The following is a 112,024-nucleotide window of genomic DNA, read 5'->3' on the forward strand; positions in this document are numbered from 1 at the left end:
AGATTTTGTTAATCCCAACTTCTGGCTACTTTAATCTCAAACCAAATGCACCATCGAGACAACGCAACAACAAAAAAAAGAAACCATTGTCTCAAAGAAACAGCGACAAAATCTTTCCAACACGGACGCATTTAGCGACTTATTTGAATGGCCGATCGTCACTTTTGCTTGTATGTTTCTTGAACGTCGCTGTAGGCTTCAGACTATTTGCTTCCTTCGCTTGGCTTGCTAGTCGAGGCGACAACGACATGTTTTGGCGAAGGAGAGGAGGAGGAAGCAGTAAATAAAGGAGATGCATGGCTTCGCTGCTATGGCACTGTGAGACAGCGTGTGTAAGTCTCCCGAAATGCTTGAATCGTGAGCATGCAGACAGGACATAGCCACTGTTGTGTGTTGTCTCTATGCAAGGGGTAGATTGTCACTCGTTTGCCAGCAATCAAACTGCAACATGTCATAGACTTTTGCTTCCATTTTATGTGGCATAAAATTCTGGTTGAACAGTGTTGTTTGGGAAGGCTTTTCTTGCGAGTGATGCGGCGCTATCTGCTCATGCGTTTCGCTTTCGTCGCTTCATACTTTGTGATCGAAGACTCTTTGTCTGTTTTCGCTTCAGCCGCAGCACTTTCTCTCCCTTCACGTGGCAAGCGAGACTTTGTGCTCACTGGAGATTGAGCGTCCGACGTGCTTTTTGGCACCTAACAGGCCTTTCTTTTCAACACATTCCACTGGTCATCAGCTGAAGAGAGAGAAATCACAGAGTTATATAGTTCTCTTGAGTTTTGTGAAAAGAAAATATTTCTTTCCCCATTTAAAATTCCCAATTAACATTAGGAGATCGAGATTTTCCATATTATGAAATATTTTTTTCAACTATATCAATAATAATAGATTCATCAAACATACTAATAAAAGTCGATCGTTGTTTATCGATGACTTTTTCTTCGTTCGATCTAAACATAAAAAATAATTTTATCGGAAACTCCATTCAACATTGATCTTTGTACAAATGGATATCAAATTAGAGATCTGATGCAATTGTCATGGATACATAAAAGCTATATGTGTAACCAATTGTTCGTCCATATATAATTTACGTGATCAAGAATTAAAACAGCAAATTCTTAAATCTCCACAATTCATGAAAAGACGATCATGTCAAATTGGCCCCATATTACTACGTTGAATTGGGCCGGGCTCGATTAAGATGTTGGTGTATAGATGGGCCGGTAGACCGCTAAGACCGGGCTGGGATCGGATCAACATTCAATGTTGGAAGAAGGTGGTTGGATTCTGGTACCAAAAGCTAAGAGGAGGGGAAGCACCGACCATGAAATGAATACTCTGTGCGATTGCGGAGCTTAAGCTGCAATTTTCTATGGATGTAATTGTCTTTCCCACACCAGTAAAGAATAATTATTCCCGTCTTCCCTCACTAGGTGGCTGCTTCCCCTTGCTGTGCTGGGTTGGTGCGGCGAGTGTTCGGTGGTAGCGATGTCCCCGAGAAAAGAAGGCAAACATTTCTGGGTTTGCAGGCCGTTGCGCGACCCGTATCCTTGAACGTCTCTCTCGTCGTCTCGTTTTGGTTGGGCGACAGTCTGTCGATCTGATTCCAGGTATGTCTCGCCTCTCGCGGTTGTGTTTCGCGTTTTGTTTCTTGACAGATTTGGTGGAAAAATGAGTCATTTTTTTGTCTTTCCATGTAAAAGCGTCAGCTTCTTTCACCTTTCAAAATGTGAGCTCAGTGACGAGGATCTCTTGTTTGCTGTTCAGTGGGATCGGTCTTTGTTTCTCGAAAAGATGATATTTTTCAGGTGAAAATTCGTAAAAGCTTGCTCTTCAGTGGGATCGGTCTTTGTTCCTCTAAAAGCTGAGATTTTTTGGGTGAAAATTCGTACGAGTTCGTTCTTCGGTGGATCGGTCTTTGTTTCTCTAAAAGCTGAGATTTTTTGGGTGAAAATTCGTAAAAGTTCTGTATATTCATACCCATTTCCCTTTCGCGTTCTGTTTTTTGACGGATTTGGTGCAACATGAGTCCTTTTTTTGTCTTTCCATGAGAAAGCGTCAGTTTCTTTCACCTTTTCAAATGTGAGCTCAGTGACGAGAATTTCCTGTTTGCTCTTCGGTGGGATCGTGAAATTTCTGTACATTCATGCACATTTTCCGGTTGAAGGTTCTTATGTAGCTTTAATTTCGGTGAGGAACTGAAGGAAGCTGTTCATCTTCCACGATAGGGGTTTTTCTTTTTGTGGTTGATTTAGTCATCTAAGATTCAGCTAAAAGTACATCAACAAAAGGAATTGGGGTTTAGGGTTTTGGAAAATGGAAGCTAGGGAGCTTCCAAGAGTGAGCTCGTTGCAGCCTCCAACTGTGGTGGTGGGTCCTGGCTCTTATGGAGCTGGAGGGTCGACGATTGATCCCGTGGTGGCACCGAATACAGCTGGAATGATGCAGGGCATGCGCCTTTCCTTCACTCCCATGGCTTCTTCGGCACCTAAACCAGTGGATACGACTGGTTCTTTGTACCAAGGAGATGATGTCTCGGGAATGCGGCAAACCAGTGTATTTAACATGGGTGAGCTAACGAAGAAGAAGAGAGGAAGACCAAGAAAATATGGACCTGATGGTAGCATGTCTTTGGCGCTAACACCTCCATCTTCTGCTTTGGGATTCTCAAGCAATCCAATGTCTGATCCAGCAGCTAAGCACCGAGGCCGTCCTCCAGGGTCGGGGAAAAAGCAACAACTTGATGCATTGGGTAATTGTCGCATCACTTTCTTCTAGTTGTGAAGATTACTCTACATGTGACATATAATTGCTATGTGTAGATGTCTTAACTTCTAAACCGGCGATGAAAAGGTAGGCTTCCTTAATTTCCTTGTTCATTACATAACTGCATTACCATATAAATTCTGAGCTGTTAAAGTACATTTAACATCCAGTTTGTCCAAATGTTCAAATATATTCATCTAGTATTAGTCCCATCTAATCTGCTTCTATGCTTCTCAGTTGAAGTTATATGTGCATCGAGAACTTTTAAACTTCGAATTATGGTTAACGTTTTTCGTTTTTAGCCATTATACAGCATTGTCCTATTTTTTGCTTTCAAATAGACTTAGATGATAAATTTAGTTATTGGCTGTCTATTCATATAATTTGCATAAGTTATTCCTGTATGAAGTTAATGCCTAGATGTTAAGTTTTTGGGTCTAATTTTTTAGTATAACTGTACACAAACTGCAACTCTTGAACATCTAATTGTGTTTCATACATCTTTTTGTCTACATATTCAATTTCCAAAGATTTAGATATCATTTTCTTTACAGTATTTAGTATTTCGATGCTTCATATAAGTTTCTAAAATCAGTACTCATGGTTAACCAGGTGCCCCAGGGATTGGTTTTACTCCTCATATTATCACTGTCAAAGTTGGAGAGGCAAGTACTTGAGATTTAAATTTACCCTCTCTTTTTTCTACTTCTAAAGTCTAGATAACTTTGACAATAGTCTTGGTAATTCTTCTTTCTTGTTAAATTGTTTCTTGCATTTTCACGATCTGACTGTTGTCACCCAGCAACAAAGATTATAAACTTGTTACACGCTTTCATGCTTCATATTCTTTCTTACCATTTCAATATACTTGGGAGTTCATATAAAAGAGTTGGTGTTATTAGAGTGATAAGTCAATAGAGTATAATGAGTTTAGGCAATTGTTTGCATTGGCAGGACATAGCTTCAAAAATTATGGCCTTCTCACAGCAAGGGTCTAGGACCGTCTGTGTGCTGTCAGCAAACGGTGCCATCTCTGATGTAACACTGCAGCAGCCGGCAATCTCTGGTGGAACAGTAACTTATGAGGTTTGAGTAGAAACTAGACTATCCTAATCTGTATCTTGAATAAAATTTGAAATTATGTGCACTGTTCATCATCTATGTAGGTTGCTGATGGACAAAATTGTTCTATATTGTAGATATATGTCTGTGTGTTATGCATAACCCAAATGAACACCATGATGGAAGTGCAATAGTCAAAGACAAAATAATATGGCTAGATTCGGAAACTTCTATTTGATGTTTTTGACAAGGTCACTGGATTTATGTCAGGTTTGGAATCGGTTGTGGAATCTATAACCCAGATCAGTCTGGAATCAATCAGGTTTCTATAGAAACAACCAGAAATAGACTAGGGTAAGTTGACATAAATACAATTTATCATAATCAACTTCAGTTGACTTGGTTGGTTTATGACTGGTCAAAGTATTGGGATTGGCCAGAATGGTTTGTGATCAATCTATTTTGGCCAGTCCAAATAATTCCCCTTGAGATCAAGGGTTTCAGATCAGACCAAGTTGATAGTAACTGGATGAGGGATTGATCGATCCCCAAAACCAAGTTCTCAAAGTCCAAGGATTTTACATATCCTACAAACATCTTGTGTTGTGACGTTTCTTTTTTGTTTTTAACAGCTTTCTACAAGAGAGAGATGAAAAACAATAGGAGAAGTTGCAATTTTGTACAAGGAAGATGAAAGATAGGAATTAGGCTTTAGTTATGGCCACCTCACATAAGATTGACTAACAATAATTTTACCCTAAAAGGCCATTTGCCCTTTTGCCAATTTACATCTCTACTTAATGCCAACATGCTGTATTCTGCTAGGCATAATATATATGTACACACACATATATATAGCATCCTTATCATCATTTGGGTCATGAAAGTGATGCTTTAGTTACGAGATTAAATATTTTCAATTACTACATAAAGATCCACCCTACTTGTGAGTATCATATTAAAAGGATTAAAGATCAAACTCTCTGTATCTTGTCCACATACCTTGCTCTCCATTTGTTGCCATAGCATATAAGTAACAGTTACGAGAATTTTCATGCAGGGACGCTTCGATATCATCTCTCTTTCAGGTTCCTTCCTGCTCACAGAAGAGGGTAGCACTCGTAGTAGAAGCGGTGGATTGAGTGTCGCAATTGCAGGATCTGATGGCCGAATTCTTGGTGGTGGGGTTGCCGGAATGCTTGTGGCAGCAACACCTGTGCAGGTCTAAATCAAACCTCTTTGATGCATCCAATCACTGTCCTTTTTAGATCATTTTTCTGACATAGTGGAGTTCTGTTCAAATTGCAGGTTGTGGTGGCAAGCTTCATCACCGAAAAGAAAAAGCCACAGCCTGAGCCATTGAGGTGGGAACCTTCATCAGCTCCACCGCAGATGGCCAGCTTTGGAGCAACTCTAACAGTCAGCCCACCCACTGAAGGCACGTCAAGTGAATCTTCTGACGACCGCGGTAGCCCAACAAATCAAAACGGTGGCACCTGCGACAACTCTACTCAGCATGTTCAATCTGCGTATCCATCTTTCATCAGTTGGTCACACTCTGTAAACGAGAACAGGCATAACTCCGACATGAAAGTAATGCCTCTCTAACAAGATTATGTCGCAAGCATCGCTTCATGTCTAGTTGTTTGTAGTAAGACGGTAGTACCAGCAGTCAAATCACTGTGATTCAGTAGCCACTAATTACTGTCAAAGCTTACAACTAGAGGGCTTCACATAAATGGCATTCCAGAAGCATATATCTAGGCGTATGTTCTGAGGACACTGCTGCCGTTCTGTAGTATTTTCTTTGTCTTCATCTATCAATTCAATTTCTGTTGGTAACTAAAGACACCTTATTTTCTTCAATTTCGATGGTGCTATGTCTGAGATGCAATGTGTGTGTTCATATATGTGTCCATACAAAGGATCAAGCGTGGCATTTGTTTTTGGAGAAAAGGCCACACTTACAAGAATCATTTATGCTTTTGCTGGAAGGATGCCTGGCTTGTCCTTCTTCCTTCGAGGTGGGCAGAAGGAACACAGCCTAAACCCCCCCTGCTCTCCGAGATCAAATCCGCCATGAACTGCACAGCAGCCTGCCAAAGTCCATGGCTGTTTGTGAGCCACTGGTAATTTTTCACCGCGGCAAACAGTGGATAAGATCGCTTCCACGACCAGATCCATCAATGGCGGCGTGCATGGCTGTTGGGTGCCGCTGTTCTCTGACACACCACTTTCTTTCGGTATGCCCAAATCATTTCATCATCACAGCATTACTGCGCCGACTTTATCATTGTATTTACTGACACCCAAGTCACTCTCTCACATCTCTTTCTCCAACTACGGATTGATGGACGCCGTGCTCCAGTAATCACCTCTGCTCGTCTTGAACTGAATCCGAACCTTGGTGGGTCTCCCAGAAGGCGACCAGATTCCGACAAGTAGCCCGCAGTAGAGGAAGACTCGGGAAGTGCGCAGCCACGACAGCTTCTTCCACAGCGAACACAGATGAGCAGCAAGGCGGCATGCGCCATGGTTGCTGCTCTCGGCGGCGACAAGAAGGCTGGTACCCAAGCGAGGCCGGATCAAGTCCCGAATAGCCACCTGTGCGATCCATGCTATTGCCTCGGTGCTGCGGAGGGCTACCTACTGCAGTCGCTGCGTCCTCATCCGGCGTCGCTGTTCAGAGAAAACTTGCGGGCAGTGATGAGTACTCTTTATCTTTAACCATCGAGTAGACATACCAATCTCGTAAGGTACTGCTTGGCATCCCCCATCAAAATGACTCGACAAAAGCATCAGCAAGATGCTCATTGATACTTCTCCATACTTCATAGATCGTATCAGTTTCAGGATGCCTTGTGTCTCCCACCACGAACTTGAACTTATCCATCGCCCTCGATTCAACGTAGCTCCAGCCTGCCTCTTTTCTTGATCCCTTCCTTCTCATCTCAGCTCTCACCTCTGCAGCTTCTTCCCATAGTCCAGCAGATGCATATACGTTCGACAGTGTCACTCTCCAGACACCACAATCCGGTTCCATCACAGATAGCTCCGCCGCTGCTCTTTCTGCAATCTCCACGCTCCCATGAAGCCTGCAAGCACCCAGTAAAGACCCCCAAATGGATGGACCAGGTTTGATGGGCATCGCTCTGATAAATTCCTCTGCTTCACCAAGCTTTCCGGATCTCCCCAAAAGATCCACCATTGCTGCGTAGTGCTCCATGGCCGGCTCGAAGCCGTAGTCTCTTTGCATTCTCTTGAAGCACTCGTAGCCTTCCATTGTCAGCCCAGAGTGACCACACGCTGAAATGACATTGACAAAGGATACAGCATTCGGATTACGCCTTCCTCCGGACCTCAGCTCCTCGAAAACTCGTAAGGCCGAATCACCATCACCATGGATCCCGTAGGCTGCGATCAACGAGTTCCAAGAACCCACGTCTCTTGTGTCCTCCATCTCCTGGAATAACTGTTCCGCCAAACCAACCCTTCCCGACTTCCCATACATGTCGATCAGAGCATTGCAGACAAAGGAATCGGAATCAAAGCCTGCTTTGATCACAAAACCATGCAGTATCTGTCCTCGCTCCAGCGAGGATATGGTGGAGCAGGCTTGTACGGAGCTGAGTACCGTGACGAAGTCCAGCTTTAGCTCACCTCCACTTGCGTCATGAACTTGACCGAGGTGCTGCAGGGCTTCCTCCACGCGGTCGTTCTTCGCAAAACATGAGATCATGGAGTTCCAAGAGACTATGTCTCTGTTCCCCATTCTTTTGAAGATCAAATGTGCTGAGTCGACGTACCGATGCTTTGCATACAGATCAAGGAGGGAGTTCTCGACTATGGTGCACGGAAAGAAGCCCATCTTGATCGAGCACCCATGAATCACCTTGCCATGCTCCAAAGATCCCGACAGGGCGCAACCATGGATGAGGGCCGCGATGAGATCGGGATCATGGCACTCCGGGAAATCAAATTGGAGGAAAGCCTCGATTGCCTCGTCCAAAAATCCATTTTTTGCGTACATCATCACGAGAGACTTCACGACGGGAACACAGTCATGCAGCTCCAACTTTACAAGCCAAGCATGAACACAAGCAAACAGGCTCGGTTCCCCCATTAGCGAGCAGGCCTGGGTGATGCTCAACATCGTCGCCGTGTTCGGCAGAATCCCATCTTCCAGCATTCGGGTGAACAGAATCAGTGCCTTGTCGAACATCCCATGGAGGACAGAGCCTGATATGATGGCACTCCAAGAAACCACATCCCTACAGCTCAACCTACTGACAAGCTTCTCAGCATCCACGATTGATCCTACCTTCCCACACATATCGATCAAGGAATTAGAGACGAACGCATCATGGGAAAACCCAGCGGCGACCAGGTGCCCATGCACCATCCTCCCCATCTTCTCATCCCTCAGCATCCCACATGCCCGTAAGACAGCAGAAACAGTGAACTCATTGGGAGGAGGTGCTGTTTCCTCCGTTAACATGTTCAAGAAGACAAGGATGGCAGCGGCAGCCGCTCCGGTATGGCAGTGTCCGGAGATCACGGCTGTCCAGGATACGACGTCTCTTAGAGGCATTCGGTCGAAAAGCTTTAACGCGCTGTCCATGCGGCCACATTTGGAGTATGCGTCGAGGAGGGAGTTGGCGACGAAGAGGTTGGAGTGGAAGCCGGATTTGAGGAGGCCAGAGTGTAGAGAGGCGGTGAAGCCGAGGTTCTGTTGGGCGGCGGAGAAGCTGAGGTAGCGGACGGAGGCAGCCGAGTCGAAGAAGAGGTTCTTCGAGTGTGAGAGAGGAGAAGGCGAAAGGAATGGAGAGATAGAAAGTGACGAGTACATTGGATTTTTGTCGGGAAGCCGATGTCTGCTTTCTGGGGATGAAAGCCAGCAACAAGGTGCTTGTATTAAGTCCTCCAATAGATTGGTGGAAGTATAAGCAGTTGGGCCGGCCCGTGCGCTTATTTCTTTCGTGGTTTGTCCCAAAAGAAACGACAGAACTGATTGATTACAGACATAGAAGAGATGACACGTATTCCACAGAATCAAAAGCAACATTTACTTTAAGTAAATCAACCAATTAAAAACAATCTGTGCAACATATTCGATCACAAAATATTTCTTCAGCTAGTTTAATCAATAGATAGGCATAACCGAAAACATGAAGTAGAGCAAAGAAGCCACTCAATTGTAATCACTTATCAAACTTGTAGTGCTCGAAAACATGCTCCAATGTTCAAAAAGCTATATGCACATACGATACATATATGCTGGTTTTACTATGCAGGATGTTGGGAAGAATCATACTATAATACGTCAATCGGCCCCATCAGTGTAGGCACATCTGGGCTGCTTGCAACTGTGTTCCGGTGTTAGCTGATCCGAAGCAGCTCTCTTAGGTCGGAACTGCATGTGCGCGGCATGAGAAGGAAGAACAGAGGACAGCAGCAAGAAATACTAGAAGAGAAAGAGCTTGCATACCTTCTCTTCTGACTTCTGATAGAAATGCCTCAGAAGGATATTTCTGGCTTCGGTTGATATTACTAGGACAACAAGTGAGTACCATATCAGAAAAACAACATTATCACAGGTTAATATTATGCCTCAATTAGCAGCCACAGTAATTAAAAAAAAAAACCATTTGGGTATACATGTCAAATATTACTTCATGAAAGGCTAACTAAGTGATACAAGAACTTCACAAGTCTAGTCACCACGAAAGACAACTGGATGTCAAGAAGATAATCTATAAGATCCGAGCATCATGAATTCAATACAACTTGTATCAGAAATGTATATGACCAATACATATTCTAAATAAATAATTTGAATCTGAAACGCCAGTTTCTACTAATCATTTCTTTCAGTAGCTTGCTTAGTGTAACATTAGTTCACCCTCATATGCCCTAACCCCCAAAAGATAAAGAGACAGAATAATTTCAAACCCACAACCATATCACTTTGGCTCTCTTTTCCCATCTGTGTCCCATCTCTTGACCACAGCTTTCCCTGAAGATGTAGCCTTTTGTTTTTCCAGCTGGCATTCCGTTAGAGGTATCATTGAGAGCTTGTCATAAGGATCACACCTTAAAGGAAAAAAAAAACCTAAATTTCCTCGTAGATTGAATAGCCACTTGCTCTTCTTTGACTCCCTACCCATTTTCTATTTAATAACTCAGAGAAGGTTTCTTTAGGTTTGTCTAGTACATGATTCTTCTCTTTAACATTTTGGAGCATAATGAATGTTGATTGGTTCTTTCTTTTTCAATACAAGATCGCCTTCGTTATGTGTTTGTTGGTTATTAGGTCCAAGGTTGATACTCCATTTATTTAGCATACAGAACTAACATAGGACCTCTCATGGAAAATTTTTTAGAGCTAATATAGTAACATCTTGATACTTGAATTACAAATTAAAATGGTGAAATTATAATATGACATCCAATGAGAATTGGTGTAAATGCAACCTTCAATTCACAAATTCATCTTAGTAAGAGTTCTAGATATAGACATGTTAAGGGGTCACTATAACTTATTACATGAAACATGCAGATTAGATACCCTAAAAGCAAAGAAACTCAATATAATCTTGTTTCATATTCTAAGGTGAAAGAAGCAGAATATTAAAAAAATAGTAGAACTGTGGTAGAGAAGTGAGAGAACAGTCATAAGGATGAAGAGTATCCTCAGCACATATTAGTGTCATGTGTGATCTGTTACTAGTTAAACATTTCATAATGAAATGTCCAAGAAAGAATTTTTTCTTTACGAAGATTTGTTTTGGGTGCACAGACTGACCTACTATGTTTAAAAAGGCTTATAAGCATGTACACTTCGACATTAATATGAAACTCTTCCAATGGATTATTTTGATAATTTAATTGAAAATGGCAAGCAAAAGAACTGTAATGATATTTCAGAAAGCAAAACTCTTCAACTCTCAATTTGTAGTGATTAAGCACTCAAATAAAGAAAGATGACATTCTTAGCCATGTATCATGATGAATAACCATATTCTTTTACTCTCTTAAAAAATAATAGTCATGGCATTCTTCATGTTTTAGTTACTTGTGGACATAAAACACTAAGTGATTGAGAGTTCTGCCAAATATCTTCGTCCCAGCATCCAGATAGAAAATTACAACAGAAAGTATACGAAGTATCAACACAGGTAACAACAGCCTCATAGAAATTAGCTCTGAGCAACCAAAAAAAAGATATTTATAGTTCCAGAAAGCGGCCATATATAATTTGTTCTTGGAGACCAAGTGCAGCATTGTTACCTTGATCTGGTGGTGGGAGAGACTTGTTATGAGTGGGACGATATGTGACAGGCGTAAGTTTCTGAAATTAAACATCAAAGGAAAAAATCAGAAGAATGGTAAATCTATGTATCAAATATATGAAAAGTTAAGATCATGTAATGGATGTGCAAAGATCACATTCTAAAAGCCCCTTTAGTTGAGCAGAAAAAGAAATCAATTAATAAGTTCTCCTCATTAAATCACTCCAACAGTAACCAGCCGGTACAGTCCGCACCCAAAACAAGGAAAGAACACGAAGGGGGAACACAAGCAGTGGCAAACAAGAAATGTGTGCTCAGAGCATGATTGATTCCGACGATTTGCGACTCAAACAAGACAGATTATAAGATGCTTACAATCGCCAACCTACAGCGATTATGAAATCATTGATTGAATATCAACGAGATGGCAAAGGAAGATGGATCGGAGAAGCATACAGAAGATTGGGCAGATGAATCGGCCGGGCGTAGTTGGCTGAAGTTGTGGGGGTCGTAAGAGGGCCAGTCGTCGAGTAGAGAGCCCATCTCTTCTCTTCTCTCCTCTCCTCTGTTTCTGTCCTCTTTCTCACCGCCACACCCACAAAACCTCTCTCTCTCTCTCTCTTTCTCGTACATATTTATATAAACCCAACAAAACCCCCCACTTTCTCCATATATTCTTAAAGAACATATTTAATTCCCATAAATATTAACACGGCAAAAATTAGTTGGGTAGTAGAATCGTGAACGACATGAATTGGAAAATCCAATAGAATTCGAATTGATGTGTTCGGCTTATGTACCGATTGTTAGTGAACAAATAGCTGGTGAGTCAGCACGGTTGGGTCCACGGATTGATGTTGGAAGTCTTCTGTCGGTTGAGCTAGATGTCGAGGTCGACCGAGCCCTCGCGACGGGGTGTTGATCAGCGTTCCTTGGTGTGCCGATCCAGGCGTCGTGTATGCTGAGCTACGTCTTTCCTTCTCCGGGGTGATTGGCAGCTCATCTTCGTGAGGTGGTCGCGCCCTCAGGAAGGGATACTGGTTGGCGTTGGTCGGGATCAAGGCTGATTGATGACTTCTTGGTGCCAGGCGGATCGCACTTCCATGCTGAGTCCCTCACCGTCGATAAGTGGTCGCCCTTCGGTAAAAATGGCCTATGCTGGGTGGTACTCGGTTGTGGCCCCTCCGACGAGCAAGTTAGTAACGAGAGGGATTGCTTTTTTCCTTCTTTTTTCTTACCCTACCCTGGGCCGGAGGCCAACCAGGGGTTTTATACTGTGGCGTGAGGGCTGATGGTGCATCGATTCGACATCGCTGCTGCTGACCCCCGAGAGATGGGACAACCCTTCTGACTAGCCGTCGTTTCGGGACCCGCAGAGCGACGTTAGATAGCATCGCCCCGAGCTCCTGGGATAAGACGTGTTGGCATATCTTCTTGGTACGAGCTCCCGGGATGGGATAGGTGACGTAGGGCTCCGATTTGGCGTGTGGTGACAGCGGTGACGTGTCCAGGCTGTCAAAATATACCATATCACTAATAATAATGTTTATATAATAATAATAAAATATATAAGCTACATACAATTTTCTCGGTACTTCATGTAAATCTATGCAAGGAAGCTTAGTTTGTGACTTTGATGGATAATTAACAACCTCTTGAGCTTAGGTTAAACAAATAGATTGCCACATAATATTTCTTTTTGAGGTTTTGTTGATTTGATTTTTTATTAGATAAATTTCTCAAAGAATTCCTTGTTTTTATTTGGAGATTACTATTTACATTTTTTTTGTTATTTACAACCCTAAATTTGAATATTTATTTAATTTATAACTTAATTTCAATATATTTTTTTACTATTTATCTATGTCCTTTTTTTGTCCTCTTTTATCTCTTTTTCTTCTCGTCATCTGTTTTCTCTTGATCATTAGAGGTGATGTAAAATGACATATGCTAAAAATAGATGAATTAAAGATCGAAGAGGAGATGATAATTTTTTTTAATTTATTATAATAATTTAATATTTTTAAGATTATATCCATTATATAATAGCTTAGAAGACAGCCTTTGTAAACTACGTGATAGGGTGGTCTGTGGGGTGAGTTGGTGAGTGCAAAAGCATGGGCTGTGGGGGGAAGAAAAAGAGAAAAAGAGGATGATAAAAATAGAATTAAAGGGGTTATAAATAATAAAATATTATGTATTAAATTTAAAGGGATTATGAATAGTAAAGAGTCAGGAGGGTCTCTACATAGTAAACTCCTTTTTATTTTTTTCAATTAACATACTTTTTTTCATTTATTCTCATAAAATATTTTTTATTTTCTAAAAAAAAATATCTTTTGTCGTGGTACTCTCCCCTCCCCTCATCATCGAGTCATCTTTGACAACAAGATGAGTGAGTGATATAATGCATTTAGATTCCTTAAACTTCAAAAATTTATCATCCATATAGCAGCAAAAGACATTCTAGAATTTCAGCATTTAGATTAAGGGGCTGCATGATTGTGCACCATCATTGATAAATGGGTCAATGCCAAAAGTATTCCGATACGATTGTGTATATTAATCTATTGGGTAAAATGTTACGAATATATCACACTTGGAGATCAGAGTTGCCTTTGTGACCTCTTGCAATGAACAATGATGATGATGATGAGCTTTTTGATAGCATAGTGCATAATATTATGAAGATATTGTAATAGAACATGGAGATACAATGCTCGAGTTATAAAAAGAGGGGGAGAGAAAACAAGAGCAAATAAAGAAAAGAGGGGAGGCTATAGGCACAAGGCCTTACAATGGTCGATCGTAACGATGAAGATGAGACGTGAAAGGAAGAAGAGAGAAGAGACGAGGACGATGGAGAAAGAGGGGTGAAGGCGACAACGACCATATTTCATGCCTGAGGCTAAGGATAATTTTATCTTTAAAAAATAAAAATACTATATAATAATAAATAAAAATAAAGCGCTAATCAAGAAAAAAAAACAAAAATAAGGCGTTTTTTTCTTAAAAAAAAATTCCCTGAAATATTGAGGTTTAGAATTTAGAGAAACAAATGTGTGTTCGTGGGCGAGTGGGTAGCAGAACTCCGCGAGGACGTAATGGGCCTTAAGCGAGCCTGCCGTTTCGAAACCTCCCACGGCGCATTCTCTGTTCGACTCGAGTCCTCTGTTTCTTTCCTTTAAACGTATTGAATAAACACAAACACTGTACCCAATTCTTATCCAAACTCTTTCGATCTCATTAGAATACTGGATTTTTCCAGATTCTCATTCCAAGTCCAATTAACCTGTTCTTCGAATCCAATTCAAACGAAACTAATCGCCAAGAATACCAGCCAAAAAAGGTCCGATTCCTGCCATCGCCGTGCTCGCTTCATGTCCAGGAATCGCTCCCCTCCGAAATGGACACCAACATCAAGGCTGTCCGTCACAGATGCAATCTCCACTGCAGACACCCTCGTCCTGCTCACCTGCACTACAAAACAATACCTCCGATTCGAAGCAACAACCATGTCGTTTCGTTCGATCTTAAAGCCATTAATCAATGGGGAGCAGAAGTGGCAGAAACAGTCCTCTTCGCTGCGTAAGCCCCGCTGCCGTCTGCTACTCACCAGCTGGCTCAGTGCCACAAGAATAATGCTCTGCTTTGCACATTTATGCCCTTATTTAATTCTCATCACACCACTAACTCGGATGGACGGTGCGACTTTTATGGCCAATAGTTGGAATTCTCCGTCTCTCTCTCTCTCTCTCCCGCCCGCACTTGCCAAGTCGAGGCATATGGCCGACGTGGTGCAATGCAAGTAGAGCAAGTGCGATTCATTTCCTGACGACGACGACTCCTTCGTCCGCTTTCGCTTTATCTGGAGCTCCCCGAGGAAGGATATATTGCCAAGAAACTGACTTCTCACTTTCATCACTTACGTAAAGTTAACCATATCGTGCTGATTTGGTCGGCGCCCACTTCGTGATTCAACCACTCCCGATGGCAATGCGTATAGAATAAGACGCATACGATATCGAGCATGTATGCCGTGGATTTGCGTTGTCGATGTATGGGAATATATGCATGCATGCCCACTTACGCACACCCAATGCGGACAGCAAATGCAAGTGGATGGAGGGGGCGACCACTCGTCTTCTACCTAATTGTGACACATTGGAAAAGGGAAACCCCACACACGCTGTTGTTTCATCACATCTCTACCCATACCAACCATGATACGACGTCATGGTTCGATGACAGCGACCGTGGGTGTGGAGGAGGCAATTTGATTGGGGCTTAACCTTTTGGTTTAATTGACTCGAGTTCGATTCGATTGGATCACGGAAATGGTTGGTTGATTTGAGTTTGACTCGCTCGCAGGTCAAAATTCGAGGATGACGCACGCCGTCATGAACTGTGTTGTTGCGAGATACGTGTGTATGTATGTATGTAATTGATTCGAGAAACGGTTTCGCCGGTCGCTCTCTCGTCCTTTCAAGAAAGGGAAACCCGGGCGCGGATTAATTGACTGACCGCGAGGTGGAGAGCGAGGGAGGAAAGCGCGACGTGAGTACTAATAGTGAGTGTAGTGCAGGGGCGGGGTAGAGTGGGAGGAGGAGGCAGAGGCCAGGATGGCGTCGGCAGGGAGCGACCAGCCGTGCTGCTCTGCGATGTTCTGGGTGTACCTTATGATCTGTGTCGGTCTCGTCATGTTCGCCGGCATCATGTCCGGTCTCACGCTCGGCCTGATGTCTCTCAGCCTCGTCGACCTCGAAGTCCTCGTCAAGGCTGGCAAACCCAAGGACCAGCTCAACGCCGGTCTGTTCCCGTCCCCCCGTTCCCTCTCTCTCTGTCTTTTCCCTTCTCCCCCTTTCTTGATCTCTGTTACGCCATGTGCTTCTTCTTTTTTCTTCCGCAGCCAAGATTCTTCCTGTCGTAAAGAATCAGCACCTCCTGCTTTGCACCCTGCTCATCGGCAACTCCCTCGCCATGGAGGTCTCTGCTGCTCCTCTCCTCTCTCTGTGTCCCCCTCGCATGTGTATTGAAAGTTGGTTTCTTGGTGTCGCTGATTTCTTCTCATGCCATGTCTATTTAGGCGCTGCCGATATTTCTTGATGCGCTCGTTCCGGCGTGGGGGGCCATCCTGATATCCGTAACCCTTATTCTGACCTTCGGCGAGGTAATTGCTTAGCGATCCCCAGTAAATCGGATTCCTGTAGCAAGAAATAAATTTAATAATAGATTACTGGTGAGATGCAAGTTGGGTTTGGTTTTTTGCATGTTGGTTTTCTCTTAGATAATACCACAAGCGGTATGTTCGCGATATGGGCTGAGCGTGGGAGCTAAAACCGCGGGACTGGTTCGCGTGCTCCTTTTGATTTTCTTTCCGGTGGCTTACCCCATTAGCAAGGCAATCATTTCTTGCTTTTTCGCTTGTTTATGCTGATTAATTCTTTTTTTTTAACCCCTGTTAAAGGGGAAAAAAAAAAGGAGCGCCTGTCTTCCCTTTTTTTCTTACCATATCAAAAGATTAATATAATTTGTGTAGTTGCTGGACTGGGTACTGGGCAAGGGGCATTTTGCACTTATGAGAAGAGCTGAATTGAAGACACTGGTGGATATGCATGGAAATGAGGTTGATAATTTGTTGTGCATTATCATCGCTTATGAAAGGGCTTTGAGTAAAATAATAAGATCTGAATTTTCTGACTATGAAGCTTTTAGCTTCCTGTAAACTAGAGTTTGTAAATACTACCAGATGGATGTATCAAAATTAATTGTTGTAGATGCTGAACTAACGATTCCATAAAGCAACTTGTGCAAAGACATGATAGTCTTTTCTTGGTTTTCAGGCAGGCAAGGGCGGGGAATTGACTCATGATGAAACTACTATTATCACTGGAGCTTTGGACCTGACACAGAAGACTGCAAAAGATGCAATGACAACAATATTAGAGACCTTTTCACTTGATATAAACTCTAAACTTGACATGTATGTAGTTCTACTGATTAACAAGCTATTGATGCTCCGTAATATTGTTAATCTTTATCTCTTGTCAGGCACACTCTGGGTTTGATCATGTCCAAAGGACATAGCCGTGTACCAATCTACTCTGGCAGCCCAACAAACATTATTGGCCTTATTTTGGTTAGTCAAACAATCTTGATATTCTTTCAGTGCTTGGGGTTTAAAAATATTCATGATCACTCTTGAAATTTAATGTAAAATGACTGATCATTCGACAGCAGTCATTCATGAAAAGAAATTGTACTAACCAGTACTTCTCATGTGCTTATGTACCCAAAAAAGCATAAATGTAAATAAGAAGATTATTAATTGTAGTACAACAGAAAACATTTTATCATCGTGGTGCTTTTGAATAAAACGGATCTCCTTGGGAGCACAACTTCCAAATGAAAACAATTGCTGTTAAAAGACATTCCTCTATAGGAAACTAAAATTTGAAGACTATTGTCTCTTTACTAATCCTGACTTAACAATGGCCAGTTGCTTACCATAAATAACTAGTTGGTTCCTTGGATATTGATCATGCTTATATTTTATACAGAATGTAAAAATTCAATTTTCATATACATATATGTTGGAGTCACAGTGGACGGTTGACTTTTGCATTCAGCAAGGAGATAAATGAGATGATATCTATGAAAGTAATGGAAATGATCTGATATTTTCTTCTGGGTATTACTGCAATTTCAATAGCTATTGTCAGAATCAGTAATGTGTTCTTTTGTTCCTACATTAACCTGCTCAAGATTCTTTTGTTTACTACAACTTGATTCTTCTCAGGTTAAGAATTTGATAACTTGCCGCCCTGAAGATGAAGTTCCTATTAGAAATGTTACTATAAGAAAAATTCCTAGGTATGCCCTGATCTATGTTTCAAAGATGTATATCATGGAGATATTAGTGTATCTAGATGTGGCATGTGGCTCAAGTTTTCTGAACTTTACTAATGATGAAGCTTGGACACATTAATTGGCTTCATTCCATCTGCTCATGTTTTACATCTATACAAGTCAAACAACAATCATAGTCATTGATAACATGTAAAAGGTAATTATAAAAATAAGCATGCAAGCACGGTAAGTGTTTCTTCACTTAAGCATGTGTAGATAAAATAGAAAAGGTATTTATGAACCATGGCATCTGGAGAATCATAGCCAAGCAACCATAAGTTAAGAAAATGGAAAATATTTATCTTGAGAAATTTACATGTTAGCCATGGTTAACATGTAAAAAGTAAATATAAAAATAAGCATACAAGCATGTTAGATGTTTCTTCACTTAAGCATGTGTAGATAAAATAGAAAAAGTGTTTATGAACTGTGTCATCTAGAGAATCATAGCCAAGTAACGGTAAGTTAAGAAAATGGCAAATATTTATCATGAGAAATTACATCATTCCTTTCTTTTTAGGAGGTGCTGCAATAAGCCATTTTTTATGGGTAGAAAAAGCAGGGAATAACATCCTTCCTTTGTTTCTGTAAAATACTCTGGGTTTTTTGTCTGCACGTTAACAACATTTATGTGTATTTTGCTCATACAATGCACTAAAAAAAAAAAAACATTTGTCATGATTAGATACATCATTTTTATTCTTTTGAGGATTTTCTATCGAAGTTTTTTCAATCAAGATGTCAAGTGATTACATATGACAACCGAAAGTAATTGTTGGTTGCATATTGCAGGGTGGTAAGATCTGGACCACTTCTACAAACTCATTGTGCGAAATGGTCCATGATGTAGTTTATTTTGGAATTAACAGATTTCAGTCGAGGGTCTACCTAAGTAGTTTGTGATGTCCTGTGGCACAAGTTATCTTATCTTGATGTCCTCTAGCACTGCTATAATGTATTGGATCAAAAATCTCCTTGCTGTAAGTGAGGAAACTGACTTAATTATGGAACAGTTAGGAGGTAATTACAGAACACTATGTATTAAATGAGGAAACTGAGGACTTAATTATGGAACAGTTATAACTTAATTACAGAACCCTATTTATTACTGAGCATTTAGTCTTCATATTAAGTTAATGGAGTTAGATCTAGAGGTGCTATTTTTACATTTTCTACCATTTTGGTGCTCTACATTTTACAGATAATATCTACATTCACATCCTACCTCCATACTAAAAATTTCAAACCAGTTAGACTGGTATGGTACAATTCTTGCATTCCGTAATACTGCAAAATTTCAAACCATTTTGAAGTTACGGTGATATAAATGGAGACAATCACATGGGATAGAAGATGCAAAGTAGATTATATTAATATGAATATGAATATGAATATAAGGATACATCAACAGATTGTTTTTACATGGTTCACACTAGTACCTAGATGTTTTGATGAAATATGATACCATTCTTATTGTATATCTTTTATTTTTTAAATGCATTACAAAATAATTTTCTTTCCTGATACAGTCACATTTGATATATAATTTTCGTATGGAAATAAATCTATTTTTGTGTGTATTGCTGCACTTAGTTCTTTTTCTGCTTTTGAATTCTAAGTCATACTTCTATATATTTGTGATGCTACTTTGGTTTTACCAGGGTCTATGATGACCTTCCTCTCTATGACATGCTAAATGAATTCCAGAAAGGCCACAGTCACATGTCTGTGGTTGTTAAACGCATAAAAGACAATGACACACTAATTGAAAAGAGCAAGACCAGCATGTCAGAGAACAGAATGAACCAGAGTAAGAACCACAATGAAGTCCATGGTATTCCTCGTATACACTATGGCATCATCTTATTCTGATCTTTTGTTTGATGATTAATCTTTTTCTGAAGCATTAAACATTAGATCAATACGTTAAAGAACTTGCATATATTGAAAAAAGTGCAATTTGTATAATCCAAGGTAGTGATTCATGATTTTCCAGGAGATGGATCTCAGTCTTTTATGGCTGAGCATTTGAATAGCATTGCAAATGGATCCCCTGTGAGTAGTAGTATTCAGGGATTTCACAGTCCTGTGAAGAGAAGCAACATGGAGAAACATGGAGACTCACGCTCACAGATCAAGAAGTCAGAACGAGTGCGGCACGATAATATCCTTGATGTCAATTCAGATATGCTCCCGAGCTATTCGTTAGATGAAGAAGTAGTTGGAATTATAACAATGGAAGATGTTATGGAGGAACTGCTACAGGTGGACAATCTTTTAGTGGATATATTTTCTAACAGTTAACTATCCCTTATTTATTAACAGTTAACTATCCCTCATTAGTATGTTCTTTACTTGATTGGACATATATTAATGTGCGTAGGCCTCGGATGCAATCTTTCTTCTTGACTACCTGAATAGCTGAGTGCATAAATTGCTATTCTGTTCATAATCAAATTATGCTTGGTTTGCTGAACTTCGTATTAGTATGTCAATAGCTTTTGTAATGGATAGAGATCCATCTTTTCTCATGATTACAGCATTATTTGCGGCAAATAATTTTATATACTTTTTATGTGCTTGTTAGTGCTTGAACTTATAGCGTAAGCCTTAACAAAACAAAGAAAAGTCTTGGTACACAGTTGAGGACTAAGGGATGTGTCACTTCCTCTTTTTATTATATGTCAACCTAAATTATGAAGTTATAGTTTCTAACACGTTGTAATCTGGGCCATATCTCAAGTCAGATTTACCAAATCAAAGATTCATTATATATCTGGCTTAGTTGGTGCAAATCCGTGAGTGGATAGGGTCAAGGTCTGGTTCACATTGGGGTCATACCTAATTCAAGTTCCAGTCAGGAGAGACAAGTGACAAAACAGTAGTTGATGGTTTCAAACATAAGTAGTGTCCTATCTGCACCATTAGACACTAGAGGAGGTAGAATGTCCTTTTCAAGCTTTCAGATCTGATCTGTTTCCATTCTGACCATAATGCATCTTGAGGCAAATAAGTATGATGCATGTAAATCTAGATTAGATCCTTCTTCATCTCTATGTTCTATAGAAATTGTAATCGTATATGACAGCAAATTTTTCATATATTGTACCAATTAAAGATTGTACAGTAAATAACTTTTGTTTTGATATTAATGCTGTTCTATCTGGTTTATTAGCACATTATTTTTTCAACTACACGGTAGAAGTTCAATTTTAATCTCACAGTGTTATAAATAAATTTGGTATATCCTTGTGCAATTACAATTAGCCAATGGATTGTCGAAGTCAATCAATGCTGCAAAAATGAAGTAATAGACTGCCGTAAAGGCCATTTATGTTTTCCTTGGACCTTGTTATTAATAATTCATAATTTCAGTAGGAACTTTGGAGGGACTTCGTTAAAGTCATTTCATCATTTTTCAGTCAAGTAATGGCAGATTTTGGGTATTACTGATATTTAACAGGAACCTTTTTTTTTGTGGTTTTATTTTGCATTGTGTTAAGAAACATGGAAATTTCTTGGACATGAACAACCTATAGAATTGGTTAGAATTTGTAAAATGAGAATGACCTCCATATTGCATATTAAGATTAAACTCTTAACAAATTGAAAGCAGAAAGAGGTTTATGACCATTTTATGAAGACAAAAGTTATTTCTAGTATATATACTTTAACTTTTTGTATTATTTTTTTCTACCAACTTAGACATGAATTTTTTTTAGTGCATCTACATTTCACTACAGCCAGGTAGAGTTTCCTGCATGATTGTACAACTTCATGTTGTAAATCATAGAGAGTTGGCTGTGGTCACTGTATCCAATAAACTTTTCTGAATTAGCATATAACTTTCAGCTTGTGCTAATTTTTTTTTTGGTTTTAATACATGTCTCAATTACGCATGCCACAGCTAATTAATTGCCTCTGAATTGTTTTTGTAGGAAGAAATATTGGATGAGACGGATGAGTATGTTGATGTCCACAATAAGTATGTGAAAGTTTGCTAGTTCTCTATTCTTCTACTTTTCAGGTTGTGTTAGAGAAATTAATGGGTCAAATGATCTGCAGGATTAAGATAAACATGTTACCTACACGAAGGTTATCACCACGATCCTCTGGAACTGTAACTATCTCTCAGTTTCCACGACGAACTCCATCTGCTTCTCCACTGTCTCCCTATCATGATGCTTCTGTATTACGATCACCTGTTTCTCAGTATGCTCAAGTTCCTGGTTCAACACCAACCATTTTAAATTCTCCTGGGAAGTCATTACCAAGTTCCCCTGCTCATCACATAGTTCTTGGGCAGAACTCACCTTCATATCGAGTAAGTGAAATATTATATTGTGTGGTTTGCTTTTTGAAGTATGAAGTGTGCACTATTTATGCTTTTAAACTAGGATCTCCTTGCATTCTTTACAATCTTCATCATTTCAGTGTTCATTTGGAATTCCCATAGAATTCATTTAAATGATTGGATGTGGATCTTTATGGATCTGGTCCACCAGTCTTTTTCTCCTTTTGTTTTGCTATGGTCTGTTACCTTTAGCCTTGTGGAATAGTCTGATTATGTGTTTTTAGCATCTTGAGTATCTCCTTGCCATGGATGAAATCTCATCTGAGATCTATTTATAAATTTATCTGAATTTCAATGATATTTCTTTCATCAACTAAGTAAAAAACTGTATTGGACATTAATGTTTCTAGGATCTCTCTCTCTCTCTCTCTTTCTTTCTCTCTCTCTTTCTCTCTCTCACACACACAGACCGTCTCTCTCTATATATAACATTCCGTATAGTTGATTAAAGTTAATACTTACTGTAGTTGATTGAGTGATGTTATTTTTATTTGTGGGTGAAATCTTTGTGATCATATTAAGTCTTTCAACCTGTATTTTATGATTATATATGGGCGGTGGTTAGGAAGTCGGCTTATCTTCACCAACCTTGTTGATGAGTGTGTTAATATTCAGGATCATATCTCACCTTTGGTTGATTAGGATAGACATCTTCAAGTTTAGCTATTTGGAATTTTTCATTTTGGACAATGCATGACACACGTCTTAGCAGGTATCAAGAAAATCATATGAGAAGCTTGAGAAAAATGGAGGGAGTAATGTTTGAATTTTGATTGCTTATGGAGGCAAGCGGTAGGTAATCAGCTTAACTGTTCCATTCTGAAATCTCCATCTAGTAACCCAAATTGTAGCTGCTGCTCATTGATGTGACCATATGATTCCTTGTACATGGAACGTTGTCTTGTATATTATTTGGATAAACTCTCATATATATATTTTTTCTCTTAAAGGGAATTTCTTATGTGTAGTGTAAAACTAGTCCTCCTATGGTATTTCGAACTACTAGCATCTCCATTTCAATATATATATATATGTATATATATATATATATAAAATGTTATGGCTAGTTTGTTTTGAGTAACAAAAATGAAAAGAAAGATTTGATATGTTTGGAATGTCCACAAGTACTATTGATGCCTAGTAAACAGGCATTTGATGTTGTTTTCCGCATACCTCGCAAAATACATAACTGATGATGATGTCTTGTGCTAAGTCTGTCTTCGGTGGAGCGACTTCCGGATGTTGGATTGGTTGTGAGGGGTAAACTGGTATGACCCGAGGATCTGCTGTCATTTATGTCGGTAGGTAATAGGGATTATAGGCAGAGGATGTGGAGCTGAAGCTCAAAGATTAAGCTTTACTCAAGATTCTGGAGTCCCTTTTCCGGATCTTCTCCGTCATGGATGGAGTAGGGAAGCCAAGATTTGGAGGCAGCCTTGGTAACCAAGCAACCTACCTAACCCGCTTTACCACGGAGAGAGAGAGAGAGAGAGAGAGAGAGAGAGAGAGATATCTAATCTTGGAAAGATCCAAATGCTGCAGCACCATATGGAGGTTTAATAATATGCTGCGAATCCAAGGCGCTAGCTGCTGCATCAAATTCTTATTCCAGGCGTAGAAGCACGCAGGCTATCTATCTCGAAGTAAACAAGTGAGTTGTCCTCGAGATCGTGTCTGTCAGCTTTGCTTTGTATAAGCAAGAAAAATCCCATCGTATACTCGAACATCAAGGCAGGCACAGCCTTGGAGTGAGTGGTGTTCCGTTCAGTAACTCTCGACATTCTGCAACCTTTTACTCGGAAATCAATGTCTTCAGTCTTCACTTCAGAGGTCACCTTTTCTTTATTTGGTTTTCCTTTGTGTTTCTGGAGTAAACCATGTAAAGAATCTCACATGGAGCACTCGTACCTTAGCTTTGTGCTGGTGGAAGACAGGACCGAAGAGATGAGGGGCTCCTATGTCCCGTCTTCTGGGCCCTTCCACAGAATGAGATGATGACAGAGTAGCTTTGTCTTTAAGGTTGCAGGGACGCTTGGACCGGTCTTCCCAGGTGAACAAAACCCCCCCCCACCCCCTCCACCACAAGAAAGAGCGGTCGACCGTCACAACAGCAGCACTGAACACTGTACCATCTCCCACCAAATGAATCATTGTGTTGATCATGATGCAGACATACTAGATTTTCCTCTCTCTCGATAGATCCGTCCCACATGGAATTGTGGCTGCTAGATCAGGTCCCATGGATTCGTAGTCAAATCCACCAGTGTCCGTATATTGCGCGAACCATCAATTGGTCTCCGTCCAACGGCGGCTACATAACCTATACATAAAGAGAAACACAACACACACTACCGACCGACGCTTGGTTGAAAACCATGCCCATGCCCGAGGCCTCCGATCCGATCGGCGCCGCAGCTGTCGGGTTCCCTGCTAAGAAGATGGAAGGCTTTGTGGAAGCTCCTCTGTCCGAACGAGGGCTGGAGATAGCCAAGAGTCGAGAAGAGCTTCTGCGCCTCCTGCACGATCTCCCGGAATCCGAGTTCGAGCTCTCCCTCACCGATCTTGTGGAGAAAGGAACGGGGGTTGCCAGTGATCCCGTGGCGAACAAGGCCGCGTCTTTGCTTGAAGGGCAGCTGAATCGGGCCAATGTCGTCAGTAAAGAGAGGAGGAGGAGGAAGAAGAAGAAGCGAAGCAGCAGCAGGAGTAGCTTCGGAAGCAGCAGCGACGGCGTGCTGCTCAACTTCTACGTGCCGGCCTCCTTGTCGCGAAGCCTAACCACGCCGAGGTCGAGCCGCCGGCCTGCCGCCGCCGCAGCAACGACGGACTGGCGACGACAAGAGGTGAGCGAGCGATGAGTTCTTCCCTTCGCCATGCACCCGCTGGTTCGTCGAACTTTGCTTGTGAACTGCTTTCTTCATCAGTTTCTTCGTGAGGTCTCTGGAAAACACCGATCGACTAGGAAAGGAGTTAGAGAATCTCCCACCCTTACTGCTAAACCCAAGCACGTAAAACAATTAAGAGGTCCCCATTCTCATATCTAATAGAGCAGAGTAGATGTATACGTATGTGGAGAAATAGGGAAGATGGCAAAAGATGAAGAGATGGAAGATGACGGTAAAAACAATATAAAAGAAGAATGATAAACAAAGCATAAGGGTTTCGAGAGAGAAGCAGCATAGCGAGATGGATGGGTTTATAATTTAGCATCCATCAGCCCACAGAATGAAACGAAACGATTCCTTGTTTTCTTGACTGCGATGGAGAATTAGTCGCCAAAATAATCTCAGAAAAGATACAGTTCTAATCTTCCAAAGAGCATTTGGAGGGCGACCAGTTGCATTATCTCTCGTTCTCCAGGGGGGGCATCCAGCCAAGAGAGAACAAACCATTGAAGAAAAAAGTCAGCTAAAATTCACAGATTCGATGCCCGACGCAGCTTGATAATGACACTGATCAATTGTTCTTTTGAAAAGCTAGATCACATTCTTCATGTTTCTCCCTTTCTTTTGCTTTGCAGGACAGAGAGATGAAGACTTTAGGGTGCTGGTCGGGCCTGTGGCAGAGGGGGAGGGGGAAATGAAGGGGACACTTGGGTATCGTGTGTCGTTCATCTTTTCTGAAGCAGCTAAGCCACGTCTTCTTCGTCCACCGATAGGCTTCCAAAGTTGTCATGTTTTGTCTGTAAATGATGTTTAACCCTTGTGGATCGGCGCTGTCATGTTCTCTTTGGTGCATTATAGCCTTTGATTCCTCAATCTCAGGATGGTTGGTGTTCAAGATCGAAGTCTAATTGTAACTGCAATCAACGACAAATAAGAAATGTCAGCTTTAGACACGAAAGAGATGGAACAAATACAACACCACCTTCATTAAAATAGAAGCTGAAAAGAAGTCCAGAACTGATACCTGACAAAGTGAATGGAACAACAGCGTTCACAATTTGATGCATACAGAGTAAGCAAATAGGATTAATACAATAACTCGTTCCAAGCATCTTCCCTCCAGAAAACTTGATTTGAGCCAGACTAAGCCTTCTTCTTCATTGACAGCTGCAAGGATCTCTATGTGCTCAATGTCCATGACGGACTACATGTGATAAAACAAGTAAAGAGTCTTACCCAATGGGCAAAGGCACTGTCGGGAAGATACAAAACTTGCATTAGAATATATATCAGCCTGCAACAAGTCCACTATGTCTATCTGATCTTTGCAAAACGAAAGATTCGGAAAGGACTTCAGTCCTTAGATACAGGGAGCAAGTCCTGTCTTTTTACCTGCCTGTTAGTTCTCAAATCCTTTTGATTCTTCCCACTTTGTTATTTCATGAACTAATGCTGAATCTTAGAGGTATTCCATCGTCAGAAAACAAAATTTTTATTTAGATCAACAGTAAAAATCCGATGGTAGCCCACTAAGATTTTTTAAGAAGATAGACATGTGTATCTGTATAGATATCTACAATCTTGAATAAAATTTCCAAGATGGTAAAGACACTTTGTAGCCAGAAGAAAAAAGCTGACAAATTGATGCATTATTATAAGCACAAAAAAGTAGATCACGTGAACAGAACTAAGCTAAGGCAACAAAAATGATTGTCTTTGCTTTTGATCTAATACCAAACATGACGAAATGAACTTGAGAATCAAAAGAGTTCCACTTACAAAGAAACCATACAATTTAGTGCTTTCCATCCTAGATTCCTAGGATAAAACATCTAAAGAAGATGGAAGTGGCATGTCACCCCTCTAAATCCCAAACTATTAATATTGTCAATCAACTCCTTGGACACACCAACAATTGATTTTATTCCAAGAAATCCTGTCTGTTATTCGTGTATCAGCATTGGGATTGCATATCACGAATCTTTCTTCATATATTTCTATTACTCCCATCTCAAAATGCAAACATGGTTTTCACCCATTGGTAGGGCTCCACAGCACTTATGATCAAATTAAGAAAGATAATTATGCTAATTTTCCTACCTATATTCTCCTATACCCGTCGAAATTGAGAAGTGGGCAATAACAAGGTAAGTCAATGCACGAACCGCACTTGAATGTACCAAACATGACTAAATTGATTAATTTATCAGTAAATTACAGACATACAAATAGACTAGTTTCCAATTTAAGGCCACACATATTCAACCGAAATGTTGCAGTTAATATATGGTGTAAGGGTTTACAAGTACAACTTTACCGATATAAAAGAGTTCAAATATGACCATATACGTATAAATTACTTGTCATAACAAGATCAAATGATACTTTTTTGGCATTATTACATCAAATGTTAAAAACTACAACATAAATTGTTAAAATGCAACATGATAGTCAAACTGCAGTTTTGTGAAAAGGGATCAAATGGAGTGGCCACAGGTCTGGGCATATTATTAGGCCTGGCAAAATGAATTCTGTTATTATCCATCATAATGGCAAAACTCATACATTTAATCCAATCAAACGTAGACTATGAACAAAAAGAACTCCGAAACTTAGATAAGAAATTATGACAATTTAGTTAATGAAGATTGCACTGTTGCTCATGCACAAATTGTTAAAAAGATTTAATGTCAATTGAATTTGAATCAAGAATAGTCATGATCTACTATGATTATGTTTAATTTATTGCTCTCAAACTTAGATCATCATTTTAATTACCAACTTGCTACTAAAGAATTGCACCTTGTTCTTTGCGGGGACTAACTAATGACTTGTATTTCAATTTGGCCATTGATTACTAATAATAGTCTACCATAAATAAAGATGTTTTACAATCATTAATACTAGTGTAACACCTAGGTTTAGTTCCACATTGGAAGTGGGGGCGCTAAGATTTAGAATGACATATAAGAGTCTGATGGAGATACAATTGTTATCTTCAGCTTAAGTATTTTTGTCAATTATTTGGGCTCAACGATACCAACAGACCAGGCTCGAGTAGAAAAAGACTATCTGTAGTCATGTGATTTTATGTTTATAACAGCAACGGACAGTTGTTAATCATGTGATGCTTCATAGATTTAAATGCTGAGTAACTATAAGACAACATATATAAAAAGTTTGTCATTGAGATAAGAATGTTGAGGTGCATGTATGGAATACTAAGAAGTTTGTGTTGTTGATATAAGAATGTTGAGGTGATTGTACGAAATTACTATAAAATATGAGAAAGAATTATTTTTTATTCGTGAATATTCATGAACAATTTATTATGATGAGGAAGCACCATTTAAGATGGTATGAGCATGTGCTAGAGAGACCTATAGATATTGTAGTTATAAGATGTGAAACTATTAATTTTGCGAGAAAAGATAGAGAGACCTAAATGGACTTTATTAGAATCTATAGATAAAAATTTAAATACTCTTAAACAAGGATATGATTTTTTACGGAGCTCGTGTACTAACCTCAAATAGGTGGGACTTTACAGTTTTTCTTGTTGTACAGTTCAGAGGGCATGCCCTAAAAGTTTGAAATAAATCAATCACCGCAATGAAACAAAAACTGTTACCAAACTGAGATAAAGATATTATGTGCCTTCCGGTATCTTAGTATACCTCAAAAGATTAAATGATTTGAACTTTGATCATTTGGTGCTAAATTGTATATGAGGTAGTGTTTCTACAGATTGATCTTCACATTTCAAAAGATATAAGATACCTAACGAGTAATCTATTATATTGATTAGTAATCAAGAAGTGAACAAACACACAGAAAACAGTGACAATGTTAGGATATTTAAATAACTTTGCAGAGCTTAAAATAAGAGACATGGTTAATTACAGATATAAGGCCAAACAAGAGAATTATTTGATGAAGTTTCCGAAGCACTCAACATGTTGCATATTGATGAGACCTAAAGCAACAACCTTACTGCAAAAGTTTAATTGGATTGGACCAAACTGGTTACTATTTCTACTAGCATGCTGCATTCAAGCACAAATATTTGTTAGATGCAACAAGTAGATTTTCTGCTTTCAAATACTGTCATTGAAAGACCAAAACAAGATGATTCTATTTATTCAGTGATTCTATTTATTCAGGGATCTAAAAAAAATCAGATCTTTCCACTGTATGACATTTAAGATGCTTCATGTGGCCAGTTTCGCTACTAGCAGAAGAAGAAGCAATGCAAAGACAAAAGAAAAAAAAGAGCTTGTCAAAACTTCCTGTATAAGCACAAGGCCATTTAAATCTAATACACAGCACCTAGACCATTCCTTCCCTACCAAGGTCTTCCATACAATTTACGCACTTAAAGGGACAAGTGCACTTCATCGACTTTTAAGCTTTTTATTTCCTATTGGTTGCCCTTTTATATCTTCAGTAATAAGAAGATACCCCAACATTCTCCTGGAATCTACCCTAAAGATATATGCTTTAACCTATTAAGTAAATTGCCTCAGAGCCTAAGAGATGATTCATCTGCTTCTATCCCATATAGCAAAGAGAGAAGAAAACCCCGCCATCCTCATCCTTGCACGGATCTCAAAGATTACAAACCAATCCCTGCACGAATTACCAAGCAAAAAAATTATAATTTTTCTTGGTATATATTTTCACTTGATTCCTTTTAGAGACCTAATTCCTTTCCAGCTTAGTCTAATAATTATCCTAACCATGGTATGCAATTTCGAATGGTACCACCCGGTATGAGCGGTACGTACCGATCCGATGAAATACCGGTACGTGAACAGCTACAGTGCTACAGTGCTACAGTAGAAAAAGAAATATTTAAAATTAGGTGTATCGCTCGATACACGATACCGTACAATACCGAACCAACCTCGAAACACCGGTACGATACGGTATTACATACATTAATCCTAACAATGTCACCACTGGAGAACTGCAATAATCATGCAATCATTGATTTAAAGTACAGATTAGACTGGAAAAACATACACTGGTCTAATAATTATCCTAACAATGTCACCACTGGAGAACTGCAATAATCACGCAATCATGATTTAAAGTACAGGTTAGACTGGAAAAATATCCACCGGTATTTGCTGGTCTGACCAAGAATTGATGCTCGAACATATGATACCACTATGCATATGTTCCTTTTTACAATTTTTTATTGTTATACTCGATGACAGCGAAAGGTACACAGCTTGATTTACCAATCAGTTGCTCAGTACCTTACTGGTCCAATGGGTTCTTAAAACTGGTATTAATCAATAACAACAACGACAAGAGTATTCTATAATGTTCCATCTATTTGGGGACAGTTGCAGAACTTCTATTGTCATTGAGCTCTATACAAAAAAATATCTTTTATCAAATTAATAACATCTAAAATTTTCTTTATAGTTTCCATTAAAGTATTCCTAAGTCTCCATCTACCTCTTCTCCATTAAAGTATTTATGGTCGAAGGCCGAAGACATCTGCAGCCTTTGACGTCTTCGCCGCCTTCTTCACCGAATACTGCAGACGAGGTGACAAGGAGAAGCGGAGGAAGCGACGTCGCCGAGGCTGCGTATGCCTTTTTCTTAATATTTTTTATTTTTATATATTGATTTTTATATTTTTATGTAAAATATATATATTTATATTTTATATATTAATTATATATATTTATTTATTCATATCGCTTGGTACGTCGTACCATACCATTCCGAACAAAACTCGGTACATCAGTATGGTACGAAATTTCAAACCTTATTCACACCATTCACTATCACTATCATTGGCTGAGATGCAAGCCACAAGGAACAATCATCAGTACCACTCACCAAAGGACAGTAACAGCCATAAGAATAAGCATTTGATGTGCATGGTGAGGTGCCAGGAGGAATGTTTGAAACATGAATCCTTCTAACACAAAGCATGCCATAAAGAGGCAGATCTTGGAATTATTTGTCTATGGATACGCCTCACAATTACACATCAAACAACTACGAAGAAGTAATATCATGTCACTGTGCAACGTGTAAATGAAAATTAGAGTTGACTAACCTGGAACTCATTGTAGCGTCTCACGAGAGAGTGTGGTCCGATTAAACCAGCTCATTAACTCATAATTTACCTGGATTTCTGCAACAACAAAACCCATTGTAAATGTTAACAATGTCTAAACTTCATGTTAGCCATGGCCACTGCCCCGTTTTTTCTTCTTTCATCCTCCCTTTCACAATAGTATGCAATGATAAATGAGCAATCATGTCACCATGCAATGCAAATGAAAATAAGAGTAAAATAACCTGGAACTTGTTGTTGCGCCTCACCCGAGAGTGTGATCCAAATTCACCAGCCCATCAACTCATCATTTACCCAGCTTCCTGCAACAACAAAATCAATCATAGATGTTAACAATGTCTAAACTTCATGTTAGCCATTGACAGTGCCATGATTCTACTTTCATCTACCTTTCCACACCAGTATACAATGATAAACTGACAAAGAACTATAAATGCTAGCAAAAGTCCTGGTTAAATTGTGCAATGCAAGTTAGAAATACCTTGCCTATAAAAAAGACATGTTAGAGCAGAAACTGAACTTCCAGTGCCAAATACTGGAAGTTAGTTTAAATGTTTAATGCAGAATCACTGTTCCAGACATATAGATGTCTTGGTAAGATACTAAAATTTATGATATAAAATAAAAACCAAAGTCAAGCATAAAAGAAACCACAATGCACTGAAATTTAGCCAACTGAAATAATAACTTTTACTTCGAAACTAAAAGAGGTTCAAACAGTTTCACCCCCAGCAGCTGAAGTAAAAAACAGTAGCAACTGCTAGATCATGCACTTACACAACAGTTTTGAAGCAACAGACCTGGTGATAGGTTATAAGGTCTTGAAGGATGTCCATCTTCCATAGGAGAAGAAAATGCCTAGTCAAGCAACAGAGAGTATTTGAATTAAGCAAGGAAAGAAAAAATAAGTGAAAACCAAGGGCAATATCATGATAACCAAACAGCACAGCAACTCATGTTAACAAACAGAATTATAATAAATCATGTCAACACAACGTGATTAAAATTCAGGACATTCAAAAAATGAACATGAAAAACTTTACAAACTGCATAAGTTGTTCCAAAACCACTATGATCCTAAAGAAAATGCTTTACTCTCAGCAAGCTTCTTTAAAAGAAGACAAGCTTTATAACCATAACAAGATAAATTTAAGAACTGGCATTATTTCCAAAACCAAAATTTAATGAGGCCAAATCCATAGCTAAAAATAAATTTAAAAATGATTACCCAAAAAATAAGAATATGATATAGATTCCTTCTTTTAAAAATTTTGACATATGAATAATTGAATTAAATTCACTAAAATGTTGACACCTTCATAGTACCCCAAAATGTTGTGGTGCTGACATGGATATAGAATGGTTGATATAAGACATATAACTACCATATTGTCCAACTAGGCACCATATATGTATCATGTCTGCACGACATAAATTTGGGATTCACATGAGCTATAGGTGAGCCATGTCAACACTATATAGGAGTCACGTTAGTGCTACATCAGCACCATGTAAATATAATCATATTAAGGTTTTAATGGTCCCCACATGGATGTCATGCACATATATGCATTACAACAAACCCACATCAGCACCAGATACAAGCCCAATAGTTGGAAGTGTCAAGTGTTTTACAGAGTATGGCACAGGTGGGTCAAAGCCATACACTTTACCACAGGTGGGCAAATTGAAATCGGGCCACAAACCACAGCTGTGCAAACTTTAATTTGTCGTTAAAAATATACTGGTTAAATAGAAATTTTATCCAAACTCCCCCATCAAATATTCAATTGCAGACATAGAAACTCAATTAGAAGTCATGTCAAACCTGACAAAAAAGGACCAGTTTCTAACCACAATCAGCCAGAATGTAACCTTCTACCTTTGATCACAATGAACCAGATGCCACACAAATTACAAAGGATGACAGGAAGTCTGTTCCGTGTTCATCATTAATAGCTAAGGCAAATTAATAACGAAGTCTGTGCCATGTTCAGCATTAATAGCTAAGGCAAATGAATAACGAGACATTCCATTCAGTTCCAAATTTACAGAGATCTATCATTATCTGCTTCAATTTGACAGCACAAAAGAAACATAAGATATTGACTTGTCACATGTAACCAAAAAGCATTTAATGCAACACCCATAAGAAACAGGACATGAGCTTTCTTAACAAGTAAACATGTAATTTTAGTCAAAGACTATCAAATGTCAAGAACTACTGTCAACAAATTATAGTATTGATTTTCTCTTGAATATGACCAGCTTTTGTTACATCACTTGGAAACATCACGACTTCACACTTTGATTCATAGCCATGTGCCTCTCAATCAACTTGTCCACAAAAGATCTAATCTGCAACAACACAAACCACTAAATAGTCAAGAAGTGCAATGTGGTTAAATAGGATTAATAAACTTCCTCCAGAGAGGAAAATCTATAACAAGTCAGGAAGAAAATTCAATATGTGAAACCCAAATGTATACATGGAATTATAGAAGAACAGCATAAAAATAAGGGTAGCTACATTGGTCAAAAAACCAAAAACAAATTGTTGCTAGATAGAGGTCAAAACTTTTTGCCTGATTGCAAGAATCAATTGAGATAGTCACTATATGAGAAGTTGAGCAAACCTTGTTCTTCCGTCTAAAATCAAGAAAGTCATAAATAGCCAATCTTTTTTCTTCTTCTGTACATTGTTCCACAACCTGACAATATCAAAATACAAAAAACATAAGAATACATTTCTGAATATTGAATTTCATAACTGAAACATTCAGGTCCCTTGGTTGCAAATATAAACACGAGGCTAAACAGAAATAACTTCTTCTGTTGTATGTCAAACAAAAGAGAAATCAAGATATGGTTATCATGATACAAAAATCATGACACCAGAAAATGGCATGATAGAGCTCTTCTCCTTGCGATGTTGCATTAACAATAGACGATATAAAAATTTCAATATATGCCCATCTAATATAAACAAAATGCTAAGAAAAATGAGGTACTGACCCAAGTGCTCATGGGCTAAAAGAATAAGGGTTCACCTTGGTTGCAGTTCTCTTCATTATTGATTTATAACCTTCTCTGTCAATCTTCCTAGTTCTGTACAGAGGCATCAGTAGGGAAGCTACATAATCCACAACACCTTGTTTAATATAGTTCACTCCTCTTTGCTGATGCTCTAGAGATGATTTGTTTTCTGCTACTTGTAAGGCAGCATCTGCCCCAGTCTGACATTGGTTCCTTAAAGCTGGTAAGACTAAGTTATTGGAGTCTTCTTCATCTCTTATATGAATGCTGCTATAAAAATCAGCATCTGCATCCATTGCTTGTAACTGCCACCTCTCAATGGCAAGAGAATCCTTAACACCTCCACTACCAACAGCATCTGTATCAATCCAAGCTTTGGTCAATCTACTATCCACTGCTCCACTTTCTCCAGAATGTTCCCTTAGACTTGAAGTATATGGTACTTCATTTGAATAGCTGCACTGAGTATAGTTATCACCGGACATTTTTGAATTGTCAAGACAAGCAGCACTGACATCAATAGACCAATTTCTAACCCTGCAGTTTCTTGAATCTATTTCTGATACACAATCTTGCCGTCCGAAATTGCCATCAGACCACTTCCTTCTTACATCAAATTCATCCAACTGGACACAGTGTTCACGTCTCGCAAATTTATGAAAAGATGGTATCTTGGGAAGCTCACGCAATGGCACCTCTGCTTCTGAAGTTGCATATGCCTGCACAGCAAACCGCCAGAAATTATATTCAAGTGCAACTGATCATCAAATAGGAGTATTAACACTCAGAGAAATAACAAAAGGAAAAAAGGTTAACTTAAATAAGGTTCCGTTAGAAACCTCTACAGCTTTAAGAGCAGCGGCACGTGCAGATTCTACGGCAGCAAAGGTTGCAGCTTCTTCAGATACAACTAAATTATCCTTTGTCTTTGACTTTGTGTGTACAATACTCTGTGAACGCAATGATCTGACATCAGATTTTATGCATACTGAGGATTCTAACTTGGTGGGCAGGATCTCAGGTTTCTTAATGTTTACTTTAGATGGTGAATGGCTTCCAGAAGATGAAGGAACTTGAATAGTACATTTATTTTCCGATGTTTCAGTAGTCATCCGTAGATGTGGCTTTCCTAATATGAGTTCCTTAGATCTGACTTTTGATGATTCTGAGCATGTTGCTTGCCTCAGCAGCTTCAATCCATTTACAGCCTTTTCCTTGCGGAAAACTTCTATCCACATGCCAACCAGCTGACTTGCAACAGAACGGATATCTCGACTAGTATGCACACATACCTTATCTTTAATGGTTCTTCCGATTCCTGCAACAAGAGGAAATGCCTGGTATTTAAGATCAATATTGCTGACTGAGCATCACATATAGTCCAAAATGACTCAATGCAATTCACGTAAAAATAATAGTAAAATATCTCACACTATAGTAGCACAAGTTACTAAACAGATTCACAAAAATATAAAAGGCAAGAGAATGTGATGCTTGTGAACTAAATGCATGCATTAGACTTGCTAAACCAACAAACAGAACTTCCAATCTCAGAATCAACACTACTCTTAGGACTTCTAAAGTATTATAGAATGAAAACGACAAAAAAAAAAAAGAGTCAAACAATGGTTGACCAGATCAGAAGATTTTCCGTGGGTTATAGATTGCAAATCACAAATACTTTGAATTTCATTATAAAGCACAAATACTTCATATTTCTGGTTTTATTCATACTGGACACATGTTTGATGTGATACTTCATAATTTGTGAATACTTCCACAAATTAATTCTCTTTAAAAATGATCTAAAGAATGAATTCTTCTGGGCAAGAATTTAAATTTCGATGGTACCAGTTTCAGCAACCAATCAAATCATTATGGTGTTGGTATATAGGGTGGTACACAAGTCTAGAACAAGCAGGTATAACTGAAAAGAAAAGAAATTTAATACCAACCTATATGGCCCAGGACAGGTCCTTGGTTGGACCAATAATTATTGATTGATACATACCTGTCTAGTTAGTGTTTGAAACTTTGCTACTAGGATACTTTGGAAACATTTTTGTTATATATTTTGAAAAAAAATACAGTACAGGAAACTGCCAATACCATACCAGTCCATGCAAGGGTAGGTATTGATGCCAAACAAATTCCAGTCCTTGCTGAACTGCACTCATTTTTAATCCCATTCTCAGATTGTCTCCTTTTTTTTCTTCCTTGCAACCACTATGTTGCTTGCTATTAAAGTCAGCCTCTACTTCAAAACTGTCTGGCAAATCCCACTTTCCTCTGCTGCATACAAAGTAACTCCTCCCACATTCAGTGCATACTCCATGTGTCTCATAGGTACTGGTGCATCTATCTAGGAGATTAGAGCTGGACTCAAATCCAGGTGAGGTTCATACTTGAATATGTTGAGAAGAGTATTCTTGTATCCAGCATGAAACCTAATGTCTATGCATAAAGATCTTGTCATTATTTCTTGCATATACCTAGACAATCACTTCCTACATAATTAGTGAAACATTGCACTTAATAATATATTAGTTCTTCAAAGTATCCTAGTTGGCTGAGATCCTAAGCTATGAAATAAAATTTTAAATAATTAAGGACTTGATCAAGCTGGTGGCTACTCCAGACAATGCAATATCAAGATCATGCACCACTAAATAGAAAGAACACCCTGACTACAAATGCTAAATTCCAAACTGCAACACAGAACATGGTACTACACAACATATCAACTTTATGCTAACTCCAATGTGTCATAACCAGTCAAACCTCTTGAAAAGAAAATATTCACCATGGCAAAGGAGCTAGACCATTTGAATCTGTTTCAAGAATGCAAATTACAGCTCAGTAGAAAGAGAAACAAAACTAAAGACCATTTACTATTTATCATACATCCAACTTGACAAGATATTAGGCATACAAGAAATCGTGCCACATATAAAATTTGCAATCAGCAAAGGAAAAATGATCAGCTAAGATGCATAGGTACAGCAAACTAACAAACTTCAAAAGCTGACAGGCAGAATATAGGCAGCGGTACTTTGATGTTAAAATAATGAGAAAAAAATTAATAATGTGAAGAGGTTTAAAACGAATAAAGCATGAACTAGAAAATTGAATACCAGATAAACGAACAGCAACTAAATCAGTTGATACAAGAACAAGCAGGCGAACACAATGTCGCAAGAGCTGAGTAGAATTTTTTCCCAACGAATCCTGTATTGAAAAGGAGAGGTGAAAACTATTTTTCAGAAATGATAGCTTCTCATAGCATATCATTAAAAAATTAACCTTCTAAAACAGGTAAAATTACATTAAAAAATAACCTCAGAATTATCTTACAAGGATCCAAGTGTTGAGTGTGCTGAGTCCTTCTTTGGTCCCAGTGAAAGATTTTAGAGATTCAACAGGAAGGCGCAATAATTCTTTAGCAAGATGTAGTCGTCCAGATGTAGTTTTTGCACTAAAGAACAAGTCTTGCAATAAAGATTCCTTGGTGGACAATATATGTTTGCCATCTGAAGAGCTTTTGCAAAGACCACTAGAAAGCTTGCATGCATCAAGTCGCTTTGACATGTCTCTTACTTCATTTCGTTCACTATCTGACTGTCTCAGTGTAGATTCCATTGCCTCTACTTCTGCTAGGTAATCCTTACCAGTAGTTAAGATGTCTATAATGCGTACTGCTTCTCGAAGACCACTCATCATGGCACCACCAACAGTATCAGGGTGCTCCTTGCAGGTTGCTTCACCAGCAAAAAATAAACAATTTGCAACTGTTCTTCCCAAAATATCATAGTCTTCACCAGATGCTCCAACAGCAACATAAGAGTAAGCACCCCTACTGAATGGGTCCATACCCCAATTTGTCACAACAGATGCAATAGGATCTGGTACAGAAGCTTCACCAAAAAGTTTGCGAAGAACCATCAAAGCATGGTTCACATGATCAGATTTGCTGAAGGTTTGTCTAGCTGCCTTTCCAACTACAAGTGCTATAAGAACAGGTGTCCCAACTGTCTTCTTCACATTCCAAAACATAAAACATTGGCCCCTTTTATCTGTTTCTTCTGCAGTAGCCCCAAAGTAGTCTACGTTTTCATCCCAAAAAGCTTTAGAGAACTCCAATACAACTTTATTTAGCACACCAAAGCCAAGCCTCTTGATAGAAGTCTGCTTCCAATCAGGTAAGGCAGGAGAAAACTTAATTGTCTCTGCCTTCAGACAACCAAGTGGAACAGTGATCAAGGCTGCATCCCCTACATATTCCATACCACTCGATGTAATAACTTTGACTTTGTTTTCATCTTGGCCGGCACCACTTATTTCATTGGTGTTATAGATGATCTCAGTAACATTTTTGTTTAATTGAATATCAAGTCCCAGGCCTAAACTTTCTATAACTGTGCTGTAACCCCCTTTAATCATACAGTGGGGCCCACCAAATCCTCCATAAACATCATCTTGATTCCAGTGAGGAAGTGATACTTCCTTAAGTGATGCAGCACAACCATACTCCAAATGCGCAAAGTGCCAATCCATCACTCTTCGCTCAAGGGGGCTCAAAATATTAGTTTCAATATCATGGTCAGCACCATCTGTCAATCTAGAAGCTGAGGAATTTACAGAAGCATCCACTGTTGCTGAATCATAAACCACACTTAGTTTATTGAATTCTACAGAATCTGATGTTGCCTTAGACATCCGCCGCTTCCTAATGGCATATTCCAATCCATCCTCGAGACACATTTCCATTGCACCTTCACCATTTTGTGCAACAAGAAGTACCATGTCATCAAGAAGACTATTATATTCAGCTTCCAGAGCTTCATCTAAGTCAGCTGGAACTTTAAGACCTGTGACTATATCATAAAGAGGACAATCACTGTTCAAAACAGTTAACTCAAGACCCAACTGGTTACAGATTAAGGATGATGGATCTGGTCTTCTTTCAGTTGCAACATCAGCCTCTACACCAGTGATAATGCTGGCACCAAGATCAACAGGAACTGAAAGTGATGAGCGGTCTGTGTATACACGACCACCAACTCTATCTCGAGCCTCGAGAACAGTTACGGAAAAGCCTTGGCGATGCAAATGACGTGCTGCAGTTAAGCCAGCAGGACCAGCTCCAACAATGATTATCCTCTTGTGAATGTTTAGACCAGATTCAGTACTCTTATTCACCTCTAAAGATTGTGCAAAAGAGGAATGAATCTTAGCATTTTCTTTCACCATGTTTGTCACATTGTGCATATCAGAAAAAGCCTCTATGTGCTGTGAGGAACCATCAGTCTTTGATCCACAATCAAATGGTGGATCAATCATTGAAGGAATAAATGTTTCCGCAATGTCTTCTTTCTGAGCATCATTGCACCTCACCCCTTCATCATATGGAGAAAATTTGTCATACCCACTCCTTAAGTTACAGACCAAATCTGAGCACACAGGATCCCCAGCTATGAAAGTTTTGGGTGGTTCTCTTTCACATATTAGAACCACTGGCGACAAATCTAGTTCTGTATTAGCATTTTCCTTAACTTGCACATTTACAGAAGGCTTTGGCACACATTGCTCTGAAGCAATTCCAGCATTAATGTAACCCTGCAGAAAACTAGTTAGAATCTGGATGTCTATTCTTAACGTCATGAAAAAAAAGAGCAGCATACCAAATCTTTAAAATTTAAACTTCAGAGTATCCTGAGCACAGAAGTGCTTGGCCCAAAATACAAGATCATTTATAAGAAACCTTAGTTATTGAAAAACAAAATCCCTTCAGGAAAAAAAAGGAAGTCCGACCACACATATCCTACAAAATCAGTATCAAAAACTCTCGTTTGTTACATGGAACCAAATAACTAAGACTTAATTGCAGGTATTCAACTTCAGCGATACTTGAAGAAGGATAACAATCAACATTAATAGATAATATGATATTAACTTGGAAATGAAGAAATATATATATCCTTTCCTATAAGGAAACTTACATTTTGGTCAAGAAACATATAGATCTCACGAATGAGGGATTGACGTGCTGATTCATCTTTCGAAGAAGCATCAGTTGCACCACAGTTCATAAGAGGAAGTATGTGCTTCACATCTTTACTCCAACAACCTAGAATAAAGTTCCTGACATGCAAAGCAACAAGGATGTCTAATTTAAGTTTAAAAAATAGCAATCAAAAACCAGAAATTCCGTAAGTTGAATGAAAAGTTTCAACCACCATTAAAAATAACCATGATTTAGAAAAAGATAAAACTAAAACATGTAACAAGTTTCAAAGTGCACAAATAAGAAAACACATAAGCTAAAAGCAAAAAAGGTTTTTGATCATGTCTTTAGTATCAACTTTTGAGTTAAAAATTACCTAATTAAAAAATCACAAAAATTAACTGCACATTTTCACGAAAATGTAACTTACCTGCAATCCAAATATTCTTGAAGACCACCTCTACGCTTTAAGATGTCCCTAAATTTGATCTTCTCAATTGGACTAACAGCATGAGCTTTTAGCCCAGTTGCTACTGCTACTGAACCATCATAAGAAACCTCATCTAAGGAATGTGCACATGACTTATCTCTTTGTCTAAGAGACTGGTCTTCATTAGTGGCAGACAAGTTTGCAAAAGGTCCTTGCTCATGCATTAGAACTTCCCAGTCAGCATCTCCCTCGTATGCCATGTCACCATGCCTATGTATTTTTGTATTACGGACCACACGGGAAATTGTTGATTGGTTATATACATCACACTCGGATACTGAAGATGGTTCAGTTTGATGAGTTTCTGTCTGATTGAATCTAGTCTCAGAATTCACCACATCAGGATCCTCAATGGTAAAAGGAACTCGACTCTTGGTGGAAGATGGCTCTTTGGAGGCATCATATAGTATGTGATTTACCAGTGAAACTCCCTGAATGTTTGCACTCAACGATGGGTGTATGACATCATCAGGTTGAGGATTCTCATCAGATGAGATGTTGGCAGGTAAGAGTTGTGAATTACAAGATCTCATAATATCTGTCGATTGATCTGGATGGACAACAACAGCGTCAATTTTTTCTACCTTCTCACCAAAATTTGAGAAACATAAACAAGGCAAAGTTCCACCATATTCTCCGCTGCCACTGACTCCGTGATGGAACCTACAGTCATTATGTAGCTGACACTTTTGGCAATTGATGTTTGGTAAAATCTCAGAGGAAGGCCATGATAATTCATCATGACCTTCAGGTTCTATTGCATGCAGTCTTTCTTTCGCAGATGATATCTTCTCACAATTATAATAAGGTCTTTCAAAAGCTTCCTCAGAAGTTAAGTTGAGTATTTTATCCTCATTTAGATTTTTATCGCATGAATCAATGGACACATCATTATGTAAAGCCCCTACTACTTCCTTCCTCTGCCTTTTGAGAGAATAAATTTCTTCAGAAACCCCAGTGATAACTTCGTTTAAAGCATTACAATGTTCCTTGCATTTTTCTGACATCCTAAGCACATGTTCAGAACATGAACCTTGAACTGATAACCCATGAGTACCATCAGAAAGTTTATTTCCATCCTTAGCTGGTGATTCATTTGATCTATGAGAACACTGTCTAATCCTAGTCCCATTACATATCATTGAAAAAAGATGGTCAGAAGTTGATAGACCCACAGTCGCGCTCCCATTGGTGAAATGTTTGAGACTATTCCCCTGCCTTGCTATCTTATCAGTAAACTGGTGAGGTAGCTTCTCGTCAGACGTTTCATAAGGACTTTGATTCATCTTATGGTCATTTCCCACACATTTTTCTGACTGTTGTTTTGGTAAAACAGTTATCTCGTTCGTTGCTTCAACAGAATCAGAACTCAAGACGTGAAATGAAGATGGTGCAGAACTACCAAAATTTCCCTCATGATGTAGAACAGAACCACCACAAGCATCAAATTTTGCACTTTCCATAACTTCAAGGCCAGAAATAGAAGAAGCCTCATGAGTTGAATTTCGAGGTAATTGTTTGGAAGTTCCACCTGAACTATGACTTGACAACTTGGAAGATTTTGAAGTAGGTACCCTACCTTCTTGAGGCATAGATGAGCGAGAGAGAGTTTTTCCGGAGGCAGAAGTCTGTTTTTTCACCAACATTTCATCATCAGATTTCCCACCCAAATGTCCATCTGGTGTACTATTGATCTTCATCTCTGTAACTATACCATGAGGCTTTGGACCCCTACTTTTGGTGACAAGTTCCAATTGTGCTCCATCAGGAATTGAAGGCAGACCACTGTTTAACAGAGGAGATCTCTCAAGGTTTGGAACCAAATCTTTGGAAACCATGCCAGTTCCGCACATCAATTCTTCGTCAATACTCGGAGTTCTATCTTTTGCCTTTGTTTTTTTAGTCGGATGAACCCTTTTGACAAAAGTTGATAGTGAATCTCCCAAACTCACGTCTGAAGAATCGTCTGAGCTGCTGCGAAGACCTGAAACACCTTTAGCCCCATCTTTCATGGTTAAATCATGCCTGGATCTTCTGCTTCCAGGATTCCCTAGATGCCCTAAGTGCACATTGTCACCTCCCATGTTGTCCACCTTCTCCAACAAGCCTAAACCATCCAACGGGAGGGATTTCTTTTCACCTATGGATGCGGCGTCACCAACAGCTTTACCCCTCTTTGGACCCTTCAGCTTCTTCTTGAAACTGGCTAATGTATCGTCCATCTCGCCGTACTCCGCCTTCTCGTCATGCCTAGGGTTTTCAGCCCTGGCACCAGGGGAAGCGGGCTTACCCTTGTTCGCAACCCTTGCCTTCTTGACCTTGAAAAGACAACCAATCGGCTGCTCGTCCTCATCCAATACTCCGACACCTGCCTCAGCCGAGGGTAATGATTTCCTCTTGCGCTCCTTCTTCTCCATCTTCGAAATCACCGACGTAGGTTGCGGGGATCCGGATTCTACAGGACCACTACCAGCGACGGAAACATTAGACCCCTTCTCCCGTTCCCTCAGCGCCCGCCCAGGGCCAGCCCGTGCATCATCAAGACCGCTCTTTTTCCGCTGTTTCATCGGTATCAATAATCCGAAACCGTCGAGGGCTCACGCGCCCTTCAGCAGGGGAGGGATCATCGGGGGAGGAAGGGAAGGGAGGTCCGTGATCGAGAAGAGCGCACCAATGTCCGTTTCTTGGAGGACGAAAGAGAAAAGATCGTACCGTTTCGAGGAAGGGCAGGCGCGGGAGGAGAGGAGGGGAGGAAAGCGCCTCACCTGAGGAGCTTTGCTGACGTTGCTGCTGCGTCGTCGGCGACGGGTATCGCCAGCGGGAGGAGGGCGGGGCCGGCGGTGGCTGGTGAGAGGAGAGTGCGAGAGAGAGCGAGGGCTAACGGGTATTTTGTTGGGGAACGGAGAGAAGAGGAGTAATGTGGGCGGGGTTGAGTTAACCTCTTGCAAGGCAATGATTCCCTTTCTGTGGAGGACCTGTCTCTCGCTCTCTCCCCCTCTGACTTGTGTCATGGGAGCCTTCTTTCATGCCCCTTTTATTTAATTTCTTTATTTCATAATAAATTTTTGGTAAACTTTAAAATTATTTTTTAATTAATAGTTTTTTATTCATTCTTACCGAACGTCTCTTATTTCCTATACGACGAAATTATTCCCTACTCGTGTCTCGTCCATCGTCACCTCTCGATCTTGTTACTCATCGATTGTGGCTTTTGCCCCTCACCATTGTGGTTATTTTCACTTTACTTATATAGTTTAAGTTTCTAACTTCGTTATCCACTCCCTCATGTTTCGATCACTTCTCGCTTTGTTTTACATTTATCGGACTTTATCCTCCTCATAAGAGCTGCCATCCAGTCATCACGCTTTCTGCATTTAGAGTTCTGTTTATAAAAAAAAAAAAGAAATCTCGTTATTTTCATTCAACACTTTTATTGGAAGCCAAAAATCTATCATCATCTCTCGTCTTGGATGTCTGAGCGATGAGAGCGAGGATGCGTTAGCGGGGATGATGACAATGTTTTACTGGCAAAGGTACATTGGCAAGATAAGACATAGGAAATAATCAACTAGAGAGACGTATGAAGAGGAGAGAAGATGTAAATACAAAGAAAGAGAATATGAAAGATGAGGGCAATGATACCTCCTAAAAAGATGAAAGAGATAATTGATAAATATGATGCAAAAAGAGAAGATGTAAAGCAAAGATTGAAAAAGATGGGAGGGAAGACGAACACGATAAGACCTTATGATAAAACGAAGATGGTCATGGGTAATATCATCTTTTAGGAATCAGAAGACACTATAGAAATAAATGAAAAATGATGTTAATAAGGAAAAAATAAAAATAAAAAAGTTTTTTTTAAAATTACCCTATAAATTTAATTTTTTTTATAGATATCACATGAATTAAATTTATAGATTTATAAAAACTGGGTGAGTCTCAAAGCGTAAAGGTTTTAACTTTTATTTTTTATTAGAACAATTCATCACAAATTGCTCAGTTAAAGATTATGGAATATAGAATTAAACAGTTCACCTTCCAAGTTCTATGATCAAGCATTTTAGCTGGGGCCCGTCCTTGCAATAAGATCGAATCGGGAGCCAAGCCCAAGCTCAACTATTTCTCTTCTCTTACCGGATCCGCGTGATGAGACTTAGCGGGCGGCTGGTTCCTTCCTGGAGCTGCAATTGAAATCCGAATCCGAAATCCACTAGAGATGGTGCAATCGGATATCGGGTCGGGTGGAGTCCGCGTGCTTAAGCTACCTTACCCGTTCTCTCGATAGAAGACGTGTTGGCTACCGAGTCGCCGCTCATGGTGTCATGATCCCATACTCGCAATGCATCGAACACCTCTCCAAGTACTGCACCTCCGTCGCCAAATGTAAGCAAGCCCACTCCTTCCTCCTCCGCACCGCCCTCCTCGACGACCCACGATGCGCCAGCAAGCTCATCTCCTTCCTTGCAGTCTCCCCCTCCGGCGATCTCGGCTACGCCCGCAGGGTTTTCGCCCAGCTGCGGCGCCCTCCCGACCTCTTCCTATGGAACGCAATGATCCGCGGCCATGCCCGCGGCCCCGATCCGCCCGCCGGCCTCTCCTTCTTCCGCCTTATGCTCCGCGCCGGCGTCGCGCCAGATCACCATACGTACCCCTTCGTGCTCACGGCCTGCGCCCGCTCGCGCGCGCTCGAGCACGGGATGAGGTTCCACGGGGAGACCATCAAGGCCGGGCTCGACACTGACGTCTACGTGCTCAACGCATTGCTTCAGTTGTACACCTATTGCGGCTGCTTCGGAGCCGCTCACCAGTTGTTCGACGGAAACCCTCATAGAGATGTCGTGTCATGGAACATCATTATGAGAGGTTACGTCCTCGAAGGCTTTTCCGAGCGGGCACTGCATCTGTTAGAGGGGATGAAAGACACGGGTATCAAACCAGATGATGTCACGTTGATAAGTCTGGTGTCGGCTTGCTCTGGATCTGGTGATTTGGATCGAGGGCGATCGCTCCATTCGTATGCCAGTGAGCTCGGTCTGGTGACGAAGAGCCTCAATTTGGGGAACGCCATCCTGGACATGTATTGCAAGTGCGGAGACTTGGAGTCGGCACAGAGTTTCTTCGATGAGATGGAGGAGAGAGATCTGTTGACATGGACAACCATGGTATCCGGTCTGGCAAAATGGGGCTCGTTTCAGGAGGCATTGGCGTTGTTTCGAAGCATGCAGCGCAACGAGGTAAGGCCGGACGAGGTGATACTTGTGACGATGCTGTCTGTCTGTGCTCATATGGGAGCTCTGGACCAAGGCAAATACATTCACCTCTTGATGGACCGGCAGGGAGTCAACCGTGATGTTGTGATCGAAACTGCTCTGGTGGACATGTATGCAAAATGTGGGGGTCTAGAATTTGCTCTGCAGGTCTTCGAGGAGATGAGGGACAGGAATGTCTTCACTTGGAATGCAGTCATCGGCGGACTAGCGATGCATGGACATGGTCGACGTGCACTGGAGCTTTTCGGGAGGATGAACAAGGAGAGGATCGTGCCCGACGACGTCACCTTCATAGGACTACTATCCGCATGCAGCCATGCAGGATTGGTGGACGAGGGCCTTAAATATTTCAGGATGATGGAGGAGGTATACCAGATCAGGCCACGGATGGAGCACTATGGGTGTGTGGTGGATATGCTCTGTAGGGCCAGACTGCTGCAAGACGCTTTGGCATTCATAGAGAGCATGCCCATCAGACCAAATGTGGTTATGTGGGCAGGTCTCATTGGTGCTTGTAGGGCTGCCGGGGATATCGAGCTTGCAGAGAGGCTCGGTCAACGCGTCATCGAGTTGGAGCCTGACACCTGTGATCGATACGTGATGCTATCCAATCTTTATGCGGGTGCTCGAAGGTGGGACGAGGCCTTGGAGGTCAGGCAGCTGATGAGAGCCAAAGGAATCGAGAAAGCTCCGGGAATAAGTTGGATCGAGTTGAATGGGACAGTTCAAGAATTCGTCGTCGGCGATAGATCTCACCACCAAACAGAGCAAATCTACATGATGGTGGAAGAGATGTGGCACAGGGTTAAGGCAGCAGGCCATGTCACAAGCACTACGGATGTACTCTTTAACATAGAAGAGGAAGAGAAAGAGCACTCTCTGTTCTTCCACAGTGAGAAGATGGCTGTCGCATTTGGTTTGATGAGCAGTGCTCCTGGCTCGCCGATTCGAATCACGAAGAATCTTCGTGTGTGCGGCGATTGCCATTCTTTCCTAAAGGCTGTTTCCGAGGTTTTTGGTAGAGAGATCATTGCAAGGGATCGGAGTCGATTTCACCATTTCAGAGGAGGCCTTTGCTCATGCAATGACTTCTGGTAGCTGCAACGACGATGGCCAATCTAATATACTGCAGTAACCTGTAAAACTATGAGATATCACGATTATTTCCTGTTCATGTACAGGATGTCGATCGGATTTAAGATCAATTTGTTGGTGATAGACATCTCTGTCACGGACTCCGCAGCCAATCTAGAAACATGACTCGTTTTCGAGCGACATGATCGCATATCGTTGTTCACATGCAAGCCAGCGTTGACATTGTGGCGCTTACGAAAGAAAGACTATGATCCGAATCTGCTTCGATACATGAAGGAAAAGTCAGCTCTCGATTATAAGTCAGCGGTCTCCGTTCTGTAGCAACGCGCATCTCCACAGTAAGGATCTCGCCACCCTGAATGCTGATGACTTGTTTGTTCCTAATCAAGAAGAACCGAAGAGCCGCATCGCTGTCAGAATTGATCCCAGCAGTGAATCCAGGAAACAATCAATGGATCACTGCCAGATTTTGTTTCTTGAGGTCAGAATACATGTTAGATCAGTACTGTGCTTCACACAAGCTGTGACTCACTCAGCCTCGGATAATTTAAGTAGATCACGGTAACGAAGAATCCCGGCGAAGCTTGAAGCATGGCCGCCATGGAAGAGAAGACCACGTGCTATGAGGTAGGATAGAGACCTGACCGTGGCCATGATTGGTTAGGCTGCGTTGAATACATCTTCATCGCCATTAATCTCTTCACGAGACCAATCGGATTGGATGTCATGCGTTACGCCATCGATCTACCCCATGCGTTGCATGCCGGAAGAGATCACCATTACGCTGCGTCTCGGTGATGGCTCTACACGTCGAGGGCGGAGCTGGCTTGCACAAGAAACCACTACTTTATGCATTAGACAACCAGCAGCTGACGCATCTGGATGCGTGGCGTTGAACGTGTTTAAGGGGCTGACTTCACTGTCTGTTAAAGCCAACCAAAATTATGGTTGACTTTGCTGTCAAGCGGATAGGCAAGGCTGTGAGGTACTACTGTATCAAAGCTTATGTATGAACGAGGAGTTGGGGTCGGAGCTGACCCGAGTCCCGAAGCCTTAAATTCTAATGCCGGCATGGCCGACATGCTCTCCGGATGGGGTGCTCCCATCACAAGTACAATCCTAGGACTCTAACCCAATTTGACGCTTGCAATATATGTATATTAGGAGTAAAAAGTCAAGAGTGGGATGAGCTGAGTTGATCTGAAACGACAATGAGTTGGAATTGGGACCCGGCCGCCGTGTTGGAGGACCAGTGACAAGATTCTTGTGGCTAGGCTTTACGCAGCCGTAACAAAAGAGAAGAAGAAGAAGAAGATGGCGGAATCCACAAAGGCGCAATACGCAATCTACCCACTGTGGACAAGAGTGGAGGAGGGAAAGCCGTAGCACAACCCAAATTGTTCTTTCCTTCCTGATACGATTATTTTACAGTCCTACCGCCCACTATTAGTAAGACGGAAAAGAAAAGAAATAGATGAATCAGAAAAATAGAATAAAAAATGTTGTGCTTGTATGTGTCCTAAAACTGTGAACCCAAAGGATTGAAACTAAGTGCAAAAATAATGAGCGCTTCATGCTACGAACTTGGCTGCTCAATCTTTATAATCAGGCTGCCAGTCTCATCGACGTGATCCACGGGCATGCCCTTCTGCGGCGGCGACGGCAACGCGTCGTTGACTGCACCGCTGGCCGCGCCGGTGAGCTGCTGCGCCCGCTCCGCCTGCGTGATCCAATCGGTCCTCTTGATGACTAGGAGCATTAGCAGGACGCATGTGGTCTGCGCCGCCAGCAGCCCGAGCCAGAGCCCTTTGAAGTCGAGCCCGGTGAAAAATGCGAGCCCGACGGCGACCGGCATCCCGACGGCGTAGAAGGAACCCAGGTTCACGTTGGCGCCGACCCTTGGCCGGGCGCTGCCTCGCAGCACCCCGCACCCGGTGGTCTGCGGGCAGTTCCCGAACTCGCACAGGCCGAGGATCGGCAGCACGGAGGAGGTGAGCCCGAGGATCGCTGAGTCGGTGGTGAACATTGTGGCCCACGCGTGGCGCACCGAGACGGAGAAGCAGAAGGCGAAGAGGCCGAGAGCGAAGCTGCATGACAGGCCGACGGTGGCGGCTCTTCTTGCTCGGTCGGGTCGGTTTGCACCGAGCTCGTTGCCGACACGAGTCGAGACGCCGAAGCTGAGCGAGGAAGGGAAAATGTAAATGAGAGAGGTAGTCTGGATGAGAATGCCCATGGAGGCAACGGTGGCCTGCGGGTTCAAGAGAAGGCCGCACAGGATGATCATGATCTCGTACCACCACCACTCCAAGCACACAGAGACGCAGCTGGGCACGGCCAGGTTGAGGAGGGGTCTCCAGTCTCTGAAGCACTCGGTGGAGAAGGAAAGCCCGCCGGTGCTGCGATGGAGGTCCGAGAGGTAGATATAAGCTACGAGGAAGAGTACGAGATTGACGTTGGTCCAAACAGAGGCTAGCGCCACGCCGCCGATGCCGAGGCGAAGGACGGAGACCAAGAGGTAACTGATGGGCAGGTGGAGGGCGACGGAGATCGCAGCGCATGCGGTGAGAGGGAGAGTGATGGACTGGGTGCGGAGGTAGATGCGAAGGGGATGCAGGAAGGACTGGAGGAGGAGGTCGGGGAGGGAGGCGTGGAGGTAAGCGCTGGCGGCGGCGGCCAGCGCCGGGTCTTGGCCGAGGAGGAGGAGGATGGGGCGGATGTAGAACCAGAGGAGTGCGATGGGGAGGGAGGCGAAGAGGAGCAGGAGGACGGTGCGATGGAGCGCCAGGCCGAGGAGGCGGTGGCGCTGCGCGCCGAAAGCCTGCCCGCATATGGGCTCCATGCCCATGGCGAGCCCCGAGAGGACGGAATAGCCGGTGATGTTGGCGAACCCGATGGCGAGGGCGCCTCCGGCGAGCGGCAGGTCGCCGAGGCGACCAAGAAACAGCATGGAGATCATGGACCGGGAATAGAGGAGCAGGCCGGTGAGGACCATCGGCAAGGCCAAGCTCAGAATGGACTTGGCTTCTATAAGAGCCAACGTTACGGAATTCGGGGGCTTCGGCTGTAGGACCGGCGGCACGGTGGTCAGCGGCTTTTGGACGTCGACGACAAAGGGGAATGTGAGGAAGCCATGAGGATTATGGTGGTGGTCGCATCGGTACGGCGAAGCAGAGCTGGGGTTGTCAGGCACGAACATGGTCGGCTCTTTAACTAGTTTGATGCAACCAAGTTACAAGGAGAGGAACAAAACGGACACTGTTGCGTGCAGGCTGAGAAAAGGAGAAGAAGGGAAGAGGCTAATAGACGATGTTTGTCGTCTCGTCTCCGGAGTAGAGCGACAAGGGAGACGTTGCCGGGCCTGCATACAGCAGCAGGCACAGCGAATAAGCTGTGGGAGAGGGATTTTGGCTCGGAATGCCTCTTAATTTTGGTGCAGAAGAGCCAATGGGGAAGTGAGACATGGTGTGAGGGGGTATATATAGCGGGAGACGACTTGTTTCACGTCAATCGATGGCCACTACGGGAGCAACAAGCAGCGCCCAAAAACGGGACGGTTCTTCTGCCGCTTTCTTGGTTGCGTCGGCGCACCCGCGTACGGGGCTCAAAACGGGATGCGATTCCAGGGGGGAAGAATTCCGGAGAATATGTTTTGACTTTTCTTTGGTGGGTATTCGATCGAGTTTTGAAGCGTGCGTTAAGTTCGCCGTTTTGACCTTTCTTCACACTCTGCACACCACGCGGACGAGAGATGGCAGCCGCTGTCAATGTAGACTTCCCACTCACGGCCCATACGTTGCGTAATCCCGTCCTTAGCCTTTCAACATTTTGACACCGTCAAATTCTACCTCCTCCTCCTTCTCCTCCACTCTTGGTGTGATACCACTTGCGATCGTCAAGTGTGGCACAGACCAAGCATAACACCAGAATTGAGGTACAGGTTTCAGTTGCAGGTAGGTGAAGGAAACATATCGAGCCCATTGCCAGCACATTTTGATTTCTTGCTTTCCAGTTGGCGATCACACGTGAAGCTTCTTCAGTGATGATGGGAATATACTGACTGTGCTATGATGTGGTGGTAACATGGAGGAGGAACATATCGCATGCATCGGCAAAGTCAAAACCAAATCAAGCTGTCTCGATTAATCAGAGCTCACATGCAGGTGGAGGAGAAGGAAGCGCAGAGATTTTGGCTGGTGTTCCGAAGCTTCCTCGTGCATGGAGAGTGCCCCTCTCTCTCTCTCTCTCTCTTTATATATGCGTCGAAGGTTTCCTTGTAGTAAACGGAGAAGAAGCAGGAAACTCTAAGTCCCTGTTTTCTCTCCTCCCCTGTTTTTGCTTGCTTCTCTTCTCGTGCATCTTGTGGCTAAGGGTTGATTGGTGCCATGTGAATTCCACTAAATGTGTATCTCGTGCAATAATATGTGACGGCAACGTCGGATTTGTCGCGGAGACCAGGGTGGATGCAGCACACAGAATGTTTCAGCTTCAGCGAAGGATAAATAGATTCTGTTCCACCACCACCGCCTGAACCCTACCCAGCCGAGTAAAGGCCACTCTCACCAACGCTGACAACGCCATGCGTCACTGTCCACGGAACCACCGTGAGCACAAGGATTGGTCGACAACCATGAGCAGGTGGCAGCTCATATCCGGAACTCATATGCTCTTCGACACGCTCGCGCACCGGACTGGGAGTACCCGAACACACATGCTTGGATACGTACACATGGAATATCGCTTTCCAATGGAAGGACCACGCAATGGGTTGTCCCGTGCCTCGACGCCGTGTAACGTGGCCGGCCAAACCTTGCTTGGCATCGTGTGGTGGGAGATGGTTACAGCTTGTTGCAACCTTGAAACCAGCAAGGCGAAACGATGGTTGCTCGGAGCTTGTCGACGGGACGGATAGGGATGGCTACTGGTCTTAGTATCGTCTCTCAGAGTGGCCGCCATAAATCTCCTCTTGTTCGAGCTGGAACATACGATGAGCTGCTTGTTTGCATCTGAATTATAAGGTGGTCACAAGCTGCAGGGACCAGCATTGAGTTGCCATAATAAGGGCTCCAGAAGTCCTTTACCTCCCTGTCGTTTGTGAATCGAGTGAGAGATAGCAGCAGTCTCTCTGGCGCTGCACAGATACCGCAAGGAGAGGTCAGGGCGCAAACAGGGGAGAAGGACAGAACAATCGTCCCATATGTCAGTCCCAAGTATCCATCGATATTCATGTCAGCAATCCAGAACTCGTTCATTCCATATATGTATCTTTTCCGTGAAGATCGTCATTAGCATTCGTTTCTCGATCATAGATCGACAAGCCTTGCTCAGAAGCGAGCTTGGGGCCTGTCATGGAACTGACGGCAGCATCCACAGTACTGCGGAAGCTTTCTTCGAGCTGACGCTGCTGCACTGATTGGAAAACGACAGGGTAAATGATTTATGCGTGTCCATGAAATCGAGCGGAACGCGTGAAGTATCTTAGACAGGTCATAGCTGTTCCCGTGTCATCATTAAGGTCAGTGGTTGTGGGAGGTTGACTTGCTATTAGTGATCGATAATTTTTTATCGCAGGTAGTTGTGCGAGCTTGAGCAGCTGCTTTAGGAGGATGAGTGCCGAAGAAGGTCAGAAGATCCTCTCCGGGTAACTTTGAATTGTCTCCTTGGTCAGAGAAGACGTTTACGTTGTTGCCACAAGTAGACGTCTTTAGCAATCGCAGTCTTGCCATGGTGGTATTCACGACGGTAGTCTGACTCCATCCTGTTGCTTGGCTGATGCAACGCTGTTGACGATATTGCTCGGCTGATGCACCGCTCTCGACGTCTTTATCTGCTGCCTGAATGTGGAGCTCGTGATGCACGCTCTTCACCTTTGTGATGGAGGTGGGAGTCGTCGGCTCAGACTTTATGAGTGTCTCTACCGTGTGCCGGAAATACTTCCAAATGAAACGTGACTCGCCATATGAAATTGAATCGTGATAATATATTTAACCCTATATCGATTGAGAAGTAAATAAATATCTTGGATCGATCCAAAAGGACGAAATCGTATGAACTCATTCCTCGTGGGTCCTGAAAATAATGCTGATAGTCCTGCGCACCAAACTGTTACTTTTGACAGGGAGAGACATCGGATCTAGTGGTATTTTTCTCGTAGTATTTGAATCTTACGTGTCAATCTATGGTTCAAATCTTTCTCGCTGCTCCTGCTTTTATTGTACAAGTAGGAGAAATAGATATGACAAAATCTTTCGAGAAATCTGTCTAATTACAATACTTTAGTAGCCCGAGATCCAAGTCCATGTTCCTCAAGTTTTGAGGGCCCATAGTAGCATCAAATATCTATCAATCAGTGGAAAGAACCAGCATCGATTATGCGAAGAGCTACAGTTTCTTGGCCTTTGATTGCCGTGACAAGAACAGCAGGAAATCTGATTCATGAGGAACATCCGAGTTGTTCAAATGAGGCAAAAACTGTGCGGTAAACGGAGCAGAGGAGTCGAAGAGCAATCGAACATGAGGAGTGCAGTCGTTTGTGATGTACAGATACTGCAGCACAAATGGCACAAGGGATGTCACTCGTCTGCAGATACTGCAGCCATTACTCATCTGCAGCTCTCGTGTGCATCCACTCAAGAACCAAGAACCTCGTCATCGCATACTGGGCATGCCTGAAACAAAGGTAAGAATGACAAAGAATAATACTGACCTTTTATGTTAAATCAAAATTCTAGCTATAGAGGTTGCATGAGAAACTTTGATTGACTAAAGAAATGTGCATCTACAACATATAGAAATTTGTAGAATGAGAAACCGAATTGCAGGTTTATAGGTCAGCATGGGGTTTAGAGTAATCAGGCTCCTTACACCTACTTTGAGTTCTTTTATGAGAACTATGGTGTCCCATACGTTCTCATTTCTGTACACCAAAAGAAGCTTCAACAATGGCGCAGAGCGTTCCCATTTTACAAGATCATATATCCACAATAAGTTGTGCAGGGTTTATTTTCCGAAGAATAAAACAGTATCACCACTTTAAATCCAATCTAAAGTCCTGCTTGGCAGGAAGGTACAGGAAAAAAACATGATGCCCTTCATACTCCAGATAAAGCAATGCTAATAAGAACAGAACCTAGATCAACGAGCGCAAAATAATGATCATCGAAATGGTAAGTACAAACACATACCTTATTAAATCTTAACCATCTAGTTATACAATCTTTATGGTATTGATGCTGGCAATGTAACTTAATAAACTTATCTCTTTTCTTGTAAGCCGTGCAACATATCACACATCTGCATGCAGCAACATCATCAGTGTCACTTGAGAAGGGAGTTCAAATCTAAAATTTGATCATTCCGAATTACAGTAGCAGTTTCCTGCTTTTCACTTCTACTGACTTTCGTCGATATGAAAGTTCACAATTTTTGTTTGATTTGTACTTTTGTTGGCGTTTCATTTATAAAGGTCACTGTTTTCATTATAATGTATTCAAGAACAAAAACTAGAGCAAAACATATCAGGATATGTTACCCAGAGACTCACAAACAGAATAGATCCAGACTCACAAACTGCTACCGATCGATTATAAATATGTTGAAAAGAATAAATGTCTACATTTCCATCATGAACAAGTTCATTACGGTCGATGACTTGTGTCTTGGTTGCTCTTTTGTTTAGGAAGGATATGTCTCTCACATACAAGATAGAAGAAACCAAAGTACTAGTTTGACCAACATCTTAAAACAAACTTGAAATGTCAAATGTTCAGCAAAAGCTTTACATCTTATGATATACTGTGCTGTAAGTCCTAAGGAAAAGTATACTGTTGTACACGATAAATAAACAAATTAGATTAACGCATACTGTTATGTTTGTCTTTTTTGGAAAATAACCCTGCTTTGTATGTTGAAGATTGCAATAAGGAAATCAGCTCATCTGGTAATCCTCTGCTTTCAGTACCTATGGTTTCACCCCATTGTTGCAACTCCTAAAATTGCAGAAAGGACTTTTTCAGTTTTGATTATATAACCAGTCAGCAACAGAAATTAAATACAATTTATGCAAGATTAAAGAGATGTACATAATTTAGTCTCAAGCATAATGCACATATGATTATATAACTGTATAAGAAATCTTAAATACTATATTGAAATATACAAAATAACAGTTTGTCAGACTTTAAAAAAAAGGCTGATTGAAAAAATGACATTTCCAAAAAAGTTGATCAGACACCCATTTAAACTCCCAAAGACAACTTGTGATATAAATGTTATCAGAAAGAAGCATGTTGACATCAAAATACCTTTAGGACTATTTTATGAGTACAATAGCTGCCAATGATCACTATGAATAGCTAAAGAGTGACATTTGATAAAAGCCGATCGACTGCAAAAGAGAGCCATTATATGCTGATCAATCAGATCAGAAGCATGATCTATATCTTGCAGCTTTCTCTTGTTGGAGCTAGGCTAGTCTCAAAGTAGCAGCAGTATTATTTATACCAGTATAGTATAAAAAATTATATAAGATACCAGGTATAATATAATAAGTTATATTCAATATACCAACTGATTTATCCAAACTATATGCCAGAAACAACCATAACAGAGATCAAGTTTCTTCAAAGTGCAGTTGATATTGAACCGACTAATGGATTAAAAAAAGAAGTGATAGTAAGGGCAAACAGACCTCATAACTCATATTGTCTAGTTCAATATCTTCTTCTCTTCCCACTTGTGCATCATCAATAGCAAGAATTTAATTTCAAATACACAATCAACATTCTGATAAGGAACACTAGGTATGATCCGAAGTACCTGAGAAGATGTGCTTGCAGAATTGCACTCAGCACTTGCGGTGAAAGATTGTGCAGGAGTGATACCTTGAACAAAAATTATTAAATAACAAATGTTAGCAGTGGAATTACCAAATCTTCAACAAAATACATCAGTACATTAATGACACTAAAAATAATCCACAAGGTCTTAGTTATAAGGAGTCAGCTAATGGACCTCTTCCTGTCACTGAACTCTGTTATAAAACTCAATATCCATAAAACTAAAAATTGGATTAGTAATTGCTAATGATGCCAATACTTTTTTTTAAGATATTGGCCGAAGCAGCTATCAGAGCACCTCTTTTTACCCTAAGAAATAGCCCCTTCAAGATTTTAATAGTTGTGACACCCCAAATAGTTTCACATCATTAACATGGGATTAATATGTTTTCGAGCCTATCGATTTATAATGGGCTTTTCTCTTGTGATAATTGATATTGGAACAGATCTAGTACTAGATATTATGGGGAGACATGATTAGAGAAAGAAACTTGGATGATGTTTGTGGCACATCATAACGTGAAATCATCACCACTGCACCAGACCTTAAGTGTAACCGGGCATGACTATGAGCTATGCATTGGCTTTGGGTTTTGGTGAGCATGCAAAGCCCTTAACCAAGGAATATAATGATACCCCAACGGCAACATGGTCTCAGATATATTAAATCAATGGATTAGTTTTCTCATTGGATTGGACCATTGAATAGTTCGTTCTTGAGATGCTTAACGGCGAATAACCATAACTTAATTTACATCATAGAAGTAGAAAAATAATTTAACCTAAGGCATCGGCTCTTGGTGTAGCTTTAGTTCTTGCTAAACTGATTTTGAGAGGCTGATTATTTGGCTGAATAGTACAGATAGATTCACATGAAGAAGTGAGACTGATGGATTAACTATTTGACATAAACTTGCTGTAATTATTAAAATAACACATCATATTTGAATATTATCATCCATAATCATCTAAGGTCAATCCCACAAATGAAAGGTGAGAAAATTGAAAAACTAATGTCGTAAGAATACAGGCAAAGAGGTTATGAAATTAATTCCAGTTGAAAAAATAATTTGAAAAGGGTATGATGTTGCTTGGAAAAGATATTTACTACTAGCTTCAATTCTGGTAACTTCACCAAATGAAGTATAAGCAAGCTGATTCTCTGACTCCTGCAGTTCTCTATCTAATGCCTCATCAAGAGCTAGCTGTTGCTCAACTCTAGCCATTCTTGAAGAATTTCCTTCTCCCATGTTTCTATCATGACCATTGTTCAGCCTAGAACTGCCACCATGAACATTTCCTTGGAACGATAGATATATGCTTTCCTGAAAGAAAAGTTTGCCCAAAATACAAGAAATTAAAGCTAAAATTTGTTTCCTTAACAATGAATAAATTCCTGTTTCGTAGCACAAATTATGTAAATATTTCATCGCCAAAGTGGCTGTTTCAGTTCTTCAACACAATCACACATATAAATGTATAACTTGATTGTGTGTGCGTATATACACAAAATTGTTCACAAGATAAGCCATCGCACCCTATTATAAAAGAAAGAAAACAAATATGTAGAGATTTGAGGAATAATTATTCTGATAGAGTTATCTTCTTGTGGAGTCAATAGTTGTGAAACCATTTTGACTTGCTCTTTAGCTTATGAAAAATCAATCCTTGTTCACACAAGAAGTGGTAACATCAGACAGTTACACGATAGTTGCTAGATTTATGGTCACAGACGATGCGAACAATTGTCTCTAGAAGGTCAAATTTTTTTGCAATATGAAAGAGTTATGGAAGACACTAAGTAGGAAGATTTATTTCCATTACACAATGTTAGAAACAAGGATTTCTGAGCACTGACCACCAGCGAGGCAAATTATGTAATGCAGGTTGTATGTGCCATTAGTTTGCAATCACATGCCAAACTTTTCTTCATGATTGTAGGCGAGCACATGATCATTATCTTATCAATCTTCATGGAACTGCATGGAGATATTCTCTCCACTTGTGATGGCATGGCCGCCTAAATTGATCCTCCCAAATGCCACATTTTTGGGGTGGTGAGTTCAATTATGATAATATTTAATTGTTCAATTTCTCTATAAAATTGCCATTAGAATCTTTGGAAAGTGTTTTCTGAATTATTGAATATGGATAAATATACCCGATTCAGAACTCCCCTTCTGTTTTCTTCAAACAAGAATTAGTCTGGATGATACTTTCTTTCATACAGTATGGTAAAGAATAAAGACAGTCCTGAACATTTTAGCTGACAGAAAGGCATACCGTAGCCAGTAGCCATGGCATATCGAAGAAGGAAGAGTTAGTTTGTAATGTTTATAAGTCAATTATCGGTTCAGCAGATAGTCCAATTCTACTAATTTATGGCTAAAAAGAATCTCGTAAATTCCATGTTCTCCCAAATGCATCCGCTTTTGCAGAACATTCCAACTACAACTATATCGCCCGATTATTCTTTTGAGAGAAACAAATGAAAAATGAAGAACACCTACCTGATCCTGAAGCTCCTCAACTAATGCAAGGTCATCGTGATCATGGAAATAACCTCCAAAATTTTCTTCCACCACATAAGGTGCTGGGACATTCTGTACCATGATGGCGATGTACTAGGGGAAAATTTTCCAAATTTTAGTGCAGAGTGTCATTAAAACTTGGTCTGCCTATATCTACAAGGTTGTGCCAAATACATATACCTTAATTTAAAAATTCTGAAGGCTCATCACACAATATCATAGGTAGCACTATTGTGCAACAGTAACTTAAAATTATATAAAGAAGAAGAAGAACAGAGTTTTAAGCATCATGTAAGCAACTTTTAATGTTTAAGTACTGATAACCATCTATACACAATGGAGTTTAATAATTTCAGTAAACAAAACAACTTTGAAAAGAAAAAAACTTAACAGTTTGATACTTCTCAGCAAACCTAACAAAGAACAGAAATATTCAATAAAGTAGCAAATGTTCAATTGCACACGGCAAAAGGCATCACAGTGTTGTTTGACGAGAAACATGGTGCCAATACCATGTCAAAATATTAGGTTTTGGCTTTAAGCTTTGAAGAGCACTCGGAATTTAAGTAGGTAGTTGAGATATAAAACTGGTAAATCTAAGAATAATACAAATGTAAATCTCATTTACGTTCCATAATAAGCCTCAGAAGACCAACCAAAAATAAAAATATTTTCACTATATGTTAAAATGTATTCACATGCGCAATGGACGGAAGATAGCATTTTTCTCATCCTGATCTACGGATTTTAAGGAGATACAACTATGGTTATCAGGTAAATATAGGTTAACAGAAGAAATTCAGCAAAGCAGCGTTTCACAGCACGGACATGAATATAAAATTGAAGCAAAAATAATCATAAAAAACCATAACATGACTCTAATGGTACGCCATCTACAACATCTTCTCCGACATCTGGAGGGGGGATGGGGAGGAGCAAATTTCACTCTTAACTTTCACGACAAATAGTTCAGCACCAAAAAACACACAAAAGGCCAACATCTACAGTATCTGGAACACCCAAAGATCCTTCCTTTCCTCCGAACGGATTCTGAAATACTGGTCGCAAGAGCAAAATATCCATCCGAAAGTACAAAAGAATCAAAGTTGACAAAGGTTAAAGATAGACTTGACGGCCAACAAAACGGCTCAAGAAACGATCTTTCTCGCAAATAATGAACAAATAACAAGATACTCAGCTGGATTCAAGGCTAAACACTCGAAAATTACCGAGGAAAACAGACAATTCTGACAGCTGGTGGGATCCCTCTCTAATCTGTGACGTCCGGAGTCCATGGCGTTGAAATTTGAAGGGGGAACAACGAAGATAAGACATGACAACTTCTGTTTTATGCTGCATGAAAAAATTTCAATTGTTGATGATTTCCTCATGTTTTTGTCCTGCAATATAATTCAAAACTCACCAATGGATTTGGTTGCGTTTCTCCTTGAGCTCATTGTCATGGTTAAGCTAATTTCATGAGATTGCGTTGACTTCTTCAAGCCCCCTCAAGCTGGTGAGTGGAAGTGCATGAACGCCAAACTTAATCCAAAAATACAAAAAAAAAACTTATTTGGATAATGGTTTAGTAAAAACATTGCTGATTTACAGTGAAGAGGGATTTTTTTTTTGTTTTATAAGAGCATGAATAGTAACTTTTTTAAATATAAAATGATAATTAATTTTAATATGATTAGTCGGTAAATAGAAGATTAGATTATTTAAGTATAAATTTCTTATTCAATTTATGGATGAGACTTTCAATGAGAGATATGGTCCATCAAAATTACTTCATCTACCTAAACAAGAATAAAATAATATTATTATTTCTTTGCAAATAAATAAGGATGTGTTTGCTTTATTAGAATAAAATCCAAGAGTAAATAAAAATTGAGATCTTTATGACATCAAATAATCCAATTTGATACTATGACTAAAGAAAAAATAATCCGAATGATCGTTGCTTTAATCACTTTACTGAATGTTTCTTCGTAAGGATGGAGAACTTGTGTGACTAAGCGTGTCTTATATGGCTAGATTCAACCATCTTCTTATATTTGATTCGGAAAACCCATTTTGAACCAACACCATTGGATTGGTTTGTTGAGGAGGAGGCATAAGGTTCCATGTCTTATTGTCGTGAAAAGTAATTAATTCTTCTTCTATTGCTGTTTTCTAATGTGAAAATTTTAGAGTCGTTCTTTCATCGGACATATTTTGGCATCGTTCACATGGACTCAGGTAAGCAGACACAACGATGCAGACATGGAACCTCAAGTACGATGTAGCGTGTAACACATATGTGACGGGCAGCCGCTTGTCGCCCCCTCCGTGCGAATGATATCATCATGGTACAATCGTCCCGAAAAGCTCAAGGCAATGCTGATCCGTGCAGGTTGGTCGGCGCTTGTATAGAAGCTAAAGTTGATCGTCCGAGGAGCCCGCTACAATTAATTGACCCCGTACGACTAACTCATCCTCGCATATATAAAAGCTAACCCTCCTTAATCAAGAGGGAGAGGACTTCAAGCACTCAACTCTTTTTCTCATTTACCAAAAGCTAACTTAAGCTTTGGAGGGATCGAGTCGGAAAATCTCCCTCCCGACCTTGACCCGTGTGTAGGAGTCTAACGACCAAGAAGCTGGTCACTCACCAAGAGAGAAGATCACGCTCGGGGGATAAGGCTCGAACTTGACCCGACTCGACGCTCACCCTTACCACCTGAGTATCCACATGGGTAACCTTGTACATCGAGAATTGGATCGAATCGTGCTGATATCTCAGCTGAGCGTAAAGGTTCACCAACATTCTTAAAAGTCTTTGGCTCTTGTGTAGTATAGTCTTGAATAACCGTGAGTGCTTCACTCGGAGAAAGTTTATGACTACATACATAGTCATCCAAGTGACTAGGAGTCTGTTTGGTGCTTATCGATCGAGTCACATTGGTTGATGGTACTCGTTGCACCAATATAGGTGGTGAGTCAACGCTTTTGTCTTCTAAATCTGAAGTCTTTTGGTTATTTTGAGGATAATTATCCAGTGTATCTTCGTCAACTTCTGTGGTAGTGTTTTGTTTATCCTATTGTTGATGAGCATTTTCAATATTTATATGTAAATTGGAAAGAAAAATCATTGAGAGGAGAAAGCCATATGGCTCGAAAAGTTACAGTTGTTGTTCGCAGTTGTAGGTCGTATCACAAGAACATCCATTGCTTGTTGAGTTACTTTGTATCTCGGAGTGTCGGAAAGAATGGAAGATAAAGATGTTTTATTGAACAAGCTTTGATACATTAGCATAATATTCTCCTATTTATACAGATTATGAGGGAAAATTTTTCTCAACAGAATAGAGAGATTTCCTCGTATAATTGAGAAAATCTTATTATGGGTCAATTGACACCGTTATTTGATGTGTGATTGAAACATGAAAGATATTGGTGGTTATAGTTTGGATGACAACATGGTGTGACCATTGGGTGCAAGAATGGAATTGATATGATATATTAATCTCTGTTCCAACTGATGACATACATCACACTTTCTGTGATGGTTTCTCAGTAGAAGTTACATGGGTAGGTGGGTCATGCAAAGCCACACTCCTTCATCAGCCTCCCTGTACATACATGGTGGCATTGGGAGGAGGATGGGGAAAACGATGAGCTTGATTGATGTCCATGGCGAGGGCCAAGTCTTTCCTGTCGCTTCCTTTAAAGCCGCCACCGGCAGGAGCTTGGTTGGTGCTGTTGCTCGTGGCGGTGGCTGCGAAGTCTCAAGTAGCTTGGTCGTCTCCGTCTCAGCAGACCTGCTCTGCGAATCTTGGCCAGCTCGCCGCATGCGCTCGCTTCGTTGTTCCTGGCCAAGTCACAGGGCCTCCCGGCGAACAATGCTGCGCCTCTCTCGGACGCGTCGACCATGGCTGCCTCTGCGACACCCTCAGTATCATCGCTCGCCTGTCTGCTCGCTGCAACCTCCCTCGGATCACCTGCAGTATGCTTTCAGCTCATATATGCTGATCCTTCTCATCTGTTTGTTCCTCCGGCTTGTATCCTTGATTTCTGGATGCGTACAGGTCCCTGAATGCAGACGGCATGGAGCACTGCCTTTGTCGAGTGGAATCTTGGCTGGTTTTCTGTGTTCTCCTTTGATCTTTCAGCAGTGTGAGGATAGTAGTAGAAGTAGGCATCAATAAAAAAGGCTGCTTGCTTTTATGGATACTATGGAAGCTGTTAATTGGCTGATTGATACAACTAAAACACAGTGATGCTTCACTTCATTAATAAAGATGCTAATTTTTATGCACATAATTACTGTAGAATAAATGTATGAAAACAAATAAAATACAGATTTTGATTTTTTTTTGTATTTTTTTAATAATGAAAAAATAGTGAGAAAAATGTAATATCAATTGAAGTATTTAATGTAAAAGATGGTACCATTGAAGAAGAAATTTGAAGGCCCAAAACTAATTGATAGGCCTTAAGCCCGGCCCAAAGTTAAGCTCTGAGTTGCAGGAAGTACGGTCGGCTCCCTCTAATAGCCATGAGTCCCAACCCTTCCGATTTGGCGCCGCCCGTCCGCCGATCAGGCTCGTAGCCTCTCTCTCTCTTGATCCCTCTCTCGGCTTCTTCGCGTCTGTTGAGATATCTGGGTTGCAGGCTTCCGTTGCATTCATCATGTTCGGGTCCAGGGTTTTGGGCAGAGTGCTTTGCGCCGCTGCCAGGTCGGAGTCTTCTGCAGCTTCTTCTGCTGCTGCCGCCTCTTCCGCTGCTTCAACTTCGGTTAGGAAGGCACAGAATCCGCTTGAGGAGTTCTTTGAGGTGGACAGAAGCACGGATGAAGAAAAACCCGTCATTTATGGTGCCGTCCTGATTCCTTCTTTTATCTTTAGAATCACTCTCTGCTATTGCCTTGTCTTATTTTGCTTTAAGATCTCCCTTCTATTTCTAGTAGTAATGATACATTTGGTCGTACCAAAGTCTTGATTTTGCTTTTGTTTCTGTAAATGGTTGCTTTAACTGTTCGCGTAGCACAGATATTTGTGATCTGATTCGGTTTATTGAATCCCAAATATTCTCAGAATTTTTGCTACAATCATTCGACAGATTTAACCTTCTTGATTGTCTTGCAGTGTCACATCCACAACATCACGAAGACAGCAAATAACTCTCATGGCACAGTAATTTAGTTGGCAACAAATGACTCTCCAATTGGACTTTGTTTTCACTGTTCTGCATCGAACTGACATTGATGCGTTAGTTTCAATGTTCAGGCATTGCTAGACTTTGCACTGAACACCTGGAATTACTATGTCATTAGTTTGTGGGCCAAAATGTCGATTCCCTAGTTTTCTAATTTTGTCATAACTATCTTTGTTCTCCAGAATCTGTTGTTATAGCCTGAATTTTAGTTTCATCAGCCTCTCGAATAACCCTAAGAAACTAATGGAATTGCTTTTGTAACACCTTCCATAGTCTCCAGTCTTCAACACAGTTTCAATGTCATCTTTTGCTTCTTTTTTGTTTTTAAAGTACTTCTATCTTTTTTTCTAGTCTCTAGTTTCGGACAAAGAACCTGTTATACTCCTCATAATCCTAAAAATATTTCTTTACCTTATTATGTTCAGAACATTAGCTTTTTAGTCATTACATTGACAATTTTTTTTCTTAGCTTCTAAAAATCACTCTACATGTTTCTTCTTCTTCTTCCCCTTTCAGTTCTTTTATGGTTTTGGTTGCGCTACTTTCATCTTAGAGGTTACCAGGTGCCAGGCACAATTTTCTATCTGACTGATCCATGTATTGCGGGTATATGGTTCTTTCGTGTTGGAGATGTTGGATCTAGTATTATTAAAGAATAACCATACACTGTGTGATTGCCGGTTTACAAGAATTATATAGCATATTATTGGTAACAATTATGTAGCATAACATATAATACATGTTATCATCTTAATTTTTTTGACCTTTATACAGGTCGCAGTTGGAAGGCTTCTGAATTGCGTCTTAAATCTTGGGATGATCTTCAGAAGCTGTGGTATGTCCTTTTAAAGGAAAAGAACATGTTGATGACTCAACGCCAAATGCTTCATGCTCAAAACCTTCGGTTTCCTAACCAAGAACGTATTCCAAAGGTATATGTTACCTTTACCTAACTATCATTTCAGGATTTGTATCTTTATTATTATTTTTTGTTTATCTTCAATTGTTGAACTACTAGTGATCTGACTTTTGTAAATATCAAAACAGACAAGACACTATGTAGTGCATTTAGGTGGATAATCCATTGAATCCTGAACCTGCTTTTATCTAGATTAGCTACAGCATGACATATTTTGGTTTTACAACTCAACGAGCTGATGTTTCTTTTGAGTTGGCTCAGAAATGGTTGCAACTATGATGGTGTTGTCATCCATAGATTGACTTTATTTTGTTTCGTCTGCCATGTTCTTGTTTCCTGATAAAAAATGGTGACAATAAAATTGCCAGCAAGTCTCTTTGTTCTCATGTTGATTACACTCATGGCCTCTACCATCAAAACTACAGCATCTTGTGGAATGTGGAATAACTATACTGGCCATAAGAACATGCAGCTTATCTATACACTATGGCTTTTTTTTTTTTTTTTCTTTTCTTTTTCCGTTTTTAAATAATATAAATATATTGCTGCTACTGTTCGATAGAGACTTTCTTCGATGCTTTTACAATTAAAGGACAAGATTCTAGAGCTACCTGACTGCAGTATTTAGCTCTCTTTCTGATGATAAGCATGAATGTTAATTGTAGGCAAGGAAGTCGATGTGTCGAATAAAGCATGTGTTAACCGAGAGAGCCATTGCAGAACCTGATCCAAGGAGGTCTGCAGAAATGAAGAGGATGATAAATGCCTTGTGATGCTCTTATCTATTCCTTTCAATGTGTTAAGCTTTTCAATAAGAACATATTGGGGATTAAGCTCCTTTTTTGTCCTAGAAAGGTGCCGTCGGTGTACGATTTCTGCTTAGATCCTTGATTCGCCTAAAACTTGAGGTTGAACTTGGCATGCACAGATGTTGTAATTTATTTTTCTTGTCGAAATGCCTTTAATAGGATGACATTCCTTTTCCCTTAAAATGAATCCATGTTTAGATTTTGATAATGTTATTAATAACTATAAATTTTTATTTATAAATTTATCTTTTAGATCAATAGCAATTAATTTGACATATAAGTCAGTCCTTCCCCACAGTACCAAACACCTCTTCATACTTAAATGTGCTTTTAGGTGAAGAGTAGAGACCAAAGTAAGCAGCAAGTTAGGTTTTAATTGGCATATATTATATGTGTTGGTTAATGTCTGAGTTGAGAACAGAGATCAGTAAAGGAATGTCTTGGCTCCACCAACCATGTCTACTTAGCTTTGTGTAATATATGCGAACTTATCAGGCCAATATTTTCCTTTAACAGTGCAAGGCATGTTAGGTGAGAAATGGATTGGGTTTCAGGCAGGCTGAAGTGGTAGTGGGGAAGAAGAAGGTGACAGAAGATGGAGAGTGAGGTCAACTTCTGTTGAAACAAGCTCTCCCTACTTGGAATAAATATTTGCTTGATAAGCTTTGCACTCTTCAAGAATGTTATATACGCTATATATGTAATGTTAATTAACCTTTTGAATCGTAGGCGACACTTCCATTCTTCACTGTCTCACACATGCATGCACCATGCAAAAAGGTTTCAGTAGCGCTTGGAAAGCAGTCTCCTTTGCTGATGCATGCATGTGCTGATTCCTAATCCTGTGACAGGGACCATTGAGGAAGCCATTAGAGCAGCTCGCTCGAGAGAGAGAGAGAGAGAGAGAGAGGTGCATACTCGTATCATCCTTACCAATGATATGCCGGCCATGGAGCTTGGAAAGACGTCTAAATCTGCTTCACTCGAGGCCATGACAGCGTCGATCGATCTCCAACGCCATTCAAATTCGAAGGTAGTAAACAAAGCTTCCTCTGCACACGTTAATGTCTTCCCCGCTTTCCTCCACACCCTTCAATCTGCGTTCAAAGTCGCCAGCAAATACCTTTGGAAGATTCCAATGCAGTACCAGGAATTAATGTACAGTCAAACAAACGGGTCTTTTTGCTCCTCAGATGAGATGTAAAAGGAATTTGATGAAACACCTAAAGCTATTCCCCATCGCTATCCATCTATGCTCCCCTCCACAATGGCGATCGAAGGCGAAGCCTTCGTCCGCCACCTTGGATCTCTTCTCTTCATGCGCGCACAAAGTGGGGCTCGACCAGCTTGTCTTCCATTACGGCGTCGCACGCGTCCACTCTCCCTCGAATCCACGATCCGGTCGCCCTTCTCCACACGTGTGACGCTCCTGATTCGTCCTTCCTTTGCTTCACGTGTACACATTCCCTTGCGCGATGGTTGACTCGCACTGTATGCGCGTCCAGGCAGCAATGGACAAAATGGCTAGTTTAATGTGTCACAGAAGAATCACCCACCACCATTTCTCTCTTTTGAGCACCAGCAGCCACGTCCCAGTCCTCGTGTTAGGTCTTCTTCCTCCTCTCCTCCCTGTTGTTCTTTGGTGTCTTGGATCATCTGTGGAGCTTTGCATGGATACTACCCAGTGGCCTCAGGTAAAGATTGCCCAAACTTTGATGAAACTTATTTTGGATCCATGTACCTACCGATCGTAAATTTCTCCGGTGGATCGGTGTGGATCTGCTGTGCTTTTTTAGGGTCGAGGCTCGAGATTGTTGCACAGCTTCTTTTTCTTACGTTGATTCCCTTGAAGAGATCTCTTCTTTCATTCTCTCACATCCTTTCCTTGGTCCTTAAGCTTGTAATTCTGTCACCTCGCCCCTTTTACTCTTGAAAGCAGCAAACCACTTTGCTTTTCTGCCTTTTTTCTTCTTCTTTTATCTCTGTTTTCTTGCTTTTCTTTTATCGTATGCAGTAAAGCAGTGATATGTTCTTGTCCAGAATGTGTGATTTCTCTTCCTTCTTTTCCTCCCTCCAACCATTTCCCTTCCGATCTGATATATGTGAGTGTTTAAGTCCGTTTTCTCCTACTCCCTCTCTGATTCAGTTTGTACAAATGGGGATTTGGTGGTGTTGGTGCTCTACAGGGCGTAGGGATGATGATGATGATGCCCATGGTGGATTTTGCTCCCTCCGCCACAACCGCCACTGCTGCAAGCAACACATGCACGGGAACCAGAGCACAGCTGACGGAGAGTACGAGGCCAAGGTCGCACAAGGAGCAGGCCCTCAACTGCCCCCGGTGCAACTCCACCAACACCAAGTTCTGCTACTACAACAACTACAGCCTCACCCAGCCCAGGTACTTCTGCAAGACCTGTAGGAGGTATTGGACTGAGGGTGGATCCCTAAGGAATGTCCCTGTGGGTGGTGGCTCGAGAAAGAACAAGCGGTCCTCCCACTCCTCCGCCACCGCCTCGACCACCACCACCACAAAGTCCACCTCCTCCATCGCATCAGCATTAACAACCGCCTCAACTTCCAAGAAGTTCCCCGCTGACCTCATCCCTCCATCGATCTCACTCTCCGCCAGCTCTGAAGCTCCCAAGTATTACGAGAGACAGGATCTCAGTCTGGCCTTCCGACAGCATGGCCTTCCTGAGTACAATGACTACCCCAACCTGGAAACCAGCAGTGCCAACAGCAGCAGCGGTGCTCTGTCTGCCATGGATCTACTGAGGGGTGGGATGACTACAAGAGGCCTCGGGTCTTTCATGCCGATGCCGGAATACCCTACTGGATTCGGATTGCAGGAATTCAGGCCACCTACTCTTAATTTCGATTTGGATGGAACTGCCGGAGAGAGCAGGAGCTTGCCCGGAATGCAGGTAAGTACCAGCGGTAAGCTGCTGTTTCCCTTTGGGGACGTGAAGCCGGCTGTCCCTTCAAACATGTTCGCAGAGCAGTTTGAGAAGAATAAGGGGCAAGCTAGCGACCCTCCTGCGTTTTGGAATGGTATCATTGGAGGAGGAGGAAGAGGAGGAGGCTCATGGTAGAACAAAAAGATAGAGAGAGAAAGCCTTCTTGGTGTCTAACAAGAGACTGTGTTTTGATTCATGATGGTGGATCCGACCACGCTGTTTGCAGTAGTTAAAGCCTAAGTAGAAAACGGATGATACATATTTATGTTCACTTGTCTTCCAACTCTTAGCTTCTCTTATCCTCATCATTGTGGAGTACATCTGAAGCTTCATTTCATGTTGGCTTCAACTTAAAGTAGATTTCTGTTGTGTGGTCATAGGAAGGCCCTTTTTCCTTCCCCCTTTTTCTTTTTGCAGGACAAGCATGGCCATAAAGAAGGGCAAGGAAAGAAGAACGGTAAGTCAATTTTATATGAACTGTGGACTACTGCAAAGATCCTATGGACCAAAAGAGAAGTGGCAAACGGAAAAGATAACTCATATGTGCTTAAGCATGGAGCCATTGCCCGACTCATAGTAATCTGTGGACTCGTGCAAAGATCGTATGGATCAAAAGAGAAGTTATGAGAACAAGAGAGTAGTACTAGACGCAATATCTATGTAATGTTCGATGAGTTTCACTTCTTTGTTTGCTCTTCCATCTGCCATTTCTATTTTGCTTTCTCGTCTATCAGGCCTCGGCGGTCATGTCTCACCACCCCAACTCAAGATTCTCCCAGCCTTGAAAGCACAGACAACCTGCATACTCTTTTTGCCTTTGATTCGCATGGTAGTATTATATATTGCATTAGGCTCTTCTTTGGATTCCTATTAATATCAGAAGAGGCCCTTTTCCTCCTGAGATCGAGCATGAGATCATGGTGAAAGGATGCCTACGTTGGAACAAAAGCTGGGAACCAGTTCATCTGCCATTCTCACCTAATGATTCCTAAACCCACCAACACATTCCCGCTGTCCCATGTATGATTACACCCTCAACGTGCTTCCTACTCGAACAAAGGGAGAACGCACCTTTTCCCCAGGCATTCATCTCGCTTCTCGAGGTTGGGTCCCCATGAACATTCCCCTAGGGTTGGGAGCTGAGGAATTACATCCTTCGACTATGATACTGTGCCTTCTTTTCCCTGCTACACGTATAATATAGATAATTAACGAGCTTGAGATCAACTTAAGAATGTGAAAACCAGTGTTTGGGGTTGAACTGGTGCGTGTACAGCCCAGTCACTGTACTCTTATATCATATCACATGCCATGCATTGTCCTAATGGTACGTAAACAAGAAACTTGATGCTTTTGAGTATGATTTAAGATGCCGACGTACGTTGACTTTTAATTAGGAGCTTGGAGATTGCAAAACCTGTAGATGCTACATGTTTGAAGAAATCTGGAGGGCAGAAGTATTTGTTTTTCTTTCTCATAGGCTTCATCAACGCACATCATCATCCTTAACCTTTGAGTAATATATTCATCATCTTTCACTGTGGATGTGGAAATTCTATGTTGTGGTTTTGCTTCTAACTAATGTTGGACAGCTAAAAATTTATCAGATCGGCTTCTTTCGTTATCATTGGACAGCTAAAGGAGTTATTGAGATGTTGTTACAATGGCCGCTAGAAATCCATTTTCTAATCTCATCCTTCACCTGCAGCACTTCAGTACTGATCCGAATTGCCTACTTCTATATGGAAAGAATCATGTCATGCATACACAAAAGAATACTTCATCGTCTCCTCTCAGCGTTGCATATCCAATCTGTCATCACGCACTGAAGCACATCGAGCAGGTGCAAGGTCTCCGTGTGTTGGGCATGTTCTTCGTCCATCGGAGGGACTCTTCACGAGGTAGAGTGCACTAAATGCGATGTTTTCATTGGGGAAGCAACGCATGGGCGTCCCATCAGCACTTGTTGGCCACAAGAAGGACGAGAAGAAGACAGAAGTTGACCAGCGATGTATGAGAGGGGGAGCATCCAGGAAGAGGAAGAAACAAATAGGAACCGACAATTTTGGGTTTGTGTTGACCGGATATATGCGTTTGACCTCATCGTATCTAAGCAAAGAAAGAAAAAATAATAATTATTCTCCATAAATTTCTTCGACAGTGAGAATATTTTTGGACAACTTTTCTAAACCTTCGGCGACACTTCCAATTATTATCCACGAATCATTCTTCAATCTTGGCAAAATTCTCATCTGGTAAATGCATGATGACTTATACACAGTAGAAAATCTAATCGACACCCGACCTCCTGCAGTATCTGCTACATCAATCATTTGACACATCATCTGGCACGTCCCTGTTGACGTACCTCATTAGTGGCTAGTAAGAGGCCACCTAATAATATCTACCCCTTAAGTTAATCATCAGTAAAGAGAGCTTTCTTAGCTCATGCAGCAGCCCATCGATCTTAAAAGTTGCAGTGCTGTATGCATGTAATGGTCGACAACTACGAGCATGAAACGAGTGACGCTTTCACGTTCTCAGAAAGCGTTTGGGAAACCAATATTAACTCAGTCTTCCTTCTTAGCTGATAGCCGAGTTAGGTTCTCAGATAAAGCGAGAACATTTACCAAACCTAAAGATGAGCTTTGCCCCTTTTCCATGCACCAACCATTAAGGTAACACCTTATCGTCTTAGAACTGACCTAATTCTACCCTGAGAAGATAGTGTGGATACAAGGTGGGGAAGATGAAACCTGAAAACCTGGTTGGTGCGCTGCGCCTCCGGTCATGTCTCCTGTGGGCGTCGTTTTCAGGGGACAAAAAAATATCATTGTTCGTCATCATGGAATGATCTCGTACGGCGACCGTCGAATCCTATCACTAGGGATAAAGTTTCTGTTCGTGATAAAGGTCTGTCAAGTGAATGGTAAGCGAGAATGATCCGATTGGCCTATGGGTATGTTGTCATCTAGCAAAGTTGGTCAGTCGATTAGGTTCTTGTTAGGTACTGCATGCGTGCGTGCAGAACTGTAGTGCTTCCTTTGAGATCCATGATGATGCATTTATGCTTATCGCTCGAGCTGTCAAACATAAGTTCGATCATCGTCTTGTAATCTTAATCACTTCTCCTGTAACCTTTTTGTGCAGAATAATTCTACCTAGTCTGGCATACGATATGCCTGCGACGAATGAATTGGTATGAGGCCTGATGAATCGGGAAGAGGTTTTGATGATCCTATACAAACTTCTGAAGCTTTAAAGTGTCAAAAGCACACTTGGCAAGGCATAAAAAGCTTGAGAGGATCTTGTTGACCATCAATCAATCTGTAATTTTTGTGTCTTGTGCTGAATTGTAATCTCCTGGGGAAGAAAATTCTTTTGAGACACGACTCCTGGATACTGGACCAACCTGGGATGTCAAACACTGGATTTGAAGGACAGGATTTGGCAAGCTGCAAAGAGGCGTACAACCAAATCCCACCAGCACTCCAACTTGGGTTTGTCTTTTCCCTGAACCAACCTCGGGGTGATCCAAATGCTTATCATATTCTTTTAGACTGCACCATGAATATTTTGTTTGGTCAGAGGATGGATGATCCATATGGATGACAGCCAGGATTGGCATTTTGAATCCTTTTTGCAGCTGCTTTATATATGAAACATTAATCCACATAAACTTCTATAACCTGCTGCATATATATGTTTATAGCCTGGTTTATCCTGATAATGCATTACATTAATTATTCTGATGAGTAGTGAGGAAACACAATTTCATGAACATGCTGCATGTAGATTTCTACATAACCTCTTGAATCCTGTGAGTATTTCATTTCGTACATGCCACAGTCTCAAATTAAGGTGGCACTCCATACCATAGTGGCCAAAGCCAAAGATTCTATGTGGTAGAACAAAATCTACGGAAAATTGCACATCGCACTCTCAGATTTGTATACTACAAAGAGATAACCCAAGTGATGTTATAAAGCAATTGTGTGTGTGTGAGGTTGGTTCTTCCACTCTCTCCAACAACATCCTTTGCTCCCTTACGTAGCCCCATTACCATCATTTTATAGGCGCCATTGCTTCTTATATAAGATGCCAATCAATCTCCTGCCACGACAAGACAACGAAGCACACATTTCTTGCTCTTTGCTTCCAAGCTCATCCTCATCAACCTCGATCACCCCAGCTTTGCGCCTTCATTCGAATACAATAGGGTTCAGTCTCTCACTCTCCGGGCTCTATCCTTCTCTCCGGTCCTCGGGGATAGGGAAGCAACGATGGCTACCGAGAAAGAAGCACAGGGTGGTTTGGAATGGCGGGTAAGTGTCCCTGAAGGATCCGCGGCGGAAATGGAGTTGGAATCCAAATGGATTCACAGGGCACGAACTTGGTTGATCCAGCTTGTGATGACGGTGGTATCGAAGGTGACGAGCTTCGGGAAGAAAGCTGGGAAGATCGGAGCTGATGATCCTCGCAAGGTCATCCATGGTGTCAAAGTCGGGATCGCACTAACGTTGGTCTCACTCTTCTACTACACCAGGCCATTGTACGACGGCGTTGGAGGATGCGCTCTGTGGGCAGTGATGACAGTGGTGGTGGTCTTTGAATTCACCGTTGGTGAGTAAACTATAAACCTATGATGACCTTGAAACTATACGCATATACAACAATTTTATGAACCCTATCCATCATTCATGTGCAGGTGGCTGCTTGTACAAAGGAATTAACAGAGCTGTAGCAACATCGACAGCCGGCACTCTTGCGGTGGGCATCCATTGGATTGCAAGTAAATCCGGAGAAAAAGTGGAGCCTATTATTCTGAGTTCTTCCGTCTTTCTCCTAGGTATGACATTTTGAGGATTATACATGGAATTCTTCTTATTTTGAATCATTTTTCGTAATCTTTTTGCTCATGGATTGATTCTTTGTTGCATTCAGCTTCGGCTGCTACGTTCTCTCGATTCATACCCAACATAAAAGCACGGTTCGACTACGGGATCACCATATTTATCCTCACCTTCAGCTTGGTGGCTGTATCTGGATATCGTGTGGATGAACTGCTCCGATTGGCACAGGTGCGTATCTGCACCATCGCCATCGGTATCGCCATATGTCTCGTTGTTTGCGTTCTTGTTCGTCCCGTGTGGGCTGGCCAAGAGCTTCACCTCCTGGTTTCCCGTAACATGGATAAGCTCGCTGATTCATTAGAGGGTACGTCCTCTCTCAAAAAGGTCATGACAGCTTAGTAAGACGTGGAGAATTAATTGCTTCTTTTCCAATCGCACAGGTTTAGTGGAAGACTACTTCATGAAGGATAAGAAGGTTGAAGGAGAGGTGTCGTACTCTCAAAGGTCACAGGGATATAAGAACGTCCTGAATTCCAAAGCATCTGAAGATTCACAGGCCAATCTTGCAAGATGGGAACCTGGGCATGGCAAATTTGGCTTCAAGCATCCATGGAGCCAATACCTCAAAGTTGGAGCCGCCATGCGGTACTGTGCCTACTGCATGGAAGCCCTCAATGGTTGCATCAACTCAGAGATCCAGGTTCGCATTGCCACTTCAAATAGGAAAGCTTCATATGTCATCCAAGACTCTAAACTCCGACTTATTACAGGCACCAGAGCACATGAAGCGTCATCTACGTGATGTCTGCATGAGGTTGAGTTTGGGTTCATCGAAGGTCTTGAAGGAGATATCGAGCTCCGTCAAGTCGATGAAGGAGTCGCGAAGCATTCAAGTTTTAGTAGGAGAGATGAATGATGCAGTGGAGGAGCTCCAAGTTGCCTTGCGATCACTTCCCAAACAATTAACACAGTCACCAGCAGCAGCAGCAGCAGAAGCAGCAACTATAGAGAAGAGGCATTGTGTTCCAGCAACGACGATTTCGTTAATGGAAGTCATGCCTCTCTTCACAGCAGCATCGTTACTGATAGAGGTGTCAGAGAGGGTCGGAGGAGTCGTCGATGCCGTGGGCACGTTAGCCACACTTGCGTGCTTTGAGCCCATCGACCACAAGAAGCCTTCTTCATCTGTAGTTCCTCGAGATGAAGAATCCGTGAAGCCGTCTCAAGAGGTATAGTAGCAGCAATCTAAAGGACAACAAGAGGAGAAAATGCTTGATGCTTAATTACATGGCATGGAGATGGATCAATAAAGTTCATAGAATTAATTATATTGCCCATAGTTCAGAGAAAATAAAGGTCAAGTTGGTCAGGCTGCACAATGACCTTAATTTTTTTTCTTTTTCTGATGGAATAATATACTCAGCACTTGAGGTGCAGATTTTTTTTTAGTTGCATGCTGGAAAGGTTATTGCAGTATAACGTGCAAAGCACTTGGTAAAGTAAAGGAACAAGTTGGCAGCTTCACTGTAGCAATAAAACATGCAAATAAATCAGCCATTTAATTTAAGATATTTATCTCTACCTATTCACTCATGTGGCAGGCAATTTGATGATGACTAACAAGTCTAACTATGATATTGTATTTCGAATCTGGCAATCCATCTATCAATCTGGCAGTCTCTGATCTGATATGAAATCAACCAAATACCCACAATCTATAAGTCAAACATTAAAGGGGTTGACTTGGTTCTTGGCAAATTGTTCTTTCGAAAACATATACTAAGCATAACACATTCTACGAGCCCATATCACATAAAAGTTTGATTTTTGATAAATTCCTAAGGTTGATATATGGGATTATGAAATCTTATCATGGTGTCCTTTTTCTCAAATTCAAGCTGCAAGGCACACTACAGAAAATTAACAAAACATATGGAACTTCCTCCACTGTAAGTACTTACCAAGTAGAAAGAATGAAATCTGATATCTCAGCCATCTTGCCATTCATGCTGATGATTCTCATTACAGCACTCGTGAAATGTTGTTATTGGTTCATCAGGAGATCAGATTTGTATTTGCCTGAAGAATCCCTCTCCATTATGACATATCGGAAAGGTTGCTGTACCAGAGGCAATAAGAGACCAGTGAGAGTACCAACATTATCATGTAATGCTTTCAAGTTGTAAAGAAGACAAAAACACAATAAACTTGTGTAGATTCTATCTATAATTCTGGATCAAAAATTGTAGAATGGTAAAGGAAGACTATATTAGAAATAATAAGAAAAAACATAGATGGTTCTTAATTTGACTAGTTATTTTGCCAGCAACCGAACTCAATGGTGGGAAAAGCTCAGTCCAAATAGTTGGCACACATGATACGTTCTTGTGGTTGTAATTTTCTTAGAATATTGAAACATTGAGTTTGAACTGAAATATCTATGATGGCCATGAAGAATGTTACTGTATTTTGCTTCCTTCTGAATGGCATAAATCATATAGGACACCGAAAAATACAGATCAACAGCATAATTACATTAGAGATATTGATGAAAAACTAATACAAAGTGCCTCGTGAAAAGGGTTAAATGTTTTAACCTCTGAATTAGTTGGAATGTGAAAACAGTGTTCAAAGTGATAGTGTCCATGATAACACAGAATTAAGTTTTCACTTTGTAATGTTAGTCATGTAAGCTCGCTATCCTACTCTCTCTGAGGATGCTAACATAAATGAAGCTGACAACTTAGTAGAGTATTTCAAGCTATTGCAAGGTCAACTATCAACTTATTTCGCAGCTAAATTCTAACCAAATAAATCTTCCTATGGGTGCACAAGAGTGCTTACCTGCCTCTAAGATTGAAACAGAAACAGTGTCAAATCCTATAATTGTGAGAACTGACTCAAATTGAGTCGAATTTGGGTGAATCATTTAGGGTAGTTGACCAAGTCACCTGCCAATTGGCTTGTGGCAGCAACGGCAGAGAAGAAGAAGAGGAAGTTGACTGGTTGACTTCGGTCAACGTTGGTCAAGTCTTATGTTTTTCCATCATCCAGTTTTTTCACCAACTCAATTTAATATGCTAATCTTTTTCCAACAATAATAATCACATATTGGCATCAGATGTGAAGATTCCTAGGACTTACCGAAACCCATAGTTACATCAGCCAGCCTCGGTGTAGTTTCCTACAGATGCCCTCCGTGAGCGACAACCAGAATCAGTTCCAGGATGGTCCTTTTAAGAAGATAAATGATCTGCTTTGATCTACATCTTACCAGGCAATAGAACAAATATAGAACTATTGTCGACATGACATTGCATACACTGGAAGAATCCGTTTGTTCAAACATTAACATCGGCATTTCCGCAAGCAAGTAATATGCAAGAAAGATAGAGAAGTTTCCGACGCATCAAGCAGCGCATATGTACGAATATTCTTCCCAGCATAATTTTGGAACTTGAGAAGCAACTTTTTTGATTTAGAAGATGGAACCCTCAGGATTTTTAGAAGCAAAAGCAATTACCAGCAACAGGGAGAGAGATGCCGTCGTAGGGAAGTCTTTGAACCTGTTGTGTTCTCCATATAAATCTCCTCGTCGAAGAAGTTGGACACTTTGGATTGCGATGACACGAGCAAACAAGCTTATTTATCAGATGCGACGTAGGACATTCGTGTGGCCAAGACGAAGGGGGAAGAGTCGTAGTTTTTGTATGCCCGTATTCTTACATTCACGTTTTTTTCTTCTTTTTATAAAGGATATAAGCTATGAAGGTTGAATTTTTTATTGGTTAAACTAATCAATGTCTTCAAATAATCTCGGATTAGATTTCAATTTCTTGATTTTAGATCATAAATGAGTTCGATAAAATATATTGAATGAGGTTCGAATTATCAATTTTTGGTAAGTAGATCAAACAAATCATATATAGATTTTTAGGTGTAAAAAATATATTAAATAATATTTTAAAAAAATTCGGTAAATGATATTTTAATTATAAAAATATATTAAATGTAATTTAAAAATATATTGGATGATTTTTTAATAGGTGAAATTGACATATCACCACAAAATTAATATTTTAAATATAAATTTTTATTTTAGTTTCTCTAGTATATACATAAAACATTACATGGTGATAATATGCTAAACTCATTAAAGGTTAAGAGCTTGAAATAGTAAATTTTTTATGACATATAGTTAAAATATTAATCTAATAATACAAACACTCACGTGGGAGGATTCGAGAAGGGTTGACGGAACAAAGGCAGATATTTCCGAGGACTAAAGTCCAAATTCAACAGGGTGCTTTCCGTAAAATTCCAATAAAGCCTACTCCAAATAGAAGAGCCAAAGCCCTCCCTTCTCGCCGCCGTTCCGTTGCCTTTCGCCCCCGGCGACGTCGCGAGAAGCTCCTACTCTACCTAGAAATAGGACGGGCTCAGATGGCCGATCCGAGGACCTATGGGGGAGATGACGCCGATCGCAGACAGGATTCGAGCGGACGGCGGCTTTACAACCCCTACCACGATCTTCAGATCCCCCACCGCACCCTCTACGACCTCCCCACGTCCCCGGAGTTTCTCTTCCAGGAAGAATCCATCGCCGAGCGTCGCTCCTGGGGCGAGAACCTCACCTACTACACTGGCATCGGATACCTCGCCGGGTCTGCTTCCGGCGCCTCCCTCGGCATCCGCCATGCCCTCCGATCTGCGGAGCCCGGGGACACCACGAAGATCCGCATCAACCGCATCCTCAACTCCTGCGGCCAGGACGGCCGCCGGATCGGCAACCGCTTCGGCGTCATCGGCCTCTTGTACGCCGGGCTCGAGAGCGGGATGGTCGCCGCGAGGGATAAGGACGACTGGGTCAACAGCGTCGTCGCCGGGCTCGGTACCGGGGCCCTGTTCAAGGCCGCCAACGGGCCGCGGTCGGCGGCGGTTGCCGGCGCTATCGGAGGATTGATGGTTGGAGCTGCTGTCGCGGGGAAGCAGATTATGAAGAGATACGTGCCAATCTAGGGTTCGAGCTCTTCCCTCACTTTGATCCTTTCGTTTTCTATTCATAAATGATTAATGAGTCTATGTTATTGATATACCAATTTTTGACCTTAACATGTAAGGTGGAATGACCGGAGGGTCAAGAACGATTTGTTGCAATAAGCTTATAGAAACAATTGATTTCATAGGTTACTGTTTGGTGTATTAGGATGTGTAAGTTATCATATTTTGGATTCATCGTCTGTGAGTCGGGAGCTCATCAAGATAATCCTGTGCCATTTGTTTGTGGTAAGGATACTATTTGAAAATTAATTGTTCGGGCTTTGCATCTGTGTATTAGGATCCTTCTAATAATTTTCTTTTGTATTATGCTGTTGTGGGTTCTTTGTCTGAATTTGCCTTCTCTGAGTTAGTTCTGTTGGTGTTTGTTTCTGATGAAGTCCAAAAAAAATTTCTAAACCAAATCTTTTGTTCATAACTAGGGAATAGACAGATGGCAAGGCTATCATGTATGGTGCATGAATAGCTTTGCATCGTTTATGACAATACCATGAAGTTGGATTTCCTTTTGAATGAATGAATTCTATAGACTGGGCAAAATTCTTGTACTTTTTGGAAGCTTTTTTTTTCTTAGTTTTTATTAGAATTGGTTGGAGGCTTTTCGATTGTGTTAGAGGATTTCTAGGTACATTTTTCGCATCTGGATGATGTCCTAGTTAGTGCATATATTTTATTCCTTTCCAGTGTTGCTACTTATCTAGTTGGAAGGTAACCAGATTCACATTGTTCTTGAATTCTGGAAGATGGTATTGAGACTGCTAACCTGGAGCTTTTGTGGGTTTTTTACATCATCATTTTGTTAGGTTCCATGAGAGACGAAGAATCATCTTACATTATGGCATTGTTTTTTCAATTTTATCTTACTACTGTATTGACAATTATTATCATGGAATTGTTAGCAACAGAACATAGTTTCTTCTCTAGATTCTTTGGCTGCAAAATCTACCTGTTAGGAGGCACATCAGCAACTTCACCATTTTATATAAGGATTTTTAACATTTTTAGCTAATTACCACATTTCTCTGATATTTAAGTTTCCTCTTCCCACGTTGGCCTTTCTTTTTCTTTAATATATTTTACCTCTTGCTCATGCATTCTTTCCCACATCCCTTCCCTCTTAGCAACTCTGATACAATTGCACAATCAGAAAATGCATTGTACTACTAGTTTTAGTTAACACTATAATATGTTGAAACTACTTAATAAGAAATGAAAACTAAAGAAAGCAGTGCACATAGTAAGTAACGTAACTTTGAGCAAAGTCAGATATTAGTTATTAGCTAATGATGAGATTACTTATTTCTAGTTTTCCAATCTCATTTTAAATAACTTGTTTTGCTAATACTATGTTCTAAAATAATATAATGATAAGGGCTATGTTGTATAAACATACATAGTATCATAATTAGACGTGCTATATGCTCTCTTGTCATATGGTGTGTTGGAGACTGAGCAAAAACCTATAGATTTACCCCGTCAGCTGTCAAGCAAAACCCTTTAATCTAGGCACATGTTATATATTGTTATTTTTTCTCTTTTCTGATGACTAGTTAGGATTAAACAACCATATATAATGTTTTCTTAATATTGATAAATCTTGTGTACAGAGTGTGGTTTCATAATGCTGCATGTTCTATTCTAACTTTCCATCTGAGAGTTTTTTCTTTGGCGCTTATACTTTATGATGTTCTGTAATGTTTCTGAATGGATGATGACCTAACAATTACTTTTCTTGATTAATATTGAGAACTCATCTCATATGATGATCAAAATTCCTTGTGTGGGTACACAACAAACTCCTATATGGTCTATCTCATTAGGAGACACAAAACATGTTAGGAAGTAAAACAAGAAGAACCTTTGGTTTTCTTTACACCATCAGAGACATCTAACCCTCAATTACTGTTGAAAGAATTAAGAAAGCTTCTAACACACTTTAAGAGATAGAGATGATGGAGATCTCAAATGATGATGAGGATGGAATTTCAGAATCCTATGTGATTGACAGACTGGCACTAATTTTTGGCTGGAATTAATGTGGGATAAAGGGGGTGGGGGGGTTGGGGGGTTTGGAGAGATTTTGTGTTCTTTGTTATGTTCAAATGTTGAACTTGGATGGAGATTGCTTCTGTTTTTAATTTTTTTATTGTGGTAACAGTTATGTTTAGGGTCGAAGGTCAGGAGGTTACTCGTGTACCTGTGAAAGTAGAGAAACATTACTGTAGGGATAACTGCTTGCATTTCTTCAGTTTTATTTTCGACAATTATGTGAATTGTGAGTGGCGTAACGGCTATTTGAAAGATAGGAAAAAAATGTTTATATTCATGAGCAAAGAAATAAGATGAGGAAAATTGTTTGAGATGGGATGAACAGGCCCAGAAAAAGATCATAGAATCTCTTTTAAACGAGATGAGTTGATTAAGGTTAACAGTATGAGAAGAGGTAGAGGGAGGCATAACTGAACATCATTGGTAGTAAAAAGATCTCTGATTACTCTTATTTGTAGTTACTGATATTGCCTTAGAGTGAAGATTATGACTTGTCATGTTTACAATAACCTTATCAATTGGTACAACAGTAGTATGGACAGCAAACTGTGCAATTGAAACATGGCATATTACAATTACTTTTGACTGCTCAAAGGGAGAAATTGTTTTAGATGGTTTGATTAGAAGGAAACAAGTTAAAACATTCATGATAGGGTTCAACACGAAAATACTAAACTTCAAATCTGATGATCATTTTCTATTGACTTACACCTTGATTTTCACTGATGCATTTTAAGTCTGTGTTACTTTCATCTTTTGTAATTGAACTGTCTAAATAGTGATGAACTAAGCTTCTTCTTTTGCACATTGACAGCGTGATTGTGGTTCTATTATTTTATATTTAATATTCATCCTTTATGGCCATAGTATTTAAACTTAGTTTTATTATAATTCAGGTTTTTTTCGAGTATTTACCGAAGGGAGATTTGATAATCTTGCTATATGGTTGCTAAGCAATTTAGTTGGTTTGATCTTTAAATCTTCTAGTCTTTTACTGATTCTACCCTGTTGTCGACATACATTATCTCCATCAACATAAGCAACAATATAGCAGTTGATATCTTTTCATTATTGGTCTGTCTGGTTGTTCTTTAGAATAAAGAGGTTCTACATAAGCAATAGACTAGCTATATATTATGATTGGTGAGCAAGCTTAGTTCATTGTTCTTGTACAGTCCTTTTTCCTTTCCATGTATATTACTGTGCCACGCGTTGTGTTTTCACTTAGGTAGAATTACAGACATTTGTGGTCTATCTTTGCTGTAGGAAACTTGCGTTATATTCTGAACCAGATGAGTTGTGGGGTTGGAGACAATTGGATCGGTTGTCACCTACTTGAGTCTGGTTGGATGTCTTTTTATTAGAACCACATGGAAGATGTCGTAGTGATGATATTTTAAGAAAAGCTTTGCATGAAAGGGATTCGAAGGAAAGAATTGTATCATGTTAAGTTATTCATACATTCTAAAAGGCATCTGATGTCCCTTTTAGATTTCAGTGGTAGCACGTTCTTCGCAAGCATGCATACTCTTTGCGACCTTTTGACGTTGGCATGGTTTAGGTGGTCGGTGTCGGTGGCCAGTAGTTCTTTTGAGTGGGATCCTGTGTCATCAACATGACTATGCCAATGGTAATTGGACCGCCGAAGGAGCAGGTGAGATCTTCCGATGTGGGTCTATTATTGACGGGGATGCGAACTAGCGAACATGCACTGTGGTATCTCCGAGATTTAACTGGGGGCGTTAGATCAATGCTTTTATTTTGTTTTCTTGGTTTCTTTGGGCGCAATTGTATATAGTTAGCAGAGGCTCGAGTTTCTTAAGAGTACACCTACCGGTGCTTGATGAAATGCCGTGAGGCATCAATCAAGCATTCATAAGTTTACAAAGGCAAGAATAGTTGATGTTATATTCTTTTATTGATAATTCGTGTGAAGATGTCACGATGATGATATTATCACATCAGAAGGCAGTAAGTGGGTGTTTGGAAATGGTGTTTGACCGTGTTTGACTCATTGTTTTGGAACAACACTCGCAATAAATATATGAACGAAATGTTTTTATTTATTTGAAAATTAAAATATAATTAGTTCGAAAAATGGGAAAAATATTCAAATAGAATTCAGACGGTCGAATAGTGAAAGGTTAGGGGCAAATAATCTCTCACTTATCCGTATAATTCAGTGATGGGGCAGTTCGATTATTTTATTTGCACACCGACCGGTGGATGGAAAAGAATCTCATGTTTCACACGTACTTCCAAATGCATTCGATTTTATTGCAAGTTTCTTGTCCCAAGACAGGAACTCGGGGTTGGTCGCTACGCTGTCTCCGTGTGGTCCTCACAGTTTCCAGTTTGATAACATTATTTCACTTGGATCGAAATTCGACAGATGGTGGGGACCATGTGGAAGAGGACGTCTCGTCGGCAATGTCAATCCCTGGCCACCATCCCACGCCGCTGCGAGTGGCCAAACCCAGAGCTCAGGGCTCAACATGGAGGCCGGCAGAAGGTGGGAGGAGATGCAGGTGGACTGCCTGGTCAATATCTTCCGCCGGCTCGCCCTCGACGACCTCACCCTCTCGGTGCCCTTCGTCTGCAAGTGCTGGTGGCGCGCCTCCCTGGATCCCTCCTGCTGGAGGCTCCTCGACTTCCGCTCCCTCGACTTCATGCCCTGGAGCCCCTTCAGCCGGAGCTTCACGTCCCTCTACCGCCTCAAGACCCTCTCCTTCTCCCACTTCATGCGGCTCGTGGTCGACCGCAGTCGCGGATCCGCGGAGAAGCTCATCTTTCCCTTGTCCTTCGGCGCATCCATCCAAGACCTGGTCTACGTCTCCATCAAGTGAGTGCAAGTATGGTCCCTCTTTCTCCTTCTGCCCTCGTCGTCACCCATGTCCGCCGTGTTCAATGAACATCCTCTTCCCCTTCCTCCAAATTCTCAGATGCCCACGGTTAAAGTCTCTTGCTTTGCCTGATAACTTGATGGTAGAGGATGACCTCCGCATCCCGGATCTCGTCGGAAGTTGGAGAGATCTGGAGCAGCTCGAGATGGAGACCAAACCCTCCTCGTTCCTGCGAGTGATCGCCGAGATCGGCCGCTACTGTACCAAATTCTCCCGGCTCAAGGTGCGCGGTCTGATCGACAAGGAAGACGCCAAGGCCATCGTGGATCGTCTGCCGCAGCTGAAGCACTTGGAGCTCAGCAAATCCTACTTGACCAAGGATGAGCTGGTGGTGATCATAAGCGGCTGCAGAAAGCTAGAGAGACTGATCGTGAGGGATTGCCTCGGGTTTCAGGCAGACGACGAGGTCCTAAGATTGGCATCAAGGATCACCAGATTCGAACACGAGGGTTCCAAACTACTCGATGATTATGGATACGAAACGGATGAATCGGAACAGCAGACGGGATTTTTCTACTGGTGATGAAAACTGTGTGTTCTTTGTTCTATTTTTCTCCAGCGGACACGCCTTCTCGGAATAAATGGATTATAATAGTGTTCATCTCATCTCTTTCCCAAGTCACACAGCTCAAAATCTTAGTAACTAGTACAAGCATTTATATTAAAATCTCAATAATGATGAAACTGAAATATATAGTTTTATTTATCTTAATATCAACAATTTTATCGATGAAAATATAAAAATAAAAATAAAAGAATAATTTTAATATTTCGATTGATAGTATCGGACGACATTGATAGTGGTATCACGAGGGGCCATAGGTGATTGTTGCATATGGGGAGAGCTATGAGAGTTAAGGGTTGCTTTACATATATGTCGACGTCGACGAAGTTGTCGAGTAATCCTTTCATCGCTTTGTATTTGCGTCGACGATCCTCTCACAGCTCGTCAACAATGTCGACGTTGACGCAGATGTAGAGCGACGAAAGAGTCACTCGGGTGGCTATTGTAGACAGAGAGCAACGACGAGAGTTGAGGGTTGCGTTGCATTTACATCGATGTTAACGTAGATACAAAGTTACCCTTATCTCTCACCATTGCTTTCCTTATCCACAAAAGCTATCAGAGCTATTCTTTTGTTGCTTCGCATTTGCGTTAGCATCGATGCACTTACTGAACATCCCTTTCATCACGCCGCATCTATGTCGACATAATTACTAAGCGATAAAACGATCACTAATTCAAATGTCAAGCGGCCCTTTTGCTACTCGACAACTACATCGATGTCGATGTCGATGTAAAGTGACAAAAGGGTCATTTGACATCTACATTAGTGCTGACATAGATGTGGAGTGTATAAAAGGATCGTTCGATAAGTACGTGGGCGTCAACATAAATATATAACAGTCATTACCTCTCACCGTTACTCTCCTCATCCATAACAATTACTTTTGGCTCCCAATGATGACATAGTCCACCATCATCGATGTTATCTGTCATCGTCAATCAGAATATTAAAATTATCTTTTTATCTTTTATTTTTATATTTTTATTAATAAAATCGATAATGTTATGGTAAATAAAATAAGATGTTTCACGGCAAATCGATAAGACATGCCGTACTCATGTATTACTCAAAATACATTAGTAATATATGTAATTAACCCTCCTACTGGTCTCGTGTCGGTCACGTGAAGTACGACAGTCTCAAACATGATGCTCACTGTTCAAGAAGAGATGATACGTACGGCATTAACTCTGTTGCAGCTGCAAATAAGAAGGGGTAGGATGGCATTAGAAGCCATATACCAATGGCAATATAAACATATCTAAGCAAATTGCGAGTAACAAAGCGAATGGGCGAGTCTCTTAAAAAATACCCTAATAAATTAGTATTTTCTAAACATGAACCTTACTTTTCAAATTTTAAAAACAATGATCTCGAAAAGGTGATGTACCAAATTTGCCCCATTGAACAGTATCGATTGAATCTCGGATTTTGATGATGAAACTAATTGATAGTGTTTATGATTTGATATGCATTTTTTTTTAGTCACGCATAAAGCTTCGATCAGGGAGAGACAATTAAAGTAGGAAGAATCATATTGGGCCGGAGAGAAACATGTCAGAAGATTGGACATCGAGCCAAAGGATCGGTCGACGTATCGGTAGAAGGCTTCAGGCCATGAGTTCGGGCATCGGGCCAAGAAGAGCGGAAATTACACTAAGAAAATCGAAGTTGCGGAGGTCAATTGGCCGATTGGGCAATCGGCCGCAAGAGAGGACGATTCGCCTAAGAATCAGACGAAGTGTTGATGAATCAATGACATGCTGAACAATATGATTCAAGCTTTGTAATAATTGTCTAAGATTTAAGTAGATTTTAATTATGCAGGATTAACTATGATAGCGATCAAAGCATAATGCAAAATGAAGTTCCGAAGTTAATAACGAGATTTCGTTAGGAGTTCGAGAGTTCGTCGGAAGTTTGGATGTTTGTCAAATGTTCTACTGGATTGACCGAGAAGTTCAGGAGCTTGCTAAAGAAGCTCATCGGAACTCGTCAAGAAGATCGTCATGAAGTCCAAAAGCTTGCTAAGAGTCCGTTGGAACATTGTCGAGAGATCATCGAAAGTTCGTCGGAAGAAACATAAACTTACTGGACTTATTTAGCTTATTGTATACCTTAAATTTCTTAGTTAGTATATAATTAGGAAATAATTGGGCTAACCCAATTAGGGGCAGTTGGGCCCAAGTTTGAGCTATGTTAGGTCAAGTGAAAGGCCCAAACAATGACCCAATAGGTGACATTGTCATGGCACAGTCTCCGAGACTGTGTCAGGCGGTGGTACTGCCCAGACTTAGCCTCCGAGACTGTTAGGCGGTGGTACCGCTAGGACCTGGGAAACCCAGGATGACACCTTTTTTGGCTCCAATTTTGAATCTAATTGAGAGCTATAAATACCCCATACTTCTCAACCGATAAAGCAAGAGAAGTGATAAGAACTGATCCAAAACTATAGTGAAATAACTTACAAAAGTTGAGAGTCCACCTCCATCGTTTCTAAGTGTGAAAGTTTGTAAAAGGAGCGTGAACCACTTGTGAAAGTTCTATAAAGGGGTGATTGATCTTTGCCCTTTAAGAAAGATCAATAGTGGAAGCTGATGATCTTATTATAGGAGGTATTGGGAGTGGATATAGGTTGGACGACCGAACAACTATAAAATTAGCATGTACTTCTCTGGTTTGCATTTTTATTATTGCCATTTACATACTGTAAACTGGTTTACTTACTTCTTCAGTACGCTTCCATACGCTTTCAATTTCAAGTTATATTTCCGAAATAGACTTTAATTGAACGAAAGATTTTCAAAATCGATGATTTTATCCACTATACTAATTAACCTCCCCCCTCTTATGTTGACTCGTTCCTAAAAGTGTCAACTTATTTATCGTTAATATGTTGTACCGATCAAAGTCACCTTATGGATTCATCTTTTTTAATTTTAGATTTTGATTATAAAATCAATTAATGAGTTTGATAAACTAATATATTTTTGAGACAATAGACATAAAAAATACTTTAATCATAGATTTAGAAAATCAAATAGTACCTAGAGAGTCAAACATCACATCGAAATATTATCATGTCAAAAATTGAACATCAAACTGGAGGAATAATCGATATGCTAAGGAACGGACTTTGTGCTAGAGGTTCAAATATTGTGTTTCAAGGATCAAATATCACTACAGAAGATTGGATGTCATAACAAAATTGATATGCTAAATGATTGAATGATATGTCGGAGAATAAAATGATATATCGAAAATTCGGATGAAGTTTCAAAAGTTCGTATGACATGATAGAAGAGTCGACAATGTGCCAAAAAATTTTGAAGATGTGTCGAGGTACTAATAATCACTTTCTTAATTATTTATTATTCATGTTTTTCATGAGTAGTCATTTGAACACATTACAGATTTCGGCGTAGGGAGGAGCATTACCTATTACTTAGTAGAGTTCATGGAGGATCTTGAGTTTTATACATTTTTAGTTTAGCCATTAAGACTTGAAACTTCTTTGTAAAACATAAATATTTATGAATATTTAAAATTTATTTTAATTAAAGTGATTACTAATTTTATATATGCTCTGAGTTGTGATTCTGTGCAAGCATATCAGCATGTATTTGTAAAGGAAAATAAAATTAGGCTCGAGATACGATAGTTATACTGAACGAGTATAACCTAATATAGACGATGACAACCAACATTTGTCAATGATTATGTGCTTCTCTCCGATGACAAATAATGGTGATGAACTCCTATGCTCTACTTCGACGACGTTGAAGTCCTCTAATCCTCTTTAGGAGCAAACGACGACGATATCCTTTCATCTTTGTTGACAACATCATTGAGTGTCGACAACCCATTTCCTCTCATGCGATAACCTCATAATCGCTTTGGCAACATTATCTCCTCTTGGATTACAAATGAGGGTGTCTTCGTGGACATCATGTCATCAACCATAAAAGTAAACTATTAAGGTTTTTCACAACATAACTCAAAAATTGAGGCACATATATTTAAATAAGATTCATAAAGACCAACATATCCTCTAAAAAATCAAGTAATGTTTTCTTTAAATATTTCATTCTCAACATTTTAAGAGTGCCAATTACACTCAAAATTTATGATTTAAAAAAATTAATAAAAAGATTAATTTTTTTTTTATAATTTAGAAAATTCACGCAAAGATATTTTGAAGTAAGGTATTTTTTATAGCATTCAGCCACATATTCAACACTGCAAAACTCTTGTCTTTGACTTCTGTTGCCATTGTCATTACCAAAGTATTTTATTTTGACATGTCTCGTGGTCATCTGGGCCCCATACTGCTCCATCTCCTATAGACCTGTCATTAGGTTGGCTAAAAAAACAAAGGAGGAATAATTTAATATTTTTGAAAATATGAGTCACTATTTGGAAATTTTGAAAAGGGAGATTACTATTTGAGTCGCATATTTTAAAGGGCAAAGATACTTTTGAAACGGATTAAAAATGCAAAATTTCCAATTTAGGTATCTTTTTACGTGTCTCGTGGCCATTTGGACCCCATAGCGCTCCATCCAAGAGGTGGATGACGCGTGGGAATGCCCCATAAGATGAAGTGGGTAAACGTCCCATTGACTTTTGCTGGAGCCATCATCGTCGTCTTCTCCTCGTCTCTCTGGAATCCTCACAGAACTTGGTGGTGGTGGCACCGAGAGATCTTTAGGGATGGAGAGGTTGTCGAAGAATCTGTGCCTCGAGATCTTTCGCTTGTTGGACTGCACCTCCCTTGCCGCAGCTGCCCACGGTCCGTCCTCGGCTCCCTACTTGTTCGTGGTTCTTGCTTGATTCTTTCTTTTCGTTCTTCTTCTTCTTCATCGAAACTTTCTCCATACGGAATGAATTCCTCAATAGATCTACGTATCTTGTTGCGGTCATATTCATGTCCTCGGAATTGATAGGAAGTTATCCTTCTCATAATAATGATTTCTGGAGTGCACTCAGTGCACAAGCCGCATCTTTGTTCTCTTTCATGCACTTTTTCTACCTAATTTCTAATTGCTAATCTCATCCATCTGGTTAATTTTCTTTAACACTCTTCATGGCGATGGAAACTGTAGTGTGCAGAGAGTGGAGGAGATTGGCATCCGATGATGAACTGTGGTCCGATCTATTTAAGAAAAGATGGGGAAGCGACTGTGCTGCATCTTATGCCCCGACGGGTTCCAAATCCTGGAAGGACGTTTATGCAGTGAGACAGGCATCTGAGGATGATGCATCGTGGTATAGACTCTTTAAGAAAAGATGGGGAAGCGGCAATGCTGTATTTTATGCCCCGAGGGGTTCCAAATCCTGGAAGGATGTTTATGAAGCGCACGACCGATGTGATCTGCTTGACCTGTAAGTTTTCTCTTCTCATCCTTTGTTGAGTGAGGTCTCTCTACAGCCCGTCTTCATTTCTATGCTCAGAACGAAACCATTGGATGTTGCACCTCAGGGACTTAAAGCTCATAAGAAAAGGTGGAGATTACTATGTCATCCGCGGGGACTATATCCATAAGTATGTGCCCTCAGGTGAGGGAGCAAAGCTTCCACCGGGATTTGGTGACAGAAAGAAGATTGATTCTGCTTCCTTGGAGGAAGATGAATGAGTCCGTGCTGGTACTACATGTTGTGCAGCTAATCTTGATACAGATACAAACTGATTGATTCTGCTATACTCCTGTGCGTAATGAAGTCCAAATTTGAGCAACAATTGTCTTACGCAGCACAAGAGAAGTCTTCCGTTGTTGGAGGAGAGAAGACTTGGAAGTCAAAGTATAGATACTTAAAAATCAACAAACCATATAATAAACCGAATAGTTAATTTAAAATTAATTATATTATGTATATAAAAATTAAATTCTTCTACTCAACTAACCACAATTCAAGTATAAGCCCTTTTGTATATCCACACATATAGATCCCGAACAATTTCTTTCATCTTTTATTCTTAATATATCTAAATTCATTAGAGAGAAATTAAAGGAATACTCAAAGCTTTTTCTTCATATATATGTATTCATAAAATATACAAATTTTAATTTTAATATGTATTTTTTGCACAAAAGGAAACCTTTCCATTCTTAGGATTTCTTGTCATGTTCAATAATCCAAAAATACTTATCAACCCTAATATAAACCAATACTAATGTGCAGATTGTTCATATCATTCCTTAAAATATACTTTATCATATTAACTATTGGAAACTCTTCAAGCTACTATTGAGGTTGATCTATTACTATACAAATAGACTGTACATGTACAGGCCTGAGACACTGTTCTTTTAACGTGGAGGGTGTAAATGTGGTAAGGTTTTAGGATTAGAGTCTAAGGATTAGTTTATAAGGTGTTCTTTAGGGGTCAGTGTTAAAGGTTTAGAGGGTTAAAGTGTATATGATTGAGGTTTACAGCGCATCGGCTGTTAAATTTGGGAGACACACTCTTAACATAATATTACACTTTGAAAGACTCTCCCTAAGAGAAAGGCTGTCAGGTGATGGATGGGAGTCAGAGATGTGAACCAATGCATGACGTTGGTCTTTATGGTTTCGAGGCGTGAGGTTGACGCAGTCATAATTTCTACTGTTGTTGTGTTCCTCGTTTTCCTCCCAAGCAAAACCCTAAGAGACCCATCGACCCATACATACCTCATGAACCCTAAGCCTCCATCAAGCTGAACAGCCGTTCAAGTGATGATCCCTACCTTCTACAGGTCAATGCCGCACGTATTCTATTCCCCCAGCTTTCGTATGTGTCTCTCTTTTCTGCATCTTTGTGTTGTTTGGAACTAAACACCAGTGTGTGATTGGATCTCCACAATATCGCTGCGAGGAAACTTGCACAAGTGAATGATAAGAGAGGTGTTTCCTTCGTTCTTGATCATGCTGCAAGCCAGCTCTCACGCAGGCTTCCAGAATCCTCGAGTGCAGGCTTACAGCTATCAGATCATATGAGATGACAAGTGCTTTACATCACAAAGATCTGATAAGTTTATGTGGATCTCGGAAAACGAACTATACAGTGTGAGATGGCACCCAAAAAATTCACGACAAACTGATGGGTAATACCTCCTGGTTTTTCCACCTTGACAGCCCATCAGAAGAGTCAACAGTGTTCTTATTGTATATTGCGATGAAACCTTTGTAAAGCAAAAGGACTCGAGAACACTTATCAAGATGGGAAAGATTTTGATCGACTACGACCTGATAAGTGTTCGTATGGTTTTACTTGAAGCACAAGAAGCACCAAAAAAGAGACGGAGAAGAATTGGATGGAAGATGTACATTTCAACATATATATGGATTGTTGTCTAGTTGATAACCATCTGCTAACTTGGAAGATAAAACCATCGGTTGGTGAAGTAGAAACCGGATGAGAAGAACAAATAAGGGTTATATTTAACAAGATCGATAAGATCTGACATCAGGAAGAGGGAAAAAGGAAGGAAGGAAGAAAGAAAGAAAGATCCATTCTTTCTGAATGCAATGATAAGGTAATGATGAAACTCTTTTTTCTTCTTCCTAGAAGACAGAACGAAAGAGCTGGTCAAGATCCACCATCATTACACCAATCCTTTTTCTCTTTCCTTGACGATCAGAAATCAAGAAAACCAAGATAGCAATAAGAACAGCACAAAGGAAACCGCAATCAAGAACAAGAAGGTGAAGAAGGCAGACCTGTGCATGGATGTCAAGATTACCCATGAAGATGGAAGCTGTGATTGGGGGGAATGAAGCCTGGTCCGAGATCTCCCAGATGTAAAAGAAGAGGAAAGAAGATACAAGATCTATTGATCTCATGTTATGGACGCCTCGAGCCAGACGACATTCCCCTCAAAGGAAAAGCTTCCTCGTTCTTCCTTCTTTCTCCCCCCCCTCAAGTCTCGGATTTCAGTCTGCGGATGGGAACAGAGAAGAGACCCGAGAGAAAGAGAGAGAGGGTGGTGATGATAGGTGAAATGATTACCTTAGAGAGAGAGAGAGAGAGAGTACTTGGGGGTGGAGTCTGGAAATGGAAGATAAATAGCAGTAAGGGAAGGGGTGGTAGAGAGAAGAGGAGTGAAGCCCATAAATTAAGCTGCAGGTGACCCAAACCTCTACAGTTGGATTTCAGAGCTGACCCATAGGTTCTCTCTCTCTCTCCTCTTGGATTAAAACTGGTCTGCAGCTTCTTGAGAACATTGCCACAACCCATACATTTCCGTCTATCCATCGACGGCCATCAAAACCCAGGAAAAAGTAAACGTCGATTCCGCCACCCTGCAGTCTGCAGCTGTGCAACAAGGTACTGCTATACGTAACAGTGTTGAACTATGGAGAGAAGACGTCCCTCTCTCTCTCTCTCTCTCGCTTCGTCTCCTGACCTCGGAATTCGAAACCTACTCCACCGTTCCACTTGCCCGGTCCTCCCTATAAATAAACATCGTCCCTTCTCTGAGGAAAAAGCTGTGAAGAGTGGTTGGAAAGGATCATTGTGATTATTGTATCAGGAGGAGGCCGAGAGACCTCAGAGCTTTTACTTGCAGCGCAGCAGGAATATGATCGATTTGATGCCAAGTATTAGATGCTGATCAAGGTGTTCCGTGTGCCTTGGGATTTTGAGCTCATAGAACTTCGAAAACAAGGCTTCTGCAGCACGCCTTCAGAAAGAGAGAGAGAGAGGTGTTTGGTCTTTGATATCAGTGCTCCGTGCTTGATTTCCTGGTTGCAGATTTGAGAGACGACCTTGGCAGTGACACACGAGCCCAATGTTTAGCTAGATTGAGACAGCAGAACAGGTCATGGTGCATCGTTGTGGCAAGCAAAGCCGAAGAGGCGATCACATGTCGCGTCTTGCGCGGCGCTCTTCGTGTAGGGCGTTGAGTCACCACTCTGTAGTCCATGAACGCAGCATGGTGTTCATGGTAAGCAAGGTAGCTCATCTTGAGCTCCTTTCTCTGCTGACGTTCAACATGCTGCAGGTGCTCTCGAGCTCTTTGGAGTGGTCAATGGAGCTTGTGAGGGGTTGTCTGTGATCCGGATCTCAAGTCCAGAGATACCATAGGCTGATGTAATCACTACCCTGTACCTGAATGCCTCTCTCTCTGACCCTGGAGAACCACAAATCCCTACAGTCTGATGACCCAACTAAGAGCCTCTAATTATTCTGACTCTGACAAGACCTTAAAGAACATAGGTTGATTGTTTGATATCCTTTCTTGACAATGTTTGACAAGACCCAACTAAAGCTCATCAAGTGTTTTTTCATGTGATCAAACTTGATTCTTCTTAATTGCACAGCTTAATTTGTGCTTGTATGATTCAGATTGATCATAAAAGAGGCTCTTCTTAGCTGGAATGCGAGCTATGAGCTTATTCTCTCTGTTAAAAGCCCACAACAGATCCAACTCTTCGTTCTTAGTTTGGGTCAATATACAGGACGATGCTTCAAGTCAACTTTTGGTGCCACTAACCCACGAACCTGACTCCAAATTTGTGTCAGGATTTCAACGACATGTATAGTCTCCGTCTCTCCTACATTCACTCACTCGATTCCCTAACATCCAGAAGATATGGTGCCCTTGCTATAACGGAGATCATCAGAATCGCAATGACTTTTGACTGAGGACAGACCTGCGATCAAAGATGAAGCAGCAGGCAGGAAAGGCAGCCTTTGGTCCCCTCGATTCATAAATGATGATAACTCAAGAGTGAGCTATTAATTCCGGAAGTCAGCAAGTCTTCTCGCAGAAGAGTCAGAAGGAAGGTAATAGTGTTCCCCACCCCACTCAGTAAAGGCCAGTGATGAAACTGAGTCACGGCCCTGTTGTAGGTTATAGGTGATGGATGCATCCATCGATTCCACTTCCTCGAAGAGAAGATCCTGCGATGACAAACATGAAATCCAAGGACTTTTCCTTGGTTTCACAGCAATCTCATGTTACCTTGAGGCGAGGAAAGCATTCTGTATCTTGATTCCAAGTGTTGCCAGGGGACTCTGTTCCATGACTTGGTTCTTGAGCAGCAAGTTGCAGTGAGTTCACTGGCTAGAATGTCTTCGGTACTTCAATCCACACTCCATCCATGCTTACCTTTGGACAAAAGCTGGATTGGATTCCTCGAGTTACTGAGCAAGATGCTTGTCACTGAGTAAATCCAAGTAGGGACCATGCCTGCCATGGATGCAGTGGGGGATCAGCTTGGCCATCGAAAGAAGAAGTTCATCTATTTGCCTAACATATCTAATCTTCATCATCATCATCATCCAAGCTTCCTCCCATCAACATAGAATTGTTTTGAGAAGATCCAACAAACTATATGTATATATATATGTTACCGAGATGAATCTGCTTTGACCAGTGTAATTCAACAATTGGATCCTTCTTTTCGTGGATTTTTGGCTCTCCTAAGCTTGGCAGAAACACACACTGGTCCACACTTTTGTCCCCAGACAGATCCAAATCCTCTAAACCACACCAAACAAATCCAACAACAAACGAAGAAGCTTCTTACAACACGCACACAAATATACAGCTGACACACTCGAGCACGCCAAGAGCAAAATGGAAAACTTGAAAGAAGACAAGGGGCAACAGAACAAAAATTCTATACCTGTTTGGAAAAACCAGAGACCACCGAGTCGGTTGACCGAGTTAGAGAATCGGCACAAAGAAAGAAGAGATTTCTTTTTATGGAAGAGAAATCTTTAAGAGGAGGAAGTAATCGTTAATGGTTAGGTTTAGAGCTTGTAGATGATAAGGAAGCAGGGGAGCACGGCTCTGGGATCCAATACCACAAGCTCTCCGTTCCCCAGGCTCACCGACTCGGCCGCCGAGTCGGGGTTCGACTCGCCCCTCACCCGGCCAGCGATGACCCGGCACACCAGCATCGACTGTCGCCCGGCCCCGGCCCCGCCGCCGCCGTACGCATGCGCCCCGCCGCTCCCCGCGAATGTCCGGACCCCCTCCACCTTCCTCCCCGCCGAACACACCGCGCCGCACGCCACGCCGGCGTCGTACACGCACCCGGCGCCACCCCCGCAGTAGAACCGCATCATCTCGTTGCCGTCGGCGGCGCAGCGCGCGTCGTTGTGTGCCCGGGCGCGGACCGCCGCGCGGTACTCCTCGAACCGGACCACCGTCCGGGCCGGGTTGTGGACCCGGAAGAGCATCTCGATCTCGCCCGGGAAAGCCGCGGCACCGCCGCCGTTGCCGGAGGAGGAGGAAGATGCCCAGCTCGAGCTAAAGATTATCTCCACCACACGCCGCGAGGAGTGGCCCGCCGGCAGCTCCGCCAGCGTCGGGAACGGGTTCGCGTGGGTGGGCCCCACGAGAACCCGCGCCGTCTGCGGTGGCTTGGACGGGCGGGCGGGCCTCGGTCTAGTGTGATGCTTGGCCCTCGTCTTGGACCGGTGCTTTTCGGCGAACGAGGACGAGGACGACGCCGACGAGGGGCGCTTAGGGACGAGGGAGACGACTTCCTTAACGGCGTGAGAGGAGTTGCCGCAGGAGACGGAGGCAAGCAGCGGTTTCTTGGACGACGGCGTCGGGGGGTAGACGACGTCCTCCACGGCGCTAGACTTGCAATGCAGGGACTTGACCCACCCGGTCGCCATGTCACGGCGACGCTGACGGCTATGACAGCCAAAAATGGCAGAGAGGGAAGGAGAGCATATAAGAGATGATACAAACAAAAGATGAAGAGAAGACGAGAGTTAGTATGGTGGGATGCTGCTGTTGGGGGCGGGGAGAGGAAATGGTGGTCCTGTTTGTGATGTATGCATCATTTATGCTTCTGCTCTGCTCTGCATTAGATTTTGTTGTGACTAGGAGTTATATCTAATACATTCATACTGGATCTTATGGAGAGGTTCCCCTCTCTGTCTCTCTCTCTCTTTCTCTCTCTCTCTCTCCTGGAACTGCTCTCTGTTACATTTACACCTCTTTATTGCACTTAGCTTTGACCTTTTCTCTTTGGGTCCAGAGACTGAAAACATTAACATCTCCTCTCAATTAATGTGTATGCATGTATTCATTCTTTCATGCTCTTCATCTGACTCCAAATTCTAACATTACTTCCATTGTCTTTCAACTTTGCAGGGGAGGATGCTGTTGCCAATTCGGACCCATTCCAAACCTATTACTACATAGCCACAAACACTGTACTTAGTTGGCTACACACTGCTCCAGCAGACTTGATGTAATCTTCTTGCAGCTAAAGAATAAAATCCAACCTCTGAAATGGTATTTGCAGCTAAAGAACTATGCAATCATATTCTCATGTCATGTGCAGGAACAGTCCACACAAATTGCATGGAGGAGGGATTCGTCGGTAGACATGACATCAACAAGCCAACGCCCATCCCTTTGAGAACTTTCTACGGTGGTCAATGAGATATCTGAAACACGCAATGGACAAGAAGGACAGCGCCATGGAAATGGCATGTGGAATAGACTAAGCTTATTGGAGTCCTTTGAAGCCTTTTCTTTTGCTTTCTGTGAGCTTCTGTGCGCAAACTCTCTCCGAATCCTCCTCTATTGATTTTGCCACCTTTCTGAAGACAGGAAGAGCGCCTTCACAGTCTTCCTCTTTGGCAGGTGCATGTGAGTTGCAGGTAGAGATCCATCATAGGCTTGTTATTGTGCACACTCAACAGTAAGCAGGTCTCTTGCTGGTTAATAAGAGGCCTGGTGATGGAATTGAAGGCCTTCAGAAACCATGGCAAGTGCAGTCAAAGGTGATTCACTCCCCCCCCCATCAGAATGCTGTACTGAAGTGAAATGGAATGGACCAGAATAATGAATACAGTGTTGTTGTCACAGACAAACATGCACCACCCATCACTACTGGCTCTGGTTGCGAGGATAACTCATTAAGCATGCAATTAACCTTTATGCATGCTACTTTGGTCATCTTCTTCTTCTCCAACCGGAGGAAGGAAGCTCCTCGATGAAGAAGAGGGTCAGAAGGTGAACCAAAGTTTGAGCCAAAAAGGTAAAGAGGAGTTTCTTTTCGCGTAACCCATCACTGCTTTAGCATCATCATCATCAGAAGTCGTGGAGCTCGGAGCTTGTGGGGGACAAGGCCACGGGAAAGACGACAGCTTTGAGATTTTTGGCATGATGAAGCGATGGAGTGGGGCGGTGTTCAAGGTAATGGAAACTGGAACAACGGAAGCCTGTTTGCGTGAGGATAGTTTGAATGGCAATGGAAACCACTTTAATCGAGGTGAGGGACAGTCGAGCTTATTACTGTCAGCCTTTGTTCACTCACGCCTACTTCGAATCGCAGCCAAATCCTGCATTTTGGGAAGAGGACTGCGTGTCGATGCATCGATGGAGGAAATGAGTGTTGTGAGATCCCTTCAAGTCCCATCTAAAAGGCCCATGGACCTCAGCCTATCACCAGTTGTTTGCAATGATTGAGAGCTCAGCTGATGGACTCATTCCAACATGTTTCTGATCCAGTAGATAAGGATTGGATTTAGTAGCCAGACAGACATATCATCACCATCAGTGTACAGTTGATGCACGACAATCATGTGCTCAAGTTTGATTCCAAGCAGAAAGTGACAGGGTGTCCTGTTCAGCTCGTGTGGGTCTCCTGTTAGATCAATCTCCTTCCACCTTCTCAGAGAGTTCACTGTTGGGAAGACTGCAACCATCTGAGCTGCAGGTAGGGGATGAGAACTTATGTTGGAAACAGATTCAGATGATTGGACCTTGAATGGATCAAATAGGTGTGTGCTAATTCATTCAGAGAACTTATGATACAAGCAGTTCTGTTCTTTGAACACAAGAAAGACCAGTATGCTGGGATAAAAAATTTCTGTGAACACATCACATGTTGTTGCCATCGAATGAAGTGATCCACCAAACACTGCATACATTCTGGTATAAAGTTACAGCCATCATTCAACATCCAAAGACTACATTTATTCCACTCCAAAGTGGGCAGTCTGTACTACCCCACTAGATTATACAATACAAGTGAAGCTCAACTGCTGGACCATTCTTACACTCTATATGAAGCTAAAGAAAAGCAAGCATCAATGAGGACATCTTTTGGAAAGGGTGAGACAAATCTGCAACTGTGAACATCTCAATTGTTAATAGTGAGTTTATATACATCAAGAGTGAGACTATAGTAAGTTTATATAAATCTGCAAATCTGGCACACCATGGATCATGTGTCTACTGTCAAGAATAATTTCTGGCAGTATGCTCTCTCAGGTGTGGTGAGTTGTATCCACAATTCCTATGGCTTGGAATTGAAAAGATGAAATCCAGAGACAGCCTGCATCAACAGAAAGAAGTTCTTGCAATGTGCTTTTGTAATGCTGTACTTTCCAACTGGCTGCGTCCACCCGAAACCAATCCTCTTTACTAAGTGGCAGTGAAGGTCAAGTCCCTGCACATCTAGCCAAATGCAAATTAAGACTTTTAGAAGGCCAAAAGCAACAAATCCCGATCACATGATCTCTTCTTCAATGCATCAGCTGTAAAGTAGACACTAAAGACCAGATGTACCACACCGGAAGCCTCTGATCAGAGACAAAAATTGATATCATTGGATTTTGTTGATTTCATATCCTTGCAATCTATCTAAACCATCGGTGAATGGTGAATCATGATGCATCTCCAGATTGTTTTGTCCAAAGAAGAGAGAAGGCAACAAAAACAAGGTTCAGAAGTGTTTTGTAGTTCGATGTTTTTCTCCCGGTCCCGTTAGGGAAAACTTTAGATGTCAGATGTGCAAGTGGTAGTATGAAAGTCATCAAGTGGAATCACCATGAGCCATGCATGATGTTTCCTGGTAATAAAGCTAATGCACATCTCGACAACCATATGGTCCATGCAGCGAATCCACCATTCTGACCCTTGCTGAGATATCCGATCCAAAGCTCACAAGTGATGCAAATTTGCTAAACAAACACATGGAACTGTCACCTATAAAAGTGGATCTCATAAAATGTTTGCTATTTCCAAGAGTTAAATCATTTTTGTTGGCACATGGACGAGACAACTTACAGCACTGCAGTTATCACTACCAGATGAAAGATCATCATCTACCGATGTCTTCAAGCCGCCTGATAACTGCTCTGATATCTGGTCGGAGAGCAGGTGAAGGAGAGCAACAAGTCATTGCAAGTTGAAACAGCATCAGTAAACCTTCTTCATTAGTGGAATTCTGATTTATACTATCCTCTAGGAGATTGGAGCTAAAAACATCCGAGACTTTATGCTCAAGAACTAAAATTCTCAGGGAGGTGGGGAGATGAAGGTCTTTGGACTGCAAGAAATTGTTGGTGAGGGGGTCCTTTTGAGTGAGCATTTCAAGAAATACCACCCCCAAACCGTAGATATCGGTCTCTCTGCTGGCATCTTTCATCTTGATCAGCTCAGGTGCTCTGTAACCCTGGGATGCCGGGGCTTCAAGCATCTCTAGGGCAGCTGCGGGATTCAAGATGATGTGCAAGCCGAAATCTGAGAGCCGAGGCTGGAAATCAGCATCAAGTAAAATGTTATTCGATTTGAGGTTGCCATGGATTATGGCCTTCTCGTACCCATTGTGCAGGTGGTCAAGCCCCCTTGCGACACCACAAGCTAATTTGTAGATAATATCCCATCTGTGTGCTTCAGCAACACCGGCTGTGAATGGAAGAAACTGTTAAATTCCATGAGTAAAACTCAAGTGTGAATCAAAGGACTATGTATACCGAACCAAACAATTTGAGAAACCAAGTGTAGAACAACCAAATAATATAGCCAAGCACAAAAGCTATCTATATATAAGATGGAAAGACCTAAATCTTCAACACCCAAATTTGTAGCATATGTCAACCATTTGTTCCAAATCATTCTCTTTTTCTCCCTAAAAAAGCCTCCGTTTTATTTCTTAGTACAAGATTCTGGTCCAAATGAATTACAAACTGACAAATGCATGACAATTCTGCCTCTCCAAATTCAATCACTGAACATAACATATAACTCGAATGCCAAATCTAAGAGAAAATATTCAAGTAGCTAATATATAAAACAGAAGATAAACACAAAAGAACGTAAAAAGGAGTACAATGCATATCAAAACTATTCTAATAACAAAACTCATGCAAAATCCTGATTAAAAATGATTTTAAAGTTACATTGCAATCTTAAATGCCACAAATGAACCCAAAAAATAGTTCAAAACTGATGAAAAAGATGACAGAAATCAAACCTCTTAAGAACTGAGCAAGAGTTCCAGAAGCATAGAACGGATGCACGAAGAGCTTCTCCCCTCTCGGCCCCACGTACATGGCCCCCGTCGGCACCAGATTCGGGTGCCGGACCGACCCCAGCATCCGGACCGCTGGCAGCACCTCCTCAATCCGCCCAATACAATCCGGCCGGACAAAGCGGAGCAGAGCCACCGACTTGCTCCGCCGAATGCACGCCCGATAAAGAGTCCCATAGCTCGACTTGGCGACCACCTCCCCCGGCGCGTCCAAGATGTCGTGAGCCGTCAAAGTCTCCCAACCGGCGAACTTGATCAGCTCTTCCGTCACCAATTCCTCCTCTACCGCGTACCGAACTGCGCCGCCGTCCTCCAAAGAACCTTCTTTCGCTCTTCTCGACAGGAATCTCCTCCGAAAACAATGATGCCACGCGTACAAGAGGAGGAGGATAAGAAACGAGCAGGATAAACCAAGAAAGACCTTAGCACCGTGGTTCTTCCCCATATCCTTCTTTCTGACCTTGATCTAGCTGCGATACCTCGAAAAAGACTTCACTTTTGCCTTAAAACAAAGGGAAAACAGAGATTTTTTTTTGTTGTTGGAGTGAGGATTAGACTAGGAATGCAGAGACGGGAAGCTTCGGATGTGGGAGGAGGAGGAGGAGGAAATGAACAAAAAGTGGTACCTTCCGTTCTTGGGAGGAGGATTCGATGGAACTTTTAAGGGGGAAGAACCCCAGGGATGCCTTGGGGAAGCAAATGGCCGCCGGAAGACTTAAGGGGCGAGGGGAAACTGGTTGGGTTATCATCGTTAGCGTGGTGGGTCACACGCGGAGCGTTCTGGTTTGCTGGAGGTAGACTGTCCGGTGTTCTAGGCCGTGTTTTGGTCATTCGTGGAGGAGGCACGCCGCGAGCGGACGAAAGCGATCGAATCTTAATATTTGTTGCGTGAACAAGAAGATTCGGGTGTTAGGGTTTAGGTACCCCAGAAGATTCCGGTGTTAAAGTTCCCCAAAGCAGTGGTTTCGGTACGGTCACGATGTCCTCTACAACCACGCAGATGCTACATGTTTTGTATCCTCCACAAGATTCAGAGGTGTGTTCGTTAGAGAATACAAACTCCGTATTAATATTAATCTCAGATAATTTTTCTTTAGCATGTCCTCTCTTAGCAAGAACTCAAGCAAACGTAGATGTTGTGCATGGGAAAGAAATGTGAATTCATGATTACGATAAACAGGGGAATAACATAAATGGAATAGATAATGACTGTAGTTATGAAGTCACTCAACACAACACAGTAGCATTTATCCATATACAGCATTTGCATCACCGTTGAGTGGACGGAAACAAAACCAAGGAAACGAAAAGTGTTACTGGAATTGTCGGCTTATTTGCTGATTCAGTAAACAGCGATGATCATTTCTGAGCTGCTCCTGTGTGCATGCCATTTGATCCAGAAATGCGAGAGCCTAGCAAGGGCTGCTGCTTGCCTAGCGATTTGCAGTCTGTACATTAACCTCAGCTCTGCCCACACAGCATTGCCCACACGGCCTGCTTCAATGCTCCCGTCATACCCATCGAGGTCAAATGCTCCAAGGTTTCTAGAGAAAAGAAGCATTTGTGCCTTCACAACAAGGTTTTCAGAATAGATGAACCTTCCATTTTTTGGCACCCTGAGATGGTAGAAGTCTTGGACGGCCTGCAAGACATAAAATTCACAGGAATCGAGTTAATGAGAAGAGAGGTTTTTCTCCATTTATCATGCTGCTCGAGCAACTCGAGCACTCTTGAAGGTACGCTTATCAAGACAATTAAAGATGCTATCTGATAAAAGGCTTGCGAGCAACAAATCTTACTTTCCACTGTGAAGAGGCTAAAACTACTCTGGGCCTGGTCAATTTGACGTTTTGGTATACTACAGTAATTGGTGTCATGTTCTTATTTTGCACCTATAAAATGATATTTAATACTGATCATTGCATCATACGAAACATAAAAAACTTTCCTAAATAAAATTTGGAAAAGCCAAGAAACAGAGAACAATGGTTGTGCTGCGTCCTCGACCAGCTTTGCAATGAACATAAGTAGTTTTCCTACGCATAGCATTTTCTTCAAAAAAATTGATGAAGAACCAAAAGTGCCACATTACAACAAGAAGAAATGAAACATGAGCAAAGAGATTGAAAAATAAGGACCATAGTATTTCGAAGATAAACAAGAAGATGATTCTCTTATTCAATAATTAAATGTTGGCATCTGACTCTTGACAGTAATCCACCTGCATTTGCTGGCATCTTATGCATGGCAGCTACTTTTGTGCAAAGATACACTTTGAGCATGACTTGGACAAATTTTAGAAAGTACATTTGTGATTCTAACTCTTAACAGTAACAACTATTAAAAAAAAGTATTTCACAACATAAGCAATTCCAAAACATAAGAATAAAATTGATAATGCATCTCAACTGCAACTGCAAGAACCTTAGTTAACCACTTTACAAATTCAAAAGACAGTTGCAAAAATGTATTCATGACTATGGCATGCAAATCTTTAGCAGGAGCCTCATGACAAATCAAGTACCAATAATGGAGATAATGTAAATAAAAACACTTGTGACGTCTCAAAGGGTATCACAAATATTGGAGTGTTCACAATGAGCAAGAGATGGTGGCGCTTACAATGGATGAAGTCCACAGCTTGGCATATATCTCCAAGTGATGAAGCAAAAAGGTAATCTCTTGTTGGCATCAGCAAATGTTCTATCCCATGAGCCTACTCAGAAGAACCAAAGATTTAATACCAAAACGAACACTTTATGAGTTCATAAAAGTAGTGACCAAAGTAGAAATACATTTTCAGTAAGAAGGGCATGCTACTTGATATCATATAGAGAAAAATGCAATAACCATGGAGTATGATGATGGTTCCAACTTATCGGAAGACAACCAAAGTACTAGCAACAAAGATAACAAAATACAGGAGTTAAGGAACCTTCTGTTGGACATTCGCTCCCGAGTCCGCAAGTTCCTTTCTTTTGCGTACAACATTATACATCAGCGTCGTGTCGAAGAGAATCCGAGCCTCGACTCCCACAGCCCCCCTCTTCGCATCCACAAACCCAGTCCTTGGGCCACGAATCCTCCAAGCCAACCTTTCCCCCTCTCATCATCCTCCGACGCAGTCCTCATCTCCTAATTCCTCAATCCACATATATCCACACCAATTTTTTCAGCCTAAACTCACAATCCAGAAAAAGAGAAGCAACGGCGTCGAAACAAACAGCCAAATTGTCCACTATCTTTCCAATCAAGAACAAAGAGAAGACCATCTAGGGTTTTGCGACGGTGGAGGGAACTGTTCAAGATCCGGGGAGGAGTCCTCCTCTGCCACAAGCAATCCCCGGTTGCGTGGACTTGGATCGAAGAAGCGATCTCTCTCTCTCTCTCTCTCTCCTTGATTTCTCGTCGCTCCTTCCCTCCAGTAAACAACCACCAGCTGACCTTCTCGGCCACCCCTCATCGGCGCAACAAATTAGTACTAACGATAGTTGATCGGTGGAGAAGATTGTATAGACGTTAGAGATCGTGTGGGTCCCGCCGGTTCCTCCGTTCACGCTTACCTGTCTCCAATGACGCGCCAAACGGAAGAAAGGAGTTTCTCTATTCGTTGCAATGTTTGGGACCCACAAGCTCGGCGGATCTGCAAGTCAAAGCGACGTCGTGTGCCCCATGTTGATGTGGTCGGAAAGAAGCCTCCATGTTAATGGTGTAGAACACAAACAATAGAAAATACATAATAATCTGACATTCCAAAAGCGATATTTTTAAGAAAAAGAAGATCTAGTCTTTGATTTTTTTGTCTGGGAAATAACTCATCATAAAGCTCACAACAGGAGATATATATATATATATATCATAGTCCCATAAGTGAATCGGCAGGATCAAAACAGTATTGCAAGATATGGAAGTGCAACAGTGCTGATCAACCGACCATGGTGGTGCTGCTCTGATTAGTGGTTAAGATCGCTGAGGAATGGAATCAAGAAACAATGGGTCAAGCGGGAACGGCGCCCATGATGCGGCGGTCTGGCGGTCATGGTTGCTGTACTGATGGTGCTCCGAAGGCTGCGGGTTGGCCGGCGAGGAGGTGGTGGCTGGATTGGAGACACGCTCACAGGAAGGGCACATAGTGATCGTGGTGGGAGGGGTCATTTGCATGTAAAGCTGGGGCGACAGCTTCAGGGCTCTCAGCTCCTGGACTTCTTTCTGAAGCCTTCTGTTCTCTTCCGTCAGGCTCTCACAGCACTTCTTGAGGAACTCGCAGTCCACCTCCGTCTGCTTCAGCTTGGTCCTGCAACAACCCCATCAATATTGTTCGGTTTAATCCTTAAATGTCACTCTCATATCTACAATATAAAGACAAATGAGGATCTATGCATGTTGAACACCTTGCTCTTCTGTTTTGGAACCAGACTTCCACCTGCCTTGGCCGCAGGTTGAGTTGTTCGGCCAATGCTAGCTTTTGCTTCTGCTCACCAAACAGAGACGGGAACATTATCTACGCAGCTACCATTTCGTATCATTCGCTGTTGTAGGACTGACGGGAAGAGAAAGAGAGAGAGAGGAAGAGGGGAGAAAGGGTTACGGGGTTCAGGGTGCTGTGCTTCTTGAAGCTCTCCTCGAGGACGGCGGACTGATCCTTTGAGAGACGGAGCTTCTTGCGGGAGCCCTCGCCATCCTCTTCGTCACTGACTACCCTGAAGCAGGCTCGCTCAGCGTCGTGGTCGTCCCCAGCGAGGGCGTGACGCTCAGCCCGCTTGCCGCCCACGCTTGAGACCGCGCTGTTGAGGGAGGACGCGCCTCCCTCCTCCTCCTCCTCCTCCTCCTCACTGACCTTTCCTGCTGTCGCAGCCACAGACGGCGCCCGATTCACGTCGATCATTGTCAATAGTGGTCGCGTCTCTCCTGCTCCACCCACGTTCGAGATTGATCCACCTGCAACCAAGATGTAACGTGTCACTGTTTACCGATAGATTTTAGCAAAAGTGAAAACGGCAGCATCAGATCTACCGAGTCAAAAATGAACAAGGCTGAAACAGTACCTGAAGGACCGAGGAGGCGATGGCTTGGCATTGGCCAAGAAGAGGAGGAAGAAGGAGCCATGAGGCTGAGCCTAGGAGGGAAGTAATTGGTGGAAGTGTTTAAGCCAAGGCTTAGTGCTAGATCCTCTTTTTCCATCATCATCATCGCTGTGTTTGTTTGCTTACAACCTTCCTTCACTTGTCACTCTACTTCCTCTGCGTATTCTCAGCGTCACTGGAGTTCTTTGAGATGACACCACACGAAAAGATGGAGGAGAGAAAGCAGCCGAAAAAAGAGAAGAGTAGACCGGAGGAGGGGGTGCTCTCTTCTCCTTGGAGAATGTAATGCGGCAAGGGATGGGGGAACGGACTATATAGTAGTTTGTGCCCTCTCCATTGCGGCAATGATGACCTGTGTCAGAAGCTCCCCATTTCTTGCAATCATGAATGCTGCTACTGAATCCATCGACTGTTCAGATTAATGATTTGTTCTTATTTCCAAAAGTTCAGTCTCGACAGTTCCATCACTGTTCTCCGTCTCCACGCGTCACTGAACACCATAAACACAGGGCTTTTCCTCCGGTTGACCATTGACCGATTCATGCTTCCACGTAGTTCCACAAAATATCACCAACAAAGTGGGTTTTTTTCCCCTCTGGTAGAATCTAATGTGACAAATTACAAGCGATAAGAACTTTAAGATGAAGAAAAGGACTGGTCCTCTTTTGTCTTCCACAAAAGTGGCACGAGTTGACCGAGTTGTGTGCATTGACCCTGAACAGTCTCGTGAATCCAAAGATGCTACCAATCTATGTGCATCATTTGCTTGGCCTTTTGAGTTGTGCAATTATCACGGTGTGTTGATGACATGGGGAACTACCACTCCATTCCCCTCCCCCATGCCATGGTAGGTGTGGCCAAGCTTCAACCAGCAGTCACAACAGTCTCACCTTAACCAACTCTGCTGTGCAACCATCATCACACTATCATCATCAACCATGATCCATCCTTGCTACCAAAGTCATCTTTTCAATTGCATATAACAGTAAGGAGAAGAGAACAATCAGCATAAAAATAATTTTCCATCATCACGATCATGTTTTGTAAATTATTAGATAGTTGTTGAATCATTCATCATGAGTTCTATGACTTCATCTAAAAACATTAACCAATATTCCAAAAATTATCTGATGGCAATCTTCAACTATCTTTCCTCAACTTCTTTCTCCTTTCACATGTAAGTATGAGCAACGCCAACTGATCCAAAAGTTACGGGAAACACCAATCCATAGTTTCTCCATCCTGGCACAGCCATGTAACAGTGTTCTTCGAGTATGATCCATATATCAACGAGATGATATGTCATTTTCCCTCAACAGAATAGAACTCTTCTTCTTTCTCCTTGCTTGAGAAAACAGCAACGTGTTCTATGTTTACTTGCAATTTTTTCTAGTGATTAGGGTGCTCACTGATTTCGCAGGAAAGACGAGAAGAAGTCTTCCATTAGGAATACACATAGATATCGAAATTTTTGCTGCATGGATTTGCCATTTGCAAGTTTTTGAACAGGAGAATCGAATGGGTGTTGCCATCGACACTAAGGAGAGGTTTGTAAGCGAGAAAGGATCATATTATTAGATCAACAACATTTTTGTAGCATTTCACATGACAAGGTGGAAGAACACACCGACAAAAACCTTTTACCTCACAGGCTGGGAATCTTTCGAGATCCATCGGCAACGTTATATCACGAAAGTCATGGTGTTGAGCCTTGCCAACCGACTCCAGATGGCCGGAGATGTGGATCGCGAACGCAACACGCACTCACGAAAGCCTTGAATCCTCGAAACCAGAAGCACCAGTCGTCTGCATGGTGCAAGAACGAGGGTGAAGGGGATGATCCAGATTCCCAGTTCCAGTAGCAGCATCGTGCAGGCTCTTCTTCTGCTGGTTACTTCTTCTTGGCGCCCGCGACCATGCTTGTGTCTGCCACCGGGTTTCCTGCAGATGATGCCTACTAGCTTTAAATGGCTGGAAGACTCCATCCACCTTCCTAAAAAGCACAGTCCAGTTGGTCATTCACGCAGAAAGACCGCCACAATTACTGCATGTGATGCCCAAAGTCGCTTGATCAAATGAAGACACAGGTTAACTTTTGATGGTTTCAAGCTCCAGTAATTTATCGATCGATGCCCTTGGGATTGTGTGATCACATCAGCCACTTGGACTTTGGAGACACTATATACCTTGCTTGGCGTGTCTGCAAACGCAGAAGATTGCCGATACTGAAAGTGTGACATCTTCCTGTCATTTTGCTCACGAAAAATAGCGTCATTGCGGTTCCGTTGGCTGTCTTGTCATATCATACAAAGTAATAGTTCATGCATCACGAGGGTGAGATAAAATAATGTTTTGGATTCATATAATACGAAGTCTGGAGATGTACGTATCACATTTGTCTTATTGTAATAGGTTCCAACACTGTTGAGCAGTTCAATTTTCAAGATCTAAGAACAGAAGTTTGACGAGGTATTGATCAGGATGAAAAATGAATTAGGTTGCGTTTGGATGCTTGAATGAGAGGAAGAACTGTCCCGATCATAGGCAAGAAATGAAATGATCGTGCAAGTAATAAAAGTGATTAAGATCGATTCTTCGTGAACCTTTGGTTATTTTTTGGAGTGAAAATAATATTTACTATCTTCCGAAACTTTTCCTGTCTCAAATAAAATATATAAAATATTTACAGAATGTTAAAGAAATTATCATCCCGTTCTTTACTATTAAATTACTTAAATTATATGACGATAGTCCTATTATAGATCTCATATAATACTGATAAGTACTTAGCTCCTTATAGTATTTATCTCTCACATGTCGAGATATCTCATTTATAGTTAATAAATTATTATAATTCATACATCAGTCCTCCATTATATATTTGTTTATGGTAAAACGAGTACTATGATATATAAAATGGATTTTCGATCTTCATGCCTTCATCGATGTTGATTGTGCATATGACATTGATGATAAAACATCTACATCAACATATATTATTTTTCTTGAAGCAAATCTGATCAGTTGGAATTCTAAGAAAAAAAAAATAGTCACAAAGACCACTATTGAAGTTGAATATCGAGCCATCACCACTACTGCTGTAAAACTCAATTGGGTCACCAATTTACTATAAGAACTTGACATTAACTCCAAATCTACATATATAATATATTGTGATAATATCACTGTCACGTACCTATAGGTTAATCTAGTATTTTATTTACATATGAAACATATTGTTATCGATTTTTACTTTGTCAGAGATCAAGTCGTTAAACATCCTTGATAAAAACTTAATTTTGCAGAGACACGATAAATAGAAGATCATGGTAGAAGCATATAAGGAACAAATCTCTATTTTCTTATATCTTCGTAGAGGATTAATCATAGATTTAAATAACTGATTTGATTACTTGATGAGAGTGATCAAAATAATTTTTTTCCTAAAAATATGTATAAATACTCTTTACATTCGAGTGAAATCTCAAATTTTCAATTATAATATGAGAAATTAAGAAAACTCAGATAATTCTCTCAGGTTGATTTCAGATGGAGCCCACCAACAGAGGAATTCTCAAACTGCTTGTTTAAACAATATTTGATGATCCCATCGTTTAAATTAAATTCTTCATTATTGACAGACCATAGTCTAAAATTTATGGGACCATAAGCAAACATATATAAACGTTATTTAGATAATTGTTTAATTTTTGTATTCAATAATAGTTCAAATTTTCATATATGCAAAAAGGCGGCGTAGGTGTAATGGATATGCTCTGTGCAGATAGATAGAGGAACGATAATTTTTGCACCCTAATTATCGGTACCTATGTGTCTATCTGCACCTCTATAGGACGAAACGCAGGTTCCGCTCCTGGGCCCCAAAGCTAAACCGACAACAATGCTTGGTAGTTTTCCGCAGGTGAGAAAGTACGTTCTAAGAGAGACGGTACAAATGTTGTCGTCACTACATGCTGTTTGTCATCTTCCACACCACAGCGGTAGACAGTCGCAGTCACTCGCCACGTAGACGATTCAGCGGACCTTTATCGCTTCATAGGAGACATACGTTCTACGATGCTTAATGCTTCTCTCTTCGTAGACGGTTCGGTGTAGGCCCATCTTCACTTATCCAACCATATAACGGGGATGACTTGGGTAAGAATAAAAGAGTCGAGGAATCATTTACGCTCCTCATACCATCTACAAATCTGCGTCCGCCCTCGCTTCTCTCTGTCCCCTGTTCCCCCGATCTCTCTCATTCCCAATCCTCTCTGTTCTTCGGGTCCAAAGCCCTAAGGATTTGGAAATCGAGGTCTGAAGGAGGTTGCTGCGAACGAGGAGGACGCAGCCACACTAGCCACGACTCCCGGACGTGCTCCAACCACTGAGTGAAGCTCTTCGTTGTGCGGCTCGACGGATTCGTCCGGAAGAACGGTAGCATGGAGCACTTCTCCTCGCCGGATCCAACGGCGGCGCGTCGCCAATCGACAGGCCGGAGCCTGGCGACGGCGCCGCAGCGGACGGTTACGCGTCGGAGGATTTCGCCAAGAAGGGTGAGTCTTCCTTGATCTTTCGTCCCTTTTGCTTCAGTTATTCCTTGGTTTTCGTAGAAAAGGAAAAAGAAGATTCTTTTAAGCCGAATGTGAGCTATTTGAACATATTTCAATACGTTTCTTTAGTTTTCTATTATTACGGGACTACTGCAACCATAAGATTTGTTGGTAACCTTTTTCATGAACAAAGTAGGCTGTTGGGGTAAATGCCACTTATGCTATTCTATTTTTGTTTCATATTGTGGAATTCTGAAGTTGCTACTGTTCATCTATCTTGCAACACAAATGAATAGTATACCAAATGGATAGTCAGCTTCATGGGCTTTTTCATACTCAAACACAGGAGTGGTCAGTGGTCGATTCAGGGGGTTAGTGTACCTTTTCTTCGATAGATAAGAAGAGCCAAGTCACCGGATACTTGGCAGAAACCAAACCGAAAGCAAATTATACGAGAATAAAACAGATCACCAAATCAACTTTTATGGTTCGATTTGGTGGTTTAGTTTGTTTATTTTGGAGATAAAATTGAAAATAAATATTCTGAAACTTTACAGTGCATGGTGACAAATATCATAGGTCTTGTGGAGTAATTAGGGTTTGAAAGAAAAATATTATGCTTTTTTTGACTGCTGTGGTTGACAAACCATCGCATATTCCACAAAAGTCATTGGATGAAATCATATTTACTTCATCGAGGCTATTGATAAGCTAATTATTAGTGGCCTTCACTTACATAACTCAGACAAAAATGTTATACAGCTGTTCTTTTAACCAGGGTGTTTCCTCTCCAAATTACTCTTTATTGTGCTTTTCGGCCATCTTAATGTTTCTTTGGTACATATATCCGTATCATATTCAGATTTAACTATTTACACACTGCATTAAATTAAAACTATTGCTTTGTCACTACACTTTAATGTCAATAATTAGATTAATCTAACTAGAAAAATTATGTTCAATGATGACAAAATGGTACTTCCAACATACAAAAAGCACACATCACACAAATTAGTCCTTTAGCTTGTATTCATGACTTTAATCGCCTATATCACAAAGCAACAGTCTTAGCATGGCTCCAATACTCATACTCTAGTACTTCAGCTTTCATAATCTTGCAAAATCCTTGACTAATATGTATGATATATTAGAGGAAGACAAGCCTTTCTTCTGAATTACAAACAGATGATGTCGGGTGGTGCAACAATTGATGATTTCTGATTATTGACTAACCATTGCTGCCCACTTTTCTTCTCTTGCTAAACTTCCCATCATCAAGAAGGCCATCTTGGTTCTGCTTATTTCTCCAATCATCAAATGATTCTCTAGCCATGCTGTGATGATTGTTCACAACATCATCGTAGTTCTGCTGGTTCTCCTGTACTTGATATCTTTGTTTGGAGGCTCGAAGTCCACGCCTTTCTTCGTTGTTTGTTGATTGCAGATCTGAACTAAGAGTTTCAACCAATGATACTATTAGAATCAAAGCTAAGACCTTCATATTTCAGAACAAAACTTTCACTCTTCAGTAAAGAAAAGACAGAGCAGCACAAGTCAAATAAATCAACTAGGGGTGCACAGTAGAGGTGTGGTACATTCATGCTACTATTTATAGAAGCAATGGAAGAGCAAATGGAACTGCTATAGTGCAAGTCTCTAATCTGCTTTGTTTGTGGACAATCCACCCAAGTCAAGATCAATGGATGGTGGGTGGTTATATATCACTATACAAGCATATTTTAATAGCAATAATTTGCAGAGTAAAGGAAAACCTAGCATGGGGCACTGAACCTACCAAATAGGCATTTAACAGCATGCTATCATAAGTTCTCATTTTAAGTCAACCACTACTAGTTATAAAGCTTTCTGTTGTGTTATTTAGAGTATGAGGGGGCCTCTTCAAGGAAAAGCAGGATTCTTTAAAGAGAAGGATAGGAGTCAGTGGATCCCTGATTATATTTTATCATCTTCCTATGATGTTTTACTGTACTCTTGTTGGTTCATAGAGCAGAATCAACTTTAATAAAAAGAAAAACCAAAAACAGTACTAAAATCAAGGAACAATTGCTTGCAGTATCAATGCTTTAATATAAAGAAAGGGGACAGCTACCGTTACTGTACCATTGGCAGTATAAAGTTTTTGTTGCTGATGT

At 41.3% G+C, this 112,024-nt stretch overlaps 17 protein-coding genes and 2 long non-coding RNA genes across 66 annotated transcripts; 9 read left to right on the plus strand and 10 right to left on the minus strand.

The window, feature by feature from the left end:
• Positions 1–1,370: 1,370 nt before the first annotated feature.
• On the plus strand, positions 1,371–5,678 carry LOC135582652 (AT-hook motif nuclear-localized protein 10-like). 7 transcript variants are annotated; one of them, XM_065094279.1, is made up of 6 exons: positions 1,371–1,613; positions 1,707–2,755; positions 3,382–3,434; positions 3,724–3,855; positions 4,892–5,053; positions 5,140–5,678. In XM_065094279.1, the coding sequence occupies exons 2-6, from the start codon at positions 2,320–2,322 to the stop codon at positions 5,437–5,439; spliced, it is 1,083 nt and encodes a 360-aa protein (XP_064950351.1). In that variant the 5' UTR covers positions 1,371–1,613; positions 1,707–2,319; the 3' UTR covers positions 5,440–5,678. The 7 variants fall into 7 exon arrangements, with proteins under 7 accessions (XP_064950351.1, XP_064950352.1, XP_064950353.1 ...); XM_065094280.1 differs by having other exon boundaries at positions 2,171–2,755; XM_065094281.1 differs by having other exon boundaries at positions 2,208–2,755.
• Positions 5,679–6,607: 929 nt separating this feature from the next.
• LOC135611748 (pentatricopeptide repeat-containing protein At1g11290, chloroplastic-like) lies at positions 6,608–8,680 on the minus strand. The gene has a single exon (XM_065107394.1). The coding sequence runs from the start codon at positions 8,678–8,680 to the stop codon at positions 6,608–6,610; it is 2,073 nt and encodes a 690-aa protein (XP_064963466.1).
• Positions 8,681–9,016: 336 nt separating this feature from the next.
• LOC135602759 (DET1- and DDB1-associated protein 1-like) lies at positions 9,017–11,743 on the minus strand. The gene is made up of 4 exons (XM_065094285.1): positions 11,580–11,743; positions 11,122–11,182; positions 9,320–9,381; positions 9,017–9,244 (listed from the first exon to the last, which is right to left on the minus strand). Exons 1-4 carry the CDS (start codon positions 11,664–11,666, stop codon positions 9,155–9,157), a joined length of 300 nt encoding a protein of 99 aa, XP_064950357.1. The 5' UTR covers positions 11,667–11,743; the 3' UTR covers positions 9,017–9,154.
• A 3,897-nt stretch (positions 11,744–15,640) lies between these two features.
• LOC103975912 (DUF21 domain-containing protein At2g14520) lies at positions 15,641–23,347 on the plus strand. Of its 6 annotated transcripts, none has more exons than XM_009391043.3 (13): positions 15,641–15,932; positions 16,033–16,109; positions 16,210–16,293; positions 16,411–16,524; positions 16,663–16,749; positions 16,967–17,106; positions 17,175–17,262; positions 17,923–17,996; positions 19,694–19,866; positions 20,011–20,297; positions 21,971–22,017; positions 22,098–22,326; positions 23,099–23,347. In XM_009391043.3, exons 1-13 carry the CDS (start codon positions 15,746–15,748, stop codon positions 23,150–23,152), a joined length of 1,641 nt encoding a protein of 546 aa, XP_009389318.2. In that variant the 5' UTR covers positions 15,641–15,745; the 3' UTR covers positions 23,153–23,347. The 6 variants fall into 6 exon arrangements, with proteins under 6 accessions (XP_009389318.2, XP_009389320.2, XP_009389315.2 ...); XM_009391040.3 differs by having other exon boundaries at positions 15,642–15,932; positions 22,098–22,356; XM_009391041.3 differs by having other exon boundaries at positions 15,642–15,932; positions 20,029–20,297; positions 22,098–22,356.
• Positions 23,348–24,458: 1,111 nt separating this feature from the next.
• Positions 24,459–26,141, plus strand: LOC103975909 (uncharacterized). Its single transcript, XM_009391038.3, has 2 exons — positions 24,459–25,226; positions 25,904–26,141. The coding sequence occupies exons 1-2, from the start codon at positions 24,762–24,764 to the stop codon at positions 25,964–25,966; spliced, it is 528 nt and encodes a 175-aa protein (XP_009389313.2). The 5' UTR covers positions 24,459–24,761; the 3' UTR covers positions 25,967–26,141.
• On the minus strand, positions 25,610–43,877 carry LOC135582675 (lysine-specific histone demethylase 1 homolog 3-like). Of its 31 annotated transcripts, XR_010484042.1 has the most exons (16): positions 40,842–43,877; positions 40,407–40,548; positions 37,762–40,023; positions 37,542–37,635; positions 35,247–35,725; positions 34,422–35,126; positions 34,008–34,082; positions 33,637–33,729; positions 32,172–32,229; positions 31,596–31,673; positions 31,351–31,428; positions 28,796–28,850; positions 26,661–26,726; positions 26,505–26,562; positions 26,293–26,435; positions 25,610–26,182 (listed from the first exon to the last, which is right to left on the minus strand). XR_010484042.1 is itself a non-coding variant. In XM_065094287.1 (8 exons), exons 1-8 carry the CDS (start codon positions 43,466–43,468, stop codon positions 33,664–33,666), a joined length of 6,450 nt encoding a protein of 2,149 aa, XP_064950359.1. In that variant the 5' UTR covers positions 43,469–43,877; the 3' UTR covers positions 33,388–33,663. The 31 variants fall into 31 exon arrangements, 1 of the variants encoding a protein (XP_064950359.1); XR_010484047.1 differs by lacking the exon at positions 26,661–26,726 and having other exon boundaries at positions 26,505–26,520; XR_010484037.1 differs by having other exon boundaries at positions 26,293–26,562; positions 26,661–26,720.
• A 1,328-nt stretch (positions 43,878–45,205) lies between these two features.
• On the plus strand, positions 45,206–47,272 carry LOC135603021 (pentatricopeptide repeat-containing protein At1g08070, chloroplastic-like). The gene has a single exon (XM_065094289.1). The coding sequence runs from the start codon at positions 45,227–45,229 to the stop codon at positions 47,270–47,272; it is 2,046 nt and encodes a 681-aa protein (XP_064950361.1). The 5' UTR covers positions 45,206–45,226.
• Positions 47,273–48,652: 1,380 nt separating this feature from the next.
• Positions 48,653–51,905, minus strand: LOC135603037 (protein DETOXIFICATION 49-like). The gene has a single exon (XM_065094290.1). The coding sequence runs from the start codon at positions 50,463–50,465 to the stop codon at positions 48,846–48,848; it is 1,620 nt and encodes a 539-aa protein (XP_064950362.1). The 5' UTR covers positions 50,466–51,905; the 3' UTR covers positions 48,653–48,845.
• A 1,515-nt stretch (positions 51,906–53,420) lies between these two features.
• Positions 53,421–60,170, minus strand: LOC135603054 (uncharacterized). Of its 4 annotated transcripts, none has more exons than XM_065094291.1 (7): positions 60,058–60,170; positions 59,864–59,987; positions 58,614–58,727; positions 57,212–57,428; positions 56,084–56,148; positions 55,131–55,254; positions 53,421–53,934 (listed from the first exon to the last, which is right to left on the minus strand). In XM_065094291.1, the coding sequence occupies exons 2-7, from the start codon at positions 59,927–59,929 to the stop codon at positions 53,915–53,917; spliced, it is 606 nt and encodes a 201-aa protein (XP_064950363.1). In that variant the 5' UTR covers positions 59,930–59,987; positions 60,058–60,170; the 3' UTR covers positions 53,421–53,914. The 4 variants fall into 4 exon arrangements, with proteins under 4 accessions (XP_064950363.1, XP_064950365.1, XP_064950364.1 ...); XM_065094292.1 differs by lacking the exon at positions 53,421–53,934 and adding an exon at positions 54,411–54,559; XM_065094294.1 differs by lacking the exon at positions 53,421–53,934 and adding an exon at positions 55,956–55,999 and having other exon boundaries at positions 55,139–55,254.
• A 3,013-nt stretch (positions 60,171–63,183) lies between these two features.
• On the plus strand, positions 63,184–65,744 carry LOC135612783 (uncharacterized). Its single transcript, XM_065109455.1, has 3 exons — positions 63,184–63,492; positions 64,608–64,765; positions 65,418–65,744. The coding sequence occupies exons 1-3, from the start codon at positions 63,309–63,311 to the stop codon at positions 65,523–65,525; spliced, it is 450 nt and encodes a 149-aa protein (XP_064965527.1). The 5' UTR covers positions 63,184–63,308; the 3' UTR covers positions 65,526–65,744.
• A 1,277-nt stretch (positions 65,745–67,021) lies between these two features.
• On the plus strand, positions 67,022–68,858 carry LOC103975904 (dof zinc finger protein 1). The gene is made up of 2 exons (XM_009391030.3): positions 67,022–67,255; positions 67,748–68,858. The coding sequence occupies exons 1-2, from the start codon at positions 67,037–67,039 to the stop codon at positions 68,654–68,656; spliced, it is 1,128 nt and encodes a 375-aa protein (XP_009389305.2). The 5' UTR covers positions 67,022–67,036; the 3' UTR covers positions 68,657–68,858.
• Positions 68,859–72,655: 3,797 nt separating this feature from the next.
• LOC103975903 (aluminum-activated malate transporter 10-like) lies at positions 72,656–74,929 on the plus strand. The gene is made up of 5 exons (XM_009391029.3): positions 72,656–73,144; positions 73,230–73,370; positions 73,466–73,738; positions 73,815–74,074; positions 74,145–74,929. Exons 1-5 carry the CDS (start codon positions 72,805–72,807, stop codon positions 74,607–74,609), a joined length of 1,479 nt encoding a protein of 492 aa, XP_009389304.2. The 5' UTR covers positions 72,656–72,804; the 3' UTR covers positions 74,610–74,929.
• Positions 74,063–77,085, minus strand: LOC135603130 (uncharacterized). Its single transcript, XR_010484083.1, has 3 exons — positions 76,898–77,085; positions 75,336–75,493; positions 74,063–74,619 (listed from the first exon to the last, which is right to left on the minus strand). It is a non-coding gene; the product is annotated as an uncharacterized LOC135603130 (long non-coding RNA).
• A 629-nt stretch (positions 77,086–77,714) lies between these two features.
• Positions 77,715–83,012, plus strand: LOC135603141 (mitochondrial import inner membrane translocase subunit TIM23-1-like). Of its 3 annotated transcripts, none has more exons than XM_065094298.1 (2): positions 77,715–78,394; positions 81,378–81,697. In XM_065094298.1, exon 1 carries the CDS (start codon positions 77,818–77,820, stop codon positions 78,391–78,393), a length of 576 nt encoding a protein of 191 aa, XP_064950370.1. In that variant the 5' UTR covers positions 77,715–77,817; the 3' UTR covers position 78,394; positions 81,378–81,697. The 3 variants fall into 3 exon arrangements, with proteins under 3 accessions (XP_064950370.1, XP_064950369.1, XP_064950368.1); XM_065094297.1 differs by lacking the exon at positions 81,378–81,697 and adding an exon at positions 82,874–83,012 and having other exon boundaries at positions 77,716–78,394; XM_065094296.1 differs by lacking the exon at positions 81,378–81,697 and adding an exon at positions 81,748–81,999 and having other exon boundaries at positions 77,716–78,394.
• A 168-nt stretch (positions 83,013–83,180) lies between these two features.
• LOC135603177 (uncharacterized) lies at positions 83,181–83,990 on the plus strand. The gene is made up of 2 exons (XM_065094299.1): positions 83,181–83,333; positions 83,424–83,990. Exon 2 carries the CDS (start codon positions 83,464–83,466, stop codon positions 83,905–83,907), a length of 444 nt encoding a protein of 147 aa, XP_064950371.1. The 5' UTR covers positions 83,181–83,333; positions 83,424–83,463; the 3' UTR covers positions 83,908–83,990.
• Positions 83,991–94,549: 10,559 nt separating this feature from the next.
• Positions 94,550–95,840, minus strand: LOC135612788 (uncharacterized). Its single transcript, XM_065109464.1, has one exon. The coding sequence runs from the start codon at positions 95,571–95,573 to the stop codon at positions 94,698–94,700; it is 876 nt and encodes a 291-aa protein (XP_064965536.1). The 5' UTR covers positions 95,574–95,840; the 3' UTR covers positions 94,550–94,697.
• A 2,031-nt stretch (positions 95,841–97,871) lies between these two features.
• LOC103975899 (putative kinase-like protein TMKL1) lies at positions 97,872–100,958 on the minus strand. Of its 2 annotated transcripts, none has more exons than XM_065094300.1 (3): positions 100,178–100,958; positions 98,989–99,609; positions 97,872–98,907 (listed from the first exon to the last, which is right to left on the minus strand). In XM_065094300.1, the coding sequence occupies exons 1-2, from the start codon at positions 100,677–100,679 to the stop codon at positions 99,023–99,025; spliced, it is 1,089 nt and encodes a 362-aa protein (XP_064950372.1). In that variant the 5' UTR covers positions 100,680–100,958; the 3' UTR covers positions 97,872–98,907; positions 98,989–99,022. The 2 variants fall into 2 exon arrangements, with proteins under 2 accessions (XP_064950372.1, XP_009389300.2); XM_009391025.3 differs by having other exon boundaries at positions 97,872–99,609; positions 100,178–100,736; positions 100,861–100,942.
• Positions 100,959–101,385: 427 nt separating this feature from the next.
• On the minus strand, positions 101,386–103,710 carry LOC135612791 (uncharacterized). Its single transcript, XR_010487104.1, has 3 exons — positions 103,170–103,710; positions 102,857–102,950; positions 101,386–101,876 (listed from the first exon to the last, which is right to left on the minus strand). It is a non-coding gene; the product is annotated as an uncharacterized LOC135612791 (long non-coding RNA).
• A 221-nt stretch (positions 103,711–103,931) lies between these two features.
• On the minus strand, positions 103,932–107,295 carry LOC135603218 (homeobox-leucine zipper protein HAT4-like). The gene is made up of 4 exons (XM_065094301.1): positions 105,280–107,295; positions 104,823–105,172; positions 104,626–104,705; positions 103,932–104,528 (listed from the first exon to the last, which is right to left on the minus strand). The coding sequence occupies exons 1-4, from the start codon at positions 105,422–105,424 to the stop codon at positions 104,195–104,197; spliced, it is 909 nt and encodes a 302-aa protein (XP_064950373.1). The 5' UTR covers positions 105,425–107,295; the 3' UTR covers positions 103,932–104,194.
• Between the last annotated feature and the right edge of the window lie 4,729 nt (positions 107,296–112,024).

The sequence above is a fragment of the Musa acuminata genome, chromosome BXJ1-2 (assembly GCF_036884655.1).
Source record: "Musa acuminata AAA Group cultivar baxijiao chromosome BXJ1-2, Cavendish_Baxijiao_AAA, whole genome shotgun sequence".
In the NCBI taxonomy this organism is placed as follows: Eukaryota; Viridiplantae; Streptophyta; class Magnoliopsida; order Zingiberales; family Musaceae; genus Musa; species Musa acuminata.

Coding starts and splice junctions, on each gene's coding strand:
- LOC103975904 (XM_009391030.3), top strand. CDS start 67,037: ATGGTTGACTCGCACTGTATGCGCGTCCAGGCAGCAATGGACAAAATG. Junction 67,256..67,747: donor ATACTACCCAGTGGCCTCAG/GTAAAGATTGCC, acceptor GGTGCTCTACAG/GGCGTAGGGATGATGATGAT.
- LOC135612788 (XM_065109464.1), bottom strand. CDS start 95,573: ATGGCGACCGGGTGGGTCAAGTCCCTGCATTGCAAGTCTAGCGCCGTG.
- LOC135603218 (XM_065094301.1), bottom strand. CDS start 105,424: ATGATGATGATGGAAAAAGAGGATCTAGCACTAAGCCTTGGCTTAAAC. Junction 105,173..105,279: donor TCGCCTCCTCGGTCCTTCAG/GTACTGTTTCAG, acceptor TCTTGGTTGCAG/GTGGATCAATCTCGAACGTG. Junction 104,706..104,822: donor AGCACAGCACCCTGAACCCC/GTAACCCTTTCT, acceptor TTTGGTGAGCAG/AAGCAAAAGCTAGCATTGGC.
- LOC103975909 (XM_009391038.3), top strand. CDS start 24,762: ATGCCCATGCCCGAGGCCTCCGATCCGATCGGCGCCGCAGCTGTCGGG. Junction 25,227..25,903: donor CGGACTGGCGACGACAAGAG/GTGAGCGAGCGA, acceptor TTTGCTTTGCAG/GACAGAGAGATGAAGACTTT.
- LOC103975899 (XM_065094300.1), bottom strand. CDS start 100,679: ATGGGGAAGAACCACGGTGCTAAGGTCTTTCTTGGTTTATCCTGCTCG. Junction 99,610..100,177: donor TCTTGCTCAGTTCTTAAGAG/GTTTGATTTCTG, acceptor TTCCATTCACAG/CCGGTGTTGCTGAAGCACAC.
- LOC135612783 (XM_065109455.1), top strand. CDS start 63,309: ATGTTCGGGTCCAGGGTTTTGGGCAGAGTGCTTTGCGCCGCTGCCAGG. Junction 63,493..64,607: donor AGAAAAACCCGTCATTTATG/GTGCCGTCCTGA, acceptor ACCTTTATACAG/GTCGCAGTTGGAAGGCTTCT. Junction 64,766..65,417: donor ACCAAGAACGTATTCCAAAG/GTATATGTTACC, acceptor TGTTAATTGTAG/GCAAGGAAGTCGATGTGTCG.
- LOC135582675 (XM_065094287.1), bottom strand. CDS start 43,468: ATGAAACAGCGGAAAAAGAGCGGTCTTGATGATGCACGGGCTGGCCCT. Junction 37,636..37,761: donor CACTCAACACTTGGATCCTT/GTAAGATAATTC, acceptor TTTTCAATACAG/GATTCGTTGGGAAAAAATTC. Junction 35,726..37,541: donor AGTTGCTGTTCGTTTATCTG/GTATTCAATTTT, acceptor CTCTTGTTGCAG/GAATCGGAAGAACCATTAAA.
- LOC135603037 (XM_065094290.1), bottom strand. CDS start 50,465: ATGTTCGTGCCTGACAACCCCAGCTCTGCTTCGCCGTACCGATGCGAC.
- LOC103975912 (XM_009391040.3), top strand. CDS start 15,746: ATGGCGTCGGCAGGGAGCGACCAGCCGTGCTGCTCTGCGATGTTCTGG. Junction 19,867..20,010: donor GAACCACAATGAAGTCCATG/GTATTCCTCGTA, acceptor AATCCAAGGTAG/TGATTCATGATTTTCCAGGA. Junction 22,357..23,098: donor AGAACTCACCTTCATATCGA/GTAAGTGAAATA, acceptor ACGTCTTAGCAG/GTATCAAGAAAATCATATGA.
- LOC135602759 (XM_065094285.1), bottom strand. CDS start 11,666: ATGGGCTCTCTACTCGACGACTGGCCCTCTTACGACCCCCACAACTTC. Junction 11,183..11,579: donor ATTCATCTGCCCAATCTTCT/GTATGCTTCTCC, acceptor GTTTAATTTCAG/AAACTTACGCCTGTCACATA. Junction 9,245..9,319: donor ATCAGAAGTCAGAAGAGAAG/GTATGCAAGCTC, acceptor GCGCACATGCAG/TTCCGACCTAAGAGAGCTGC.
- LOC135603054 (XM_065094291.1), bottom strand. CDS start 59,929: ATGGACTCCGGACGTCACAGATTAGAGAGGGATCCCACCAGCTGTCAG. Junction 57,429..58,613: donor TTGAGGAGCTTCAGGATCAG/GTAGGTGTTCTT, acceptor CTTTTCTTTCAG/GAAAGCATATATCTATCGTT. Junction 55,255..56,083: donor CTGCAAGCACATCTTCTCAG/GTACTTCGGATC, acceptor CTGCAATTTTAG/GAGTTGCAACAATGGGGTGA.
- LOC135582652 (XM_065094278.1), top strand. CDS start 2,320: ATGGAAGCTAGGGAGCTTCCAAGAGTGAGCTCGTTGCAGCCTCCAACT. Junction 2,756..3,381: donor GCAACAACTTGATGCATTGG/GTAATTGTCGCA, acceptor ATGGTTAACCAG/GTGCCCCAGGGATTGGTTTT. Junction 5,054..5,139: donor TGGCAGCAACACCTGTGCAG/GTCTAAATCAAA, acceptor TTCAAATTGCAG/GTTGTGGTGGCAAGCTTCAT.
- LOC135603021 (XM_065094289.1), top strand. CDS start 45,227: ATGATCCCATACTCGCAATGCATCGAACACCTCTCCAAGTACTGCACC.
- LOC103975903 (XM_009391029.3), top strand. CDS start 72,805: ATGGCTACCGAGAAAGAAGCACAGGGTGGTTTGGAATGGCGGGTAAGT. Junction 73,739..73,814: donor GCTCGCTGATTCATTAGAGG/GTACGTCCTCTC, acceptor CCAATCGCACAG/GTTTAGTGGAAGACTACTTC. Junction 74,075..74,144: donor GCATCAACTCAGAGATCCAG/GTTCGCATTGCC, acceptor GACTTATTACAG/GCACCAGAGCACATGAAGCG.
- LOC135611748 (XM_065107394.1), bottom strand. CDS start 8,680: ATGTACTCGTCACTTTCTATCTCTCCATTCCTTTCGCCTTCTCCTCTC.
- LOC135603177 (XM_065094299.1), top strand. CDS start 83,464: ATGGTAGAGGATGACCTCCGCATCCCGGATCTCGTCGGAAGTTGGAGA.
- LOC135603141 (XM_065094298.1), top strand. CDS start 77,818: ATGGCCGATCCGAGGACCTATGGGGGAGATGACGCCGATCGCAGACAG.